This window comes from Pyrus communis, chromosome 1, assembly GCF_963583255.1.
Source record: "Pyrus communis chromosome 1, drPyrComm1.1, whole genome shotgun sequence".
NCBI classification, from domain to species: domain Eukaryota; kingdom Viridiplantae; phylum Streptophyta; class Magnoliopsida; order Rosales; family Rosaceae; genus Pyrus; species Pyrus communis.
The window spans coordinates 11,791,256-11,895,262 of record NC_084803.1 but is presented as its reverse complement, the minus strand read 5'-3'; the positions used below and the strand labels follow the sequence as shown (position 1 = coordinate 11,895,262).

The 104,007-nt window shown below is 37.7% G+C and overlaps 16 protein-coding genes and 3 non-coding genes across 23 annotated transcripts; 7 read left to right on the top strand and 12 right to left on the bottom strand.

The window, feature by feature from the left end:
• Window positions 1-976: 976 nt before the first annotated feature.
• Window positions 977-1,890, bottom strand: LOC137729770 (transcription repressor OFP8-like). The gene has a single exon (XM_068468796.1). The coding sequence runs from the start codon at window positions 1,844-1,846 to the stop codon at window positions 977-979; it is 870 nt and encodes a 289-aa protein (XP_068324897.1). The 5' UTR covers window positions 1,847-1,890.
• Window positions 1,891-7,786: 5,896 nt separating this feature from the next.
• Window positions 7,787-9,935, bottom strand: LOC137720209 (probable polyol transporter 6). Its single transcript, XM_068459250.1, has 3 exons — window positions 9,746-9,935; window positions 8,956-9,457; window positions 7,787-8,811 (listed from the first exon to the last, which is right to left on the bottom strand). Exons 1-3 carry the CDS (start codon window positions 9,933-9,935, stop codon window positions 7,956-7,958), a joined length of 1,548 nt encoding a protein of 515 aa, XP_068315351.1. The 3' UTR covers window positions 7,787-7,955.
• A 7,535-nt stretch (window positions 9,936-17,470) lies between these two features.
• On the bottom strand, window positions 17,471-19,891 carry LOC137747012 (uncharacterized). The gene is made up of 5 exons (XM_068487012.1): window positions 19,439-19,891; window positions 19,303-19,340; window positions 18,649-18,925; window positions 18,278-18,564; window positions 17,471-18,087 (listed from the first exon to the last, which is right to left on the bottom strand). Exons 1-5 carry the CDS (start codon window positions 19,790-19,792, stop codon window positions 17,646-17,648), a joined length of 1,398 nt encoding a protein of 465 aa, XP_068343113.1. The 5' UTR covers window positions 19,793-19,891; the 3' UTR covers window positions 17,471-17,645.
• Window positions 19,892-20,285: 394 nt separating this feature from the next.
• LOC137710636 (uncharacterized) lies at window positions 20,286-23,573 on the bottom strand. Its single transcript, XM_068449716.1, has 7 exons — window positions 23,292-23,573; window positions 22,390-22,500; window positions 22,164-22,262; window positions 21,948-22,058; window positions 21,557-21,860; window positions 21,257-21,396; window positions 20,286-21,157 (listed from the first exon to the last, which is right to left on the bottom strand). The coding sequence occupies exons 1-7, from the start codon at window positions 23,427-23,429 to the stop codon at window positions 20,621-20,623; spliced, it is 1,440 nt and encodes a 479-aa protein (XP_068305817.1). The 5' UTR covers window positions 23,430-23,573; the 3' UTR covers window positions 20,286-20,620.
• A 1,575-nt stretch (window positions 23,574-25,148) lies between these two features.
• On the top strand, window positions 25,149-29,050 carry LOC137740429 (probable chlorophyll(ide) b reductase NYC1, chloroplastic). 2 transcript variants are annotated; one of them, XM_068480309.1, is made up of 10 exons: window positions 25,149-25,749; window positions 26,329-26,407; window positions 26,499-26,634; window positions 26,827-26,901; window positions 26,986-27,178; window positions 27,249-27,317; window positions 27,570-27,709; window positions 27,854-27,976; window positions 28,157-28,349; window positions 28,565-29,050. In XM_068480309.1, the coding sequence occupies exons 1-10, from the start codon at window positions 25,393-25,395 to the stop codon at window positions 28,748-28,750; spliced, it is 1,551 nt and encodes a 516-aa protein (XP_068336410.1). In that variant the 5' UTR covers window positions 25,149-25,392; the 3' UTR covers window positions 28,751-29,050. The 2 variants fall into 2 exon arrangements, with proteins under 2 accessions (XP_068336410.1, XP_068336407.1); XM_068480306.1 differs by having other exon boundaries at window positions 25,150-25,761.
• Window positions 29,051-33,913: 4,863 nt separating this feature from the next.
• LOC137732965 (proline-rich receptor-like protein kinase PERK1) lies at window positions 33,914-38,480 on the top strand. The gene is made up of 8 exons (XM_068472196.1): window positions 33,914-34,889; window positions 35,673-36,239; window positions 36,631-36,717; window positions 36,835-36,905; window positions 37,094-37,170; window positions 37,375-37,522; window positions 37,617-37,778; window positions 37,941-38,480. The coding sequence occupies exons 1-8, from the start codon at window positions 34,322-34,324 to the stop codon at window positions 38,262-38,264; spliced, it is 2,004 nt and encodes a 667-aa protein (XP_068328297.1). The 5' UTR covers window positions 33,914-34,321; the 3' UTR covers window positions 38,265-38,480.
• A 1,556-nt stretch (window positions 38,481-40,036) lies between these two features.
• Window positions 40,037-45,256, bottom strand: LOC137732952 (subtilisin-like protease SBT6.1). 2 transcript variants are annotated; one of them, XM_068472187.1, is made up of 10 exons: window positions 44,534-45,256; window positions 43,944-44,072; window positions 43,639-43,791; window positions 43,178-43,294; window positions 42,827-43,011; window positions 42,385-42,648; window positions 41,220-42,291; window positions 40,622-41,113; window positions 40,452-40,512; window positions 40,037-40,342 (listed from the first exon to the last, which is right to left on the bottom strand). In XM_068472187.1, exons 1-10 carry the CDS (start codon window positions 45,101-45,103, stop codon window positions 40,251-40,253), a joined length of 3,135 nt encoding a protein of 1,044 aa, XP_068328288.1. In that variant the 5' UTR covers window positions 45,104-45,256; the 3' UTR covers window positions 40,037-40,250. The 2 variants fall into 2 exon arrangements, with proteins under 2 accessions (XP_068328288.1, XP_068328290.1); XM_068472189.1 differs by lacking the exon at window positions 44,534-45,256 and having other exon boundaries at window positions 43,178-43,304.
• Window positions 45,257-45,886: 630 nt separating this feature from the next.
• On the top strand, window positions 45,887-49,844 carry LOC137738644 (uncharacterized). Its single transcript, XM_068478123.1, has 11 exons — window positions 45,887-46,194; window positions 46,616-46,810; window positions 46,925-47,009; window positions 47,100-47,175; window positions 47,383-47,559; window positions 47,660-47,759; window positions 47,876-47,985; window positions 48,128-48,217; window positions 48,306-48,386; window positions 48,586-49,434; window positions 49,544-49,844. The coding sequence occupies exons 1-11, from the start codon at window positions 45,963-45,965 to the stop codon at window positions 49,634-49,636; spliced, it is 2,088 nt and encodes a 695-aa protein (XP_068334224.1). The 5' UTR covers window positions 45,887-45,962; the 3' UTR covers window positions 49,637-49,844.
• Window positions 49,845-49,899: 55 nt separating this feature from the next.
• LOC137738653 (uncharacterized) lies at window positions 49,900-52,203 on the bottom strand. Its single transcript, XM_068478133.1, has 3 exons — window positions 51,975-52,203; window positions 50,620-50,711; window positions 49,900-50,507 (listed from the first exon to the last, which is right to left on the bottom strand). The coding sequence occupies exons 1-3, from the start codon at window positions 52,125-52,127 to the stop codon at window positions 50,096-50,098; spliced, it is 657 nt and encodes a 218-aa protein (XP_068334234.1). The 5' UTR covers window positions 52,128-52,203; the 3' UTR covers window positions 49,900-50,095.
• Window positions 52,204-53,704: 1,501 nt separating this feature from the next.
• Window positions 53,705-56,688, top strand: LOC137731937 (pentatricopeptide repeat-containing protein At5g21222-like). Its single transcript, XM_068471203.1, has 4 exons — window positions 53,705-53,848; window positions 54,406-54,529; window positions 54,824-55,720; window positions 55,806-56,688. The coding sequence occupies exons 2-4, from the start codon at window positions 54,512-54,514 to the stop codon at window positions 56,682-56,684; spliced, it is 1,794 nt and encodes a 597-aa protein (XP_068327304.1). The 5' UTR covers window positions 53,705-53,848; window positions 54,406-54,511; the 3' UTR covers window positions 56,685-56,688.
• Window positions 56,689-57,183: 495 nt separating this feature from the next.
• On the top strand, window positions 57,184-59,842 carry LOC137731944 (chloroplast processing peptidase). Of its 2 annotated transcripts, none has more exons than XM_068471214.1 (5): window positions 57,184-57,708; window positions 58,577-58,714; window positions 59,051-59,137; window positions 59,280-59,347; window positions 59,468-59,842. In XM_068471214.1, the coding sequence occupies exons 1-5, from the start codon at window positions 57,220-57,222 to the stop codon at window positions 59,658-59,660; spliced, it is 975 nt and encodes a 324-aa protein (XP_068327315.1). In that variant the 5' UTR covers window positions 57,184-57,219; the 3' UTR covers window positions 59,661-59,842. The 2 variants fall into 2 exon arrangements, with proteins under 2 accessions (XP_068327315.1, XP_068327323.1); XM_068471222.1 differs by having other exon boundaries at window positions 59,452-59,670.
• A 21-nt stretch (window positions 59,843-59,863) lies between these two features.
• Window positions 59,864-62,390, bottom strand: LOC137731960 (uncharacterized). The gene is made up of 3 exons (XM_068471234.1): window positions 61,075-62,390; window positions 60,404-60,589; window positions 59,864-60,319 (listed from the first exon to the last, which is right to left on the bottom strand). The coding sequence occupies exons 1-3, from the start codon at window positions 61,537-61,539 to the stop codon at window positions 60,041-60,043; spliced, it is 930 nt and encodes a 309-aa protein (XP_068327335.1). The 5' UTR covers window positions 61,540-62,390; the 3' UTR covers window positions 59,864-60,040.
• A 3,031-nt stretch (window positions 62,391-65,421) lies between these two features.
• LOC137720354 (small nucleolar RNA snR60/Z15/Z230/Z193/J17) lies at window positions 65,422-65,510 on the bottom strand. Its single transcript, XR_011066500.1, has one exon. It is a non-coding gene; the product is annotated as a small nucleolar RNA snR60/Z15/Z230/Z193/J17 (small nucleolar RNA).
• Window positions 65,511-65,589: 79 nt separating this feature from the next.
• LOC137720403 (small nucleolar RNA U83) lies at window positions 65,590-65,671 on the bottom strand. The gene has a single exon (XR_011066511.1). It is a non-coding gene; the product is annotated as a small nucleolar RNA U83 (small nucleolar RNA).
• Window positions 65,672-66,041: 370 nt separating this feature from the next.
• Window positions 66,042-66,139, bottom strand: LOC137720378 (small nucleolar RNA Z43). The gene has a single exon (XR_011066507.1). It is a non-coding gene; the product is annotated as a small nucleolar RNA Z43 (small nucleolar RNA).
• A 1,692-nt stretch (window positions 66,140-67,831) lies between these two features.
• On the bottom strand, window positions 67,832-71,565 carry LOC137742494 (protein CONTINUOUS VASCULAR RING 1-like). The gene is made up of 7 exons (XM_068482378.1): window positions 71,265-71,565; window positions 70,667-70,719; window positions 69,915-70,024; window positions 68,851-69,018; window positions 68,666-68,763; window positions 68,394-68,520; window positions 67,832-68,198 (listed from the first exon to the last, which is right to left on the bottom strand). The coding sequence occupies exons 1-7, from the start codon at window positions 71,424-71,426 to the stop codon at window positions 68,119-68,121; spliced, it is 798 nt and encodes a 265-aa protein (XP_068338479.1). The 5' UTR covers window positions 71,427-71,565; the 3' UTR covers window positions 67,832-68,118.
• A 3,457-nt stretch (window positions 71,566-75,022) lies between these two features.
• On the top strand, window positions 75,023-76,488 carry LOC137744086 (uncharacterized). Its single transcript, XM_068483949.1, has 2 exons — window positions 75,023-75,380; window positions 75,914-76,488. Exons 1-2 carry the CDS (start codon window positions 75,243-75,245, stop codon window positions 76,055-76,057), a joined length of 282 nt encoding a protein of 93 aa, XP_068340050.1. The 5' UTR covers window positions 75,023-75,242; the 3' UTR covers window positions 76,058-76,488.
• Window positions 76,489-82,529: 6,041 nt separating this feature from the next.
• Window positions 82,530-90,990, top strand: LOC137729911 (disease resistance protein RUN1-like). The gene is made up of 5 exons (XM_068468967.1): window positions 82,530-83,264; window positions 86,781-87,882; window positions 88,275-88,553; window positions 88,668-89,504; window positions 89,599-90,990. Exons 1-5 carry the CDS (start codon window positions 82,738-82,740, stop codon window positions 90,724-90,726), a joined length of 3,873 nt encoding a protein of 1,290 aa, XP_068325068.1. The 5' UTR covers window positions 82,530-82,737; the 3' UTR covers window positions 90,727-90,990.
• A 4,104-nt stretch (window positions 90,991-95,094) lies between these two features.
• LOC137747877 (uncharacterized) lies at window positions 95,095-99,599 on the bottom strand. 2 transcript variants are annotated; one of them, XM_068488017.1, is made up of 5 exons: window positions 99,356-99,599; window positions 98,801-98,912; window positions 97,000-98,676; window positions 96,755-96,899; window positions 95,095-95,974 (listed from the first exon to the last, which is right to left on the bottom strand). In XM_068488017.1, the coding sequence occupies exons 3-5, from the start codon at window positions 98,671-98,673 to the stop codon at window positions 95,340-95,342; spliced, it is 2,454 nt and encodes an 817-aa protein (XP_068344118.1). In that variant the 5' UTR covers window positions 98,674-98,676; window positions 98,801-98,912; window positions 99,356-99,599; the 3' UTR covers window positions 95,095-95,339. The 2 variants fall into 2 exon arrangements, with proteins under 2 accessions (XP_068344118.1, XP_068344116.1); XM_068488015.1 differs by having other exon boundaries at window positions 98,801-98,871.
• Window positions 99,600-104,007: the final 4,408 nt, after the last annotated feature.

Sequence of the window (104,007 nt, the reverse complement as noted above, 5' to 3'; positions counted from 1 at the left end):
AATCGCTAGAAGACTAAAAGGAAACCCCCCCCCCCCCCCCCCCCCAAGCTTTGAAGTTGACCCTAGTCTTTTTAGGTTAGGAAGAAGCTAGCCTCTGTGTGGGTGTAGTACGAAAATAAGGAAGGAGATCGTATCCCGATATCTTCCTCCTAATCTATCAAATCAAAAAATTTATGTCATTGAAATTTGATCCAACGGTTAAGTTATTATAACTTTTAAAGTGAATTCCTATTTATAACCGTTGGATCAAATTTCAATGATATGAATTCTCTGATTTAATGTATTAAGAGAAAATAATCCGGATATGATACATTTCCCAAAAATAATGTTCGATAAAAGGACATTTTATCTAGAGGATTTTGGAATCTGGATTTATCTTTTTGTATTCTTTTGGTGCGATCTTTGGCATGGAAATTCAAAAAAGTCCAACCACACAAAAAATTATTGTAACTTTATGTGATCTAACCACCTGCTTTCCCCGTCTTTCAAGTGTTCTAGTTGTAAAAGTTGTCATCCAACACTCAAAAAAAGTAATGGAAACATTCAAACCCTTTTTCCTCGACCAATCTGTTTTTCAAAAAGCATCGATGTACTTCCACAATCTTTTTTCTTGCTTCATATTTTCAAATCCGAATTGTTTTTGTTTTACTTTCTCTGTCAAATCATAAAAAGAACAAAAGAAAACCAAGAAATCATCAGTAGAAAATATACAAGAATATAGAAACCAGAAAGAAAAAGGAAATAAATTACATATTAATGTCTTCTTTTTTTTATCGACGGGAATACGATATTCGAACTTGAACCATCTTTCAGCATTCGGAAGCGAAGTACTACTAAACTCCGTCAATGTAGTTATCCAAAGTTAGATTCTAACTATTAATTAATCCCCTAGAAGACACATATTACAGAGAAAACAGAGTAATAAGCAGTGAAAAAGGAGATTTTCTTCTTCTTTCTTCTGTTTTTTTTTGTTTTTTCAAGATCCCCAGTTGGAAAACAAGGCTTCCCAAATTTCAGTAAAAACCTCAACAATCACCCTGTGATGGTGTGTCGAATTCAACGACAGAAAACACTGCAGAAGCTGTTCTAGATCCTTCGCCGAAAATATCTGCTTCTCGAAGATCATCTCCACCATTGACGTCCTGAAGTCGTTGTACGGATCGCTCGACTTCTTCACCACAGCAAAGCTGTCCTTCACTCTTCCTTGCAACGGAAGCAGACCCACGTCGGAGCTCTCTCTTCTACGGCTGCTGCTGCTCCCGTTTGGCCGGGAACGGCTGCGCAAGCGGGGCCGGGAGGAGTGGCTCTTTGAAGAAAACAGAGTGTCTGTCTCATCGTCACTGCTCGACCACCACCCTCTGTAGGTATTGCTATCAAAAGAAGACGTACTGAACGGGAAAAAATCGCCGTTGGATTTGTTCTTCTTTGAATTCCTCGCCTTCGTCTTCTTCTTGTCTCTGATTTTTCTCTGTTTCGAGCTTTTTTCATGGTGGTTGTAGAAGGGGTTTAAAGGCTGCGAGATCGGCGAGGCTGGAGGGCTTGTGTGGCCGTCGGGATTAAAGGGTTTTACAAAAGGAGGGTACTTTTCAAAAATCTTGCGTCTTGGTAGCATTACATCTTTGATAGAGATAATGGGTTGGTTTGAGTCGGAGCATTTGGGTCTGCAAATGGAAGGAAACGGTAGAGCTGCCGGCTGTTTAGGAGGCGGAGCGGCGGCGTGCAAGTCTTGCTGGTTTTCAGGCAAGAAGACGGATTTTTCGATCACGTCAGACAAGTTTCGGGTCCTGCAGGAGCCGAATGAGGATCGGAACATGTTTGAGAGCTTGAGTTTGAATCGGTTTTCCATTGCACTTGCAGAGAGCTACGGAGAAGGAGAACTGAATTTCTAGAGAGAGATGGAGGAGTTTGGATGAGAGGGATATAAATGCATGAGAAACCGAAAGTGGGAGTTTTTTAAATGATATTTTAACAGTTGTCTAAGGAAACTTTTTGCTGGTTTTGTCCTCTTCTCTGTCATCTAACAAGACACACTTGTTTTGATTATTTGATTATATACTGCCTGTTGTTGACCTCGTAGCCACATTTTATTTTATTTTCGTAGATGTTAAAGTAATCGTTAGAACGAATGCGATCTCCATTGTGTATCCAAGTCGAACTTTCTCCTCACAGTTTAAATTAGTTAAAAGTGAAATATTACCAGTGTAAGAATAATGTTTTATTTTCTCGTTACCTGTATTTTAGTTTCAACCAATTTGAATCTTGCCTTGAGAATGAATTATGAATGTGAAATCATTGAGATGAATGCATGGGCAGCTAGATGATGAACCAGTTGCCTGCAGATCTGAGGAATGCCTTCTATCTATGGTTATTAAGTAATTGCCCATTCACTATATATTAGGTAGTGTGCATGGGGATGGACCAAAAACTTTAGTCATCTTTTGATGCTACTAAAGGTGTATAGTTGAAATTTAAACTATATTTGAAAGAACGTAAGTTTCTATATTTGAAATTGAAGAAAGAGAGCGTCGCACTGCTCTAGTTACTTGGTTCTAAACCTTGTACCCTTGTATGCGAAGTAGGGTTTGTGTATAAGCAAACTATATATCCTAAGAAAATTCAAAATTGTAGCTTAAGATATGATGTAGATCCTTGCAAAGAAGATTTCATTATATGAACATTAAATTTTGCACCTGTGTATTTGTAGATTTTTTTCACATGTACATGTGACACTAAATAATTGTACATGTTTCATGAGACATGATTTCACTTGTTTGGGTTTATTATGCAATTTGGATTCAATTTCTCCGAGCAAGCTCTTCCATCTTGTAGACGTTTTATGATTAATGTTATCTGTGATGTCATTTGGCTTCATGACATTCTAGTGTAGTTTTTACCTTTTTCCAAGACATTGTTACGTTTACATTATCCAATTCCAAGTTAGATTAATTGATGACTATGTTACAAGGAAGTAAAAACCTATGTACTGAACTATATGCACTTCCATGAATTAATGACGATGAATAGAGTAAAATACTGGTGTCAAATAAACATCGGAGATCCAAAATTATTATAAACTATGGATGTTGCTTTCTTGGTTCTTGTATAGGAATCAACTGCGGGCTGTTATGACCTTCCATTAATATATATCTATACATGCAGGTATGTATTAAAATGAATTGTTATTGGCACTCTAAATTGTTTATATTTATGAAAAGAAAAATATGCTTGTTGTGAGGAGTGCACAATGAGATTTTTGAAGTGCAAATAACAGTCCCCTATATTAAATTAACAGAAAGAAGAAATTAGATACTAAAAATTATTGGCTTAGCAAGTGATGGATTGTCTTAATGATGTGTCACCAATAGGAAAGAAGTAAGTACTTAATTGATAATCCAATTACCAACAACCACATCCTTTAGTTTGCAAAATTTAGTTTAGAAATTTTCTCTCTAGTATTACGCATTTTTAAAGGGTAATACTAGGGAGACTAAATTTGGAGACAAAGTTTTAGAAACTAAGTGACATGGAAGTCAATGATTGGTATAGAACTTAAACGTTGATAAACATGTTGATTCCTATTGGTGACACATCATTTAGTTTGCAAATTTAGTCTCCTTAGTATTATCCATTTTTAAATAGGGAACATGTTGGTCCTTTTGTTTTTTCTTAATATACGTACAGTGGAGTCTCTATGCTGGTAAGTACGTTTACATAAACAGACAGATGCATGAAGCATGGAAATGGGAGGGTCATTAGCCAACATATTTGTAGCGCAGCCTGGCTCCATTCAACCACTTACCATGCATGTAGAAAGTACTATGTGCTTGGAACCTAATAGTTTAGTTTTATTGATGATTAATAATTGTTATCGCATTCTAAAAAAAGTTTAGAATTTTCATTCATCATAAAAGTATTGTTTTGAAGTCTGAATAATATATAGGTTCTCTGCTTGCGTAATCTATGTCCATGAGCTACAATTTTAATAATACATGGTACATTTTCTTTGCCGAAAGACCATACAACAAATGCACAGTATTCTTCAAAACCATGTATATTCGTCCATATGCAAGTTCTCATTTAGCTCTTGAAATTGGAAGAGTTTCTATGAGCAGACGTCGTTGCATAAAAAAGAATGCCCTAGAAAGTGGTAAACCTGATCAAACATGCAGGTTTATAACCCACCAACCCTGGTAACGTGCATATTTTCATACGAGAGAGAGAGAGAGAGAGAGAGAGAGAGAGAGAGATATTTGAAATGTGAGATTCAGACTGGAGGACAAAGGTTATATTGTCACCTTTTCCATGTTGTATATGGGTAATAATATTATTTATCGGGCTTTTTGATGTTTATCTGAATATTTGGTTTATATCTGTTGTCAACATGTTCATGTCTGCTTCCAATTCGTCCACTGGTTAGAAGACCAATTGAGAGGACCTAAAACTCTTAGCTTGAACCAAAGAACAAGAAAAATTTTCATGTACTGAATACTATGTACGTTACAATTTTAAAACAAAGAAATCCTAGTGGCATATATATATATATATATATATATGTATGCATGTATATATATGTATGTATATTTGAAGAAGAGCATCCCAAAGTCTTAGAAGCTTCCAACAACTAAAGTACAGATTGGGGAGCGCAGGTTCTTGACCTTTACTACCAATGCTCCCATGCAACCAAGAGCTAACAGACAGTCTTCTGAAGATGGGATTCATTTTTTATGTAGAAGTTCGCTCTTTGACAAGAAGAAACTTATTGCAACGACATAGATTTCCTCATCCACTTACACTTGCTTTCATGCTCTTCTTATGATTAAAAAGTCCAGGCTCTGAAAATAAAATAAAAAAATCGATCTGGACTTGCAAGAGGTGCTAGTGTTTGACATTTTGAGTATGACTTTTGAGTGAAAATGGTGGTTATTATTTCCACGATTAGCCCAAAGGGATAGGGTTGAGTAAACAAGACAAGGGCAATGGACCAAGCTATGAGCCAAAGCTTGCAAAACACTCATCACCCTCATTGGAAATTTGGGATCTTAATTTATGTGGTGTCTCTAAAACAAGCCAAGTTTTAGCTAATTCAGAGTCATATGTGTTTAAATCTAGTTAATTCAGACTGAAAACAAGATGATTAATCTTTAGGGTTCAACAAGTCAAACCCTAGCTAATTCTGGCTGATTTCTGTCTAATCTTAGTGAATTCGAACCTGAAAAATAAATTAACAACTCTAAATTTTAATACGAAACAAGATGAACAATCTTTAATAAGTTAATTTGGACTAGAAACAAGATGAGCAATCTTTAGGGCTTAGTTGCAATCTTAAGTTTATTTGGAGTTTCTATAAACACAAGCCAAGTTTTGGATCATTCATACTGATTTGGATCTAATTCTGGTTAATTAACTGAAAACAAGATGAACAAGCTTTAGGGTTTAGTTGCAATCTTAACTATATGTGTATGGTATTTATAAAAACAAGCAACACCTTGGCTAATACTGACTTACGTCTGTCTAATTCCGTTAATTCGAACTTGAAAAAGGATGATCAATCTTTAAAGTTAATTCGTACCTCTGTTTAATTTTAATTAATTCATAAAACAGCTCAACCCTAAACAGTGTTGATCTTTTTAGGGCAAGGAGCAATTTGGCAAACGCATCCCATTCAAGATGTGGATTGTTGGGCACTGATTGGTAAATATGGACAGGCTTTTCAAAATTAATCACAGAAAAAAAGAATTGGACCCAAATATAGGCACAACAAGATGAAAAAAAACAAAGTTTATGAAAATTGCTTGGAATTTTTACCATATCGAGTAACTCAAATCAATCAGACTCATTTTGTATAGTTACAGTTGCCTGTGCAAGCACGGGCTTTTTAATTTTTATCCACCCGTGAAGAACAACCTTTTTTGTCTTAGTAGTTTGGCATCCTCTTGTCTTTGTCCAACTTCTCTATTCTTTTCTTCTTTTTTTACTTGTGAACAGACTGGTTATACAATTGTACGTAGTTTAATATTGGAGATTAGTGTGTTCTAATCTAATCTGATACACTTAATTAACTATCTCCATTGACCACCAATTTTCGTGCATCGTGCACGAATTGTTTATTATTCATTTTTGTTGAAGAATACAAGAATTCTACATGATTTATTTTGTGTGGTTTTACTTCAAGTTACTCAGCGACTTTAGTATAAATCCCAAACATTATTGGTGTGGTTTTAGTTATGGACCGTTAATGTGTCTCTCTAAAATACTGACATTGTTATTATGTCATGTCGTTATGAATTTATCCACCACCCTTCATTCCTAATTATAAGCAACTTCTAATTGTAGGTTTTTTCACGTTGATATCCAGTGACACGATTAAAACACAATCTCGATAGTCTAAATAACAATTTTTTTAAACTCTTTTGGTGGCCGGAAAGATTCATAGAGGTACTTCAGTCTACCCTTAGCCACCATTGTGTAATTCACCAACGCCAAGAATCGAACCTAGAACGAGCTTTGTGAAATAAGCTTGAATTTTTTTTATACAACGATATATAACATATATGATATTTTAATTGATAGTAAGAATAAAAATCGAAGGCTTTGAAGGCAACACTCACTCCATCTCTCTCATTTCCCTCACCCTATTCACATTTGTTGTATCTATCAAGAGTCTTGCCTTTTGTCTCCGGCAGAAAGAAGTAAAAGAACACCGTTCCAACCACCATTATTCCCGCCAGCACGAAAAACATTCCACCAAATTTTATATTGTTAGAGATGGTTAGAAATGTCATCGACACCACCCGCTCACTAAGCAGTTCACCGATATGGCTAGACTAGAACCTTGGGCTTGTAACCTCATCGGATAGATTTCCGATGAGTATTACCCATGTTATGGGCCCGAGGCCAATTGAAAAGAATGCAACATCGGCGCAAACAACCACGATGCCCAAATCCCATATCCCATGTGGGCTTACTACTCGAATGCTCGAGAAATTTTGAATATGTATAATTGTCTTTGAGTCAAAGTGACAAATCTTTGAGTCATATCTATATCGTTCAATTTTCTTTGGGTTGATCTCATTTCATTCGGTTTCCTATTAAAGATATGATAAAAAGAAAAGGAGAAAAACAAACAAAAAGCTCTTTTTTAGGAAATAAGGAATATAATTAAACTTCTTTCATAAAGACTTCTTATTTCTTTTACCCCCTTTTTTTTTTTTTTTTTTGGAAAAATGATATCAGTTTCATTGGAATAGCAAGAAAGAGTGCATTCTTAAAGAAGAACGTCTTCTATTAAGTTCAAGGGTTCATTTTCTTTTTTATAAAGAAATTTTGAGAGCGTTTTACTTATTTGTTATTATTTAAAGAAATAAGATTACTAATAGGATCTTCAAAAAAAAGTTACTTATAGGAAGAAGCACACATAATATGCTTTTCTGCAAAGTTACTTTACGTGATATTTTTTGGACAAAGAAACACTTTATGTGATTATGTTCTCATTTAAAGCACTTAAAATTTTTGTCAAAAATTTTAAAGTAATTTTGACTATCTCTTAATCACCTTCTAAACTGTTTCTAAAGTAGCGAAGAACCGATGATGAGATTTGTTGTGCAAGTATCTACCCCTTAGTGTATATAATACTGTTAACTGCTTAGTAATTTTGGTATTTGAATTTGAGAAAGTAGAATCCAAATAACACAACTAAATGCTGAATATAAAATAGTTCAAGAAAATAAGAGTCGGTATCCAAATAACACATCATTTTTGCAACCCATTTGACATTAGATGCCTTGAGAACTAATTGCCCATTGGAAAGGTTGAATATGCAATTTATACATCTTTTTTTTTATATTACAGTGAGAAAAAAAAATCAAGCGGTTAATCTAATTTAATCCTGACTCTTTTTCCGACCTACTTTCACTGCTTGGGCTAATCCCTGCGGTCAATGTGAACAGTTTTTTCAGCTAAGAAAGAAGCATTTGATGCTCGTCCCCCTCGTCCTCAAATAGAGCCCCAATTTCTTCTAAGCTCTTCCCTTTGGTTTCTGGCAAATTGAAGTAAAAGAAAATAGTGCCAACCAACATTACTCCTGCAAGCGCAAAAAACATCCCTCCAAATGTAATCTCCCTAGAAATGCTCAGAAATGTCATGGCCACCAACCCACTCACCAATCTGTTCACTCCGATGGCCAAGCTCGAGCCTTGGGCCCTCAACCTCATGGGAAATATTTCCGACGAATATACCCATGTGATGGGCCCAAGACCGATCGAGAAGAAAGAAGCCGCAGAACAAACAGCCACCACACAAAGCGCAATTGCCCATTCAGGCTTCTCACTTGAGTACTCAAGAAACTTGGACCCAAATCCCAAAGCCGCCAATGAGATCGCCATGCCGAAAGAGCCTAACAGCAAAAGGGGTCGTCGTCCATACCGGTCCAGGAAGAGTGCCGAAACCAAAACAAAGAAAGTCTTGGCAATGCCCATGAGGATTGTGACTCCCACAAGATGCCTCTTGTTGTGAATTCCGGCCTCTCGGAAGACCTCTGGGCTATAGTACACGACCGCGTCATTGCCTGAGGCTTGCATGAAGAAGTTGACTCCGATGGCAGCGATTAGAATGCGGCGGATCGGCTTCGTGGGCCTCACTAGTAACTCTCTCCACACCCCTTGTCCATGCCAGTTGTTTGAATAGGAACTAGCATGCAACAACGAGGCAGCTTTTGCTATCTCTTTGAGCCTCAATTCAGCTTCCTCTTTGGTTTCAGATGTTCTTATCAAAACCTGCTTCGCTTCGTCAAGCCGGCCTTTCATGACCAACCATCTATGCAGAGTAAAATATCGTTGTATCAAAAAATAAAAGTATTGATACCAGTGGAACTATCAAGGTTTAAAAATACGAAACATATTGTACTCAAAAAAAAAAAAAAAACAAAAAAAAAACGAAACATATTGACTAAGAAAATACCTAGGGGACTCGGGCATTGCTAGCACACCCAATGCAACAGCAATAGCAGGCAAAGCTGCAAGTCCAAGCATAAGTCTCCAATTCATGTTTTGTGGGATGCCTGATAAAGCATAGTTGGAGATGTACCCGAGCAGTATTCCGCCGTTGATGAACACCTCCGGGAGAGAGGTGAGAAACCCTCGGGTGAGGGCTTGCGAGAGCTCGGCTACGTAAACTGGGGCAATCATGAGGGAATAGCCTACTCCGATTCCGGCCACAAGTCTACCGGCTAAGAGAAATGGGAAGGATGGTGCTAGTCCCATTAGAAGTGCACCTATTAAAAATGTTAACGCAGCCAGGACTATAGTGTAACGCCTGCCGATAATATCCGACGTCTTGCCGGAGGCAAGTGATCCGATCAATGAACATACATTTAGAGAGCCAACCAAGATTTCTACTTGCGTTGATGAAAGATTGAAGTCCTCTCTGATGAAAAGAGAAGCTCCACTCATCACCCCAATATCTACAAACAGAAAAGTCCTTAGCAGACAACAAAAACCCTAAATATAATCATCCTTTAGTTATTAATTTTGTGTACCATAATTCAAAGCGCATTTTTTTGTTTTCATTCTTACAAATCACAATTTGACATGTACAAAAATAACGCATAAAAAATATGAAAAAAAAAAACTTCTACAAATGTGTTAAACCTGTGATTGTTTGATAATCATTTCCATGATTACGTCGAAAAAAATAATGCGGTATTTTCAATTCAAAGGCAATTTTTAAGGAATTGAGGGTAACTAGTTACCATAGCCCAATAGAACAGAGTTTGTGGAAGCCAATATAGCACCGGCAAGAGCATATTTGTTTAGACCGGGCTGCGTATGAACTTCCGGTGCTTTAGACTTTTCGGGTTGACATCGATGATCTGCCGGCGATGAAGATTCTGAATCATCAGCAAGCAGAGGATGGAGGTGGTCCTTCTTGCTTGGCTCCATAGCAGGAGCAAATGCCAATCCAACTTGGAAGAAGATATGCACGTTTGAATAAGGGGATGTGTATGAAATTTTTTATATACGGTAATTCGGGTAAAAGACATCATTTTCTTTTTTGTTTTTTATGTCAGAAAAAAATTACAAAGAAGATGCTCGACGGATTCTGATATTCCAAACAACATAACAAATCCCCACAGCCACATATAGGCAAACTTAGAGAATTAGACACAAAGTCGAGTTAAATATGTCGTAAATCGGCTAACGAATTTGCTATCATGTTTACTATGTTTACTCTAACCTAATAGTAAAATGGTAACAATAGAAAAGGAATGGTAATAAGTGCTTTTGAAAAAAAGGTACTTTTGTGAAAGTGGGACTGGACACGCTGTCTCCACACGCCTGTACCGTATGCTGCCAAAATGGCAGGTCTGAAACGAATAGACTCTGCTTCCTCGAGTTGGACCAAGCCAGCGCAGCCACACAGCAAATACAGCATGCATTTTGTTTCATATCTCACAGATAATGTAACAAATTTAAGATTAAGGATATGTGTTTTGTTTCATATTTTTTATAGATAATGTAACAAATTTAACATTAAGGATGTGTTTTGTTTCATATTTTATAGATAATATAACAAATTTAAAAAAATTGCCAAGAAGATTTTCTGGATCATTATTGTGAATCCCAATTTTGGCATTAGGCAGGTCATCCGGATGACAAAATAATGTCCTGTATTTTAATATTTTTATTTGATATTACACGATTGTTTTAAGATATTGTTATTTGACGTTGTCATTTCATACAAGTCATTATCTTTCTATGGCTCCAACTTCATTATGTATGAAAGTTAAACAAGTGTGTGACCGTAGGGCCTACAGCACCTGTAATTTGGTTATGATATTGCATTAGAATATAATCTTCTAATCTATAATCAAGTAACATTAAGTAGAATGATGTGGTAAGCTCTTACGATAGACTTCCATCATTCAATGGTGAATACTAGTTTTATCAAAGACCAAAATTTTCTGCACTTCCTTTTATCCGCTTATCTTCGTTTTAGCCGTTGAATTGAAGGAGTGAAAATAAAATGAAAGAGAAAATCATAGTGTGAAAAGCGCTATTTTTAAACATATTCTCATGTAGGTTTTGGAAGAAAGTGTGATAAGAAATCAACATGCACTGGAATTCGATCGAGAGTGACTAGTAAATAAAGATAAAATATGTGTGAACACAAATAGCAGAGGAATATTCCTCCATATTTCAAATCAAACAGTGAATCCACATGTGCTTGGAGCATTTGGACCATGTGCTATGACATCCACTGATCATCATCATTTGCTTGGAATTTTTTCGAAAATGCTGGGTGTATGATGTCTACCTTTTTTAATGGGATGTGATATCCACACATCCTATTTTACTTCTCACACACCATTTGAATTCTCGGCTGTCAGATCGAATGAATTGAAGAAGATCAACGGACAGAAATTATCAAGGATGTGTGAGAAGTAAAATAGAGTGTGTGGATAGCACACCCCTTCTTAATGATGTCAATATTTGTAGTGACATACATCTCCATTCTGAAAAGTTGATATATTTTTACTTTTAGCATGTTATCAGCACCATGTCAACCAGGAGCAGATCTATTAAGGAACCAATATGGTCCTAGGATCATCCAAAAGTCCGAATAGTTGGCTGTGAAGACCACTGAGGACCACCTAAATCTGGGCATTTGATGGTAGTGGCCACGGCGGAAGAAAACCACAAAGGCCAGCCTGAGACCATCTCCAATGGTTGGGCTAAAAGCCAAATTTTTTAGCCCGGAAAATTTAGCTTTTAGCCCAGAAACAACTTTTCTGCTCCAACCGTTCTGGCCTAAAATTTTAGCCCGGGATTATTAAAGAATGAACTTATGCAATTTTTTTGTTAAATTAATTTTTTTTTTAAAATAAATATGTAGACTATCGTAAATTAATTTTATGAACATTTTAATCTAAAAAAATTTAAATTCCGATAAATATTGAAAAATCACTAAATTTCCCACAAAGCAAGCCGTCAACTTTTACCAATCTTTCAACCCTGGGCTAACTTTCAATTCACCAACATTTCAACACCAAATTTTCAATTCACCAACCGTTGAACACCACACTTTCAACTTTCACCAACTATATAAACACCAAACTTTCAACTTTCACCAACTATATAAACACCAAACTTTCAACCAACCATTCACCACCAAACTTTCAGAAATCATCCTCTATATAAACATATGTCCAATATTTGTTGATCACACAACCTTTCAACCTTCAATCATCCTCTATATTCACCCATATTTCAACTTTCAAAGAGTTTTTGTTTCCTCAAAGTGGGGAATAATAAGACATAAAGTGGGGAATAATAAGACATAAATTATTGGATAATTAATAAACTTAATTAATAAATTATTGGATAATTATTGGATAATTAACAAACCACAATTAATAAACTTAATTAATAAAGTACATAATTAATAAACTTAATTAATAAAGCACATGATTAATAAACTTAATTAATAAAGCACATAATTAATAAAGCACATAATTCATACACTACATAAACTTAACAATCATATCCACTATCTTCACTTGGTGATGGACTTCGTTGAAATGTTGGGATATAGGGTTGAGAAGATTCATCATCTTGAAACATACTCCTTGAGGCAGACTTTCGCATAATTTCCTTTTGCTTACCACGTAAGAACTTTTTCCTCTCTGGAGTGTATTGGCTGAGGTCCTTCATCATGAATTCAATTTCAAACCTATTTTCCTCCTTATCCGAGATTTCCTTCATTTGCAAACGCATTCGAGCCGCTTCTTCTTGGCGAGCGCTATGAGTTTCATTCAATTTTGCCATTCCGGTATCAAAGTGTCCACTCATCAGATCTTGGGACTTCCCTTTTCTCTTTGCTTCCTTTTGCTTATCTCTTCCTGGGGGCCTTGCAAAAGAAGGAGATGGGGTCATTTCATCGACATCTTCAGCAACACCTTCATCTCCGGCATTTGTCTGTGCAGCTTCACGTTGAAATAATCTTCCCCATTGTTGGTCCGCATCGGTTCCCCACCTTGGACAATCCTTGAGGATGTCCCAAGCATGTTGCAACTTAAAAACTTGATTTTTTGGTGTTACTCTTGTCTTGTAAATTTCCATTGCTTTGTCACCCTATGCAAAAAATACATAAAAATAATTAGTTCCAACATAATATTATGTACATGACAAATAAAATATCAAGAACAAAACTCACAATTTCTATGGCGCTCCTCCCACTAGCCATGCCAACCACGGCTCTCTCCAAGCTTCCCTTCCATAAAGTGCATGCTTTGTTGATAGTCTTCCACCGATCATAAACACCACCACCATCCCGCTTGCTACCATTGCAGTTTTCTTGAAACTTTGCAATGATTTTATCCCACAAAACCTTCTTATTTTAATTAGTGCCAACTGCACCATCTTCGCTAACAGAAACTCATGCCAAGCATAGAGCAACATCTTCCTCACAAGTCCAATTACGACCTCTAATATGCTCTCTTGCCATGTTGAACAATTTGGAAATGGAAAGAAATGGTAGAAAGATAAATTGGAAGAATTGTAAGAGAAATTTGAGTTTTGTGTGGATGTTTGAACAAATACATAGGTATTTATAGAGTTTTTGGGTGAATTTTGAGTTAAATAATTTTTTTTAATTATTTTAACCGTTAGATTTAAATTTGGGCTGTTAGATCTTTTTTTTTTACCGTTAGATTTGATTATATTTGATCTCAGCCATTGGATTCAATGTATTTTAAAATAACATATTTTAAAAAATCAAATTTGAATTTGGACCGTTGGTCAACGGTCCTTGAAACACATCCGTTGGATTGCAAAAATAGCCGTTGGACTTCAGCTAGGTGGCCGACAACCCGCTGACAGCGGGGCCCACCCTGTCGGGCACGGACTGCAAGCGCTCCGCGTGGGGCGCGTACGCGAGTGAGCGGGCCGAGACTGGCCTTTGGGCCAGCGAGTCCAGTCGCGCGGGGGGGGAAATCTGGGGGGAATTTGGCCCAATTTTAACATTTGGCATTTAGCCCAATGTTTTAGCATGGGTTGGAGATGGTTTGGGGGGGGAATTTGGGGGGAAATTTGGCATTTAGCTCATTGTTGGAGATGGTCTGAGGAGGAAGAAGAAGAAAAACAGCTTGTTTTCAACTTTTTACGCTCGACAATACAGCGTTTCATTCCGTCATTTAATGAGTATTTGCTTTATGGCCGTTTGTTTTTGGGCCAAGGCGTTTTCTAGCTTTTAGAAAATTAAGCCACATCACTTTATTTTACGTCTTTGCTTTTTTTTTTTTTTTTTTTTGGGTTGAAATTAATCAAATTATATCCTTTTGTTCTCTACCGCTTCCTCATTCTTCCTTTCTTTTTTTTTTATCTAATTTTTAATTGCTATCAATTTCATCTTGTTTGTGTGTATGTTATTCTCTTTGTTTTATTCATTTTTTATTATTTTCATTTGTTTGCATCGTTTTCGAATTATAGAAGACAATTTGTATGCTTATTTTTCAAATAAAAGAAGAAAGCAAGTTTGAATCCGGGACGCCGTGGTTGAATAGGAAAGCTCTAACCATCAAGATAATGCATCACTTGCATTGTTTGCTTCATTTTAAACCAGTCATAAAAACTGAAAATAAAATCATTTAGGTATAAAATGCTGAAACTGAAACCTTATGGTTCATTTTGGAAATAATCCCAAGTTGTAGTATGTAGCGTGTAAATGAAAAGTTAGTAGTCCATCATTTAATTTTTCAAGATTTTTTTGTCTAATTTTTTTTAGAGCTTTTAAATTAGGACCACCCGATGTTAAAATCCTAGATCTGCCACTAATGTCAACAATCCATTCTTGATAAAAATTTAATAATATAGAATACTAGTCACTCAGTCAATAAAAATAAAAATTAAAAAATTAAAAAAAAAAAAAGGAAGAATTAAATCGTCACACGATCCAGCTTCATTGTTTTATTTTATTAGACAAGTGATAGCCAACAAAAAGGAACAGAACACAAATCTTCAACTTCAAGTACAGGAGTAAATGATGTTAATTACTTGAAATACAAGTCGTTTCAATCTGTTAAAATATACATATATATATATATATATATATAATAACCCTTTCATTTGAACAAAATTGACAATTAAAACCAAGCCAAACTGAAATGAAAAAATTTACAGTGCCCTGCCTGATTGCCACCGTTGATAGTTAACGGGCTCCACCTGGTCCACTGTCATGCTAAAACCGCGCCATTCCATCAAGTAATTTAGTATCACGGTGAGGGCATTTTCGTAAACAAAAATTCAAAGCATAAGAAACCGAACTTCACCGCCAAGCTATGAACTGTGAAGCACAAAACTCCATAGCTCAGCCTCCCACTGCGATAAGCTTCAAAATTCTCCAAATTACCAAAAATGGTGAGTTTATCTGTTACTAATTTGATATTACGTATAAATATTATTTTGTTATCCATAAATATTGAAACTTTTCGATGTACTTTGTTTGATTTTCCTCTGTTTTTCTGTGGAACAAAACAGAGCAAAGGCAAGGCGAGCTTCGGGAAGAGGAGGAACAAGACCCACACGCTGTGCGTGCGGTGCGGGCGGCGGACCTTTCACCTCCAGAAGAGCCGCTGCGCCTCCTGCGGCTTCCCTTCCAGCCGGATCCGAAAATGTCGTCTTCCTTCTTTGTCTCCACTAATCAGCTACAAGTTTCAATCCATTTCAAAGTTGAAGGATTAATTTCTTTATATTTTGGTTTTGATTTTTGCTAGTTGTTGTGTGAAAAAACAAAAAAAAAAAAGATAATTGGAGCGAGAAGGCGATTCGGAGGAAGACTACAGGGACTGGTGGGATGAAGTACATTCGCCATTTTGCCGTTGGATTCAAGTTTAACTTCAGAGAAGGTATGAAACCAAACACTTTTCAAAGCCCATTACAATATTTACCCTGAAAACAAAACGTACTGACCTGCTATAATGTCATGTGAGTCCTTTAATAAACGGAGGTGGATTATCTACCCTTCCATTTCCATATTCTTTCCATACCCTCTTCTGTTTGTATGGTCACGATTAAGACACGTCAACATTTTATATTCCTATTACTTTTTGTTTTATTATTTTTATAAAAAATTAATATAAATGTTGACGTGGCTTAACCGTGATCATACATCACAGGAGGGCATGGGGAGAGTATGAAAATGGGAGGGCAGACAATCCATCTCCTTAATAAAAACGGACATCCTACAACGAGAATTTTTAATTTTATATGATTGTGGTCGTGATTTTACAGTTTAATAATTTTTTCATGGTGTGTGAATCGCATGTGGGGTTACATCAAGACTCATCTTTAAGTCCTTACCTTTTTGCATTGGTAATGGGTGAGTTAACGGGGCATATTTAAGATGATATTCCTTGGTGTATGCTTTTCGCAGACGATATAGTGTTGATAGATGAAACTCAAGAAGGGGTAAATGCGAAGCTTAAACTTTGGAGAGAAGTGTTGGAATTTAAAGGTCTTCGCCTAAGTCGGTCAAATATAGAATATATGGAGTGCAAGTTCAGTGTAAATGGAGGTCCAAATGAGTTAGAGGTGAGAATAGGAGACCAAGAAGTATCAAAGAGCGATTGCTTTCGCTACCTAGGATCTATCTTGCAAAAGAACGGAGAATTTGATGGAGACCTCAACCAGATGAAGTGGAAGAGTGTATCCGGCATGTTGTGTGACTATCGTATGCCACTGAAACTTAAGGGAAAATTTTATAGGATGACAATAAGGTCGGCGATGATGTACGGCCCAACAATCGGCACGGAATGTTGGGCGGTGAAGCATTAACATGTACATAAAATGGGTGTAGCGGAGATGAGGATGCTTCGTTGGATGTGTGGGCACATGAGAAATGATAAGATTAGGAACGAGGATATCTAGGTAAAGTAGGAGTAGCCAAAATTGAAGGAAAGATGAGAGAAAATCGATTACGACGGTTTGGTCATGTGCAACGAAGGCCTACTGACACTCCAGTTAGAAAATGCAACTACAGGACAAAGGTCCAGGGTCGAAGGGGTAAATGAAGACCTAGGAAGACTTTGGAAGAGACTCTAAGAAAAGACTTAGTACTTGGATCTAACAGAAGACATGACACAGAACCAAACGCAATGACGTTCTAGGATTCATATAGCCGACCTCACTTAGTGGGAAAAGGCTTTGTTGTTGTTTTTTGTGAATCGCAGGTACTGAGGCTGCTCCAATAAAGAAGAGAGCCTCCGTGTCGTCTTCGTCGTTTGTAGATCATGAGCTTCCATCTGAGTTTTGGCTATGAATGATAAGTTAGATCTTTGTGTTTACTTTCAGCAATAGTTCTGGTTTGAAAGTTTTCGTAATCCACTAAGAACAATGGGTATGGTTGGTTAGAATGGTTTTTTGTGCGCTTGAAACTGTGAACCTGAAACCGCGACCGAAACCAAAAGAATCACAGCAAATGATGTACAACTGTTCTTAATTTCCATTAAAATTGGTTGGAGTTGGCCAGTCTGAGGTTTGCTCTTTACATACAGTAATGGCCTGGCCAAACAGTACAGTATATCAATCAGAGATTTTTACTGTATTTACATATAAATTATAAAGAATCAGGGCAATGGGATTCGGAGACTATTTCTACAAGTTCATCCCTGCACCGTCAATATATTCAGTAACTTGTGAAGCAAGTTGGTACGTCCAGTTCACAGCGGTGCCAAAAAAGAGCTCCCAAAACCATAGATCCAGTGCGAGTACCGTGGAAAATATGAGCAATGCCAAAGTCTGGTAGCGGTTCAAAGGCCAACCTGATAGTTCCGCCATCTTCTTCAGAAATGGAAGGGAACTGCTCTCCAGATCCTGCTTCCTTATGGACCACGCGGAAATCCATTGTGCCTCAGTAGGGATGAGCTCCAACTCTTGCAATCGTCTCCCCAGGTCTGGCATGTGACCCCCTCCGTATAGTATTGCAATCTTGTTGTTCCCGCTGTCGATTGCTTTTTGGAGAGCATCTATGGCAGCTCTGTTTCTCTCACCAATAATCACAGAGCTCTCTTCTACATCGGCTGTAGCCTGCGTGAATCTTAACCAAGTAATACATGCGGGTTAGTTTTGAGTTTCCTGCACGCTAACAACTTTCCTATTCAAAATTTAGCACCAATTCACAGTACCCTTTGAGATTAAAAACCCAATTGACAATTGGTTTGATCAGTTATGAAAATCTGTACATACATACGAAGTGACGGAAAGCGAAACTCATGGAAAATACTTACTCAGATGTTAGTCTCTTGGCCAAGAAGACCTTCATCGCAGCACCAAAATCAAGCCTAGACAAGGCTTCTAGTTCTGGAAATTCCGACTCCTGACTGCCCGTGTCTGCACAGACACCTCCGATAATGAGAAGGCCAACAAGTGGCATCGGAAGCACACGTGCGGCCCACAAAAGCTTAGATCTCCAGGGACCAAGGTCTTCTGGAATTGAAACAGTTTGAATCATGGCTTTCGTGGATCTAACAGTCATCTCTCTCGCAAAAGTGAAGAAGCTTTCACCCTTTTCTTCCTGAAAGAAATGAACATGGCATTAGATGCACCAATGATCCTCAAGCATTTTACAGCCTCCAAAAAGGAGAGAGAAGATACATACCTGAAGCAATTTGAAAGTCTCGAAGTCGAGATCTGCATGGTACCAATTCTCAGACTCGTAATCAAGACAGTCTAATTGGAAATCAAGCGTCAGAACTCGAGCCATCTGTCGCTGAATGCATCCCAGGATGTTAAATCCTCTTGAGCGGGAGCCCTTGGCTTTTAGCCTTTTTGTGGCAGCAAGGAATCTTCTGTTCTCTAAACTCTCCCGGCTAGTCACCATCTCATACAGGACACAATCATAGGACTCAAGTTCCTTTTGGAGGGTCTCAAAGTACCTGGAAATTAAATAAAATTTGGTTGAGACAGTTTCCTAGCACCATTTCTGAAAGTCTCTTGCACTCTTGTGATGCATTCATTAGCACTCTAATATCCAAAGTACAATACTTTTTCCTGAAAGCGTTACGTATAAAACTTTTATGAAAGCTACCCTTCCCAAATTCATCTCTCAAACAACTAGCATTGCATTTATTTAGCTCAAATCGCGCACGATGTTTGAGCAACAACTTTTCCACTTGATCGATATTTTAGAATTAATAACGCTGTAGCTTCCGAGTTCATATATTTCACTAACAATCAAACAATTCTGCTAACTGCAAAACTACTAAAAACGAAGAAGCAATAAAAATCACAACGATTGTTCGAAGATACATACTCTTTATCCGCGATGTGAATTGTCGAAACCAAATCAACCTACAACACCAAAGAAGAACAAATTCAAAAGTGACAAACCAAGCCCACTTACAAAACAAAAGAAACCGACTCAAAGAATCCAACTTTACACACAATACCTGAAGAAACGGCCTCAAAAGCGACCAAGGGAACCGCTTTTTGTAGCTGACAACCGCCGTCTGCAGCTCCCCGGTGCCGCCATTGTCACCCCTTTTGAACCTCATGAAATCCGCAATCGAATTGGTCTGCAAAAATTGCTCGGCGGAGCCGTCCTCAATTGGGCTGACAGAGGAGGAGCCGAAGACCTTGAAAGGAAGGAGCCTTGGGGATTTGGGGAATCTGAGGGTACGTTTGGAGGATTCGAAAGGCCTGGCCTTGAAGGTGGTGGAGGTGGAGGAAGCATCGGAGTGAGTGGCGGAGTTGGAGGGAAACGAGGAGGAGGAGGAGAGAATTGAGAGAGAAGCTGAGACCATGCTTTCTCTCTCTAGAGAGAGAGAATTGGGGGGTGTTTGGATAAACAAAACACCGAGGAAATGGTGTATGTCGATGGAGTGAATCTACGGGCCAAAGCAAAAGGGAGGTGGTTGAACCTCGTGGGATTTTTTTTGGAAAATATGTAGAGAAAAAAAAAAAAAAAACCAAAATTTGGACCCACAAAAAATTCCAATCACCATTTTAAGTTTAAGATAATTATAATTAAAAAATTAATATGAAAGTATTGATATATCCATAAATGGTAGTAATACTCATTACCCTATTTATCATCTTGAATGAGTTTAAATTTTAAGATTTGTGTTAATCCTCTACACATATCTCAAAATTTAAATTCATCTAACGATGATAAATAGAATGGTGATCATTATCATCACGCGTGATGAAACTTATCTAACGAAAATAAATATGATGCTGAGCATTATCATCACTTAAGGGTGGCGAGCAAAAATATTCCTCTATAAAAGGAGCGAGTAAGTGAAAGATGTAGATTTCCTCATTAACTTTAAACAAGCAATTGAAATTTGAAAGTTTTTTAACAACGGATTTTCTACTATCACAGAGAAAATGTCAATTACACCAATACCTGCCAACAATGAATCAAATAATTTCTGAATATCCTGAAAACCACTATATCTCCAGCAGTAAACCGCAGCCGAACATCGTGACCACGCGTAGATATTGAACGAGAGCTGGAGAAACGAATATTTCACATCAATCTGAGGTACACCTGCAAAGCTTTCTCTGCATGCTTATGATTACATGATCGTTTTCTTTTGTTTTATTTCAAAATTTCCGCCACATCTGCCTCACTGTGACAAAACCCGAAGGCCTGCTTGTAAATCCTCTAGGGTGATTGTTCTAAGTTCGTCTGTATCTATACAATCAAAATCGAGCCTAAAATCCAAACTCTCTCTAGCATTCACTAACATCGTATCCACTAAACCTCCATTCATCTCCTTGCACTGCTTTTCTGTTGTCTCTCTTCGAATCAGATCTGCAACTGCTTCTATACTGCACGAAGAGTGTAACTGAAATCCATACAACAAGCTCTCCTCTGTCTGATTATGCATCTTGATATGGAGGATCCTTGCTAGGTCTTCTGAAGTGAAGTCACTAAAATTGAAAAATTTGGTCACACGTCGACAGAAACCTTCATTTGAAGCAATTACACGTTTCATTGGTTCGCTATATCCTGCAAATATGACTACGATTTTTCCACTATCCATGACAGACATGATCTCTTCCAATGCTTCCAAGCCATAGTCTTTATCGTCTGCCTTCTGCATGGGTATTAGTCGATAAGCTTCATCTACAAAAAGGATTCCTCCCTCTGCGTCTTTAATCTGTGCAGAATATTACAATTAGGGTGTCACAGAAGAGCACTCACGTCCAAGAGGTGTGAAATTAGAACATAAATAGTTCCAAAAAGATCATTGTCTTACCTTCCTCCTAGTTTTGGGTCCAGTGTGACCAACGAATTCCCCAACCAAATCGGTCCTCTGTACTTCTGTTACTTTATCAGTAGGTAGAATTCCTACCATATGGAGTAATCTTCCAAGAATTCGAGCTACCATGGTCTTACCTGTTGATAGCAATAACCATATCTATCATAATTATACTACAAAGATGTAACCCAACAAAGTATATTCCTCTTTTTTTTCTTTTTATGCTTATGAAAATGCTAGTGGTATATTACAATTTGTCTTTAAAGAAATAGGTTTCATGATCCAATCATCACTTACCAGTTCCAGGATTTCCAAGAAAAGCCATATGAGGCGGTCTCCTCACACCAACTTTCAGCCCAAGGGCCTTACGCCTCTCATCCAAAAGCATCCCCTTTGCCCATTTCCGTAGTTGTACCTTGAGCTCATGCAAACCAACAATATTTGATAACTCACTTTCAAGTTCATCCATCTTAGCTTTAGTTTCACTGCATGCTTCAATTGCTTTTTTTCTCCTCTGCTCTTCATAGTGCCACTGTAATAGTTCCCGCAACTTTTCATTTGCACGGCCCTTAGATAAGTGATGTATAGGAGTCATGCCCTCCTACAATTCAAAGGCGACAACATTAGCATATACTTAGATGTTATCCTTGAGTAAAATGAATGTTGCAAGTAATGAAATAAGCAATACATCGTCCTTAGCACTGCAATCAGCATTGTACTCTAGTAATGTTTTGACAGTTGAGAACTCTTCAGCTGTAAGTGAGTACCACACAGCAAGGTGTAGTGGTGTCATTCCATTCTGCATGGACAGAGGAAGAGACTTTTTAAACATGAGTAGCACTTTGACACAATGGTTAGAAATCCAAAACTCAACAGAAATTGACTTGGGTGAAACAAAACTTACATTTGCCTTGGCTTCGATAAAAGCACCATGGACAAGAAGCAACCGTGCAGCATCATTGCATCCATTCTTTGCTGCCATGTGCAATGGTGTTTCTCCGTACTGCAAAGCTCAACATGTTATTAACACCCAAAATCAAATAAGAAATCTATTATAAGACAACAAATTCAGTTTCAAAATTGAGTTTCGAAACGATTGAGGTGATACAAAATTCAGACATGAGACCTACCATGTTCTTGGCTTCCAACTCAACTTCACCCGGCCCTTGCCAATCAAGAAGGAATTTAACTATGTCGCCCCTGTTGTAACCAGCAGAAACATGAAGTGGAGTTTGTTGCATCTGCATTCAGGGAAACAAAGGATTCATTAGAGGATAAGATAACCTTACTTGATGTTCACATCCAATGGTAGTGATACTATCCTACATAATTATCACCAAATGATAAAAGAAATGCCCTGCCGTTTTACTAACCAAAACTTCAAAGAAAACCTCCTAATCTCACATTTCTTTATTCCTTTCTTGAACTACCCTTTCTGTAGTTATAAAAACTAAGGTTTATGAACTGACCAAAGAAAAGTATATGCCTACAAAAATATAAATACGGTATGGTATCGGATCTTCAATTTAGCAACACAGACCATTTAGAAATGAAAGTCAATTAACTTAACCCATCTACCAGTAATGACAACCCTGAAAAGAAACTGACTTATCCGTCATCGAACAGTTTAACACACTTAGATCCAGCTCAATGCCTCTCTTCAATCCACCCAAAACATCAAACGGTACATAATCCACAACTACATTCCATTTTACAGGCTCTACCACAATATATTTACCAAGAAAAAGATCAATACTTCCCTTCCTTTATGCACCGACATCCGCATACAATTATAAATACAAGAAAATATAGTACATTAACCATCAAAGAAGCCAAATCCTACATTAAAGTGGTAAAGAAACATGATCAAACGGGTTGAATTTGCACAACCCAATTGGCAAGTATTCCAAATTCCAAAACCCATCAAACAAAATGCACCCAGAATTTCAAAGACGTCAGCTTTCGACACGAAATCGAATTATTGAAAAACCCCATTTCGTGAATTCAAATTTACAAGAGAAGGATATCTTACAACGGCATTTTTTTCGTTGAGAAGAGATGGGGTTTCCCGAAGCAGCTTCTGGAAGCCAAGAAGGTCGCCGGACTGAGCGAAGCCGTGGATGGTGGTGGGCTTGGCGGATCTCGACCGTTGATCTGGATGCCTCTGCATCCTTCCTTCCCCCCTGTATACTTGTGGGTTCTTGCTAACTCTCTCTCTCTCCCCTTCTCAGACAACAGACAAAAGAAAGATGGTCGAAAATGAATTGAGAAAAAACCGAGGAGAGAGGTTTTAGAGGGAGATAGATTTTGGAGGCGTCAAACAAGGCATGCGCGTTTATTTTATTTTTTTGGACGATAGAAGTATGCGCGTTTATTTTTTTGGCTTTTTACACTTTTAGCACTTTTTCTTAAATCCTCAAAGGTAATCCCTAGAGCCCCATTTTTCATCTAGGTTTCTACAGGTTTTTCCTAAAAGGAATCATTTTTATAGGCTAAACCTTAATCTATGCTTTTGTAGTTTGGACGAAGTTCCCCTTTAAGTCAAATATTTTACAGAAAGAGAAAAATAGTTTTTATCTGTTGAATTAACGTCCTTTTAGTTTTTATAATTATGTTTGAACAATCGTTTTGAAAATTTTATTTTCACGATTTAACTTTTATTGCTCACTAATTACTCCAATCAAAGGACAAAAAGCTATTTCTTAAATTTTTTAAAAACAAAGATCATAGATCTAGAACATGCATTTGAAAAGATTCACTAACATTCTCGGGTTTAGGTATCATTGGAGAAGGTAGGAATTTTATCAAATATTTATGTGTATCAATTTAGACATGGTTTGGTATTGAGGTGATTCTGAAAAAAGCTGCTATAAAAAAAAGCTGGGAGCTGTTTTTGTGTTTGGTAAACACTCAGCTTCAGTTTTTTTTCACAGTTTTGGATGAAAAAAAGTCAAAAACAAGAAATTGCAAAACTCAGCTTTGAAAAACCTGTTTTTTTCACATCTGTTTTACATAAAAGTTTACCAAACACTCTAATACTGGTTTTTTTTTTTTTTTTTTCAAAAGCACTTTTACAAAAAAGTTTATCAAACACTCTGCTGCTTTATTTCACAGCTGCTTATTCTCACAGCACAGCAGAAACAGTTTTTTTTCAAAGCACAGCAATACCAAATCAGCCCTTAGCCTTGTGTAATTCATGTACTTGAGAGGTGAGTGCGTGGCGGACTTACATTAACATGTGGCTCATCCAGATTACTGCACTTCAATTTTTTGCAATATACAGTATAAACACAAGAAAAATTAATAATGAAGAGGGTAAAAAATTAGTGGTTGTGGTGTAATATCTTAATAAATATGGTGTTAGGTTTACACTCATGCATTCCGGATTTAAAATTCCTCATTTTTTAAATTATTCTAATAGTTTTGAATTCTCCTTATCCCGTTAATAACAACAATTTTTTTTCTAAAGGTAAGAAATTGGCCATCGGAAAAGCTTAGTGCTGGATCGAAAGAAGAAAGTTTAAATAAGAACGATTCATGGTTTGGCCCAATCCAACATAACTGCAAATGGTTGGGCCTAATCTGTCTTCAATATCAAACTTGGGCCCGAATCGATGATGTGTTAAACTTCCCTCGCTAATCCAACGGTCAGCAGTTGCCATTATACCACTCAATCAGAGCCGTGTTTCACAAGACCCACTCAATCAGAGCCGTGTTTCACAAGACTCGTCTTTGATCTTCCCATCTAGCCAACGCAAAAGCGACACGATGACACAGAAACACAACGACACGTGTCACCAATCACTCGGCAGATGAGGTTCCCCTAACTTGTGGTCATCACGCACCTCCTTGCCCGCACGCTGCCACTCTCCTCCCCCTAAATCTCCCGCGAATAATATCTTCCCCCGCAACAAGACAATTTCCGTCACCCAACATCCCAAATTTTAAATTTAAATTTTATTATTTAACGTAAGTTTTCCATCAGTCTTTTAAACAAATTAGATTAAATTTAATTTAATGATTTTTGGACCGAAAATTCGGTAGAGAGCTTTTTCGACCGAAAATTCGGAAGAGAGCTCAAGATATTGGAGCCACATTTTGAAGCACTTTCAGCCACTGTGTTGTTATCTGCAATGGCCATGGTAGCGAGGCTCCACGTATGCCCACAGAGCTTGGAATACTTCAATTTCAAGGACCACCGCGGAACCGGCCCGGAGTTGATAATCGGGTCGGGTTTTCGGCGGTCCGGGGGGCTGCTGCCCGCGGGGCGAAATGGGTTTTCCTTGAAACCGTGCAGGTCGTTCAGGGGGGAGGACAACGGAGGGGGTACGGAGGAGGGAGAGGAGGAAAGTGCGAGAAAGTGCAGGAATTTGAAGAAGGGAGGTGGGAGTGGGATTTTGAAATCTTTGAAATCTAGTGTTTTGGGGGGTTTTGGTGTGGGGCTTAGAGATGGGGAGGAGTACAGGAACGCGGTGGCCAAGTTGGAGGAGGTCTGTCAATCTGTGAGTAATGTTTTTGCTGGTCTTTGTTTTCGTTTAATTAACAGTGTTTTGAGTTAATTAATTATGATTTGTTTAGTTGGAGCATGTATTTGTTTATTTTTTGAGAAAATCCAAGCTTGTTTGGGATTTTAAACCTTGAAGTTTGAAACATTTTTTGGGTGGGAAAATCCAAGGAGGAAAATGATTCAGATTTTAAATTTTGAAGCTTTCATAAACTTGTTTTTTTTTTTTTTTTTTTGGTTGTTTGGTTGCTGAGAAAATCCAAGGAGGAAACTGAACTTTTTCGAAATGATTGTTCTGTTAGGGTTGTTATTCAAATTCTTATCAACAAATGAAAGGAGAAATGAAGTTAACCCCTCAAGATTTATCTTTCATCACTGAACTTTGGGGAAGCAAGACTGTACTACGAAGTTTAAGCCTCAAGATTTTGTCTTTCTTCTTTTTTTTTTTTTTTTTTTTTTTTTTCAGTGAGATTTATGAAAGACATCTTTCAAATAATGATAGATCGTTTCAAGGTTGTCTTGTTTATCATGATTCTGACATGCTTGTAAGTGTCTTTAAAAATAGGCTGCCGTTCAAATCGGAAGATATATTGTGACCATGATGAGCACAGGAGTCATACTAGCAATTGGGTTTCAGTTGTCAGGTTAGAAGCATGTTACTATTTAGTTTCATATTATCCGTCCGAAATGTAATGTTCCATATGTAGACCTCTAATTTATTGGATTTTTTTGAAGGTGGAGACAGTGATTTGAATGAGCTAGTTTGTTATAGCTGGCTTGGTGGAATTATTATCGGAACTATGGTTGGATCTAACATGGTTTTAGAGGATCACTGTCGAGCTGGTCCACGAAATGTTGTCATCAGTGGAAGGTAGATACTCTCTCTCGCTTGCTCTTCTTCTTAATAAATTTTGTAAGGAGTTGTGGGACTGGTGGAGGAGGCTTTTTAATTCTGTAGTATCACGAAGATTGATCTAGTATAATATTTTCATATATAATGGCTTCAAGAGAGCATAAAAGTATGATTTACATGTATTTTGCGTCTTTTGATTGGCTGGTACAGCACAAGGGGACTTGGAAAAGCACTTGCTCGTGAATTTCTTCTTTCTGGAGATCGTGTGGTTGTTGCTTCTCGAAGGTGATACTTAGATTTTGAATTTATGATATGTGTGTGTGTATAAATAGTACTACTGCTACTGATTACTGAATTATGTCAAGGCAGCCCCGAGTCTGTACAAGCAACTGTCAGAGAGCTTGAGGAAAACCTGAAGGAAGGTATAAACAGTGCAGGCGGGTTATCCAAGAACCTGAAACATGCAAAAGTAGTTGGCATAGCATGTGATGTTTGTGAAGCCGGCGATGTGCAGAAACTGGCAAATTTTGCTGTTAGTGAACTCGGTCATATTGACATTTGGGTAATCTTTTGAAACCATCGATTAGATGCTTATCACTTTGTAACTATCTAATTTGTAACCTCTTTCACAGATAAACAATGCTGGGGCTAATAAAGGATTTAGACCCTTGCTTCAGTTTACAGACGAAGACATTAAGCAGGTATTTGCAAAAACAATAGCTCTATGTTGTGGTTCTTATGTGAAGAGAGTGCAATAGACTGCACACACACGCTCTCTCTCTCTCTCTCTCTCTTCCTAACTCCAGGCACACCCTAGCACCCATGTGCACGAGTCTGTATTAAAAACATGATCACATTCATGTGACTAGAAATTTGTTCTTCAGGATTTTGACAATGCATAATCATTTCAAAATGGTTCACTATCTAGCTTAAACCTTCTAATTTTATGTCAGATTGTCTCGACAAACCTGGTTGGGTCTATACTTTGCACTCGAGAAGCGATGCGTATAATGATGAATCAGGCTAAAGGTGGGCATATATTTAATATGGATGGAGCAGGCTCGGGGGGATCAAGTACCCCTTTGACAGCTGTGTGAGTACCTTGTCTTGTTGATAGATAGTAATCTTTTCTTTTGTGGGAAGAGGTTGAACTGTCACCTATTTTTTCGCAATTGTGATTTCTGATCCGTGACAATTATATGTTGATACTTATGCTATTTTACCTCTTCAACCTTAGCTATGGATCAACGAAGTGTGGTCTTAGACAGCTTCAATCATCACTTTTAAAGGAGTGCAAGCGGTCGAAAGTAGGAGTGCACACCGCATCTCCAGGCATGGTTCTTACAGATCTGCTTCTGAGGTACACTTGATGAATTTTTATTTTCAGGATGCATGTCTTGTTTCATTTATATGGATTTTCTAGGTTTATTGTTAAACGAGATGGTTCACCTCATGAGCTGAATATATAAAGTTCCGAATCTTTTTTGAAAATGGTTTTGTTCGTCTAGGATCTGAGAAATTATCTATTGCTTGTTTGCAGTGGCTCCTCTTTGAAGAATAAACAAATGTTTAACTTCATATGTGAGCTTCCTGAAACAGTAGCTAGAACTTTAGTTCCACGGATGCGAGTTGTGAAGGGAACAGGAAAGGCCATCAATTACTTGACACCTCCGAGGATCTTACTTGCTTTAGTAACTGCATGGCTGCGACGTGGTCGCTGGTTTGATGAACAGGTGATTATTTGACTTTTGTTGCGTAAGATATGCGATGTTACTGCACTTGTATGCATTGTGACAAATCGAGTTCTTCAGATACTTAAGTAGTTAAATTAGTGATGCTTTAGGTTCGTATAATCAAGGACTCATGGTCATGCCAACAGTGCAGTGCCATGATTGTTTGATATCCGTAGTTGCAAACAAGCGAAAACTGATTCTGGTATAACTTGCAGGGCAAGGCATTGTACGCAGCAGAAGCAGACCGGCTTCGGAACTGGGCAGAAAACCGCACCCGTTTTTACTTCACTGATGCAATGGAGATGTACACAGAGAACACTTGGGTGTCTGTCTTCTCACTCTCTGTTGTCTGTGCCTTCATCATCCTCTCTAGCACCAGCAGCAACTTGCCTGGTACTTGAGATTTTCACACAAACTCAAAACCGAAACCACTAGGTATTACCTCAGGCAGATACTATTTGTGTAGGACCAGACCAGACACATTGCTCAGAACCACGTATGCGACCGAAGATGTAGGGTACCATTTTTCCACCCTGCATCGATCGGACACTAATCGTTTTAAAGCATTCATGGTAGATCATCGTAAGGCGATTTGACTGCTACGCATCGTTTACAAATCCGAGCTTTTGTGGGGGGTTCTATATGCAAAATCATGTAAAAACTTGAGTAGTTCATAGTAATATTTGATACCAATTTGTTCATGCTCGGAGTAGCAATGCTACAAAGGCGTAAATCGAAAAGATGCACCATAAAACCAGCTCTGCCATTGTTTCTCTCTTCCTTCTTTTTGTACGGTGTTCATGTTTTCGATGAACATCTACTCACCTTCTCCGCTTAGGCTTACGAGAAATGGTTTTGTCGCTTCTGCAAACTTGGACTTAACTAAGTTGACTAAATGCAGAAATTATTTTATTAGTGATATTAAATAAGCAAGTAAAGCCCTTAAAGCACATTTAAAAGCCTGTTGGTTAAGGAGGACGGCTTTGGTAATGGATTTTAATTACCATAAAAAGAGACGTTACGATACTTATTAGAAATAAATAAAATAAAGTATATAGCTGGATTGAGCTAAAAGCATCTTTAGAGAAATGCCAAAAGTATTACGTGAACTGTTTAATAAAAAAGTGATTTTCTAGTTTTAAAAATAATGTCAAAATTTTACATGAAATTATATTTTTTTCACTACGCTACTAAATATGAAGACAACGTCAATTTTATTTTAGTTTATTTTAATATCAGGCCTACATATTTCTTTTATTTTTTTTTCACTTAATTCACTACTTTACTACTAAATTATGGACGCGTTTAATTTTCTTAAATAACTAAAAAAATATTTTAATTTGACATTACCTCTATATTTCTTCCACCTTAGTCAAAATAAAATAAAGGTCAATGTCATGGCACTAATTAATTATTATCGAATGAACCATCCCCATGCGAGGCCAGGGCAAATTCAACCCCCCTCTCTCTCTCATTCAAATCTCAATCCCACATTTTTATTAATTTTTAATTCGTTTTAGATAGTGTGTATTTATATATATATATATAACCAAAAAAGTATAATACACACACACGAAATTGTCTGGTAAAATGATCATGGTCTTGATAGTATACATGTTTGAAAACCGAACGTATATCTTTCACCAGGTCATCACTATATTTTGAAGCAAATTGCCAGCAGCTTTGCTTCTCGTCCCACTCAATTTTCTTTTACTGTCAAATTACTCGTGTTATCATTGTCCTAGCTTTTGCCCTAACCAAACACCCTTCTTTCTCTTAGGCCATCTCCAACCGATTCGGTCAGAGGATCATTGGGCTAAAAATAGTTCAAAACGACATGAAAGCTGTCTATAACCGAGAACTTGGCCAAATGGCTCGTGGGCCCCACTAGGCCAACACCAAATCAGGCCAACCGGCTGGCTCAAATGAGCCAACCAGCCAGCCCTGGGCTGGCCCGAAATTCAAATGTCAACGGCTAGCTTACGTCATGCTGATGGCAGTAGTTGTTGGATTTGAATTTTATTTTTTTTTGGGTAAAAGTTTTTAAAAAAGTAATAAAAAATTCCAAATGTTGTAGTCTTTAATATTTAAGTTGTAGTTTTTAAATTGAAGTTGTTGTAGTATTTAAATTGAAATAATAAATTATGTTTGACTTATAGCCCTTTGGCCCTCTCGGTTGAAGATGGTATGAAATATGGTACGACACTGTTCATTAAAATATAATTTATTGGAGGACTATAGGGCTAAAGAGAGTCATCTGGCCCTCCTTCGATTGGAGATGGTCTTAATTTAAGTTTCCTTACGCCTTCATAAAATTTAGAGTTTTTATTTTAAACACGACGCGTTGCATAATTCAAAATTTGCATAATTATAAGACTCAATTTATATACGATTAACATATATATGGATAAGCCCATACATGATCTATTGTTCGCATTATGTGGGAAAGTTGGACACAATACGCCATGACTAACTCCACCATACTCGCCATGACTAACTACACTACACCATAGTCATGGCGATGGATCCAACCATGTGAGAATGACATTTTCTAACACAACTTGTAAGGCATCATTTGGACTAGGGTACAATTTTGACCTGGGCTTTGAACTGAAAGCTTAAAACAAAGATCGGTTTATGATTGTATGTTTGGTGTAACAGAAAAATACATGCTCAGAGACTTAGGAAGCTTCCTGAAGAAGAGTTTAGACAAATAATGATATATTAATCTAACCAATTAAAATTAATTAAACATGAAATAATCGCCAGCAAATCCACTAATTGCAGACGTTAAGGGATGTGACATTTGATTTGACCGAGTGCCGCCGCGCATTTTTTCGGAATTGACTCGCCGCCTGCAATTTGTGCTACCTGCCGTTGCAAGCCATACGAATATCGGACCGGTTCTTCCTGCCACGGTCCATGCATGGATATGTATATGGACAACTAGCTAGGGTTTTGCATGTCCACGCATGGAGGAGTATATTTATATCCGTTATATATAATTAATATGATTACCTCCACGTCTGCGAGTTCAACTCTTGATTCTTAAATTATTTTAGCAAGAAAAAACATATTCTTAAAGAGAATATAAAATGCAGATTAATACTTTCAATTAGAATTCAACCCCTCATTTAGAAGACGATTATCAAGTATGTCATATCCCTCTTTTCTGTAGGAAGCATGCAGTTGTCAACTTGGTTGAGTGTGGGTTTAGGTGTTGGTGTTCAGCTGGTGTGGGTTTACTTAGAGTAACAGCTACCTGTATACATATGCCATAAAAGGATTAAAAATTTCAAATCAGATAAATTAGGAACACCTAATCCTTGACTAATTCATAACTTATTGCCTTCTTTTATGCTATATCTGAGTAACGTTATTGATAGAGTTAATTTGTACAACTCACTTTCATATTGGTATTCTCTATGCATTGACCCATATATCCTTCTCCTTTTTAATATATAAAGGGAAAATACATTAGAAATATAGGAAAACAAATGAAAATAGCTTGAAAACTTTGAGTTTTAATCAAAATGACAAAAAATGTGTTGTAAGTGAATAGTATCAGGCGTGACTTTTTAGAGTAAAATTGTATTTTTTTCGTTAAAATGAACAATATCGACAATATTTCGTTAAAACTCCCTAGATTCTTGTTTCTATAATTTCTATAAAAGAAATAGGTTATGGACACTCATTTTGGTTACAAAAGAAAAAGAGCTTGTTTGGTTACAAAAGTTATTGATTTTTTGAGTTCAAAAGTACTTTAAAGTTATTTTTCAGGATTTACTTGTATTTTTATTATGAATTGATTTCAAAAACATTTTCATCAAAACATTTTCAGTCATTTTTAAAACACTTCTAAACGAGCCCCTATTGTGTTGTTTGATACTTCAACAGTTGTACTATTAAATCATATATTATAATACGAGTGAATAATAAATTTATACTTTAGGTTACTCATGCCTTGCTCAAAAGTATTGGAATAGAAGAACAATAGATTATTGAAATAACAAGTGATTGAGTGTTGATATTAGGTTCAAATCCTACTTATCACTTTATACCTAAATAATCAAAAACCCTAAGCATAACCTGCATCAACCACTGCACTGTATATAAATGCATGCGCCAGTTCCTCCTCATCCCAAATAAAAATAATTAGGTTAAAAACGATGGAACAACACTCGGCAATTGTGGCAGGGGAAGCAGCTGCAAATATATCAAAGTTCAAACCAAACCGGTAGTTCTCTCTCTCTCTCTCTCTCTCTCTCTCTCTCTAAAAAAAGAATGGTTTGTGAATCTTGACATTTCCAAGGGAAAAAGTTCATGGTAGATATTTTAGGTTTTGCTACACTTCCTATAGTTTTGGGGTGTTTTTGTACCATACGGAGTGTACTATGTAAAATAACTTTAACAGTATATCAAAATTCTATGTAACTTACTAATTTCAACATTAATGAAAATGCAAAATCGGCACAAATTGCTAAAAATCTAGAATGACATACAAGGTTAGAGAAATAAAAAAAATCCAAATTGGGTAAGAACATTATCACCCTTCCTAATTTGTATTTGGACACAAAAATTTCAATGTGAATTGGGTCTGCATGTTGTGTGATTAGATAGCAAAATACCTCACTCATCTTTTTTATTTTCTTTTTTCCACTTTTCCATATGTGGCATATAATATCATGGTGTTCACTAAAAACAAGTGCACAATATATAATTGAAAATGGATGTAATATCCACATATCTCATTTTACTTCTCACACATCTTTTTAATTTTCGGTCGTCAAATCGGATGAATTGATGAAAATCAACGAACAGAAATTATCAAAGAGTGTGTGAAAAGTAAAATGAAGTGTGTGGATAGCATACCCCATTGAAAAATATATGCCGACAACCAAATATTTTATTTCAAAAATGGACTATTGCACACACAAAAATAAAAAATAAAGAGGTTAAATTTTTAAATAAAAAACTAAACAATATATTATTAATAGAAAATAAATACGTTAATCAACATTTAAATAATTATCTGATTATAAAAAATATATCATTTAATTACATAATTTAATCTAAAAAATATAATCCGATCGTGGATAAAAATATCCATTTATATCGAACGAGAAAAAAGATCTAATGACTTCAAAATAATTGAACGAGAAGCCATATGAGGTGGCATTCCAAAAATCTTATTTTGCATTCTAAACTTTTTATAATTAGAAAGAAATAACATTTGTAAAGAATGTAAAATAAAAATTTTAAAATATAATTAACCGCTAAAAAATAATGAAAATTAATTTGTACACATCATATACCGGGCAAGAACGACAAAGAAAAACAAAAAAAATACTCACTTGAGGAATAAAAAACAAAAGCGGTCCCATTTCACCACCAACCGAAACAAAGGAGAACAAAAATCCAAAGAATTTATAATCCCGGCCGAGTAAAAGACGGAGAAACGCGGGGGCCAATCGTGTAGGGCCCACTGCATAAGTCCACAAGACCAAGCTTCCCACTCGGTGTTTCCATTCTCTCTCTCGCTCTCATCACCCCAAAACCCCGGCTGCTCACTCTCTCTCTCTCCTCCCAGCGCAGTAACAGCTAAAGCACAGACGATGATCTCTCTCTTTCTCTCCTAACCATGTTACTGAGGAATTCTTATTGCTATGAAACAAAAGCAGAAAGAAAAAAAAGCAACAAAAATACCTTCTTTTAATTCCCAAACCAAAAAAGCAAACGCTATCTGTCTGTGTTTCTCTCCCTCTCCCTCCTCTCTACTTTCTCCATTAAAACCACTCAACATTCTCTCTCTGTCTCTCTGTCTCTACTTTTTCTAGAGAGAGAAAGTGGAAAAAGATCGAAGCTTTTGATTCGGCGGAGGCCAAGAGGGCTATTTCCCAGCTATCCATTTTCTTATATTTTATTTTACAAGTACCCATTTCATTAGATTTGTCTGAATTTTACATCGAACAATGTCGGCTCCGGCGCCGTCGACCAACACAACCTCGCCACCACCACCCACCGCTCCGGCGCCTTCTGCGACTCCGAGCGCACCGCCTCCATCGACTCCGAGTGCACCGCCACCAGCGACACCGAGCGCGCCACCACCAGCCACTCCGTCGTCACCACCACCACCGTCTTCGACCACACCCACACCACCATCGACAACTCCACCTCCAGCCTCTTCTGCATCTCCGCCGCCGCCGACATCAACCACTCCCTCTCCTCCACCGCCGAAATCAACCACCCCATCTCCTCCACCGCCGAAATCAACCACACCATCTCCTCCGCCGCCGACTGGTTCGGGTTCTACGCCATCTACCCCGTCAAAGAGTCCTCCGCCTCCGCCACAATCGTCTTCGTCGCCGTCGCCACCATCTTCAGGCTTGGACACGGGGGTTATAATCGGGATTGCCATCGGGGCTGTGGCGATCTTACTGGTGCTGAGTCTTCTCTGCATTTGTTGCAGTAAGAAGAAGAAAAGGAGAAGAAGTGATGAAGAGTATTATATGCCTCCGCCGCCGCCTCCTGGGCCCAAAGGTATCAACTTTCCGTTGGTGTTTTTTTTTACATTTTCGATCTGGGTTTGTTGTTTCTTTTGAGTTGGGTTTAAATTTAATTTCATTTGGAACGTTTTGATTGCTCTGCATGTAAAATTTGATGGATATGATTACTTGATTAGACTTTTTGAGTTTTGAAGTTTCGATTGAGTGAAAATTAAGAACTAAAACCAAAATGGTTATCAAACGGGGCCTTCGTGAAGTGGTTTTTGACTAAGATTTTTCGCGATATTGGATCTGGTCATTGGATTAAAAAATGCTCTTCTGCATTTCTCCCTCAAAGGTTGTCATTGATTTGCATTGTTGTTGATGTTTTTCGGCGAATATCTGAATTCGTGACATCTGCATGTCTGATTTTATGAACTACTATAAAGTACCGGGGAATCTGGTAAAGCATGATTTTATTGTCGTTACCATATCGTGTTAAGTAGCCGACCCCACTTAGTAGAAAAAGGCTTTGTTGTTATTACCATATCGTGTTAAGCATCAATTAGAAACATTTCCAGCCTGTTGTACTCTGACTTGAGTTATGAATTTTAGTCTCAAACTTTATAATATGTTGTGTTCTTTTATGGTTTTTCTTTTGTGGTTTGTCTTGTTGTTTTTGTTTCTGGCACTCATTAACTTATTCGAGTTTGAAAGAATGTGTTTCTGAGGAAGGTTTGCCTTTGACTGCCAATGAATCCTCCGTAAATTATTATTGCTGTGAATTATCCAGCTCGAATTGAATACTGATATCCCAGTGTTTGTTGGTATTTTCCAGTTGACCCATACGGTGGTCCGCCGCATGAGTGGCAACAAAATGCTCCTCCGCCTGGTAATCATGCAGTCACAATGACGCCAAAGCCATCTCCGCCACCACCAGTAGCAGCACGGCCACCACACTCACCACAATATAATCCAAGTCCGGGAGCAGCAGCACCACCACCTTTCACAAGCAGCAGTGGAGGTTCTGGTTCCAATTATTCAGGGGGTGATCTACCCCCACCACCACCTCCACCAGGCTATACCTTGGGATTTTCTAAAAGCACATTCGCATATGAGGAACTAGCATTGGCAACTGAAGGCTTCTCGGATTCCAATCTTCTTGGTCAAGGTGGATTTGGATACGTACACAAAGGAGTCCTTCCAAATGGGAAGGAAGTAGCAGTCAAGCAGCTGAAAGCCGGAAGTGGGCAAGGGGAACGTGAATTCCAGGCAGAAGTTGAAATTATTAGCCGTGTACATCATAGGCATCTTGTTTCACTGGTTGGATATTGCATGACTGGATCCGAGAGACTACTGGTTTATGAGTTTGTTCCCAATAATACTATGGAGTTTCACTTACATGGTACGTTTGTTTTTGCAGCACATAATATTGAATTTGTGATTATAAACAATTAAATACCTTTATAATCAAAATTAAAACAGTGAATCTATTATGTCTTTGTAGTTTGTAGTTAGGGTGCGCACACACACACATATAATATTGAATTTCGCATGTGGTCCAATATCCTAGTGGATAGGGTGTTATAGGGTGTTGGGTTTCCATCCATGTGTTCTGGGTTCGAAACTCCCCTTCCCCTAAATTATTATAATAGTTTCGACCCCTCTCCCCTCCCCTTAATAATAATAATAAATAAAAAAAGGTAGTTGATAGACCGTTGCTTGATTGTTTTTACCATGGCGATGTTGGTGCATACTTCTGGTTACAAGGATCTGATAGAATATTCATACTGCAGGAAAAGGGCGACCTACCATGGATTGGTCAACAAGACTAAAAATTGCTTTAGGATCTGCCAAAGGAATAGCATATCTTCATGAAGACTGTAAGTTATCCATGTTCGTGCACACACACAAGTGCACTTGAAAATAATTACTTTAAATTGGTCCTTGACATCTGAACTCTGGATTTTACATCATAATAATCTGTAAATGTTATGCAGGTCATCCAAAAATCATTCATCGTGATATTAAAGCAGCTAATATACTTTTGGATTTCAAGTTTGAGGCAAAGGTATGGACTGCATCAGTGAGGGACCAGCCATTACTATGCCTCGTCAATTTGACGGTTAAATTATGTTGACTTAGATATATCGTGCTCAGATTTGATCTGTACTATATGATTTATTTTAAGATGATTGGGTGATCATGTGAAGGAATTTTTAGTTCTATATAAACTGAGATTCACTGTCTTTGGCTCAGGTTGCGGATTTTGGACTTGCCAAGCTTTCATCCGATGTTAATACTCACATTTCCACCCGAGTGATGGGAACGTTTGGGTAAGAGTTGTGAAACCCATTCCTTTCATATTGATATTCCCAATGGACTTAGTTATCATAATGATTGTAGTTTAAGATTGACCCAAAGTATGACCAGGATTTTATCAAGATTGAGAGGTCTCAGGTTGAGACTCTTGTAAACGTTGTTTGGTGTGGTAACCAGATATCGTATTATTCATGTTCTTACATGCTTGCTACCTTCAGGTATCTAGCTCCGGAATATGCTTCAAGTGGAAAACTCACTGACAAGTCAGATGTTTACTCCTTTGGTGTTATGCTTTTGGAGTTGATTACTGGACGCCGGCCTGTTGATGCATCTCAAACTTACATGGAGGATAGTTTGGTAGACTGGGTGAGTAATAAGTCACTTTGTCTGTGAATAACTTGTGAACTGTGGTTGGTTTTTTTAGAGAATGACGACTAATGAGAGAGTTGTGGAATTGCAGGCAAGGCCTGTGCTAAATCGAGCGTTGGAAGAAAGAAACTTTGATGAACTGGTTGACCCTAAGCTTCAAAACAGTTACGACCCCAATGAGATGGCTCGCATGGTTGCTTGTGCTGCAGCTTGTGTACGTCATTCTGCACGGCGTCGACCTCGAATGAGTCAGGTAAATTTTCTTAAGTAAGAGCTTAATCTTTCATGTTCCGCAAGTGAATCTTCTAGATGTCATGGATCTTAGTTGATCTGCATCCATTGGACAAGCAAGGTTTTCAAGACCCACCAGCGTTCTGTAATGTGTCATCTGACCATATTTACTTGATACACGCAGGTTGTCCGAGCTTTAGAGGGCGACGTGTCTCTTTCCGATCTCAACGAAGGAATCCGGCCTGGGCAGAGCAATGTCTATAGCTCTTACGGGAGCTCAGACTACGACACAAGCCAATACAAGGAGGACATGAGAAAGTTCAGGAAGATGGCATTGGGAAGCCAGGAGTACGGTGCTAGTAGCGAGTATAGCGCGCCCACAAGTGATTACGGCTTGTATCCATCCGGCTCAAGCAGCGGGGAAGGCCAAAGCCGCCAAACCACCCGAGAAATGGAGTTGGGAAGGATAAAGAAAACCAACCACGGTTTTAGCAGCGGAACCTCTTAACGGCCAGTGCACAATTTTTTTTCCTGTAAAGAGTTACCACTTCCCATATTCTTAACACACCTCTTTATCAACATTGATTTCAAGAACACAGCGTGTTTTAGCGCCAGTTCAATCTATTTTTTCCCCTCTTCGAAATAATCGAGTTTTTGGTTTTCGGTTTTACAGAGTATATAGCAGCGCTTATGCAGCAGTCAACAAAAGATTCTTTACCAATTCTTTTATTTGTGGTTAATCTTCCTTCTTTCACATATTGTTCCCAAACATCTCTTATAACAGTTTCTTAGCATTACAATTTTTCCAGACACCAATGGTTTCAAGTTATGTTCCGAATTTTCCTTGATTACCTTTGTATACTCAATGTCGATGCATATTTAACTGTTGAGTTTGATCTAACGGTATTTTGCCCGTTTCTATTGGATAAAATTCAGTTGTCGAACACTGAGTTTTGTTCTTCAAGATAATTGGGACAATAAAAACCCTACCACCATGAGTTTTGTTGTCGTTCAAGAGAATTGGGACCTTAAAAACCCTACTACAACCATGCGTGCAAGGTTTTGAATGATGGGTTTGGTTTGCTGAATGCCATTCATCATGAAAGTTGAAAGCCGAACCCTAACCCTAAACCCTAGTGGAATCTCGCAGCCCACTGTCCAACAAAGCAAAAAGTTGATCATCTGAACCCATTCAGCCTGGTGGGGACTGGCTAGGTTGTAGGGGCCTCCCTACTTGTATTCGGTATTCCTATAGGGGGCGTTTGTTGCACTGGACTATCTCAGACTAGATTAGCTTCAAGGACTAAGCTAGACTGACTTAAACTAGATTAAGCTAGGCTAACTTAGTGAAGCATTTGGTGCAGTGTCGGATTAAAAAGTAGGATAATGAAAATAATCTTGTAGTTTATTGTCAAAATTAATCTATTATTAATTTCTTCACATAATCTCTCTCTCAGCTTCCCTTCTCGATCTTGAGTCCACCAGCAAGCTGCTCCACTTTCCTCATTAACTTCACAATTTCACCATCTCTCCACTCATCGCCCTCTCAATTTCAAACTTTATCTCACATCATTTGCTCCATCTGGGTCAGAACAAAAACACCACAAACACTCTTCTCCAACTCTAACCCAATATTTTCCTTGCTCTACTCACTCAACTCGCTCACAAGGGGCTCAATCTCCACGGCGGAACCGACTCAGCTCGGACTCCAAATCTGCCTTGCCCTGCACCAGCGACTCCACCTGCTGCTGGCGGTCCTTGGTTTCCTTGAGCAGCAGAAAATTCAGCGACTTGAGGTTCTGGTTCTGGAGCTACACTATCTCGCAAGTCGCAACTAAAGATAGTTGTAACATGATATCTTTAATTATAAAAGAGTACGAATTTTACAAGAGAGCTCTTCTCATATACAAGAGGTTTTTGTCGACGCATAACCACCAGTGTCTCGGTTGTACAAAAATAGGGAGGGAGTCGCGAGTGTAGAGAAATTCTAGAGTCCCGACACTCAACCACGTGTTTGTACAAACCCTAGTCACAAAAAAAATTTACACGTTCACCCGGCCCCACTTTTTGTCACCGCCCTCTCACACCGCACCCACAGCCCACCACATCCGGTGGCCTCACACAAGAAGCTATGTAGCTGTACAGACGTGTTCCAAAGGTCACACGTATATTTTCTGCATTTGAAAGGCAGCTTTCACAAGTTTGGGGTTGGTGTGACCAAAATGCAGGAAATCCCAACAAGAAAGGTTATCAAAATTCTTGCCTAATACTCTTGATTAGCATAAATACAGTCGATTAAAGGAAAGCAAAATTTGTTGTATCAAATTCCTTACAAATACAAAATCATTTCCTGTGATCCGACAAGACTCTTGTATTACTGAATCCATGTCACAAAGAAATTCTTTCGGTAGTGTGACAATATTACAAGAACAACGCCATTGGAGATTCAAGGCCTCCGAAAAAAGGGCTATCGGAAAAGAAAAATCATCTGGAACTACAAATTAGAATACCGACCGGAACCAGATCCTTTCCTTCGCCGCCGTCGTTTCTGTCGGATTCTCCAAAAGCTCAAAAATACCAGAAGACCTATACATAGCAGCCAAGTAATTTAAAAGTAAATGACTATCCGAAAAACCAAAAGAAAAAACATGTATATGCTTCTTTTCAGGAATTGGAGGACTAAATGATCACTTACCAGTTACAAGAATGATCGCAGGAACAAGCCAATGAGTAGGAACTAACACAGGCATGTCAAGCTGCAGGAAGGATTACAGGAAACTTTCAGCATCATGTAACCGTGTGATAGTATGTTGTGACAGTAAAAGGAAGAGCGGAAAATATCGTTTTCTAACCATTCTGGCTTACCTCGTCCCCATAGAACAGGCCCAAGTATCCCAAAGGATCATTTCTACTTTCCACACTCAATTTGGTACGTTTCGAATTGGAAGTATCGGCTGTAGAATTTAAACCTCTATCCAAGTCAACCACGGAATAACCCGGTAATCTTCTGTTTGTTCCCCTGACCTGTGAACTGTAACCTTTTGTTCCCCAGATTTCAAACACGGAGTCACTCCCACACATCAATTCCTTTCCCACAACAGAAGAATATGTAGAGAAATTCACATCAGTTCTACGAGACGGTAATTGGTTCTCTGCTATATGTAAAGGTGAACTTTGTTTAACCGAGTTTGAGAAAAGCACGGGGTCTTTGATGTTTCCACCGGTGAACTCTAATATTTTCCTCAAGAGCCAATAACAATTTGTCACCATATGACTGCTGTCCAAACAGTTAGAGTCTCCATAGACTACAACACGACCTTCGCCCACCTCAACAAGACCAAGAATAGGAGAATCTGCCTGCATTGATCAACAGGCATCATAATTACTATCACATATGAATCATGATTGACTTCAATTATTAAAAAAGTAGGGAAAAAATGAATTAAGTAGCCTTTGAGCTCACCGTGGTCATCTCAGGAGTCCGAAGTATATTTTGAGTGGCCCCACTCTCAGAGCTATCCATGAAAGGGAACTTGTGCACATAACCACCTCGTGGAAACCTCACAATATTCGTTCCAGATGCATATCGACTATGCTCACCATTAATAGAAAAATCACCATTCAGAATCTTATCTCCAAATGCAATCCCAAACGGAGCTAAAAGGTCATTCAATGCTGGAACATTTGCGCCACCAGTGACTGGAGTCCACCAGCTCCGTGTGTTATCATCAAAGAATCTCATCTTCACCATTGTGTCCACATTATACCATTCAGAAAACACCACTAATCCCAGTCCAGAATTAAGAACATCATCTCGCAGCTTTTCAATCTCCTCCTGAAAGTACTCTTCTTCAAGATCTACAAGAAGAAGTGTACCATACCGGAGAGCATCAAAGCAAGTAAATGGCGAACCTAGTGTTTCAACATAATACCCAGCGTCTCGTAACATGTTGAACATAATGTGAAAATTCGTATGCAGGTGATCCCCATGCCAGTCAAGAATGTCATTACGAACATCCAAAGAATCTCTAGGGATATAACCTGGAGGGTATTTAATGCTGTGAAACTGATCCCACAAAACTCGTTTCGATCTTGGTGGAGTTGGGACAATATTCAATTTCAACTGAAGCACACAAGTACTAATCCGAATATCCGTCTCTCCTAGAGCTGGAGGACTATACACCCTAAGAGTAACATTGCCTCCAATCTCTCCAGAAAATTGTGCACCTTCTTCCTTAATTTGCATGTGAAGAGCTAAATAACCAGTCCAAGGCCAAATAACTTCAGAATAAGTAAAGTGAATGCTCAAAAGATTCCCTACATCATCCGAAGGATGCCATGTGGGTGGACTTTCAACGTAGCCTATTACACCCATTCCATTTAGAATGGTAGCATTAAAGATAACAGGCATGGCACCTGCATACAGGGGCTGACGACAGAAGGGCCAAGAGTAAGGGCAATCTGTATAATCTAGAGTGCTAGGGAAGATGCTGGCACGAGGTTGGTAGCTCTTGAGGATTTCGTATGATTCTAACCTGACCAAAAAGTAAAAAAGTAGATTAAAAAACCATAAATGTCAATGCTGGATATTAAGGCAAAAAGCAAGGGGACTATAATTCAGAACTTACAGATCAACCCTGCCTGCACCCTGCTCATACATATTCGGACCAGAAAGCTTTGCAGCACCCTCAACCAGTGCTTGTTTCATGCTTGCTGGATTTAAAATATCCTTCCTATTGCTCACAGGGATAACACTGACAAGAAGACATACCATACCAGCAACCACAGGACTTGCCACACTTGTGCCCGATAAGCTTTTACAGCCTGTACTGATCTTGGATCCCATGATGTCCCGTCCATATGCAACGACATCTGGCTTCACCCGACCATAACTGTATGAAGAAAACTCAAATAGTTCATGCTTTGCACATTCAATGTTATAACAAAGATAGCTTGTACAGCTAAAAGAATAACAAATGATTGGATATGTCTCAAGATCAGTTAAAAACCTTTGGGAAGGAAAAAATAAAGCAATCACAATACGCAGTACGGAAGAAAAGATAAGATTACCCATGAGGCATCTCCCATGTACTCATGCCACGTGACGAGAAAGAAGCAATGTGATCACTGTAGTCAATGCCACCAACGCCAATGACATCACTTTGGTCTGCTGGATTGTTCAGAGTTCCGTAAAGCGGTCCGTCATTTCCAATTGCCGAAACCATAATTATGTTGTTTGCCGTTAATTCCCAAACCTGGTGAGGAAATCAGCAGCAAAAAGCTAAGCAAAATACGTTTCATGACTCAAAAGCAAAAGTATAGTATATGCCCACAATTGTCTGAATGCAATCATTGATGAAGATCAAAAGCCACCACACTAGAGTTCTTTATGCAATATGGAAAACAACAAAGAAGCCTTACCTTCTCTACAAATGGGAGGTCCAAGTAATCAGGTCCACCTATACTGAGATTTAGCACATCCATATTGGTCGCAATTGCATAGTTGAATGCGTCAAGGAACCATGATGTGTATGATACCTGCAATAAGCTGAATACAAGCTTCTCATAATTTTTCTAAATTTGATTAACCAAATGAAACAACATGAAGCCAAGTATTTCAAATTATAGCTTGGCTTGTATATCATAGGCCGAATACAAAGTTTACTGAATCTCGCCTCCAAATCACTTCGTCCAAAACGATATCTTATAAAGTAATATTAATGAATCAACAATGCGTATATGTGCAACGCAAAAACACACTTCACCCACCTATGGGATAAAACGTGAAATATGAACGTAACTTTGTATTTTTCCCTTGGTATGCTATTCTATTCTAGTCATAATGTCATGCCAATAATTCTCCCATTGTCCGATGTCATTACCTGTGCATCTGTAAACACACGAAAAGCATAAATCTCTGTGTCAGGAGCAAAACCGAGACACTCAGCATCTACACCAGCAATAACACCAGCAACAAATGTTCCATGCCCAAGGTTGTCATTCAAAGTATCTTCATTTGTCCAGTTTGTGCGCTCCTGTATAATTGCTCAAAATTTAAAACCAGTATAACACCGTGAAATTTTATTGGAATCAAACAAACTTGTATTAGGGTAAATAATGCCGATTAACCGACTGAAAAAACACACAAGGGAAAAAGACTCCAACCTCTTTTCCCCTAGGAAATTACCTTGATATTACGAAAATGCGGGTGATCTGCTCGAATTCCAGTGTCAAAGATGGCCATTTTAACTTTTGCACCAGCATATCCTTTTTCCCAAAGGGACTCCGCCCCAAACATTGAAGTAACTTGAGATCTCTGCAAGAATAAAATTGACCTAAGAGGGTGAGTTAAGGATAAAACATTAGGGAATTCTCCAAGAATCAAACAAACGAGGAACACAGCTGGAACTGTCTCAAAACTTAATTCCAAAACTGCCTGTTTTCGAGACACATAAAGAATGGTGTCTCCATGTCAATATACAAGTTTCTTTGAAAAAAAAAAAAAAAAAACAAAGTAATGCATTCAATACGTCCTGCAATTATCGAGTTAGAAATCAAAACATGTGCTCTTGGTAGTTTATAAGCTTACACTACAAAACAAAAACAGACCAAAACTCCATTTCGTTTTTGGAATCTTTTACACCCACGAAAACCCAATTAGGAAACACTTCTAACTTACTCAAACTAATACGATAAACAATGATTAATAAACATCAAAATCCCAACTTCAAGTTTCTTACTTTTTCCTAAACTTAACACAAAATCCCCAAAACCCACCTGAGACATGAGCCGCCTTCTCCAGCTAACCGAATAATTACTTGCGGCCGAGTAAAATGCATCCCCGTCGGCTTCACTGAACGACATCGCCGTCAAAATCTTACCCGGCCGCTTCTCCCCATCGACAAAAGCCCCAACTTTGTCCCTCTTTCCCTCAGCAAGCAAACCCCTCCCATACCTCACATCCGCATTCACATCCTTCACCATTCCCAAGCTCCAAATTTCTGAAACCACCGTCTCTCTCGACGATTCTTCAATCCAAACCAAACCGAAATCCGTCGGGTACTTCTTCGCCGGGTTGTTCCTCTCGATCCAATCCCACCCATCGGATCGCACACTCGATTTCAAATACTCTCGGAGCTCCTCCGCCCTCCTGTATTCCACGAATCGAACGACGTAGTTTTGGCGGTTTGTCTCGGAACGCGACGAATTTGGGGGAAGGTTTACGATTAGGGTTGGGGAATTTTGGGGTTTGAAGCGGAGGAGAGAGCTGGAGATGGAAATGGAAACGGCGATGACGACGAAGAGAAGAGAAAGTGATGAAGTAGCGGCGCGAGGAGGAGCGGTCATGGTGACGGCGGTGCTATGGAGATTGGCGGAGCTGAGGATTCATTGATTTGGCGGGAAAGGTCCCGCATCGGAGAAAGAGAATGCCGGTCGGTCCGGAGTCTCTGTTTTTTTGGTCAAAACGGAGAGTCTCTGTTAATCTTCAGTTTAACTTGTCTTGTTTCTTTGTACTTTGTCTACTATACGTAAATAATAAAGATTTTATTATCAATAATTTAATTTCTTTTCATACCACATCTGGCCACCAAGTTCTACTATTTGTTGAACGGCCCATCAAATTTTTTTTTTTTGGTCGAATGGACCTTCACTTTTGATCCTTATGATTTGGTATTCACTTGTAGTTCAAGGCCACATTCAAAATTTCGTCTAATTGCTTGATTAAAATAAAGAGTTAATCTCAGTTTACTATTATGAAGTTTCGTGGTTTTCAATATTTGGTACATAAAGTTTTTTTCGTTCCAGAATCATACGACAAGTCTTAATTTTGAGAGAATCTCATACATCCGTTAAGTTGGTTGTTAAGTCTGTCGTTGATTGATTACGTAGTGCCCACGTGGACAATGATTGGGGGTCACGTGTCAATACATACCAAAGTTGAAAACCACAAAACTTGAGGGGTAATAAGCTGAGATTTACCCTAAAAAAATATGTTTTTCAAATTGAAGGGTATTAATGAATATTTCAGATATCTATTTACTCATTTCTTTTATTTTGACATTACTCTGAAATTTAGCCTATTTATTTTCTGTTGTTAGTGTAAACGCTGCGTTTCGACTACAACGGCTCCGCATACCGCCGCATCCATTTCCAAACGCTATCTGCAAAAAGAGCAAAATCCACTCAAAAGCTTGAAGGTTTGTAAATGGCGCGAGCGGTAATCCTACCCTCGCAAACCAGTACCCAGACCTTACTTTTTGCCATTCCCCGAATACGCCTAACGACATGGAAACTTCCGTTCATGTCCCGCCAAGTTCTCTGCAAGTGCTCGTCAGCCCAAGCAGCCCCGGCCGCCGCAGTCGTCGACATGGCCAAGTACAAGGAAGCTTTCGCAAGACGAATGGCCATGGCCGGCCTCAAACCCCACCACCGCCTCGGTCTGTAATTACTTTTTTCTCCCTGTTCTCTTCAAATTATTATCTTGCTTTTTTTCATTTTATGGGCTCGATGTCGCTTGTTTTGCTCTCCAAAATTCAGTGTTATCTGGGATTTCTTTTGTATGAAGCACTTCTACTTATAAGTGCTGCCGCTAGAAGTTCTTTTATTATAAACATGTAGAGATTTGTGTTCAAAATTAAAGTGCTTTTTGGCATTTGGCACAGAGCACGTGCTTCTCCCGAAGCTGCTTCTATGACCGAGAAGCGCTTTTGAGCTTTCCTGTCAAACGTAATTAGAAGTTCTTTTGGCCACTAGAAATCACTTTTATCCATTTCAGAAGTAATCGCAAACTGGCCCTTTGATTGTTTTTTGAAATAATAGGGGTCTTATTTTGCTTGTTTTGTTGCTTGTAATCTGTAGCTATTGGAGTTTCTGGAGGTCCAGACAGCATGGCCTTGTGCGTTTTATCTGCCCACTGGAAAGCTCAAGACTTTAGTGCGAAATGTGACAATGGTGGCTTCATTGACGGGCTTTTAGCAATAATTGTGGATCATGGGCTGCGCCCTGAGAGCAAAGAGGAGGCCAACACTGTCTCCAATCGGGTCTCGAAAATGGGTACTTTTGGTTGTTGCTGCTGATATGTTGTTTTGGTGCCTTCGGTTTTAACACAGTGAATTCTGTTAAAGATTTTCGGTACAAGAAAGATAAGCCAATTTGAACTTTGTGTAGGAATCAGAAGTTGCATTGCCTGCTGTGATTGGCCAGATGGTCACCCAAAACAAGGTCACTTGCAAGAAGCAGCCCGTGACATGAGGTGTCTTACGGTTCATTACATTTGTGGTTTAACTGGATGATGGAAAATAGTTCATTTACGATTTTGTTAAAATTGGGTTTTGAATGTCAGGTACGAAATGTTTCAGAACATCTGCATCCAGAACCGGATTGGTGTGTTACTTATTGCACATCATGCTGATGACCAGGTTTGTCCAACAACCGTTTAGTCTACCTTTCATTCTGTTGCCGTATCTGTGTTTGCACAATTGTGTGAGGCATTTACAAGTTACTTGTTTTAAAAAAGAGGTTAAAACTACTAGTTTCAAAAATGAAAGTATCTATCAGCTTATGCTATAGTGGTTATGGTATTATTCCTCGTCCGTATTGATTTCAACTTTCCGGGCTTGTTCCAGGCTGAGTTATTTGTTCTCAGACTATCTCGCAATAGCAGTGTTCTTGGACTTGCTGGTATGCCTTTCACATCTCAAATTTTCTCTACGCATACCCATTCTTGTGCCGAAGTTTCCAGAAACCATGGTATTCTTGTTGTACGTCCACTCTTGGATCTTGTGAAAGAAGATATGTACAAGGTTGGTGCTACAGAGCTAGGCATGTATCTATTGATTATACATTTTTCTCGAATTTGTATTTTGAACCAATTTGACTTATTTTCTTGCACAATTTCTGAAGATATGTGAAGGAAGTAATCAGGTCTGGGTGGAAGATCCAACGAATCAAAGCCAGTTATATGCTCGTAACAGAATTCGATTATTCTTAAAGGACTCAACATGTGAGTTATATAATAATTCTCAATTGTTTCTCCGTGCAAAAGTTCCATGGCCACGTTTCTTGTTTGTAAACACGCGTTCATACTATTAATGTCTTTTCCTTTTCTTTTCCTTCCAGGTGCTTTCAGGTCGGAGCTACAAGCAGTTATTGCTGCCTGTCGCAAAATACGCAGATACGTTGATCATATTTGCAGTAATTTGATAAGTCAAGCAGTGACTTTTACGGATGTAAGCATCATTGGAGTGTTCGTATGTTTAACTGTTTCTACCTTCTGATGACTGAGAGCTATTGTAGCCAACTTTTCGTTTGACAATGGTGTAAAGATTTCGGAATACGTTTAAGAAATTTATTTGATACTGCTGCCTGCAGCTCGGATATGCTGTTATTGATTTGGAGATTCTTAACCAATCGGAAATCGAGGACATACGCATGACAAAGTTTATTGCTTTGGTTTTGAAGGTACATCAGATATTACCATACATGTTGTTCGTTGTTATTGTTAGAAACGTATATTCTTTTGATGAATTTATGTTCATGCCGTTTCCAGTTCATCTCACAAAGGAACAGGCCAATTAGAGGTAGCACTTCAAAATTGCTTTTGAATTACATGCGTACTTTACCATGCAAGGTACGTCTGCTTTCTCATTGATACTTACCAACTTGATGTGCATCACAATTCACGGATGTAAAACTACTTCAGTCAGTGTGCAAATGAGTATATGTTATTTAGCAACATGAGAGTTAGCTTTCATAATATGTTTCAACAGCTGTATCTGCTATTACTTTTGGTCTCATTGAAATATCATTCTGTTTTACCTCTTCTGCAGACCTCCTTTACTGCAGCTGGCTGCTACATTTCTCCGGCCCCTGGTTCTAGAGGCATGAAAGCTCTAGTTTGTGTTTCTGTCGATAGTCCTCTACCTTTGAAAATGGGACTATCCCGCTTACACTTTCAGGTTGAACAGGAACTCAGTACTCCAGATGAGATAGAGCAAATTATATCAGATAGCAAATCGTATGCAGATTCGTTGGTTCCAAATAAATCAGATGTACATTTCTTGGAAGGAAATCCTGAATCAATTCTAACCGGAGCCAGGAAACTCGGTATGATTAGCGAGTCAACCCATACAAATATCCTTTTATTGCACCAGGAAGAGATTAAGAATTTCAAGTCTAGTAAAGTCGCAGCTGACTACAAGTCAGAGCATGGAGTCAAATCTGCTAGTACATCACGGAGCGAACAACTTCAACCTGGGCAAATATGTTGCTTCATGGACCGATTCTTTGTCATGTGGAATTTGAGTGAGGAAGATACTGACGATGCAACTTCCGAGGAAGCAAATCTTGACAGGGTTTTGGAGGCAGAAAGTCGCTCCTGTTGTTGCAGATCTTGTGGTTTTGGTCATGACACGGTAGTTGAGGTGCGCAACATGATTGAACCTGATTGGCTGTATCTTGCCAACTTGTCAAAGTGTCAGACCTCGGAAAACTTTCAAGAACAAAGACATTCTCTCGATAACGGGCTAGAGCAAACAGAAGAGAAGACGAACAAGTGTCTAGATTATGCAAGGCTCTCGGCACAAAGAGCTCTTGTATCCCTGAGGTCCATCCCTCTCGCTGCAAGAAGAGGCTTGCCTGTCCTAGTCAACGGTGAAGGACCACTGCTAAGCATCCCAGTAAGTTTTGGTATATCCAAATTCTAAAAGGATAGCCTCTTAGTTTTCGTATATTTATTATGGCGGTCTGTAGTTGCGTAACGAGTAACAACCTTCATCTTGCTTTCAGAGCATTGGCTTCAAACACTGCCCACGCTTAGCAACAACTGCAACATTCAAGCCGAAAGTACCACTTGGCGGAGGTCATACTTCCTTCATCTAGTCATCCAGTCGCTGTACTTTCCAATTCAGCCCCATGTTGGAGTCAATATATGACCCCAGCAAGCTTCAAACCCCAATTTTTGTACTGCATTTAGATATGTTGCAATTTGCATGGTTGGCTTACATGTATTTTACCCCAGCAAGCTTCAAACCCAAAATTTCCATTGGGGAAACATTTTGTACGCTAAAAAAAGTATTTCTTGAGTCAATATACGATGCGTAAATCTACTTATGAAGAAGAATACAGAGAAAAAGGCAGGAAACTGAAAAATTAAACTGTGTTTTTCATTTCATTGTAAAAGTGTTATTGAACACACTCCCACAACCCCAATGTCGAAAACCAGCGGTCGATGGTCACAGGAGGGTTCATGATGCTTTCTGTCTTAAGCACATACTTTTCTCCATCTTGCACTACTCTAAACCAAAGAAGTGAAGGAAAAGAATAGAAAATTGGTGGACATCATAATTTTCCCTGACCTCCTCGTTCCTTAAACGAAGTAAAAGATGTGAACCACTGCTTCCAAGCAGCATCCTTTTGCTGCTCGACCCATGACAAAAAGGCGCTGTCTAACAGGCAGAACATATTTACATAGAGGAGTTGGTACCTCACAGGAACATATCGGAAATTCGCAATCTGAACAATTGGCCACACACCACCCTCCAAAGCAAGGGCTGGTAGGAAATCTCTCTTCAAATCTTCCTTCACTTGAACAGAATTCTTGCCCGTGGAAAATCCCATGTAAGTGAAAAACACCAACAAATCCAAGGGGCCAAAGATAAGGCCATCCATCGCCACTTTAGCAGCAACAAACCGCACTGACTTAGGTTGTAGGTGAAGCTTCAGCTTTATAAACTTGTCCAGGCCTTCGTACCTATAAGCAAGCAACGTTATACCTTTTCATTTTATTTGTATATAACATACAGGTGGCAGACAGATCAGATCAGGTGACCTGGAGGGAAAAGACACGATTAGGTAAAACAAACCAGAAATGCCCAACTGGTCCAACAAAGGCAAACCCAAATGTGCTTGTGATGGCTACGCGTTTCCAGTTAACTTTGAAGTCTGCGTCTCTATCCTGTGACATGAAGTATAGATTTTCATTATATGAGCAGAGAAAGTAGTTGATGGACAAAATACTAATACTATTTCACCGCACACAATAACTTGAACTGAAGCAAACAACAAACACCAAAAACGACTAGAATTAAAAATCATTTAGGTTCCGGTCCAAATTTCAGCTGCATCCTTTGATTTTAAGTCCAACGGTTAACAAAGTTTGGGAACAAATAAGTGGAGAGAAAAAGGGCATCAAGGGTTTGTAGTTACACTCTACGTTATAGAACCGTATAAAAGGAGCCACATTGGAAACCCATACTCATGATCACACATGCACAGGCATTACCACGCACCCACACCAGGATCTATTTCAGGGGTACCTGAACTCCTTAGTTCATTTTTTTCATTTTGAAAGACTCGGTTACCGAAACTGAAAAATATCTTTCCTGCACATAATAAAAGTAGTTCCTTGACTTCCAATCAACAGGGAGACAAATGTATTAAGGAGCATGTACATTATGCACTATCTGAGCAAGAGAACTCTATCAAATAGTAATACAATGTCTTATTCTGTAATGAACCAAGTTCCACTGCGGCTGAAAAGCAAAATAAAGAAGAAGAAAAATGAATCGAACAAGGCTCCTCTATGTAGTTATTACTCAAAGAAGGTGTGAGCAAATACCATGGGTTGAATTATGATGCATTTCTATTACATAATTTTGTCAAGGACATGGTCATAGCTAAAAATAAAGGCTTATTCATCATGAAACAATCAGCTCCTGTTGTGATGACATCCGTTTTCTGTAACGGCATTCATCTATTTGAGTGAAATACAATTTGGCCATTACAGAAAATCCACCACAAGTTGATAGCCAGTCAATCATTCCCTTATCTACACTCCATAGTATCCTTATTCAGGGTGATAAGTGATACCTTGTAAAACTGGTGAAAGTATCGAGTTCTATGAGAATCGAAACAGACCCATAATCAATGCTGTCTAATTCTGAAGACAGATTCATGAGTTCAAACAAACAATTAATCTACTTCTAAACAAAAAAAGTTAATGATTTCGAGCAAATAACATGAAACTTCACTTCCATGGAAGCTAAACAAGTAAATAACAATTCAACAAAGCAATGCAAATTACCCAACTTTTCCGAAAAACCCAACTCAAAAGGAGAAATTTACAGCTACCCAGTTCCCGAAAACAAGAAATTGAATCGAAGAAATGAAATTACGGGTTCCGGTTGCAAAATTAGGGGGGAAAAAAAAACCAACTCACAGAAAGTTGAAGGCGCTTTCTTGCGTTGGAGTGAGTGACGTACTGGGCGGCAATGTCGCCGACGCCCCAGAGGACGCCGGAGCTGATGACCTGGGTTTTGAGTGGGTGGAAGGAGAGGCAGTTCTGGTACCATTTCCAGAGCTTCAACATCATGTGCGGTGGCTGCGACTCTGTGCTCTGTGTCCGTGGGAGTGCGGAGAGGCGGCAAACGGTGGATGAAGTTGGTGGTCTTATTTTATATGAAGGTATGAGCTTTAGTTGGTAAGCCTGATTAAATAAAATAATATCGTTATTTAGTATTATAATTTAGTAGTACTCTTTTAAGAAGTTTTATATTTGATTTTTGACAAAAACAAATTAAATCACATTATTACTCTTCATTAAGATATAAGATAATATCTTTTGTTTCAAAAAAATATATATTATCTAAATATATAATCTAATCTCATCTTCTTGATTTTGTAAACCTTGGAGCGAGGGAGAGTCTTTTGTTTGGGGTTTGATTTATTTTTGCTAATAGTGATTTCTTTGACTTGCCAATATTAAAATCGAATTTTGATAAAAATTGAAGGGAAAAAAAATTATATAAATATACTACCATTGAATCAACATAACCTTCTAAGACCAAACCTAATTCTGGGCTAAATGCTATTTTTTAGGTTTTATTTCCCCCCTCTCAAATATAACTCAACTTATACTAAATGTGTGGGTTAAAAGGTAAAAGTCAAACAAAAGCTAAATTCCTCTTAGGATTTGGCCCAGAAAATCGTGTGGGCACCACCAGCGAGACCCCATCCACATAGACATGTCTTCCAGGATTTATTGAATTCAACGGTTGAGATCGAATATAATCAAATCTAACGGCTCAAATTTATGTCCAACGGTTAAATAATTAAAAAAAATTATTTAACTCAAAATTCACCGAAATGTAGTAATTTTTTAATATTTATATGAAATTAAATTATGATAGTGTACATAATTTTAAAAAAAAAATTACTTTAAAAGAAAAAATTAACCTAAATTTATTGTTTAATAATCTTAGGCTAAAAAATTTAGGCCAAAAGGATTGGAGCAAAAAAACTGTTTCTAAGCTAAAACCTAAACTTTATGGGCTAAAAATGTTAGGTTTTAGCCCAAGGATTGGGGATGGTCTAAGAGAGCAACTTACATAGTAAGACTGTAAGAGTATACGAGTACTTTTGACACGGAACACCGAGAAAAATAATATATGTTGTTAAAAGTTTGATACTCTAGTCTAACTTCACATTCTTGTCTAAATTACTACAAGCCATTTTAATGGTAGTGAACAATAATATGATACTCTAAACTACTCCAATTAACGAGAAAAATGGCGCACACAACCTAGATAAGTAAGCTTTCACCTCTTCTCTTTGGTTATAGGTATTGATTTTGATTTGATATTTGTTAAGAGTTAGATGGGGATACTTGAGTTAAGCGTCAATCAATCTCTCTTCCCCTAAAAATCTTGCAGACAAGGAGGAGGTCTTAGAAAATAGACAATGAAAAATGACCACGTAGGTTTCAACTCAAGTGGTACAAAATAATGTCCAAAAAGAAAAAGAAAAAACTACGAAAGGAAGATAATATTGTGGTCCTTGTAATTTCAACCACTAAATAAATAAATTATAAATTTCTAATATATTTGTCCATGCTTTAAGATCCTCAAAATTTTATCCAGAATTTCTCACTAATATTTGTGGATAAGAATCTCCAGTGGAAGCCACAACACAACACACACACCGCTAGACTACAATTCCAGCCCTTCCACTTTTACACAGGCTTACATGCACATTTAGCAGCCAACCATGCAGCTCCACCTCCCTCTCCAACCTCTGCCACTGTCAGCTCAATAGGTAAATGCTTAATTATTAACTTAATTGGATTTCTAATATATGTTTAATTTTTTTTGTTTTAAAGTTTGTAGCTTTGAGTTTTACTTAATTGCTGTGTGGAGAGCTCAAATTGTACTATTAATGTCCTTAAGCATTGGTTATGATAACTATGATGGTTTTCAGAAACCCTTTTAATTGCATAAATATTTGAAAGATGTGGGTTTGGATGTTTGGGCTGGATTCTTTTCCCCATTTTTGTTTTTCTTTTGTTGGATTTATAGGGTTTATTTTATTTTATGTTTAAGCGTTATTGGGAGCGGAAATTGAACTTGAGACGTCGTTACAGAAATAAATGTTCTTAATCAACTGAACTACAAGCCTGTTGCCTTTGAGATTTCGAATTTCGGACTTTCATTTCATGAAAATGGTTCTTGTTGCCTGGATTTTTGGTTACTGTTCCCTCTTCCCAGCCTTCAGTGGATGCCAGCAGTGGTATATGGATTAGATAGTGGATGTCTCAAAAGCTATGGAAATTTCTGATACAGTGAATGTTCATGCCTTAAACTTGGCCTTTACAGGTATGGACTGGAAGTCAAAATCTGAATTTGATCAAGGAAGTTGCGAAATTGAGGAAGCAGTGGAGAAAAGAACTGGGAGAGTTTGGTGCTGTTAGGGGCTCAGCTCATGGGTAGACGGCAAGAGGTAACGATTCCGTTGGAGGCAACGAACCATCTTTACTCGCGGTATCATATCGTATTAGCTTAGTAGTCAGTTTGCTTGAATGTAGTATGTTTGCTTGATATGTTGCAGCTTATGTAAGTTTATGGTTCAATCAATGTACATTCTGTTTCTTCCTTAATCTGCACTACTAATTAGGCTGACAATGCGTTGTTCTTTCGTAAACCTTTGTTGATGTACATTAGGTGTAGTTTATGCGTGTGTGTGGTTAATTAAACATGGTAAATGGTCTAATTCTGATCAATGTGAACTTCCTAGGAGCCACAGTCGCGCAAGAAGGGATCAACTCCGGGAGATGCAGGGATCCAATCCCGCTGCCTTGTATGTTTGGGCAAGAGTAGTTGCCAAGTTGTTCGTTCAAGAACGAAATTGATGAATGCTTTGATTGCAAAAAGGAAGCCTCATGAGGCCCATTCCGTTTTCAAGAGTCTAGCAGAAGAAGGACACAGGCCAACTCTTATAACGTACACAACTCTTGTAGCTGCCTTGACGCGCCTGAGGCGTTTCAAGTCTATTCCCTCGCTCCTCTCTCAAGTGGAGGAGAATGGTATGAAGCCCGATTCAATACTTTTTAATGCCATGATCAATGCTTCCTCTGAGTCTGGAAATATCGACGATGCCATGAAAATCTTTCAGAAAATGGAGGAGAGTGGATGTAAGCCGACAACCAGCACTTTTAACACTCTTATCAAAGGGTATGGAATTGTCGGTAAGCCTGAAGAAGCTTTAAAACTGCTAGAACTTATGTTGCAGGATGAGAATACAAAACCGAATGACAGGACGTATAATATTATTGTTAGAGCCTGGTGTAGCGAGGGGAAAATGAATCAAGCCTGGAATGTGGTGTATAAGATGGTTGCATCTGGTATTCAACCCGATGTAGTCACTTACAACACATTGGCAAGGGCTTATGCCGAGAATGGAGAGACATGTATGGCTGAAAGGCTGATGTTCGAGATGCAGAACAACAAAGTTAACCCCAATGAGCGAACTTGTGGCATCATTGCAAATGGCTACTGTAAAGAAGGTAGCATGACAGATGCCTTGAGGTTTGTATACAGAATGAAGGATCTTGGTGTGCAGCCGAATCTTGTTGTTTTTAACTCTCTTATCAAGGGATTTCTGGACATTACCGATACTGATGGAGTTGACGAGGTGAGTTTTTACCCTTGATTCTTTAGCACTCAGTTCCTCACTTTCTCACAGAAATTTTACTTACATAAAGAGCTTAACTTCACAGGTACTAACGTCGATGGAAGAATTTGGAATAAAACCAGATGTAATAACATTTAGCACCATAATGGATGGATGGAGCTCAGCAGGACTCATGGAAAAATGCCAGGAGGTCTTCAATGACATGATAAAATCCGACATAGAACCTGACATCCATGCATTCAGCATTCTTGCAAAAGGCTATGTGCGTGCCGGTGAGCCTGAGAAGGCCGAGTCACTTATGACATCCATGGGAAAATATGGCGTGCACCCAAATGTTGTAATCTTCACGACCATCATAAGCGGGTGGTGCACCGCTGGAAAAATGGAGCATGCTTGGAGTGTCTATGAGAAAATGTGCGAAATGGGAATCACCCCGAACTTGAAAACTTTTGAGACCCTTATATGGGGATATGGAGAAGCTAGGCATCCATGGCTAGCAGAAGATTTACTCAATATAATGGAAGAGAAGGGAGTTCATCCTACTAAGAGGACTATCCAGCTCGTGGCTGAAGCTTGGCGTGCGATAGGTTTAGTGACTGAAGCCATGAGAGTCTTAAATGATTCGGACAAAGAAAATAGGAGGGACAAGATACCTGATCAGAGCTTGGAGATCATTAGTAGGAAACAAAACTTAAGTACTTCTTATCCTAATGTTTTGCAGATACCTGGAGTAGTAGTTTCTGATAACGGCGGTTCTGCTGCCAACATACGAGGTCATATGCTTGTGAGAGGGTTTGAGTTTTCAGCTGAAAGTATGCAGCACAGTGCTACCAAAACCATGTGTCTTACGCAAACTACATCGTCCGTGCTTAGAGTCCAGCAACCACTGATTGTATGTAGAAGGCAGTTTCAGTGTCAAGTTGGGATGTTCAGGCATTTCGTACATACATGTCCGGTGGTGTAAATATATAAACGAGGAAACAAAGGCGGTCGCGGTGATCAGTGATCAGGAGGATTCCTTGGTTCTGATTCTTGAATTCAAGAGTGGGGATGATTCTTTTGCTAATCAGAGCTGCTGATTGTGTTATACTTCCATTCCTACTGGTGTTGCTGATGAATTTGTTCTGAAATTGTGTAATTTGCTACATGGGATGTGTAACATATACCATATGTGTTCATAATTCAAGGCAAAAAAATCTACATCTGGATATCTAAACAGACAGAAGCTACTACAAAAAACAAACTAACCTATGTAACAAACCTAAAAATAACGGGTACGAACTTAGGGTATCTCCGAACAGTACTAGTTGAGGTCAAAAACTCGTTTTACACCCCCGTAGGACCAACAAACAAGGAGCCAATTATGTACAAGTTGCAGGATCAAAATTTTCCACACTCAAAACAAAAAATAAAAATAAAAAGAAGAAGAAGAATACCCAAAAGCTACGAAATCTGTAGAGATTGGTTTGAATGAGTAGCTAGCTTTGAAACAAAGCGAGATGCTCTCTCTACACGTCTTCCCTCCATCAACTTACCTCCAAAACCCTAACTTCAACCCTACCCATTCATCCACCCCAATCCAAATCCCTAATTTCAAAGTCCTCAATCTCCACCCAATTTCAAAAACCAACTTCAAAGCCCTTAACTTTCGACGATTTAAGCTCCCAAATTGTAAAACCCATCTCAGAAAACTTTCTTGCAATGCTCTGGAGGACTCCGGCGAGGAAACGAAGGCGGTTTTGGGCAGTGGGGGTGGTGATGGTGGCGGAGGAGGCGGTGGTGATGGCGGAGGGGATGATGAGCAGGTGGAGAAGAAGAGTGGGACTTTTCCGGAATGGGTCAGTATCACTACCGGCGATGCAAAAACGGTGTTTGCGGCGATTGCAGTGTCCCTGGCGTTTCGGAGTTTCATAGCTGAGCCGAGGTTCATTCCTTCGTTGTCAATGTATCCTACTTTGGATGTGGGAGATGGAATTGTAGCAGAAAAGGTCAGATTTTTATTTATTTTTCTGGTGAATGTATTGCTTATGGCTGTATGGTTTCTTTTTAAACCTATTGATTTCGCTTTAGAAGTCTGAATTGTAATGGCAACATTGCTACTTAGCTACATTTTTAGATGAAGCTTGTGTTTGAACTTAATTAGTGATTACAATTCGGATTTCAGAAATTAGAATTTGGATGGAGTCATTGAATTTGGATGACCAGTTTATGCATCGGTCTTGTAGTACCCGGGGAAAAACGGAGTTACCATTTTCTTGATATGCAATGTTTGAGAGGGTGAGGTTACATAAGAAGGATGATAAAGAAGGGGATGACAGATGAGGGTTAAACTTTCAGGGGCCTTGTACTACCTGGGGAAAAACAGAGTTACCATTTTCTTGATATGCAATTTTGAGAGGGTGAGGTTACATAAGAAGGATGATAAAGAAGCGGATGACAGATGAGGGTTAAACTTTCAGGGGCACGAGGTTTAGCAAGAAAAAAAGCTTCCAGGGCACATAGGCAATTGAGAAGATAGTGGTAAGGCATTTTATACAGAGTGACAGATTTCTCATTAAGCTAATGTCAAGCTAGATTGATCAGATTTGTGTGCACTTGAATTGTTTGATTTTTTTGGTCGACAGGCCAAGGGCCCCACTCCAACAACACTGATAGTGTCCCCAACTTGATAATTACCACCTGCCCAATCCATCAAGTGTGGGGTTTTATCACAGAAAGGCCTCGGTATTAGTTAGAGTGGGGTGATCATACTTCAACTCTTTCTTTCTTCTTTCACTCACCGATGTGGGATATCCAACGAGTATGTGATTTTGTTTGATCATCAATGATAACGTATGTTCTGCTTAAAATTGTCAGGTTTCATATTATCTCAGAAAGCCATGTGCGAATGATGTAGTTATCTTTAAAAGTCCACCAGTCCTCCAGCAAGTAGGATATACTGAGGACGATGTCTTCATTAAACGAATTGTTGCCAAGGAAGGTGATACTGTAGAGGTGAGACTGGCATTTTCGCATGTCATAATATGGTGGTGGTACTTTCTGTTTTCTTGCTATTTAATTACATCCCTATGTCAACCAAGAGGTTTATGAGACCAGTATACTTTACATTCCCTACTGTATGACGAGAAATCTAAATTAAGATTTTGTCGAGAACGAGTGCTATGACAATCTAGATATGCAAATTTAATTCCGATTTGCTTTGAAAGTTAGTAGATTTATAATAATACAGTGACGGTTTCTGTATGTCTGTCTAGAAAGTTGTCTTTTATCTGTCGTTGTTGATACCTAAATTTTAGGAACATAACTACAAAAAATTATGGCTGATTGCAGGTGCGCAATGGGAAGCTCATAGTAAATGGAGTGGAGAGAAATGAAAAATTCATCCTTGAACCACCTGCATATAATATGACTCCTATTGTAAGAAATATGTTACGACATTTTATGTACCCATACCTTTTTTTTTCATTTATTTGAGGTGGTATGGTGGTTTCCATGTTTTAGATCTTTTATAAAAGAATGTAACCTTTGCATCTTTTTCTTCTGTGTTTATGTTGCACAGCGTGTGCCAGAGAACTCAGTTTTCGTGATGGGTGACAATCGAAACAACAGCTACGACTCGCACATATGGTAATGTTTCTAAAACCCAAGTGCAGAATTGCGAGATATGTTAGTTTTAAGACCTTTGATTTACCTCTTATCTTTTAGTTCCTCCTGTTGATTGCTTGTTCAAGTTTTGAAAATGTTTAGGGGTCCATTGCCAACCAAGAATATTTTAGGAAGATCCCTGTTTCGGTATTGGCCACCAAAGAGGATCGGTGCCACAGTTCATGAGACCGGCTGTGCTGCTGATAAGCCGGAGAGTATTCCAACGTCTCAGCTAAAGGAAGGTCTGGAAGGCATTCCAGCGTCTCAGCTAAATGAAGGTGTATCATTGAATTAGTAACCCTACGAAGTTTCTTCTGGCTGGTCACATAAAATTGTTTCATTTTTTGCTTTGGATCTCATGTAACATCTCTGTTATAAAGAAACACGCTTACGGGCAAATTTTTGGAAGGCCCTAGTTCATTATAATTAGTGTTACATTGTAAATCGACGCTTGATTTACGTAACTTATTCTCATTTCAAAATGCATAAACGAATAACTTGGACACAAAAAGCAAAATTCTTTTAACTTATCAACTGTCATATAAGATGGATATCGTCGATCCAACAGTCATATAATTTAACTTCCATCACACTCCGATAACCATTATAACTGTAATATGTGCTCGTTCCATGAAGAAACTGCGCAAACAAGACGGAGAGGTTTGCCTTCAGTGCTCATTTATAAGTACATGAACTCGTTTTTAACTTGATGGGTGTGCTAATATGAGAGCCGATTTCCATGGTGCAAGATACGTGCCTTCGGTGCTTTGATCTCACCAGCTTCCCCACCACATTCCCTCGCGACCGGACTTCAAACACCAGCATCATGGGAACTCCTCCGTTGTTATCAGATACTGCTAAGCTTGCCCCAGCCCCGTATAAAGGAACCTTGATCCCTTGGAGGTTCACAGTCACGTTCCGGTAGCTCTTTCTTGGTTGGTAGTATTTCTTCAACTGCATCCGAATTTGCAACCAATAAGCACAAGGTGAAGAAAGGCGCAGGTTCTCAAATCACACCCAAATTGTATGAATTCTTACCTGACCAGTTGCAACTGCAATCTCTGAATACATCAGTTTAATCGGCGTGGAGCTGACATGGATACCGAAGAACGTAGCAGGGTTGTACACAGTCATCCTCACTGAACAGTTCATTGTCAGCATCTTTGTAGGCACACCAGTCATGTCCGATCCTTCCCCGAAATAAAAATTATGGACTGCCAAGCTCTGTAGGAAAAGGGTTTTGAAAACACTTAAATTGAAGATTATTTGAAACATAAGTAGTTACCATTAGACAGTAAAATCAGCAAAAGAAAAATAAAAGTGATCTCGGCACATCCCTTTTCTCTTCATGCCCGCCCGTATTTGATTTTGACCTCTGAATTAAATAAATCAAGGTACAAATAAACAGTTGTGCACACGAGAAGAAAAAGGTTGCGCGGAAATAATTTCCTAATAAAAACTTTAGTTATCTCTCTAAATTGAGAGAATATTTTTCTTTGTGTATATATCTCTAAATCTATTCCTATCTCAATCGTCTTCCGTGGAATGCTGAGTGAGATAAACACAAGAAAATATACAACGTAAAAGAACCCCAACGGGGAGAGTTCACTAGTACTTGCCAGGTTCCAAGTTCACTAACCTAACTAATAACACACATTCCCAAAAGATTACTTTACCCAAAAATCATTAAAATAATCAACCCAACATACCTTAACAGCAACCCTTGCTCTGTTCGGCCTGCTAGCTCCCCAAAGAATTAAGCAAAAAACAGAGAAAATCACAACAAATCCGAACAGAGCAACACAAATCTGGCACCTTCTCGGAATCCCTTTATTCCCATAAAGCCCTCCATAATCTCCATCCTCCTCGATCACATTGCACTCCGGCCACCCCTTGTCGTTGCGCTTCCGGGCACCCTTCTGGCCCGAATTGGAGGACCGGAAAGGGCCCGAGACCCGACTGGCGGAGGAGGCCCGGGAGTGGTGGCCGTAGGAGGGGTGGGAGGGGGACTCCATGGGACTGTTGAAGGCGGGGGTGGCCTGCATTGTGGAGGATTTATCGCCATCGTTGGAGTCCCTGGAGGGGCTTTGAACGTAGTACACCGGGCGCTTGGGTGATCTGGGTGGTGATGGGGATAGACTCGTCACGTCTGAGTCGGATTTCGCGTGCATCATAATTACTGTGGGGGTGTGCAGTATTTAATGTGTGAAGATACTGATTTTGCTTAGAACGCTGTTGGAAACTTTGAAGCTTTTTTGGTAATTTGATTTTGGTTTTGTGAGATTGCTTGGATTTTGATTAAACAGATGAGAATGCCAGAACTGGTGAAAGATGATGAATCAGACCCAGCTGGGAATTTTGAAACTTTATTGGAAATTTGATTTGGGTTTTGTGAATTGATTGGGTTTTAAATAAACGGCACGGCTAAAGCTGAGAAAAATGCCAGAATTGGTAAGAAGATGAAGAACAACTGAGCAAATGGAACAGAAAAAGTAGGCCTTTTGGCTCAGAAAAAACAGAGATTTTGGTGGAAAATGTTAAATTTGATTGAACCCAGGTGGAAATTTGGAAGCTAATCGGAAACTTGATTTGGGTTTTAATTAAAGCAAAACGAAATTACCAGAATTGGAAAGAAGACGAATAGCAAACTTGATCAAATTAAACAGAAAACTAGTATCCTTCAGCTAAGAAACTGAATTCGATTACGCCCAGATGGAAATTCAAAACCTTTTAATGAAATTTGATCTGGGTTTTCGTCAGGTTGCTCGGAATTCAACCGGGTTGGTGGAAAAAACAGACTGAAATGGCAGAATTAGAAATAAGACGAAAGAGCAGAAAATGAACAGAAAAGTTTGTGCCTTCGAGGGGTTCAGAAACTGAGGAGGGATCTAAAGGGACTTTCGGTGTGCTTCTCCCCTCTCTCTCTCTCTCTCTCTCTCTCTAGAGAGTGGCGTTTTAGTGAAGTGGGCACACTGAGTAAAGCAGAGCACTACCACTACCGCAGAACAAGTTGAATAACCACATACTTTTGTTGGTCAGAGAGTGAGAGATACAGACGGAGTTGGGGTGGAAGGAGCCAGAGGAACGTTATCTTAGATACAGCGAGGTTTGGATTTAGGTTCAGAGGTGCCGAAGCTGCAGGTTCGGGAATTAAGTGTCGGCAGTTTTTTAGTCGTCCGTTACTCTAGTTACCCGCGTTAACCATGTGAATTTTTGACGGGGTTAGTTTTGTGACAGTGTTACGTTTGGCGCGCACGAGGTGACGCTGTCCGAGTGGCTGGTACTGATTGACGCCGTTACTTTGCGACGTCTATATCCTCATTTGTCCTTTTATTTCGAAGTCTGAGGTATTTTACACTCCTAAAGACTAATCTTTATGAGGTTCAGAAAGACTAAATGCGTGGCACACCTCATCTCATAACTTTATACCAAAAGATCATCCGTGATTTTGTAAACTGACTTAGAATTCCAAGTTATACGAAGACCACTTGCCGTGATTGATGATCCTCACTAGTCATCGTGTTACAATTTTGGTTAAAGATTTTACAAATTCATACTTCGTAACATTTTCACCACTCCGAAATATGCATTAGATGAGTTTGGTTCAAAATTCATTACAATTGACTTTGAACTTACGCAAGAGAGAGGACGGCCTGCATGAATAAGCCTTGGTAACATTTCATGTCTATAAAACGTATTAGTTTTTTATCTACCATTGATTGCATAGCTGTGTATCAATAATATTACGTGCGAATAAAACGTGTGAGATTTTTATCCACATATGAGAGATGACACTTGCCGGATCCTCCAATGACATGCGTTTCATCATACATCATGCGATCGGTTTTTGTCAGGTACTGTTTACATTTAATTTTAAATAAAAAAAAATTTACAATGATTTCTGACCGCACGATATACGATAAACGAATATGATTAGAGAATTTTCAAAATCCTCATAAGAGGATCCGACGAAGATCCTCCTGGTCCACATATGGTTGTGTAAGTGTGTATGCAAGTTGCTCAAAGAGGGGAGAGACTTCCTTACTGTTACTACATGTCCATCATGAAATTCCATCAATGATAAAATATTTTGGTAGATGGATAAAATATGAGGATATTTTGGTTTTAAGTTTTAGCCTATTAATAGAAATGTCCTCTAAAATTGTTAGTTTGTCTCAATTTATCTCTCGAAACTAATTTTATCTCACTTTGTCCCTTAAATTAATATTTTCAACTCTTGTGATTCCACTTCATTCCATATCGTTAAAGAATTGTTAAATTCAAGGATATTTTAGACCTTTACTTTTTGTATATTTTTTTTCCTCTAGCCTAGACGCATGAGTTAGGACAATTGTTTAAAATAAATTATTCAATCAATAGAAAAATTCCAAGCAACAATGTAAAACTTTTGGATGCAAACTGTGAACATTTGCTTTCGATGATTTTTTTTTGGTTGAGGAAGTTTTTTTGGACAAGATAGCTTAATGATTTTTTTTAGATTATATTTTGTGCAACTAATTTGAAATTATTTTTTGATGGGTGAAACTAGGCCAATTTCGATTAGAAAGATATCTTGAAATATGTTTCCTTTCTGTTGTAATGAGTATTTTTCAAGTGCAAAGTTTCAAGCCATTACATATGGCTTGCAAGTTACTAAAACCCTCTTCGGAAAAATGAACGATAATGAAATTGTGTCGAGTGGATTATTTATTTACATGTTGTGCACAATTTTCGCTCAACTTAATGATTTTTTTTTAGATTATATTTTGTGCAACTAATCTAAATTATTTTTTGATGGGTGAAACTTATGGTTAGGCCAATTTCGATTAGAAGGAAATCTTGAAATAGGTTGATCATGTTTCCTTATTGTTGTAATGAGTACATTTCAAGTGCAAAGTGAGTACACATGCCTTGCAAGTTAAATGACCCTAAAGGTTCTTTAACAAAAGCCAGTTTCATAAGGCAAAGCGAGACAAAACTGATGTTAAAATCAAAACAAAGACTCGTCACTTTGAAACACAAATAACACTATAATGTGGTGCTACCAGCAGCAGCCAGTCACATGTGCAAAAGACAACTTTATTAACCATAAATTTCAATTTAGGTGGACAATAAGCCTACAATCGTGAGCACTACCAACAAATACCATCTATGCTACTCAACCTCATACAATGGCATATCCAGCTACAAACTCATGTGTGCTTCGTTGCTGCAAGTCCTTTCGAATGCCCGGAGTGCCCCGATCACCACGAGACTCGTTCAACAAACATCACAAACGTGACACCTGCAAGAAACAAAATACAAAAATGCCAATACCACAAAAACTTAGAAACACTGCTCGACGAACTGCATATGCTTAAAGGTTTCATGGACTCGGACAATTGATGCAATATCACAGTAGTCGGCAAGGCCAAAGAGGCCACTACGACGAGAGACCAAAACATAAACATCTTGGAATAACGATTGATGCTGCCATAGGTAGTGTGAGATACTCGAGAAAACAAATTCCAAACAATTAAGCAATGTTGATGTTGCAAGATACAGCATCAATCTAACTGCCATAGGTCAACCCAATTCCGCCTTGGGAGGGATCAGATAAGCATTCCACACAGAAGAAATGGATTAAAATTTAGTAGTAAACAATACCGGCACCAACAATCTCAGACATGCTTGCATTCACAAATACAATTAAAAGAACACAACAAACAAATGAGAGCACAATGATGAAGGACAACGCACAACAATGGCAATTGGTACCATGATAATCTCAGGGATTTAACAAAACGTGGGATAGTTGCAGGAGGACGACAGGGGGTGCACAATCAATAAATCAACCAGGAAATCGTGCAACTCCCGCCCCCGCCTGCAACTATTCCTCCACTTTCATCCCACGATAAGCAATTTCTGAATGTTATTGATCAGAGAACATTTGCATAATCCGTATCCACACTCGGCAAACAGGGCAAAAACAAAAGGGAAAAATTGACTGGATGAAAAAATAAGCGCAATTTTGACACAAATATCAAGTTTAAATTCAAAACTAGAGAAACAATCACAAGGGTCGTCAGATAGGAGCGAAAGACATGAAATTTGCTTAATCACAGAGATTCAGTTGAACTATGCGTCAAATCATCACGCGACCCTACTGTTCATAATTGACAAACGATAAAATAATCTACGCTAAATTCATAAAAACGGATGTTATTATTTTCGAAAAAGAGATCAGCCTCAGAAGGAAGGCAGTAGGTATATATGTAATCACAAATTGTCATAAATTACACGAAAACCGTACTATCATCATTGGCAGCCGAGCTCAAATCCTAAACCCTGTTCATTTCTTTTCTGGGAAATAATTTGGTGGGTATTTTCATAAATCCAAAACCAACAAAGAAGATGCCCAGAAAAAATTCAAACAAAATAAAAAGATTAAAAATTTCATCTTCCTAAAATTTGGAAAAAGACTTTGATCAGCCTCATAGAGAAGATTAGGTTGTTCCACATAGAGAAATTCAGACATATGCTTGTCTAAATATTTAATTTAATCATCGGCTGACCTAAAAAGAATCACAAAAAACAGATGTTTTTTTATAACAAAAGGAGATTAGCTATAATTAAACCCTAATTTGGAGAAAATCAAGAACAAAAGATATTAATTTTTTAAGATTTGGAATGAGAGGGACTCAGAATATGGGTGGTGATATAGCAGGATGGTCGGCAAGGCCTTTACGGCCGTTACGACGAACGAGACCTTATATCAATGAATCGTCATTGCCCCAAAATTTGAATTCAAAGCTACAGAAATTGGAAACAAAATAGAAAATAAATGGCGATGGTGATGGCGATGGAAATAGTTGAAAACCCTAACTGCAGAGGAGCTGGAAAGTTGGAAACCCTAATTGCAGAGGAGCTGGAAACCCTAAGCGGCCGAGTAGACATTCATATTTTTGTGTGTTTTGGGTGGAAGAGTTCGCGGGTTTATAAAGAGGTGTGGCGGAGGCTTTGGGGGCTAGGGTTTTGCGTATGGGTAGGGCTTTTGAGTTGGGACTATTGTACGCTACATGTGGGTGTATGGTTATAACATGCGCCTCATCCTGTGACAGATGAAGTTGGGCTCTAACATCAACTGATCCACATCAGGCCAGCCCATGATAAAGCCCTTACAACAGAAAAGGCCCATACCTGAATGAGTTTTTGAAAGGATTTTTATTTTCACTGAGTTCATGGGCATGGACGGCAGTTGATGAAAATAAGAAGTATATACCACCATCTTAGGGCCGTTTTGGGCGGCTATTTTTTGGAAGTGCTTATGCTCAAAAAGTATTTTTTGCTGTAAGGCGTGTTTACAAACCTGTAATTGGAATGAAAATAAAGAATCTAATTCTGATTACGGATTATACTTGTGTTTATTAAAATTGGGATGAATCAAAAGTGTGTGGGACCCACATAAAAAATGAATTTCAATTCCCAGGATTGGAGGAATTAGACTCCTTCTATGGATGTGGTAATTGAATTTTGGGAGGGTGAGGGAATCGAGAATGCATTTGCTCCTCCTATTATGCCCTCGATTACTTTTTTTATTTCTAAGACTATCCTTTATAAACCCATTAACCCTAGTTAAATTATGCACAACTCCTTACTTTTTATTTATTTCTATGCTCATTCACATTATGCACAATTCCATGCATATGCCGAAGAGAAGAAACTACAACTTGAGTGATAAAATTTAAATATTAAAATAAATACTTAAATTTATAAATAAATAAAAAAAACAAAAGCATTTTAGTGTCTATGAAATAAAAAAGCAACTTAATTTTTTTTTCTTACTATTATATATTATATCAAATTTTATTTAAAAAAGTACATAAAATATTTGATTTGGGACAAGGGCATTTTAGTAATCATACTGGTTTATATTCTGATTCTGCTTAATTAGTAAACAGCTTTATAAAATTAGTGTCATTTCTATTCCGATTTCAGAACATTTAAGTAAACAGTTTCAATAGGAATCCGATTCTAACTTCTGTTCATTCCAACTCCCCCTCAATTCAATTCATCATATTTTCATTACGGTTACGTAAACATGCCATTTTATCATAAATTCCAAGTGATATCCATCGATTTTGCCCGAGAATCCATCAATGAGTTGTTTCTTGGTTAACCATTACACCAAATCAGACCAACTTTCTTTCTTGACACAAACTAGATTGGGAGTTTGGGGAAATCGAACACTAAATTTCAAGAGCGCGGGTAAATACAACCACTCGAAGCCCCTACAACAAAATTTTATCTTGGTTTGGCTGAGTCCGTCCTCGATTATACGTACCGTGACCCGTTATATATAGTAGCACAGCAATGATCAAGTTTCCTTAACAAACCAAAGAACCTGCCGTTTCAACCTACAACATTGCTTTAGTATGACAAGAATCAAGAGTTTTAAATTAAAAAGAAAATGGCTATAAATTAGCCTTTAAATATGAAATGTAAAAATAAATAAATAAAAGGCTATAATATGCCTCACTTAATCCATCAAGCTATATTTCAAGCAAACACAGAAACACTAACATTTCTACATTCTAACATCACAACCGATGTTACAAATTTGACCCGAAAAAAACCGATGTTACAAATGTCACCAGAATCTAAGACCTGATAATATAGCACCACATTGATTGCAAGGCCAGTCTGATGACATTCAAGAACCAAAGAAGGTAAACAAATTAAAGAAGCAACTTAGCTAAATCTAACGCCTTCCCTCATCTTTCCACTGGCATGATCCGCGAATCAACCGTTGACAGGATCTGGGGCATTGACATGCCTCCAGACACAACGATTTCTGCATTAAAAAATAAACAAATAAGATACTGCATCAATGGTAAGTACAACTTCATGGAGATAAAGCAACTATTTTCCTCTCTATTTTAACCTTTCACTTTTCGGATGTGGTAGGTAAATTCAAGCTAAGGGCTCAAGTCTATTAATCCCTGCCGCTTTATTTCTATATGAAGTTGAATAATATAAGCTTACTCACCAATTCCCTCCCGTACGGATAAATTTGGTCTGATAACATCCTTGGTGTTGACCAGGAACACATCACCAATGTAAAGATGGTTCGTGGGAACATAAACACAGCACAACTCCTCATCTCCAGAATAACTCTGCAAAATAATTTTGGAGCCAAGGAGAAATAAAGTCACCGTTACAAACAGTCTGAAAAACCAATTATGTTTAAAAGCACAAGCTGCACAACATCATTTCATCCGTTAAGTTCACGTTTTTTACAATGAAAAATTATTACCATACCTGTAGGACAACGGATGAAGTGATGAACCCGAATGCATATTCACCAATACGTGGATGCCTTATTATGGCCACTTCCTTGAAGGCTTGTGTGTTTTGATCTGAAATTATAGAGCTAAAGATTAAAGATTGGCCCCACGTAATTCATTCATTCAAACAAAGAGGATGAAAATTTCTATAGAGCTCACCTGGGGATATGGCAGAACTAATCTGCTTGGAGGCATTGTAGATATGACGAACAAACGGCATTCTTTTGATAAACCACTCACCAAGGCCCAGGACAGATGCACCCAACCATGATGACATGAACACCCCAACGAGAAATATGAATGTTATGGAAGTTACAAATCCAAGACCTAACATGTATATGGAAGTTGAAAGGTCAATTATACATTGTAAAACCAAACCAAAACAGAATCACTGAAAAAGGATGTGTTGACTGTAAACTAGGCATCATATAATGAATCTGAAAAAAGCGTGTTGTGTGTCATATGGTGCATTAGGGGTATATTTTTTTGTCAAACTCCAACATTGACCATACCATATGCGATGCAGGAGCCAAGTTAACACATTAGAGTCCTAGTTTCTTATGTAATAAATGCAGTTTCCACGTACTCTGCGGGTTATAAGTTAGTCTTTACACATGTACTCTCTATGTTACAAGATTAATACAATGTGTCATAAATTAGTCCTTAGAATTCCTAAGTATATTCATGTGGATCTTTCCAAATTCATGTACCAATTAGCCCATAAAAGGATCTACTTTGAAAGCTTTTAAAATCAGATTTAGTGAAAAGTTCTGGAATTTCTGCTTGCGTGTGAAGCACATGTTGACTTGGAGTGAATCCAAGGAATATTCTGGTGTGATGCCAGATTTTTCCTAACTTCTCTTCTGAGGTGATTCCAATACACCTTTGTTGTGATGCCAAAGGCCAGAATTAGTCTGGATTTCTCTTTTATTCCCATCCCTTCTTATTGTCCTACATCATATGGCAACATCCTTTGATTCCTTTGCTTACATACTCTAGATCTGATATATGATCACCAGGGCAATTAAGCACCTGTTTCTAAGAATAGGACAATAAAGCATGCAAGTTAAAGAAAGTCAAACTCTAGCTTCACAGCATCTTGTTTTCATTTATCTAAAGGATATGAACTGTCATTTATCCAATTACCAAATAACTAATGCAAGTTCGAATAATAACAACGAAATAATGGGGATAAAGGGAGTACATTTCTGAATACTACTTACCAAAAATGTTGATTCCAAGTTGAGCATAGATCGGAGAGAAGAAGCCATCCACAAAGTGAATGAACCACCATGTGATATAGAAAGTGATCGCTATTGGAAATAGGATCACACTGTAAAAGAACAAATAGTGAGCAGCCAACATAATTTATACGAGAAAAAAGCAATCTTGAACAAAGAAAATGTTGACAGCAAAGCTAGTATGATATAATATATATGATCTCATTACTACTGCATCAAATGGATGCACCAAGATAAATCAAAACATACATGATGAGCATAAATTTCCATGAAATGGTCTCAGTCTAAAACTTATAAGAAGCTAAGTTGTGCATTTCTTGAATTCATGCGAGAGGGTAGTTCTCTATCTTATCCAACTATTACTTTGCCTGTAACAAAACTCCTAGAGCTCAAACAAATGATATACTTCTACTTTCAGAAAGAGGGAAAAATAGATTATAGATACATGCCAACAATCTAAGTTTAAATTCGTATCACTACCAAAGCATTCCATCCTTCAGAATACCTCATGGCTCAAGCTAATAAACTTAAAAAGTACCTTGAGAACTAAATCTTAACAGTAATCAGAAATCCAAGAACTTGTACAGGTGCAAAAAACTAACGTCACATTTTGATCATTAAAGAAATTTACCCTCCCCACAACATAGAATTGATGGTTTACACACAGGTTCAAATGCAATAGCATATGCACGTGATTTGAACGAAAATAGGAGCCACAAGAAAGAAATATTCACCATCCTGTCATGAACTTTTTTGATGCCCAACTTCTAACAACTTTGGAAAACGTCTGCACAGACATAATTAGAAATCAGAACGATTTTACTGAAGATTAAGAAAAAACGCACAAACGCACTAAACGTGGGCAAACTTATGTGGCAATTTAGGCCATAAAAAATAACAAACTTATGTGTCACCCAATTTCTTATCGAAATGTCTAGATATACCACTATCAATTACTTGGAAGCTGGAGGATAGAAATAAAGTCGTACTCATACCAAAATTTCGAACCAATTAGCACATTTCAAGTCCAAATTAACTGATGAAAATTTGACAAACAAACCAAGACCCAAATCTGAGTTTGCTTCTGCATTAGTCTCATGAAACAGTACATCAAACTAAGTCAAACACAAAATTAGAAATTTAATCACAAGAATCAACCCATGAATCACAATTAACACAAACACACTAACTTCAATTCGCAACCTATGAAAGAATTTCAGAATTTCCCTCGAATTTTCCTCCATTTTCTCAGCAACCAAACATAACATAAAGCAATGAAATTTGAAACAGAAAGCTAAACCCTAGGCCCATAAAACAGCAATCTAAAATCACCTCGCGGCCGGTGTGGTGGGAGGAGGAGGAAGACGAAGAGGAGGGTTTGGACGATGCATCCTCGTCGCCGGAGTCCGCCACGGGAATGAGAAGCTCACGGTCTCGCGGTTCTCTGTCTCTGCTCGCCATTACAATCGATGACGACGACTTCTCATCGCCCATCACCAGCAGACCCCAAATTGATATACGGCGCCGTTCCAACGCCGCAACGCGGGGCCCTTTTTTGCCAGTGAAATTCCAGATGAGCGAAGGACTCTGATTAGAGAGAAGCTCTCCTGATCCTCGTTTTGCTTCCTTTGTATTTCTGGCATTTCAATTTTTTTTGTTTTTATTAATTAATTTAATTAATTTTTTAATTGGGTGAGGATTTTGAAGGAATAAAATAGTTAATCCTTTTTCTCTAATTAGGCGAGTACTTCAAGGAATTTGTTTGTACAGCTAATTAAAAAATGGGCGGATTAATTAATGCGTAATCTCACTTTGTTTCTCAAAATTTTCTGTATATTGATGTTTGATGGGCTGTGTATTCAGATGATTGGATGGCAGCATTTTTGCCCCTCAATTTGGTTTTCTTTTTTGGTAATGAAGTATTGAGATAAGAGAGTTGTTGAATCTCTACTATATATACATACACAATTCTTAATTAGGAGTGTAATTTGGATGGTCTTTGAAATTAAATCTCAAGTTGGACTCCTAAGTGGAGGGGATGAGTAGATGATGAGTTTAACTTGAAAATTGATAAGAGCGTAAAGAAGATGTCAAATTTATGGTGGTATTATTAACGTCTAAAAAAAAACAGTTGAAAACTCACTTTTGTACAAATAAAAAAATATGTGTAGTTCACGTGAAATGACATATTCACTATGTGTTGCCAATTTTAACATTATGAGTTTGACACTTCCGCTTCTACAATTAAATTAAAGTGGAGCTCAATGTAGATGTATAAATAACTTTTCCAAATTAATCTTATCTTATAGGGGATGTCATTAGTACAAGAACAAAGGGAAGCAAAAATAAATGAACTTAATTTGGTTTTTTTGGTAGAGGAAGGAAAGACATAACTTGGCTTGGGACATCGACTTGGTCATCTTATTTTCTTGTGATTGCTACATGTTTTAAAGTCTAAAGCAGTTGAAAAGTATGTTTGAAAGTTTGTGTGTTGAATTTTTAACATCATATAACATAATTGGTCATCATCAACTAAGCTAGCAATACTAACACCAAACACTCTACCGAATATCAAAAGCATTTTTAATGGTGTAAAAGCATCTATTTAGTTGTGTCAAGCAACAAACTGTTTTTTCGTAAAGGGATACTTTGGATGTGGTCCCTAGTTCCTAACACTCTTTGACTAAAACCTTAATGGTATTTAAAGTTTGATCAAAGTCCCTTTACTTTGTACACCTCATTATATTACTATTAATATTTATATTTTTATAGTTTTGACATTAATTGTTTGATATTTTATGAGATTTATAATCCTATAAATTTAAAATCCCTCATTATAATAGTATTATAAACGGCTACAATAAAAAATATTCAAACATTTTGATTGAATAAATGGATAAAAACTATGTAACAATAAGAAATAATAAATGGCAAAAGAATATATCCATAGTGTTAAAAAAATTGGTACATTTCACATATAACAAAGTGGTACATTAATAAAGAAGAATGGGTACATTATAAATAAATTAGGGTCCAAATAAAAGATTAAAAAATTATGAGTACAAATGAATTTTAAAATATATGGGTGCAAAAAGAAATTAATACATGGGTACAAATAAAACTAAAAAGAAAATACTACAAATTTTAGTTGCAAATTAAAAGTTGGTACAAACTAAAAATATAAATATATGATACAAAGTTTAGCCATAAAACATAAATATACCATATGTAATTTTTCTATCTTTGATTAATTATACAATGTCACGTGACGGTAAACACATGGACACAAATACAAATAAAACTTTAAAAAATATGGGCACAAAAAGAAATTAATATATGGGTACAAATTAAAACTGAAAAGAAAATTGGCACAAATTAAAAAAGGTTTGCAAATTAAAAATGGGTACAAACTAAAAATAAAAATATAAAATTTAGTCATAAATATAAATATACTAATTGTAACATTTTTAACACTAAGGGAATATATTTAAAAATAAAAAATATCTATTATTGAAATAATTAAAGATATTAATACCCAAGGACCTTGATCAAAAATTGAAAAGGAATAGGGTTTTAATCAATGAAGCAGTGAAAAGAGGGATGCGAACCTAATTTCTCATTTCGTAAAAGTGTTACGTAAACATATACATTATACATAAGCATTTCCAAATGACCCCTTATTCATCTAGTTATACTTTTCTTCTTGGTATTGAAAATCCCTCCTCGTTGAGAGACTTTTCCAGGTGTCGGGTATTCAGTCGTACTCTACATGACATAATACAAAAGTAAAGAAAATTATATATTTTACTGTGTTATTTACTTGTATTATGACACGTAGAATACCGGACACTTAAAAAAAATTCTCAAATAAAAAACATGTTCAGAAATGAGGCCCAAAATAAAAGGCCAGAAAAGAGAAACCCTAGAAAGGAGGATTTTGGACATGAAACTAGCACCATTGGCCCAATGGAGATTTCTTAATATGTAAGAGATGCAGGCTGCAGGCTTGAAATGGATGTGGATGAAGTCACAGTCCAAGGCGAAATCATGGTTAGTTTCCGCCGATTAGGTTGGTAGTGACCGCCCTTTCTACCAGAGCCTTGCACGTAAGTGGTGCTAGATGACAGACCGTCCTGTAAACTGTAGTTCTTCCACACATGACAACATAACATTACTCCACCTCTTTGAGGTGAACCAATAATTGGCAACATTAGAAGGCGATCGTATTACCATGTTTAAATCATATAACAATTGATTTTGAGTGAAAGTTCTAGAATGGACTGGCCACGAAATACGTAAATGAAAGATTGAATGTGCGGTAAAAGATTAATGGCTAAGCATTTAACAGATAAGGATTTCAGTGCATACTTTTTAAGAAGTTAGATAACTGAAAGAAGTACATAAGAATGCATGATTAACATGTAGTACTATTATCGTGACATCTAATTCGTAATTTATGTGTGATACTACCAGAGACAAAAGGGTCAACTGACACTCCGAATTTCGGTGAATCTCTATGGATGACTTGAATGCTGCTATTTTGAAGGTTGGAGTTGCCCTTCATATAAGCCCTCCAACAACTTGATAAAATGCCTCAAAGAGAAGTTGCCTTATTATTGTGAAAAGTTCATCGTGTAACCGAATGTAAGATCAATGGTTGAATGATAGCGTGGTGGTTTAATTGAGAGCAATGTTTTTTCATTGAAAATGAAGTTATAATGCAGCTTTTTCAAATACGATGAAAACATGTCGTGAACAATTATAACTTGTATTATTATTTGTTCTACAAATTATAAACGATAGAACTATAGTTTAATTTTTGAGTTATTATATGTCCAGTAAATTTTTTACACATGATCCTCTGAATAATTTTTGCTGAATCCGCTGCTGAATATCACCGCGGTCATGATTGAAGGGCATAAAAGTATTTCTCTACATCCACGACTCTATGATCAAGTGGAGATTAGAGCCTAGAAGTTGTAAACGAATAATTGGAGGAATAATCAATCAAGAAAATTTAGATGGACGGAAAAATAGTTGGATTGGGAAGGAAGTGGAAACAAACAAAAAGGTGTACAAAAAAGTTGAGCTACGTGCCAGCTTGAAACTTCTCCTGACTTCGGGCGCACAAAATTAGTCAATCTCGGACCCTATGACTTGTGCTCCGCAATCGCAGCCAGCCAATAGATTCTTGAGTTTCATATAATTAGTTTCTAACATTCGTGGAAGCACTAGCTTGCACAAAGGAATCTATATAACTATCTATCTGGGATTCTAAAGGTAGAGAGAAAGAAGCGGAAAAGAAGAAAGATGCTGGAAGGGAAAGCTACGATAAGGGAAGCAGACATGCCAGAAAAGATGCAGATGCAAGCCATGGCTTGTGCTTCTCAAGCCCTTGATCTCCATGACGTTTTTGATTGCAAATCCATAGCCGCCCACATCAAGAAGGTATATACTTCGCGATTACTGATTTTTCTTAGGGTTGGTTAGATACCTATTTCGTTTTTCAATTTTACTTGAAAATCAATTAAGAAAATATAGCTAAAATAAGGAAATAGACAATCTTCAGATTTCTTTTTCCTAATCAATCAAGTCTGAAGATCCGAACCATTAAAATTTGATTTATCGATTAAAGTTGTTATAACTTTTAAAGTAAATCATGTTTGTTACCGTTGAATCAAATTTTAATGGTCTGAATTTCAGAACTTGATGAATTAGATGGAAGAGATCGGGAGATGATTCCTTTCCCTAAAATAAGTCGAATCTTTGTTCATTTTACAATAATAGTTAATTTTTTTTTCCTTTTTATTTAAAGAAATTTTAACGAAAACATCTCGGTACTTTTCGTTTTAATAAAAAATCACATTTTTACATTAAAAAATCAATTATAGTACTTTTTATTTTATCTTTATAATTAAAATTCAAAATTTTTAAACCATTTTCATTAATTTTTTTTTATTTAATGATATTTGCGTCTTCAGGAATTTGACAAGATGTATGGGAGTGGGTGGCAGTGTGTGGTGGGTTCTAACTTCGGTTGTTTCTTCACTCATTCACCTGGAACTTTCATATATTTTGCTCTGGAGACCCTCAATTTCCTTGTCTTCAAGGCTGCCTCTTCTTGAATTATTTCCACCACTTTCACTATATATATATATATATATATATAGAGAGAGAGAGAGAGAGAGAGAGAGAGAGAGAGAGAGAGAGAGAGAGAGGAGTTTTTGTATAAAATGGTAGTGAAGTAGTTGAGGAGTGTCTCTTTGTAATTCCGAGGAGTGTCTCTTTGTAATTCCTATCTCCTTTTTTTCTTTGTTAATAGTTTGTTTTTTTAATCTGTGGTTGTATGAGTATATGTTTACAAATACCGACCCAAGTTGCATAATGCACTATTGAGAGTTGAATTATAGCTAGCGGTACCGCCAAGAAAGGCATTGCAATTTGCACCCAGTCCAACTAGCCAAGTCATATAAAAAGACACTGTTGGATGTACGTTAGATGCCTCTGGTTGGTTGAGTCAAATATTGGATTAGAGGTTCACGATTTTAAAACTTAATTTGTCTCCTGGTTTGGCTAATTCGTTGAAGTGTTTTAGAGTTGTTAAAAATACTTTTAGATAATTAAAAATTAAAAATGTTTGTGATGATATTGGTAGAAAAAGTTATAAGCGTTTTTAAAGCATTTAGAATTTTACTAAAAAAAATTGACTTGCTTTTAATTAATGAAGTGCTTCAAGTAAAACGCTTATAAAGAAAAGTGGCTTCTAAATAACAAATGCGGTAAATAACATAGAAGTGGTTTCTAAAGTGCTTTTTCATTAGAGACTATTTTTATTTATTTTATATATATTGTATAGCACATGCATAGACTTTGGTGGCTTGTTTGTATGGAATATTTTTACTCATCACCTTCAAATAATGGTAATACTCATCATCCTATTTCTCATCATCAAATGAGTTTAGATTTCGAAATCTGTATAGTGAATAGACACAAATCTCAAAGTTTAAATTCACTCAACGATGATAAATAAGATAGTGATCATTACCAACACTTGAGGATGGTTAGAATAATACACCCTACATTTAAGTATGTTTAAAATATTTGATTTAAGTGACTGTATTATTTCCGAGGTATGAGGGGCCCCAAAAAAGAGACTAAGGCCATCTCCAACCAAGGGCTGGCCAGATGGCTCGTTTTAACCCTCTGGCTTTCAAGATATTAATATTTTAATTAACAATACAGGGCTATATTTGCATCTGTCTCCAACCGAGGGCCAAATGGCCATATGACTTGTTTTAGCCATGTCACAAAAAATCGTCTCCAACCGAAAGCCAAAGGACCAAACATAATTTATTATTTAAATTTAAAAACTACAACAACTTATATTTAAAAACTATAACGGTAACTGGCCCAAAAAACCCAAAAAATTAGAACTTAAATTTAATGAATGGTTTAGGTATTTATAGGGAAAAAAATTAGAATTTTTAAGAATTAAAAAAAAAAGGCCCAAAAAACCGAAAAAAAAAATTGAATACAACGGCTAGTAAGCTAGCCGTTGGATTCAAATTTTTGTTTAAGCATTCCTATCGGTTATAACCGACAGGAATACTCAGCCCTCTAGGCCAGCCCGGGCTGGCTGGCTGGCTGCTTATGGCCAACCCTTTGGCCTTTTCATATTCCGTGGGGCCCACGAGTCATCTGGTCCTCTGGAACCTTCGGTTGGAGATGACCTAAGTGGAGGGCTACATTTGGCCAGCCTAATGCCCATTTGGCCAAATAATGGCCTGATGAGCTCTATAGAATTATAGCACAACCATCATTTAGAAATGAATTTTTTCTACAAATCAAGTCATTTTTTTACTTTTGAACCTTTAGCCCTCTCAATTAAAGATGACCTTAAGGTAGTGAGCAAAAATGTACCCTTGCTTGTATAGTGATTTTTACTAACTAATGATGACTAGTACATAAGTTAAGGGCTCATCTTGTAAGTTGTAACTTTTCATTCTTCAAATACACTATATTTGTTTGATATTCTGAACAAATTATGCAAATGTATGCCTCCTTAATCAATTCGTCTAAAACCAATTTTCTCTGTATCATTCACTACTTTCTCAGCTTCATCTAAAATCAGTTTCTCTGAACTATATCTCTCTCAAACATTGCTTACGTACTATCTGAAATAATCTTCTCACCTCGATCGCAAACAAACTTGTCGAAGCACAAATTATTAACAAATGATGAGTGTTACAAGAATATAGAGATTACAGTTGATTAAAAAAAAGTAAGATATTAATCACAACTAAGTAATTACAACTTGACTTCTAAACTAAAACAAAAATAGTTAATTACAACTGTATAACAAGATTGTTTTATTACATTATTTAATTAGCTTCAATAAGATTTGGGTCGTTACTTACATTCTTTTTTTTGGGGAAAAAAACGATAGTCATTAAGAAGAGAGCACGTACATAAAAATAGAGGATTGGGTGCATAATGGGCCTTGATAAAAACCTTGCCGAAGATTTCAACCCGAACGAAGAAAAAAAGAGTGTCTTGCACATTCAAACAAAAAGAACTAACTTCCTAACAGTACAATCAAATAAATTACTATGTAGGACAATCTTTCAACAAAACATCCATAATTAAATCAGGCGGATCTTCAAACCACACTATATCAGTATCACTACTAATTCTTGCGCGTGCTAAACATGTGCCACCTGATTGGCTTCTCATTGAACATGGGAAGCTCTCACCTTGGGAAATGAAAATAACAGCTGCCTAATGTCATTGATAATTGGTCCCATAATAGACACATCATCTTCTTGTCTCTTCATGGTAACAAGTACAATAGCAGAATCCTCTTCAAAATACACAGGCCTCCATATGGGATCAACTCCTTGGCAAACAATAGAGCCCTTCTAGCTGCCAACAACTCCACTTGCAACAGAGAGGTAGCATGTGCAATGTGGACCAAGACTCTAGCCACAAACTCACCCTTCTGGTTCCTGAAGACGACCTCTACTCCACCCTTCTGTGCACTCTTCACCTAACTTTGCATGCTGCGAGTCCGAGGTTCCTTATGCATTTTATGGCACTGATGATAGGACGCAAACCACTCCTTCGCTCTAAGAGACACCTCCCTATGTGCTGTTTGTGTTCCTTTCCAAATCAAATCATTCCTAACCTTCCATAAACTCCATATAATCATCAACAGTAACTCGAAAATTGAATCAGGAAGAGAATAAGCCGAATGAACAACCCAATCTTTTAGTTTCATACCTCCGAGTTGTCCTACTCTTAACCCAAGTGAAGAAGACCAGACAGTAGCTGCCAAAGAAAAATCCCTTACCGTTTGCTCGACTGTCTCTACTTGGCCCCCGGCACACCAAACATTCCTCTACTACCAAAATACGCCTTTGTTTAAGCTTTCCTCAAGTAGGCAAAGCATCCAAGCAACCAATCCACACATAAATTTTCATTTTCCTAGGAACACATGTATTCCATAGCTTCTTTCATAAAACCATGTCAGCCACATGCGATCTCGATAACCATTTCGTTACCCCCACAACAGTAACATCCTTCCTTGCTAAATGGTATGCGCTTCTAACCGAGAACTTACCATTCTTTTCGAAGTGCCACAATATATGATCTTCCACATTCCATAAGCTTAATGGTGTATTAATTCAGCTTCCTCCAGACAAAACACTTGCTTGACTAGCGGTACATCCCAATACCGTGTGTCCTCCAAAAATAAATTAATAACAGTGGCCTCACTATTCCAGCCCGCCGGGGTCATACCCACAACCGGAAAGAAACTTTCTCGAGGAAGCCAACCATCTTTCCGAATCCTGATAGTAGAATCATTCCCAACTTACCATCTCATGCCCTTACGAATAACGGTTCTTGAAGAGGCGATACTTCACCAACAATAAGATGCGTTCGTAGTAACGCGAGCACCTAAGAAATTCGAATCTGGAAAGTATCTTTCCTTAAAAACTCGATAAGCAAGTGAATCTTGCTTGGGTAGGAACCACCATGCCTGTTTAGCAAGTAGCGTAATGTTAAATGCATTCAAATCCCTAAAGCCCAGGCCGCCTTCAAATTTTGGCTTACAAAGCGTTTTCCAGTTCATCCAATGAACCTTTCTTTGCCACGCGTCCCCATGCCACAAGAACTTGGCCACTAACTTATTTAACTCATCACAAAAAGATTTAGGAATGAGGAAGCATTGCATGGAATAAACCGGCAAGGCTTGGGCAACTGTTTTGAATAATATTTCTCTACCCGCATTACTCAACCACCCCCATCTCTAACCATTTAGCTTTTTCCACAACCTTTCTTTAATATAAGCAAAGGTCGCTTTCTTCGATTTTTGAATGAAGACTGGCAATCCCAAGTACTTGTCATGGAAATCCACTTTACGAACGCACAAACAATTAGCCAACAACTGTTGATCCACTGGAGCTAAGTTAGGGCTGAATGCAACACAACTTTTAGCAAAATTAACTGATTGCCTTGAAGCATTTTCATAGATTCTCAACACATTTTTAATGTTTTGACACTCCTCTAGTGTTCCTCTGGCAAACAAGAAACTTTCATCTGCAAAGAGAAGATGACTAGTACTTGGTACCCGTCGACGCACCTTAATACCTTGAATTTTCCCAAGATGTTCTTCCCGCTGGAAAAGGGAAGGAAGACCTTCGGCACAAATAACAAAAAGGAAGGGTGATTGGTGATCACCTTGCCGTATACCCCTTCAAGGATGAACATAACCCACTGGTTCACCATTAACTTTAAAAGAATAAGTCACGGTACACACGCAATTCATAATCATTTGAATCCAAGTATTTGCAAATTCCATTCACCGCATAACTGCTTCCAGGTAATTCCATTTGATTTTATCGTAGGCCTTACTAATATCAAGCTTGAAAGCCATCACACCATTCCAACCTGAATTACGTTTGTGCATACAATGGGCTATCTCCTCCACAACCAAGCTATTATTTGAAATTAGCCGACTGGGGACAAGGGCACTTTGAGTGGGTGATATAATCTGGGAAAGAATGAATTTCAATCTATTCGTCAAAACCTTTGCCGCGATTTTATACAAAACATTGCAGAGGCTTATAGGACGTAATTGAACATCTCCGTAGGGTCCTTCACTTTAGGGATAAGAGTAACGTGGGTGAAATTAATCTTACGCAAAATACATCTGGAGTGTAGCATAGATCGAATACCATTGCACACATCCGAACAAACGACATCCCAGTGCTTTTGATAGAACCACGGGGACATGCCATCTGCTTCGGGGGCTTGGTTAGGTGCATTTGAAATACCACATATTTTATCTCTTCATCGTATACCAGACGTATTAAATCCGCATTCATCTCCTCAGAAACCACTAGTAGTATATTAGTCAGGACCTCTTCCATTCCATCCTCTCCATGAGACTCAAACAACTTTGAAAAATAATCCACCACTACTTTCTCCATCCCGCTTTTGGACTCTTGTCGCACTCCATGTTGATCATTGAGACCGAATAACCAATTCCTTCGTTGTCTACGGTTAACACGTTGGTGAAAATACTTTGTGTTTCTATCACCAAGTTTTAACCAATTAGCCTTTGCACGTTGACGCCAAAACGATTCCTCTTGTTCCAGGAGCATGTTACGCTTGGACATGAGTGCTTTTTTCTGCCCAATTGTCTCATTCGTAAATGTTGAGCCCAATAAGCTCATTAATTTATCTTCAATTTCCTTAATTTCTTAAGAACCATGACGCACATTTTGTTTTGCCCACTTAAAAATCAGCATTCTCGTTTATTAAATATTATTTTCTCTATTTTAAACACGTTCAAAACATCTTAAAAGGCGTGTAATGCCGGTTATAAAAAAAGTCTTTCACACACGAATAATAATTTGATTAAATTAGTTGTTAAATGATTGTTTTTTTTTTTAACAAACGATATTATCTATACTAAGGGGAAGATGGTGAGTTTAGTCTCACAATGGGCTAGCAATAATGTGATTCAATCAATTGTTTATTAAATATTATTTTCTCTATTCTTAATGTTAATTCTATAAGGACTGATTTTATTATGTAAATTCAGCTACTTTAATTGGTTTATGAGGGGTTTCCTTTAGCATGATCTAAGATTATTCATTTATTTCAAATATTTGACATTCCTTTTGTTAATTTACACATATATATACATTTAAAACATGTAAGTCATACTTAACACATCGTAATTCAAAAAATAAATTCTGCACGCGCTCATGAAGGCTAGTTAAATAATTATGGGCACCAAAATCCCCACCAATATGCCGAGAGTGACGGACGTCCATCCCAAAACTGGTCGGTCCCCCAAGAGAAATCCCCCCGATACTTACTTGTATATAAATATATATATATATATATATATATATATATTATTCTTTTTTCCCTCTTTTTGGACAAGACTTACATATATATAATTAATATCAATTTTATACGTGAAGATTATTATAATATTTTTTTGGTCAATAGAAGATTATTATTTTATTTATTCATTGTAATGGACATATACTCATATAGAGTCTGGAGTTTCCTGCTAGTTTCCTTCCTCTTTCCCCCTTTACCGGCCGGGACTCTGTCGTTTACCAAGTTTCGACGCCAAGTTATTATATTATTATGGACGACTTTCTGTTTTTTTGGACTGCAGAAAGGTTGACTTGGCTTGGGTATTTCAGTATCATCCGTTCGGCAAGACAACCACGCCATTTTTATTTTGCGATCAGAACCACTGCATTGCCAAAAAGTTTATACCATGACAGCCAATCAAGCCTCCTCTTCATCCTCTTCAAAACTTTGGAAGTACGACGTGTTCTTGAGCTTCAGAGGCGAAGACACACGCAAAGGCTTCACCAGCCATCTTTATGCTGCACTAAAAGACAGGGGATACCAGGCTTATATCGACGAGGACGATCTAAAAAGAGGGGAACAAATAAAAGAGGAACTGCTCCGGGCAATCGAAGAGGCGAGGATCTCTATCATTGTCTTCTCAAAGAGGTATGCGGATTCGAGTTGGTGTCTTGACGAGTTAGTGAAGATCATGGAGTGTAGAGAAAAACTCGGGCGAGAGGTTTTGCCAATCTTCTATGATGTCGATCCTTCACTTGTGAGGAAGCAGGAGGGTTGTTTGGCCGAAGCATTTCAGAAGCACGAAGATGGCATCCGTGAAGAGAAAGATGACAAACAACGTGAAGCTAAGGAAAAAAGAGTAAAGCAGTGGAGAGAGGCTCTTACTCAAGCTGCAAATTTGTCTGGCCACCATCTTCAAAACTCGGCTAATGGGTAAGCTTATTTCATCAGACTATATATTTCCCTCTATATCATTGTTAGTTTGATCGGGTTCATATCATACAAGAAATTAGATTATAATCCTTAAATAAGATCGACTTTTCACAAAAGTTGGGTATGAGATTAAATTTTGATTTTGGTTATATACCACCTCAACATTTTTTCATATATCATCTCAAAATCTAGCTAACAGTTATTGACTTTTGATTTGTTTTATTTTGAGTATGAAAAATAGAATATTTTTAATTTAATTTGTATTCAATACCTCAAAATCTAGCTAACAGTTATTGACTTTTGTTTTGTTTTATTTTGAGTATGAAAAATAGAATATTTTTAATTTAATTTGTATTCAATACCGATAAATGATTACCTTGTTCTATTAGTTAGTATCACGTTGCAATAGATTGCATCTCATTCAGTGTAACACTTCTTTGTGTACATATATGTTTAGATGCGCTCGCATGCACACACACATATTATGTGTACTTATACATATGAACCTATCAGTGTATTAAAAGTATGAGGCGTGGACGAGGCGTTCGAGGGATAGCCCGGCGGACCTAAATTTTTTTAATATATACACTGAGCGTACACATTTATTATATTAAAAAAGAAGAAGATTATTAATCAATAATGACCTTGTGCACACACATATATATACATATATTATATAGAGGATGAAAAACACAATGAGCACATATATAGCAATGCACGCAAACAACACACACATCCATTATATAAAAAAATAAAAGGAAAAATTAGTATCTAGTCCCTAGTTACTAATGTTCATTGACTGAAACCTTATTAGTTCTTAGATTTTGATCTAAGTTCCTAACATTAATTTAATAATGAATTTACATATCAGTTACATAATTTTTTTTAAATAAAAATTAATAATTGATTTAGAATTTTAATACTCACACCTTTATTAAACTCCTAACTAATTTTTAATTCAAAACATTTCCAAAATAAAGAATAAGTTTGTACCCATTAGCGTTTTTTAAAAAATATTTTCAATTTTTTAATATTATATGTACCCATTCATGTAATTTTTTTCAAATTTTTAATCTTAAAATGTACTCATTCTTAAATATACCAATTTGTTATATGTAAAATGTACCCTTTTTTATATAAAACCTATTCAATTTTTTTCTAATCCATTTTTAAACTTATATGGGTACATTCTTTTTTCTTTGATTTGAGAATGTATCCATGTCAAGTTTAATCGAAGAAATTTACTAATGTTATTAAGCCTAATATCCATTTTTTTATTATTATTATTTTTAAGAATATACCCATGCTTTGGTACAATAATTTTTTGGTTAATTTTGATGAATGTACCCATGTTTACACACACACACTAGTATATTTATATTTTAATATTTTTAACCCCACAAATTATGGTTTTTTATTTAAAATCATTAATATAAACAACCATAAATTTCAATTTTTAATATAAAAAATATAAGAACGTACATAGAAATAAATTATGACATTAATTTCAAGGACTTCAATAAAAAATTGAAAACCAACAAGGTTTCAATCAAAGAATATTTATAGATAGGGACCGCATCCAAAGTTTCCCAAATAAAAATCAGAAGAAAAAAAAAGGCAGAGAGATGATAGTGCAAGGAAGAGGTATGAGGCAGTTAAAACCCTACCCAAAATTTGGGTTTGGGAGTAACAAATAAAATAAAATAAAATAAAATAAAAAAGAAGCAGCCAAACAAAGATGTCTGGACGCCCTGAGGCACGCCTTCCGCCCACTCCCTCAAAACAGAGGCGGTAACCCTTACTCCCAGCCTCAAAGGCCGCTTAGGCGCGCCCTGAGGCGAGCCTTTTAAAACATTAGAACCTATATATATTTATATACTGACATAAAAATATATAATGACATATATGCTCCTATGTATATATTTGTGTGACTATACATTTTGAACTTGTATATATTTATGTACCGATATATATGCATCTATGTATATATTTTGTGCACCTATACCTATGACCCTGTATATATTTATGATCTTAATTTACCTCCAAAATTGGTTTTATCTCACTTTGCTCCTTGAAACTGTTTTTTTTTTTTTTCAACTATTTTGTCCCACTTCATCCCATTTTGTTAAAGAAACGTTAAATGCAAGGGTATTTTGGATATTTCACTTGTTACACATCTCTTTGTCTTGCCTCCATCTTGCCCTTTAGTTTAGTTCACTGATCTTCTTGGCAAAACAAATTAGGGTTCATGAAAGAAGAGAAAGAAATTTAATGATTTATAGGTTTGACTTTAATGTTTCTTGGGAAAAATTGAAATAGGTCCAATTTTATAGACTACCTTTTGAAATAGGTCCAATTTTTAGTGACTTTTGACTTTTGAAATATGTCCAATTTTTAGTTACTTTGGACCCATTTCAAAAAACTCCTTCTTTCTTTAACGGGATAGGGCAAAGTGAGACCAAATGAGTTGAAAATGACAGTTTTATGGGCAAAATGAGACAAAACTAGTTTTAAGGAGTAAATTGCAACTAAATAGCAGTTTCAGAGGCAATTCAATTAATAAGCCTATAGTTTTATATTCATTAATAATGGTTTTAAAATCGTTCATTTTAAATTGCTAAATTCGATTTGATTAAGTACGAAATTCTAGATGGAAAAATTCAAAATAAATAAATGTAGGCAAAGGTATTATATATGATGTGGTAATAAATGTTGAATTTTGAACTTAAATCAGATCTTTAAATTCATCTATATTATAATAAAAGAATGATCTTATTTAGGCCCTATATTATATCAATGACAAACGTAGGTAAAATCAAATATATATTAACTGAATTTTTTTTCCTTGGCCATGGCACAAATTAATGTCACATTCCGACCCGGGGCGGATCACTTCGCCGGCCCGCTCCACCACCGTAGCACGATATTGTCCGCTTTGGGCTTACCATTCCCTCACGGTTTTGTTTTTGGGAACTCACGAGCAACTTCTCAGTGGGTCACCCATCATGGGATTGCTCTAGCCCCCTTCTCGCTTAACTTCGGAGTTCCTACGGAACCCGAAGCCAGTGAGCTCCCAAAAAGCCTCGTTCTAGGTAAGGATGAGAATATACATTTAAGGATCACTCCCTTGGGCGATGTGGGATGTCACAATTAACCTAAACTAACCTTTTTGTACTCGCTCATGCGCATACAAAATACATTTTTTATATCGCGTCGCCCTACATGCGATGTATAGAATTTTGGAAAGGTAAAATGGTAATTATTTCTGATAGTGGAGCATTGCATGGCCATTTGTATTTATCTCAAATCAACGTCGTCACAAAATATATCATACTTGAAGGACATGGAAGGGGTAGATAAATAAATTGGTATCGAACTCTTTATTCACGAAATTTAGACCTAAGACTTCTATGAACAAGCGATATGATTAATCTAAATTAAATTAATCTAATCCATGGACATAGCTCCAGCTGTGCCTTCATTGAGTCCACTAATGATTATGAATTGAATTTTCAGGCATGAAGCAAAGCTTATCAGGAAAATTGTTGACGAGAATATTAAAGAATGGTTGCCCAGAATAACCCAATTAGATGTGGCCAAGCACCCGATTGGAATTGATTATCGCATTCAAGATATTATCTGTCATCTTATTCATGGTGGTAGACCAGATGACGTTGTCATGGTTGGAATTTGGGGGATGGGTGGATTGGGTAAAACAACAGCTGCCAACGCCATTTATAACAAAATTCATCACAAGTTCCAGTTCAAAAGTTTCCTTGCCGACGTTCGCGATACTGCAAGTAAATATGGTCTGGTTAATGTGCAAGAAAAACTTGTTTCTGACATCTTGCAAGAACCCACCAAGTTCCAGATAAACAATGTCAATGCAGGGATCAGTGTAATAAAACAACATCTTCGACATAGAAAGGTACTTCTTGTTATCGATAATATCGATAAAATGGACCAACTAAATGCAATAGCTGGAAATCATAATTGGTTTGGACCAGGAAGTAGAATTATCATAACAACAAGAGATGAACATTTATTAAAGCGAGCAGACAAGGCATTTTTGGCTCAGAAAATGAATGAAGAAGAAGCTCTTGAGCTCTTTAGTTGGCATGCCTTTGAAAATAGTTATCCTCACGAAGGATATCTTAAACTCTCAAAAAAGGTTGTTTCTTATTGTGGAGGTTTGCCATTAGCACTTATAGTTTTAGGTTCTTTATTGATTGACAGGACCCAAGCACAGTGGGAAAGTCAATTGGAGAAATTGGAAAAAATACCTGAAGAAGAAATTCTAGAAAAGCTCAGAATAAGCTATGACGGGTTAGATGTTACACAGAAGGCTATATTCCTTGATATTTCTTGTTTCTTTATTGGAATGGACTTGATATATGTCACAAAAATATTAGATGGATGTGGCTGTTTTGCAAGAATGGGAATCACTGTTCTTTGGGAACGGTGCCTTGTAACCGTTGAAGATAACAAATTGAAGATGCATGATTTGCTTCGAGAAATGGGCAAAAGAATAATTTCTGAAAAATTTCCTAGTCACCCTGAACAATGGAGTAGATTGTGGGATTTTGAACAAGTAACAGATGTATTGACGGACAAATCTGTAAGTACATTCCCAATACTTTTTTTTTTATTGCTTTACAATTTTTTTTTGGGTCTATCAATGCATACAATTGTTTTTTTTAACAAAAACGTTTATAAAAAGGGGTGTGATATCCACACACTCCATTTTACTTCTCACACACCTTTTAAATTTTCGGGCGTCGGATCGGATGAATTGAAGAAGATCAACGAACATAAATTATCAAATGATGTATGAGAAGTAAAATGGAGTGTGTGAATAGCACACCCCTATAAAAATTTGGCTAACAAATATGTCCTCTATGTGTGTAATCAATTTTCACATGGCTAACAAATATGTCCTTCCATGTGTTTAACCATTTTTCACATGCAAATAAAATAAGCTTCTTCACTGAATAACCTTTCGTTTAACAGGGAACCGGAGAAATTGAAGGACTTACTCTAGATTTGCGAAGTTCTGATAAGGCTAGTTTCAGTACAGAAGCATTTACCAATATGAAGAAACTGAGATTGCTCCAGCTCAATGACGTAGAGCTTACCGGAGAGTACACATGTTTTCCCAAAAAGTTGGTATGGTTGTGCTGGCTTGGATTCCCTTTGAAGTCCATACCAGAGGACCTTTTTGATCAACCAAAACTGGTTGCTATGGACCTCAAGTATAGCAAACTCGTACAAGTTTCGGAGGGTTCCAAGGTACACTTCATGTTCCGTTTCTATTCCTTTTGGATATTTTTTTTTTTTTTTTTTGGTTTGATGAGATCTTCATTTTGGATTTAATTTCCACTTCTTTTTTGCTTTGTGTAACAGTCACTTGAGAAGTTGAGAATCCTTGATCTCAGTTTTTCCGGTGACCTAAAAAAGTCACCGGACTTTTCAAGGCTTCCAAATCTTGAAGAATTGATACTCGAATTCTGTGAGAGTTTATCTGAGATTCACCCATCCATTGGTCATCTTAAAAGGCTTTCTTTGGTAAATCTTAAATACTGCGATGCGCTAATGTATCTTCCAGGAGATTTCTGTAAGTCGAAATCCATTGAGATTCTTCTTCTTAGCCACTGCTCAAGATTTAGAGAACTGCCTGAGGGATTAGGGGAGATGGTATCGTTGAAAAAACTCAATGCAAAATGTACAGACATAAGACAGATACCATCGTCTATAGTAAGACTGAAGAACCTCGTGAATTTAAATTTATGTGGTGTGAGAGTGTCACCGTCGAGTTTACTTGGCTTAAACTCTTTAAGACAACTACATCTCTCAAACAACAATTTAATTGATGGTGCAGTTCTTAAGGATCTTGGGAGTCTGATTTCCTTAGAAAATTTGGATCTTCAAGAAAATAGTTTTTGTAGACTACCTAGCCTCAGTGGTCTTTCAAAGCTTCAAATGTTGTGCTTACATAATTGCCGAAATCTTTGTGAAATCCCCGATTTACCAACAAATTTGAAATTCTTGTATGCACGTAACTGCACTGCATTGGAAACCATGCCCGATTTTTCGGAGATTTCTATGATAGAGTTTGTTCTCAACGATTCTCCCAAACTCACCGAAGTGCCAGGCTTGGACAAGTCATTGAACTCCATGGTAGGGATTCATATGGAAGGGTGCATCAATCTCACTGCGGAGTTTAGGAGGAGCATCCTGCAGGTACCTTTCTCTATCCTTTACATGCTCTTCTTTTTTTGTTTCTATCCCACAAATGCACATTACGTGTATGTGACACTTACATTACATCATACAGGGATGGTCTTCTTGCGGTTATGGTGGCATTTTTCTCAATGGGAATTGTGTTCCTGACTGGTTCGAGTTTGTGGATGAGGGCGAGGAAGTTGAGTTTGTTGTTCCTCAAGGTGACGGCCGTAATTTTAAAGGGTTGACTTTGTTCTTCATTTACTCGCCAATCTATAAATTTGAATTTCATTTTGCTGTTATCGTTATGAATAAAACCAAGCATACTGAATTGCGGGCCTCCATAACGTATGTCTCAGTACCAGATTACTGTGATGGTAAAGACGATTATCTCTGGCAGGGACAATTGTCGCAAGATGTTCTCGATTTGCAAGGTGGGGACAGAGTTAGTATTTACATACAACCTACTCACACTTACGTGAGAGTGAAGAAAACTGGGGTTAATGTAGTATGGGACAAACTTATGACAGAAAATACGCATGATTGGCATTCCCATTTGTATGAATATGATCCACATCCAGATTGGTTTGGGTGGTTGGGTGCTGATGTTGAGGCAGGAGCAAGGGATGACGCATCTGGTGACGATTATTCTGATCCCAGTGATGAAATGTATGATTCTGACCCACATACAGATGAGGAATGGTTGTCGGAAACCGACGACGAGGCAGAACCACGTGACGACCTATCCGATGAAGATGAAGATGAAGACTTAAATGAAGATGAAGACGAAGACGAAGATGAAGATGAAGATGAAGATGAAGATGAAGACCAAGATGAAGATGAAGAGCAGATATCTGACTCAATGGGCGCACGTGATCCGAGCACTAATCAAATCATGAGTAGTACAGAAGAACAACTAGCAGTAGCAGTGCATGATCATGATCCTCTTGGCCTTGCGCATTTACGCCTTTCCTTGTCTCTTGATACTCTTCCTGCAGGCCTTCATATTCAGCCTCGTTTGCGACAGCCTCACTCTCACTCTCAGCCTCAAACTCGTCCTGAGAATCTCCCAGTATTGTTCCAGCCACAGGGTCCAGCGCCCCGTGAAAGTGGAGAGCAGACATCCGACCCAGTGGACGATGATCCTCTTGCGCACCTTTGCATATCTTTTGCACGTCTTTCTTTGTCTCCTGAACATTCATCATCTACTTTCGCAGCCCACATTCAGCCGGACGCCTGACTCTGTTGGTCTTTACCATTTGGAGAGAGTGAAACTAAGAGAGTTGAATAGCTGTACTAGCTAATCAACGCCAAGAAAGTCATTGCATGCAAATTTGCAGCCAGTCCCCAAGTCCAGGTTGTATAAAAAGACACTGTAAATTAGCTCCATTGTCCTTTCAAAATATTGTTTATACATGCATATATGGCATCCATTTGGGTGTATTGTATGGTTCATTTGCCTCGAGTGGCAAAACCAGGAGATTTCCTCAAGAGTCTGTTTGATACCCATTTTGCAATTTACTTTTTAGTTTTATTTATTTATTTAATTTAATTTTTTTAATTTCACTTCCAATTATATATGAAAGCTGTTAAGGAAAGATAGCTAAGAGAAGTTTAATGGGCCTCCCAGTGCACCCCCATATGCCTTCTTGCGGTTCCTAAGAATTATGTTTGAGGACCACCTAATATTACGGTAGATTGTATTTCTTTTTAATCATAAGTGAGAGGTTTTACGTTAAACATCGAATTATTAGTTCAAGAAGTCGTTGTTATAAGATATTTGATAATCTTTGTAGTTTCGTGCTCGTTTCTTTCCTCTTTTCTCTCTTTCCTGTCACCTTTCCAGCCGGCAGTATGTCGTTACTCATCCATACGCTTAGATTATATGATTATATCTTGTTGAAGGAGCTTGAATTGGGTAGGGTATTTCAGAATTACCAGCGTTGCAACAACGCACTGCCATTCAACAGTCGGGACCGGAACCATTAGTGAATATGATGACAGCTCATGAATCCTCCTCTTCATCTTCATTCACCTCCAAATCAAAACTCTGGAAGACGACATGTTCTTGAGCTGTTATAAAATATACCAAGCGTACTGCTTTGGACACCTGGATAGCATGGGCCTCGATACCAACATCCAGGGAATCACTTGAACACAGTTACATCTGGCAGGGACAGTCATCGAATGATAAGCTCAATTTGCCGAGGGCGGACAAAGTTGGTATTTTTGTTGACACTGCAGAAAAATCCGTGAGAGTGAAGAAAATAGGGGTTAAACAAATTTATGAAGGAATATGCATGATGTATCATTTTGACCCACATCCAGATTGGTTGTATGATGAGGCAGGAGCAAGCAATGACTCATCCCAGTAATCATATGAGTGGTACTAAAGATGAAGGTGAACAGTTAGCAGTCCTATACCATCTGTTTAATATGAGTCTCACATTGGGAAATTGAGAAAATAAAATACGATATGTAAGTATATGATTCCACTCCTAATAACACCGAGGTTTTTTGTGATAAAACACACTACCTAGCAATGTGTGGTTAAGTTGGGACAATATCGGTATGGTTAGGAGTGGGCTAATGTCTTGTCTCTCTGAATATCTGACACCATGATCCTCTCGGCCTTGCCAATTTTCACCATTTCCCCAACGGCTGGACCTTTGCGGCTGTTTGGGTTTTTTTGCCTTCAACTTGATGGAAGAGATGACGACAAGGTCAAACCTTGCTTTGTACACCCCATGCAAATCTGTATAAGAATCATGTGCTGATTAGTGGCAAATCATCAAAGAAATTCTCCCAAACCTGCGTGCAATTTACCCTTCTTCCTGCTTTCGAGTATTCTTTTACACTTGAAACCGAACTCTGTTTCGATTATCTAGATGTTTTTGTTGAACTTGAAGCCAAACTCTGTTTCCACAAAGAAAATAAGTAAACTCTCCGGTTATGCTTTGGACAGAGTAGTTAAACGATGCGCCTTGTTCACCCAAAAACCCTCTGCGCTAACACAGAACGCTGTTTATAATTAGGACAATCGGATGCATAAAATATGCAAAACCAGCATATCGATCAGGTACCATATTCTCTTTTAACATAGCCTGCTCTCATTTTATCAATGTGACCATATATACTTGATAGTCAACATTGGACATTGCATAACACGTTGCTTGTAACTCAAGAAGGCCATACCTCCACAAGGTCATGTTAGACGAAGTCAACCCTTAGCTAATCTCTGTGCAACTTGAGGAGTTTGGGTGTACTTCAAACTCTTATCCCGTTGGTTTTTCCATGTTTGTAGGATCTGTTTTTCAAATGTATTTTATTTGTAATCTGTTTGTAATCTTTTCGTCTTTCTGTTTGTATTTTTCAAATTCAAAGTTCCTTGTAATTTGGGTTTTCAAACCCACGATGTAATCTTGAAAGTATTATAAATACATGCAACCCACAGTTGTTTGGGTATGCAGTTGAAGTGAAACACCTGAGTTCCTAAGTTTTACATGGTTTCTAGAGCTTTTTTTGTCTAACGACACTGATCCTCAACCTGTGCTTTTCCCATCAAAGCTTCCATGGCTCAAAACAACGACATTGCTTCCCAAACTTCCAACCCCACCCCCCCCAAACAATCCTTTCCATCAGTTTTCATCCTCCATGACTACCGTAGTTCACATTAAGCTTGATAGGACCAACTACCCACTGTGGTTGGCCCAGATTCTTCCGATCCTCAAAAGTAGGGATTTAATGGGATATGTTGATGGTTCTCTGGTGTGTCCTTCTAAACACCTACCTGGAGATGCAACTGTAAATCCCGCGTACACTGCCTGGGTACAACAGGACCAAATGATCCTGAGTTGGATCAATGGATCTTTGACTGCTTCTGTTTTGTCCGTGGTGGCAAGCAAGCGGACTGCTCGAGCTACCTGGGAAGCTCTAGAGCAAAGATATGAATCTTCTTCACAGAATCGCATTTTGTTTTTGAAGAATGAATTATTGTAGACCAAGAAGGGTGATCTTTCTGTGGCAGATTACCTTGATCGCATGAATACGATAGCTGACAACCTTGCCCTAGCAGGGCAACCCGTGAATGATGATGAACTAGTTCAGATTGTGTTGAACAATCTGGGACCAGCGTTTAAGATGATAGTTAGTGCGGCTCAAGCTCGTGACACACCCATTACTTATCCCACCCTTGAGGCCTTGCTGTTGACAATGGTCCGCAGAATGGCGGACCAAAATCCTCCTGTGGTTGACAATGTTTCAGTGAATGCTTTTGTGGCGACCAGAGGCCACGGTGGTGGGCAAACTCGTGGCTTGGGCAGAGGTGGAGTCCCATCAAACCGTGGTGCATCTCTCAACCAACGAGGTTTTAACCCTAATAACAACATCAACCAACGTAATGCATTAGGTAATACTGAAAAATTTGTTCCAAATGGTGATAGGATTGTGTGTCAAATTTGTGGCAAACCTGGGCACCCCGCACTTGATTGCTACCAAAGGATGAATGGTGCATATGAAGGTAGAATTCCTACCAAGCGTCTCTCAGCAATGGCGTCTTCCTCTCCTATCACTCTCAACAAGCAACCAAATGGAACATGGCTGCTTGACACGGGTGCAAATGCACATATCAAACCTTGCTTTGTACACCCCATGTAAATCTGTATAAGAATCATGTGCTGATTAGTGGCAAATCATCAAAGAAATTCACCCAAACCTGCGTGCAGTTTATCCTTCTTTCTGCTTTTGATTATTCTTTTACAACTTGAAACCAAACTCTGTTTCGATTATCTAGATGTTTTTGTTGAACTTGAAGCCGAACTCTGTTTCCACAAAGAAAATAAGTAAACTCTCCGGTTATGCTTTGGACAGAGTAGTTAAACAGATGCGCCTTGTTCACCAAAAAACCCTCTACGCTAACCCAGAACGCTGTTTATAATTAGGACAATCGGATGCATAAAATATGCAAAACCAGCATATCGATCAGGTACCATATTCTCTTTTAACATAGCCTGCTCTCATTTTATCAACGTGACCATATATACTTGATAGTCAACATTGGACATTGCATAACACGTTGCTTGTAACTCAAGAAGGCCATACCTCCACATCTGTTTCCTTTGCCGTAGGTTTTTCATCTGCATGATCAACGTTTGACATGATTGGCAGAAGCATCACTTATCGTCTATTTGCAAATTATTCTGCAGGCAGAGACTAAATGTTCACAAATTTGGATTCCACCCACCGAACCAACACCAGACGAACTCGTTCTCGAATGTTCAGCAGGGTGATACGGAGCAATATTTCATAAAAGTTGGACGTTATTCCACTGGACGAAAACAGGACCGTCCGGCTAATCAAGCAGGCTATGCTTTTGACCCACATCCTGCTCGGTTCTATGGCGAGGTACGATCAAGGCGGTGATGCATCATCATCATCACATATCTGTCTCAGCGGACTACATATCACCGTCAGCTTCGCCATCGGCCTCTTTCGTATTTTGCTTTCCCAGTTCGTAATGACAAGTCGATATTTCATACTTCTTTTAGATTCTTATGATTTATCAAGGAAGTAGTTTTGAATTTTGACGATAAATTGTATCTAGAAATATTTCAACTTTGATGTAGCATTACAAAAATCAATACATGCGATGCGAGAGATACAACTCGAATTTGCAGAAATATTTTCCCTACTTCACTACAGATACCAGGAAAATTTACTTTTTAGGTTAGAAATCAATGATATTGATAGCTCAAGATTGCAGTCAAAAGTTTCTACTCCCTTTTCAGTAATCTGAGCACTCTTTTTATGTACAGAAATACACTATGCATGTGTCTGATACTGGTAGACCACAAATTATGCAAATACCTCCTCAATCAATCCATCTAAAACCAGTTTCTCGATGTCACTCACTAATTGCTCCACTTCGTATCTCGAAAATCCGTTCCTCCAACCCGAATCCCATGCCCCGTTCACTACTCTGCACATAATGTCGCTCTCCAACATCAAATACAGACTGTCCGCAAGAAGCCTCTCACCGGCAAGCTTGCTGTAGTTTCGCATCTTCTCAATCCCATAACACACTTCCTCCACCAACTGGTCCACAGATATGCAAATTCTTGGCTTGCCTTGACATGTTAGTAGCAGAAGATTGACTGTTTGCGAATCACGAACGCTCTTGCACCTGATGAGCTCGTTTGCGCAATCTAGAAATAGTCTTCTGTCGGATTCCTCAAAATTATAGATGGAAGATGTCTGTAAGATTGTAGGGCTGTTCATGTTAAGATCAAAAAGCTCCTCCGCAAGACTAAGAAATGAGGGATTGCTCAATAGAAAATGTCCGAAATTTTCTCCACTTTCAAATGATTTGCCATTCTCTGCACTCCGACTCATGTGTTCTGAAGCTTCTTCTGCAATTTTGGTTTCTATTTCTTGTTTAGGGCTCAGTGGTGTGGCATCACATACAGAACCTTCGAAATTACTGCAATGTCCTGCGGTTAAAATAGGAAACAGGTTAACTAAAATCAATATTATGATCATCGAACTGATCTGAAATTTTGGTTAACTGAATATAAATGTGTTCATAAACTGGATAATGCAGGCTCGAAATCACCATGCGGATACTAGAGCAGAAATTTATAAACTGGATAATGTTCTCAAACTGATGACTAATTTATCTTCTTCCTGGTCGCATTGAGGTTACAGGATTACTTAGCTAATGTGTGCACCTAGACATTTGGAGTTGTAAAAAATCCTGCAGTTGTGATCCTCCTCGCCCGGTTGCTCCGGCTCCCGCTCCTGTCCCTAAAGTGGTTCGTTCCGGTCGCGGCCGAGAGGCTTTTTCCTCTATCTCTGGTGGAACCTTACGTAAATCCAGAGCTGATAGAAAGCTCTGGGCGCCAGGGCCAGAAAGTCCATTGGACACGAGACGAGTTGGCATGGCCCGTCGAGTTCTGGAACTTAAGTCTTACCGTGAGGTTTCCCCCTATCTCTTAAAGACTTCTCAAAAACTACCTAAACGCCCTTATGCGTTCTTGATGCTTCATGATTTTGTAATTTAAGCAAGTGCTTTTAGTTTTGCTCGTGAATAAGAGATGTTACTCTCTAATTTTCTTGTCAATGTACGTACTAATAAAAGCGCTAACGAGCAAGAAATGATGTGGTAACTCCCAACGTTTTCTTGTCAATGCACGCTCTAATTTTTAACCATACTTAATAGTCAACATTGAACATTATATAATCAAGTTACTTGTTTTTCAAGAAGGCCATACCTCCACTTTGAGATCCATAGGCATCTTTTTCTTCTTCCTTGGGGTTTTCGTCTGCAAGATCAGCGTTTGACCTGATCGGGGAAGCGTCACTTTTATCATCCATAATAATTCTCTTCTCACTTTCTTCACTCACAACATTTTTGGTCTGCAAAATAGAACATTACTACATTAGTATCTAAATTATATTTGTTTGAATAAAAAAAGAAGAAATTTTCTAAAAAGATTTTGAGACAAGGAATACTTACAACTGATTTAGCTACTGTAGGCTCTTTGGCAGACTTTTCCTTCCTCAAGTGATTCCTTTTCCGCTCGTTTGAGTTCGACGCTACATTCTGAGTTGAACGTTTCGCGATTGTGATTGTGGCAGTATTTGGTTGCCGAGAAATTGAATTCTTTGTGATGTTTGATCCAGATTCATGCTTTCTCGCCTTTGCAGATGTCAATTTATCTAGATCTTGAGATTTCAACACATTTTTAGATTTCTCTATATCTTTCTCTGGTGAATTCCTGCTAACAGCAGTCACCTTTTGGATCTTATCAACCTTCTTGTCAATTGCCTCCTTCCTCTGTGGTTTGTGATCTGCAGGATGAGAAGCTTTCAACTTTCTCGAAGCCTTTTCTTTCGTCTTGGCCTCTCTTTCCTCGGGTTTCTGTGCTGCCACTTTCCGGTTTTTAGCTCTTTCTTCCTGGTCAAGCCTTTTGCTTGGAGTATCGTCTGCTTTCATCTTTTGGTGCATTTTTTCAGACTTCAAAGCTCCTTCTTTTGTTCCCAAACTTTTTAGCATCTCTTTGGTGTAGAAAGCTTCCTCTCCCCGAACCAATGGCACACGAGGTTCCTCCAGTTCCATCGATGAAACAGAAAGAGGCCTTATAAGCACAATGGGAGGGCTATCACGATTAAGTCTTTGGGAGGAATCCGAGTGATTGGAATGAAGGAAATCAGGCCTATGCTCTTCCACAGAACTGCCTTTCAAAAGTCCTTTAAATCGCATCGTTTCAAGAACTTCCCTCAAAGTCCTATCTTCGTGATCAACATTTTGAGCTGAAGTTTGAGGCTTCATAACCTTAGGCCTGTCGATGTCAAACATAGGTCTCTGCTGACTTGAAAGAATCTTCTCACCCTCGTCAATCTGTTTTTTAGGAGCTGCCTTGGAAGATCTCGAGGGGTACTCTTCTATTCCCATGAGCTTGGCAATCAGACTTGGGCCTTTCCCCGCCTTCTGCGGAGCAGCTGAGGTTGCAATGGTGGAATCACTAGTGGTGTGAAACATAGAACTCTGGCTTGAGCTACTGGATGGAGTATCCAAACACGAATCCATATTTCTTCGAGGGAAAAAAGTATACCCCTTTTCGACAGATTCTGTATTTTCCACCAGTTGCTGCCTCGCAAGGCTGTCTCTGATCACCTTCTTAAGCTCTTCATTTCCACTCCTCGAAAACCCATCAGCAGAACGCCGCAGTTTTTCAAATTCCGTCACAGAATTGTGTTTCTGTTTCAAGTGAGACATGTACTGGGAAGCTTCTTGCAACTTGCCAAGCATGACAAGAGAATCCTGCAGATCAAGAGCTCCTTTCAACAAGTCTTTCGCAATGTCTTTCGGCTGCTGCCCTTCAAACCTAATCCCATTCGACCAGGAATCAATCGTGCGGTTCAGCTTCTGAGCTCCTCTGGACACTTCCATGAGCTGAAAAGCCGAAGGGCTCTGATACTCCCCTGTGATCACAACACCCTTCTCAGCCTTGTGATCCAAACTTGTTCTCGAGTTCTTCGATTTTCTTCGACTTTCCATCTTCTTCTGCTCTGTTTTCGGGGAACCACTTTTCGATTTTCTAATCATCCCACAATCAACAACTCCTTTTGGATCGTCACATGTGACAAATGATCTGTACACAGCTGATCTCAGGCCGTCTTGAGGCATATTCTGTGACACAAAATGACAGTCACTAAAAGTCAGAACATGTCAGATGCTGCCAAGAACTCTAAAATCCAATTAAAAAACTCTCAAAATTACAAATAAATCATCATGTGAGACAGCATGAACGTACATGGTCTTGGATATTCTAGTCAATTGTTCCGAAAATCGCCCGTAGTGGACATGAATTACACTTGGTTGGTTCTGTTTTGCGGAGTGAGACAGGCCAAATAAACAATTAGGTGCTGCCAGCATAAACAATAAACAAAGATGAACACAAATAGATGGCAGATTCTGTTTTTGAAAATTTCAAATGTGATGCTGGATTATTCTCGTTGATGCTTGAAGATACTGAGAAACCATGCATACACAGAGAGAGAGAGAGAGAGAGAGAGAGAGGCTGTTACTGAAATTTGGAGGTGAAAGATCTGAGCATAAAAAATCAACTGAAGTTTTGAAGAAAAAATATATCACCCGTCCAATTCTATATCTTGCATAATGACATATACGAGAATATCAACATTAACAAAAGCACAAATGTCATGATCCAATTAGCACAAATCACCCAAAAAAAACTGTAAGCCGCTTGTAACTGAGCATTCACTCTATCCTGAAACAACTGCTGTAATAAAAAAACAAACAAAATACCAGAAAAAATCCATGCACATCTGATTTTTTTTTGTTTTACCTGAATTATGAGGCTTTGATTTCTCAGCATTGATCAAATTCAAAACCTGTCTGAAAATCCCAGCAACTGCAAGTGAGCTTTAGCTAGCAGTGACTCGACTCAGATCCAAATTACAGGAGCAGAGGTGAGCAGTTGGTGCTTTGACTTTATGGAAGTTGAGTGGAAGCGTACACGCTTGAAAGTTCACAGCAAAAGCAAGTCTCTAAGATTTGGTGCTTTTTTTTCCTTTGTTTATTAGACAAGAAAATCGTTCAGGAGATTGTGGGTGTCATTAATCGGTGCATTTGGTTTTTACTCTTTTGTCCTACATAAATCCAAATCACACAATTCCAGAAATGCTAAGAATATTATCTCAAAATAAAATTCTTTATGAACTCTCTATCGATTTATATTTTATGCATAATGTTTAATATTAACATGACAATTGACATTAAACTATGAAGTACCAGGGAATTCAAAGAAGATCCCACTGTTGAGAGAGCCTCCTTAGCATTTCTCTTACTATAGAGGTACAAAACCGACAATAAACAGTATGTAAACTATGATTTAGTATTTAGAGCATCTCCAAAGAGATGTCAAAATGTTCACATCATTAATAATAGTAAAAAATAGACAACATTAGTTTTTTTTCAACCAAAACGTCAATTCTTACGTGACGGGAAATGGATTGGCAACAAAGGTGGTTGCTGTCAAATTTTACAACAACATCAAATCCATTTTTAATTGATTAATAAATGATTTTTTTATCATTTTTTTATTGTTTTTTATTCTAAAATATTTATTCAACTATGAAACGTAAATAATGTAACAAATAGTTTAAATTTGACATATCAGATGGAAACCAAAACTTAAAAAAAAAAAAAAAAAAAAAAAAAGAAAAAAATCAAAGTGCCATAAGCTTTTAAACTTAAAATTTATGTTTAAAATTTGACATCTCTTTTGAAGATTTACCGTCTTTCCGGTTCTAATTTTGTGCATGTCAACTACTAGTCATAGTGCTAGTCTTACTTGTTCATTTTACTCATTTTTACATTAATTTTGTGTTTGCTTGTATTAATTAGGGAATGTTTTGCATAATTATATGTTAAAGAAAATTCCTAACTGGGATTTGAAGTCTTGCCCAGAAATGCAGAGATTTCAGTTGGTGAGATTAACAAATAATTAAGACGGGGGCGGCCAATCTCATTAATTTTGGATCTGATGAGGGAGGAGGAGAATATTAGAAATTAGTATTTTTTATTTTTCTGTTTTTGGATCGTGAATGAAATTAAACGAACTAGTAGTAGTAGATTTTATTTTTATATATATATATATATATATGCATGTGTTGTAACATTTCAAACTTGTTGCGGACGGGGCATGTGTCCATTTAATTTTGGGATCCATTTGTCTCCACTTGCAACTTTCATCCATATTTTTTAGTTATTAATTCTCATTTCCATGACCGGCTTGGAACTTTCAACAAGAGGTAATTACACAAAAAATAAAATGTTAGTGGAACTCCAAAATGATCACAGTGCAATTTTGAAACAGTGGTGAAGCCACAATAGGGTTAATACACATAATTTGACGCTAAATTTGAGTTTCTTTGGTCGAAGAATAAGGGTAAGGTGTTGGATGAAATGTTTCTTAAGATTTTTCTTTGTAAGAGCGTCTTTAACATGCCCTCATTATCATGGTCACTATCCTCAAAGCTCAATTTCTTCCCTTTTTGTATAGTAAATTAGTAAAGCGTGACATGTTAAAAGTGGTAATAACAACTTCCATGGAAGATATTCATCTAAAGCAAAAGGCAGAAAGTTTATTCAAAGGCTATGCACTAAACACTCTTTAAAATTTGGTATATTCAGTAAAGGTATGAACTAACAATTCGGAATTATTCCACTTTGGCGTCTTCTGCAGAAGAATGTGCAAGTTTTGAACCATCACAAGTAGAAAAACCCAAAAACAAAACCAATCATATATGAAACAACAATTTCTCTTGTTTGGCCATTTCCTGAAACACCATATTCCATCTCGTTTTATATTATTTGATTGATTCAGCGATACTTTTCTTTTTAATACTGAAAAATATCTTGAGTTCAAATCGTCCTTCAAGTTGACAAAAAGAAGAAACTATCTAGCTTCACATAGATAACTAGTTGCTGATTACTCTATCAGAATTCCACCATTAAAAACAATAATCATCAGCCTAATTACTTGGGTTTGGAGTTTGTACCGTTGGTTGATTGGTTCAGTTCAAAATTCACAAATAGCCAATGCATCCAAAAACTACAGGACTATTTTGTATTAATTAGGGAATGTAATCAGGTAACTCTCTTTTGTTTTGGACAACAAATGAGCTAAATTCTAAAAATAATCACTAGAGCCTAAATTCAAAAAATATTTAAAAACAAATTATTTGATCATGACGTTTTTCTTTCCGTAAATTACCAAATTTTTTTTTTTTTTTTTTACAAACGATATTATGTATACTAAGGAAAGGAGATGAGTTTAGCCTCACAATGGGCTAGCAGTAATGTAGTTCAAATTCACCTTTAACGAGAATCGAACCTAAGACCTCTCACTTACTAGTGAAGAAAAATGTTACTAGACCGTAGTACTAAGTGACACCAAATAATATTTAAAAACAAACTATTTAATTAGGAGAGTTTTCTTTTCGTAAATTATAATAATTTAGAATACAACCTGGAAAAAGGACATAAATTGATTACCATCATTCTTCTTATAATCATTAATCGATAATTAACTTGAACAATTAAATTAGGGGTGTGCTATCCACACACCCCATTTTACTTCTCACACACCTCCTTGATAATTTATGTCCGTTGATCTTCTTCAATTCATCCGATTTGACGGTCAAAAATTAAAAAGATATGTAAGAAGTAAAATGAGATGTGTGGATATCATACTCTTTAAATTATATCCCCTTTAATTACCACCAGGTGTTACATGAGTCATAGTCTAATTGATTAGTGGGTGGCAAAAGGTAGCCAAATGAGAGATTTTGAATGCAGTCACAGGAGTCTTGCAAATTGGCAAAAGTACTGTACCAATAAATGAAATTAATAAATCTTCACCAACTCTTTTTCCTTTTTTACAGATATCATAAAGAATACATGTCCTCGAGAGATTTTTCAGTATGCTTAGAATATAGTTTGGTACATCAAGTATCATAATATAAGTGGTTGAATTTTTTTTTTCAATATCCAACCACTAATACTATAACACTTAGTATATCAAATCGTGTTCTCGGCATATTGAAATATTCATCGTCCTTGTTATATAGTTTGAACTTTGAAAATTTAAATTTTAACCCACCACTCAGGTACTTTTCACTTTCTGGGAAACTGAACATTTTAAATAGGCATCACTGGCACTTCCATGGGGCAAAATTGAAAAGGCGAGCTAAAGTCAGCTTTCCATCCAAAGTTTTTGAAAAAAGTTTGAGCTATGGATCCATGGTTATATTGAGTTTATTGTGTTTTAGTACTGCACAATACTTTCGTGTGACGGTCTAATACTTGAAGACTCTCGAAAATTTAATGGGGAGATGGATTTTAAGTTCATAGTATAGTTCCAATTAATTTTAGGGAACTTTAACGAAAAGCTCCCGGTACTGTTCATTTTAACGAAAAACCACATTTTTACACTAAAAAGTCAATCTTGATACTATTAACTTTACCATTTATTTTGTCCTTATTGTTAAAACTCAAAGTTTTCAAGCATTTTTCGTTAATTTTCCTTTAATTTTATAATGATTAGAACCCTTCAACCCAAGTATCTTCACATGAAGCAAGCAAGCCAACTCAACATTTTCAAGTTCAAGGTGATATTGGTGCCATAAAAGAATGAAAGTGACTACGAAACCTTGTTTTTAAGTGGGCTTCGACTGCCCTTCAATTAATTAAGAGAGCTATTATCGATAATTCAAATAGTCATTACGCAATTCTCTTCAAATTACTTTATATGTCGAACATGAATCTTATAGATGCCTAAACCATTTGCTTGTCTTTTATGGCACATATACACAGCAACATTTGCACTTCGTGCCATAAAAGTACTTGCATTTCTTTTTTAAGCTTGGATATTTGGCAAATTTCGGGTACATGAAAAAAGGCCCAAACTGAAAAATGGGTTGTCTTTGTTGGGCTCCTTTGCTTGGGTTTGGATTAGGTAATTGTGAGAAATTTTGTTTACACCTACAATTTTTTTTCCTTAATTACACTACCACCGCTACATCCAATTTTCCCTCCCTTCCCCTCTTCCTCCCAGAGTCTTTGTTAGGCTCCTTTGCTTGGGTTAGGTTTGATTATTTTTCATTTTGCCTAAATAATTTGTAGCTTTAGGTTATTTAGGAACATTTTAAATTTTAGTTGGATGTCCAAAGAAACTTGAAAATTCAGGTGAAGGCGTGCAAGAAAAAAGACGTCCGAAGATGAAATTTGGATGTTATGCCCAATTTTTTTGCCCTTTGTTAGGGTTTATTGGGCCTGATTCTGGATTTTTTTATATAATTGGACTTAATTAGTGGAATGTTTTTCTTGTGTTCACGTTCTTAATTAATGGAATATAGAATGCTTAATTATTTGGTGGAGCAATTGGAACAGAGTTTCACCATTATTTAAACAAATTTTAATTCCTTGGCTTCA

Coding starts and splice junctions, on each gene's coding strand:
- LOC137732952 (XM_068472187.1), bottom strand. CDS start 45,103: ATGACCGCTCCTCCTCGCGCCGCTACTTCATCACTTTCTCTTCTCTTC. Junction 40,513..40,621: donor GCCTGTTCTATGGGGACGAG/GTAAGCCAGAAT, acceptor TCCTTCCTGCAG/CTTGACATGCCTGTGTTAGT. Junction 40,343..40,451: donor TGCGATCATTCTTGTAACTG/GTAAGTGATCAT, acceptor TGCTATGTATAG/GTCTTCTGGTATTTTTGAGC.
- LOC137742494 (XM_068482378.1), bottom strand. CDS start 71,426: ATGGGCGATGAGAAGTCGTCGTCATCGATTGTAATGGCGAGCAGAGAC. Junction 70,720..71,264: donor CCCACCACACCGGCCGCGAG/GTGATTTTAGAT, acceptor ATGTCTGTGCAG/ACGTTTTCCAAAGTTGTTAG. Junction 68,199..68,393: donor ATCCGTACGGGAGGGAATTG/GTGAGTAAGCTT, acceptor TTTTTAATGCAG/AAATCGTTGTGTCTGGAGGC.
- LOC137744086 (XM_068483949.1), top strand. CDS start 75,243: ATGCTGGAAGGGAAAGCTACGATAAGGGAAGCAGACATGCCAGAAAAG. Junction 75,381..75,913: donor TAGCCGCCCACATCAAGAAG/GTATATACTTCG, acceptor TTGCGTCTTCAG/GAATTTGACAAGATGTATGG.
- LOC137747877 (XM_068488017.1), bottom strand. CDS start 98,673: ATGCCTCAAGACGGCCTGAGATCAGCTGTGTACAGATCATTTGTCACA. Junction 96,900..96,999: donor CTACAGTAGCTAAATCAGTT/GTAAGTATTCCT, acceptor TCTATTTTGCAG/ACCAAAAATGTTGTGAGTGA. Junction 95,975..96,754: donor CTATGGATCTCAAAGTGGAG/GTATGGCCTTCT, acceptor TTTTAACCGCAG/GACATTGCAGTAATTTCGAA.
- LOC137747012 (XM_068487012.1), bottom strand. CDS start 19,792: ATGGTCTCAGCTTCTCTCTCAATTCTCTCCTCCTCCTCCTCGTTTCCC. Junction 19,341..19,438: donor TTTTGAGGCCGTTTCTTCAG/GTATTGTGTGTA, acceptor TTGGTGTTGTAG/GTTGATTTGGTTTCGACAAT. Junction 18,088..18,277: donor GCCAAGAGACTAACATCTGA/GTAAGTATTTTC, acceptor TACTTGGTTAAG/ATTCACGCAGGCTACAGCCG.
- LOC137720209 (XM_068459250.1), bottom strand. CDS start 9,935: ATGGAGCCAAGCAAGAAGGACCACCTCCATCCTCTGCTTGCTGATGAT. Junction 9,458..9,745: donor CTCTGTTCTATTGGGCTATG/GTAACTAGTTAC, acceptor TTCTGTTTGTAG/ATATTGGGGTGATGAGTGGA. Junction 8,812..8,955: donor GCAATGCCCGAGTCCCCTAG/GTATTTTCTTAG, acceptor TACTCTGCATAG/ATGGTTGGTCATGAAAGGCC.
- LOC137731960 (XM_068471234.1), bottom strand. CDS start 61,539: ATGATGCACGCGAAATCCGACTCAGACGTGACGAGTCTATCCCCATCA. Junction 60,590..61,074: donor GAGCAAGGGTTGCTGTTAAG/GTATGTTGGGTT, acceptor CTTTTCCTACAG/AGCTTGGCAGTCCATAATTT. Junction 60,320..60,403: donor TTGCAGTTGCAACTGGTCAG/GTAAGAATTCAT, acceptor ATTCGGATGCAG/TTGAAGAAATACTACCAACC.
- LOC137738644 (XM_068478123.1), top strand. CDS start 45,963: ATGGCGCGAGCGGTAATCCTACCCTCGCAAACCAGTACCCAGACCTTA. Junction 46,811..46,924: donor CAATCGGGTCTCGAAAATGG/GTACTTTTGGTT, acceptor AACTTTGTGTAG/GAATCAGAAGTTGCATTGCC. Junction 47,760..47,875: donor ATTCTTAAAGGACTCAACAT/GTGAGTTATATA, acceptor TTTTCCTTCCAG/GTGCTTTCAGGTCGGAGCTA.
- LOC137729911 (XM_068468967.1), top strand. CDS start 82,738: ATGACAGCCAATCAAGCCTCCTCTTCATCCTCTTCAAAACTTTGGAAG. Junction 87,883..88,274: donor ATGTATTGACGGACAAATCT/GTAAGTACATTC, acceptor TTCGTTTAACAG/GGAACCGGAGAAATTGAAGG. Junction 89,505..89,598: donor TTAGGAGGAGCATCCTGCAG/GTACCTTTCTCT, acceptor TACATCATACAG/GGATGGTCTTCTTGCGGTTA.
- LOC137729770 (XM_068468796.1), bottom strand. CDS start 1,846: ATGGAAAACCGATTCAAACTCAAGCTCTCAAACATGTTCCGATCCTCA.
- LOC137731937 (XM_068471203.1), top strand. Junction 55,721..55,805: donor ATACTGATGGAGTTGACGAG/GTGAGTTTTTAC, acceptor TTAACTTCACAG/GTACTAACGTCGATGGAAGA.
- LOC137738653 (XM_068478133.1), bottom strand. CDS start 52,127: ATGATGTTGAAGCTCTGGAAATGGTACCAGAACTGCCTCTCCTTCCAC. Junction 50,712..51,974: donor GAAAGCGCCTTCAACTTTCT/GTGAGTTGGTTT, acceptor TTCATGTCACAG/GATAGAGACGCAGACTTCAA. Junction 50,508..50,619: donor GGACCAGTTGGGCATTTCTG/GTTTGTTTTACC, acceptor GCTTGCTTATAG/GTACGAAGGCCTGGACAAGT.
- LOC137710636 (XM_068449716.1), bottom strand. CDS start 23,429: ATGCAGAGGCATCCAGATCAACGGTCGAGATCCGCCAAGCCCACCACC. Junction 22,059..22,163: donor TTATCGAAGCCAAGGCAAAT/GTAAGTTTTGTT, acceptor CTGTCCATGCAG/AATGGAATGACACCACTACA. Junction 21,158..21,256: donor GACCCAAAACTAGGAGGAAG/GTAAGACAATGA, acceptor TATTCTGCACAG/ATTAAAGACGCAGAGGGAGG.
- LOC137740429 (XM_068480306.1), top strand. CDS start 25,393: ATGGCCATGGTAGCGAGGCTCCACGTATGCCCACAGAGCTTGGAATAC. Junction 27,318..27,569: donor CAGACGAAGACATTAAGCAG/GTATTTGCAAAA, acceptor ATTTTATGTCAG/ATTGTCTCGACAAACCTGGT. Junction 27,710..27,853: donor AGTACCCCTTTGACAGCTGT/GTGAGTACCTTG, acceptor CTTCAACCTTAG/CTATGGATCAACGAAGTGTG.
- LOC137732965 (XM_068472196.1), top strand. CDS start 34,322: ATGTCGGCTCCGGCGCCGTCGACCAACACAACCTCGCCACCACCACCC. Junction 36,906..37,093: donor ATTTCAAGTTTGAGGCAAAG/GTATGGACTGCA, acceptor TCTTTGGCTCAG/GTTGCGGATTTTGGACTTGC. Junction 37,779..37,940: donor GTCGACCTCGAATGAGTCAG/GTAAATTTTCTT, acceptor TGATACACGCAG/GTTGTCCGAGCTTTAGAGGG.
- LOC137731944 (XM_068471214.1), top strand. CDS start 57,220: ATGCTCTCTCTACACGTCTTCCCTCCATCAACTTACCTCCAAAACCCT. Junction 58,715..59,050: donor AGGAAGGTGATACTGTAGAG/GTGAGACTGGCA, acceptor GGCTGATTGCAG/GTGCGCAATGGGAAGCTCAT. Junction 59,138..59,279: donor CATATAATATGACTCCTATT/GTAAGAAATATG, acceptor TATGTTGCACAG/CGTGTGCCAGAGAACTCAGT.